Raw genomic sequence first — 111520 nt, 5'->3', positions numbered from 1 at the left:
AATTTGAAAAATAAGGGCGGTCAAAAGTGGCTGCAGCGGGAAGGGGTTAGAGATAATGTAAATAGTCATCAACAAGTAGTAAAGTGCATGTAAAGTATTGTATATTTACCATCTGTGAAGGAGTTCTGCACCAGCAGTTGTACTTCATTGTGTGTCAATAATAATGTGCATGTTATATTGAAGCCGGATAGATCGCCGCAGGTCCGGCTTCATAAACCCTTAGCGATCAGCTGGCCATAAAGGGAAATGCTGCAGTTTGTAATGGATTAGGATATAATTAAAATTAAGTGCTGTGTACTCAGAATCCTGTCACATCGCTAATACAATCCCGACACTACAGCAAGCGTAATCTCGCGAGATTACGCTGTAAACGGTAATTTCAAACAAGATTACGCTTGCTGTGCTGTAGTGTCGGGATTGTGTTAGCAAAGTGTCCGAATTCTGAATAAACCTCACGTCCTGGCTGAAGGTAATGTATATTCATTGTCAGGACACTGCAGTAATGTTCTAGTGTGTTTATGTGACTGCACATAGTGATATAGCTATATCGCTATGTGCTGTGTAAATGAATGGAGAGAAGTGTATGACGCTGATTGGTCACTGATTGGTCAGCGTCATACACTTCTCTCCACAACGCCCACTTGGCCAAAAAGTAAAACACGCCCAGTTGTCCATTAAGAAACTCATTAGCATAAAGATAAAATAGGTCATAACTTCGTCAAAAATGATTGTTTTTCTAAATAAAAAACACTGCTGTAATCTACATTACAGCGCCGATCACATCATGTACAATATAGGCCACTTATAATGTGGTGACAAAGCCTCTTTAAGGTCACAGCCTAATTTGGCCTTGAGGACACAGCTGATTTTTTTTAAAATCTGACGTGTGTCGCTTTATGTGGTAATAACTTTGGAATGCTTTTACCTATCCAAGCGATTCTGAGATTGTTTTCTCGTGATGTATTTAACTTTGTTAGTGAAAAAATTTGGTGGATAAATTCAATATTTATTTGTGAAAAACACAAATTTAGAGAATTTGCAAAAATTACATTTATAAATAGCATTTTTCTATCTGCTTTGAAACCGATCGTAACACAACACAATAGTTACTGGTTAACGTTTCCCATATGTGTACTTTAATGTTGGCATAATTTTTTGAATGTCTTTTTATTTTTCTAGGACGTTACAAGGCTTAGAACTTTAGCAACAATTTCTCACATTTTTAAGAAATGGGAAAAGGCTATTTTTTATGGACCTGTTGAGTCGTGAAGTGGCTTTGAGGGGCCTCTACTTTACAAACCCCCATAAATCACCCCATTTTAAAAACTGCACCGCTCAAAGTATTCAAAACCACATTTAGAAAGTTTCTTAACCCTTTAGGAATTAAAGCAAAGTGAAGGTGAAATGTACCAAAACAATGTTGGCAAAAGTTTATTTGTAATACTTTTTTTTTTTCTGTGTTTTACTAGAGAAACGCAACTCAATATTTATTGCCCAGATTCTGCAGTTTTTATAAATATCCCACATGTGGACCTAGTGTGCTAATGGACAAACACAGGCCTCAGAAGCAAAGGAGGACCTGGTGGATTTTGGGGCCTCCTTTTTATTACAATATATTTTAGGCACTATGTCAGGTTTGAAGAGGTCTTGTGGTGCCAAACACCCCCCCCCCCCCAAAGTGACCCCATTTTGGAAACTATACCCCTCAAGGAATTTGTCTAGGGGTATAGTGACCATTTTGATCCCACAGGCTTTTTGCTGAATTTATTGGAATTAGGCCGTGAAATTGAAAATAGACTGTATTGTGTTTGTTTTTTTTTTTTTTTGTTTTTTTTACAAGGAATAAAGGAGAAAAGCACCCTAATGGGTAAAAGCTAATTTTAGATTACAGGAATACCCCATATGTGGTAATAAATTGCTGTTTGGACCCACTGCACGGCTTAGAAGGTCAGGAGTGCTTTTTGGATTTTGCATAGATGGTTTTTGGGTGCCACGTCACATTTGCAGATACCCTGATGTACAAGTACAGTGGAAACCCCAAAGAAGTGTCCACATTTTGGAAACTACACCCTCAAGGAATTTATTCATGGGTGTAGTTGGTAGTTTGAGCCTATATTTTATTGGAGGAATTAATGCATAGCCAGTGTAAAATTAAAATTGTTGTTTTTTTTTTTTTTTTTTTTTTATTCCCCTCCCCTCACAAATGTGTCATTTATAGGACATTTTTCATCGTATAAAGTACATGAAAATAAGGAAATATACCCCAATGTTTATTTAGCTGCTTCTCTTGTTCAAAATTACCCCGACTCAGGCCAAAATCTGATCTTTGTCAACATGGTAGCGCCCAAAAGCCAAAGAATACCCTGTAGTTTTCAGAATATAGCTTCTACTTACAGAGAATTTAAAGAGGCTCTCTCACCAGATTTTCAAACCCCATCTCGTATTGCAGCAGATCGGTGCTGCAATGTAGATTACAGTAACGTTGAGCATTTTTATATTTATGCAAATGAGCCTATCTTAAGTATAACTGGGCGTGTTTAAAGTTATGTCCATCTGGGCGTTTTTACTAGCTGGGCGTTGTGAATGGAAGTGTATGATGCTGACGTATCAGCATCATCCACTTCTCTTCGTTACCACCCAGCTTCTGGCAGTGCAGACACACAGCGTGTTCTCGAGAGATCACGCTGTGACGTCAATTCCTGCCCCAGGTCCTGCATCGTGTCGGACGAGCGAGGACACATCGGCACCAGGCGACAGAGGCTACATCGACTTACCTGCAAACGCCGATGCTGCTGCAGAATCAACTGTAGCCTCTGGTGCCGATGTGTCCTCGCTCGACCGACACGATGCAGGATCTGGGGCAGGAAGTGACGTCACAGCGTGATCTCTCGAGAACACGCTGTGTGTCTATGCACTGCCAGAAGCTGGGTGTTGACGAAGAGAAGTGGATGATGCTGATTCGTCAGCATCATACACTTGTATTCACAACGCCCAGCTAGTAAAAGAAGTAAAAACGCCCAGATGTACACACACGATACACGCCCAGTTGTACTTAAAGGCTCATTTGCCTAAATATAAATGCTCATAACTTGGCCAAAAACGCCCAGCTTCTGGCAGTGCAGACACAGCCGTGTTCTCGAGAGATCACGCTGTGACGTCACTCACAGGTCCTGCATCGTCTCAGACGAGCGAGGACACCGGCACCAGAGGCTACAGTTGATTCTGCAGCAGCATCAGCGTTTGCAGGTAAGTAGCTACATCGACTTACCTGCTAACGCCGATGCTGCTGCAGAATCAACTGGTGCCGATGTGTCCTCGCTCGTCTGACAGGATGCAGGACCTGTGAGTGACGTCACAGCGTGATCTCTCGAGAACACGGCTGTGTCTGCACTGCCAGAAGCTGGGCGTTCTGAAGAGAAGTGGATGATACTTCTCATCAGAACGCCCAGCTAGTGAAAGTATTAAAAACGCCCCGATGTACGCACATAATACACACCCACTTGGACTTTTGCAAGCCTCATTTGCATAACTACAAAAATGGTCATAACTTGGCCAAAAATGCTCGTTTTTAAAAATAAAAACGTTACTGTAATCTACATTGCAGCGCCTATCTGCTGCAATAGCAGATAGGGGTTGCAAAATCTGGTGACAGAGCCTCTTTAAGCTAGCAGAACAATTTAACACTTCCAGAAGTGACCCCGTTTTTAAAACTAGATCCTGAAATTATTCATTTAGGGGTATAATGATTGTTGGCCATGTATTTTTAGCTGGAATTATGGAGGAGAATAAAACTGAAGTGCCTTGTGACATTTTGGGCCTAGTTAAAGAAATTCCAGGCACAATTTCTGCAAACAAATTGTGCCTGGAATTTCTTTAACTAGGCCCAAAATGTCACAAGGCTGTTCTGAAGTGACAGAGCAGAAAACACCAACCTCCAGTATTCATCTAGGGGTATAATGAAATGGTTTGTTTTATTTGAGGTACAATTCCAATTTTTAAATGGGCAATAATGTAATGGAAATAGGGGTAAAATAGCTGTACGTCTACATGAAAAGAGCAAAAGGGGTCAGAAATAAAATGTGAGAATTAATTAAATTAATACTTTAGAGAAGAACGATAAGAAAGAAAACATTCTTTGATGCATAACCCTGGCTTATTGGTAACCAGTGTCGCATTGGTAACCAGTGTCGCAAGCAACTAAATGCTACACACAGTGCCAGGTATAAATAGGCAGTATACACAATAATTATTCAAAGCCTAATTAATATACATTATGTAAAAATCAGTTGTATAAACATAGATTCCATCACATATCAAACGTCCAGTATTTGAAGTGCACTGTTTACATAATAAATACATGTACATGAGCAATTATGGCTAAATAGGAGCAGGGCAGAGGCCAATCAAATTCAGTACATAGATATGAGTCTTATAGAAAGGAAAGTTTTGTACAATACCAGTCCCACATGCATTCTGGGTTCAGCGTTCGCACGTCTCTACTGCGCATGATCCAAGATGGCGTCCAAACCGGAAGTCCGGTCAAATGGAACGCAAATATCAGGGAAATCTCTATTGCGCATGCGCAAATGCAGAACTTGCGTTCCAGCCGCTGTGCGCATGCGCAGACTATGGAACTGATGTAAATATAGAATTTTGAATAAACAACATTTTTTTTGCAAAGGAGAGGAAAAAACATAGAGATGGAACTCAAATAGACCATGTCCACTAATGCATCAAATAGATGCCATAGGGTGGCATGGAATACAAGAGCTGGCACATAAATCACCATAACCATAAATAAAGCCACATGAATGCCTAATGGTCTCATTGATGCAGTCAATGATATATATAATTTCACTAGCAAATCTAAATTTACATACAAGGGGGCTTACAAGTTTAGTGGGTCTATTCTCATCACCACTTGTGACGTCGTGATAGACCCATACTCCTACCCACAAGGAACAGACGTACTACAGGTACTGTCAGTATACATAATACATTTTGATAGGGAAACACAGATGCATTAACGTTCAGCATACATGTGGGGAATGATTTAGATAAAGATAAAAATTATATTGTATAATTCATAAGCACTTTATATCATAATTCAATACGGCAAAGCAAAATTTAAAGAATCAATAGGTATCCATTATTGCAATAAATCTTTATGACCTATGAAAGATAGGCCTCTGCTACCCTCCAACAGCCATCACAATTGTTTTCTCAAAAAAAAGTGTATCTAAAAGAATACAAAAAGGCAAACTTAATATACAGTATTCATAAACAAAAAACACAGTAAAAGCCGTGAGGATGAGCATTAAAAACTAAGAAAAAATGTATAGATACCAAGTTCCAGATCAGACTTAAAGTCACTTATATAAATGTACTCACTATACCATTGAGGAAGTCTAACAACAGTACCCCCCATTAACCAAGGCAAGTTGCCCCCCACTGCTCTAGATGTGTGGACCATAAGGATACTCTATATTTAACCCCTTCAAATATGGAGACACAAAAACAAATAATTTTGGAAAAAAAAAGTGTTTTCAAGGTGTAAAAGTAGTAAAACATACAAAAACTATACAAATTTGGTATAGTTGCCATCGCAACAACCCGCTGAATAAAGTTATTGTGTTATTTATACCACACTGTAAACGGCGTAAATTTAGGACGCAAAAAAGTGTGGCAAAATTGCTAGGTTTTTTTCTATTCCCCCCCCTCCAAAAAAAAGTTAATAAAAGTGAATCAATAAATTTGTACCCCAAAATGGTGCTAGTAAAAATTACAACTTGTCCCGCAAAAAATAAGACTTTATACAGCTATGTCGACGCAAAAATGAAAATGCTATAGCTCTTTGAATGAGACGATGGAAAAACGTAAAAAATGGCTTGGTCATTAAGGTCTAAAATAGGCTGGTCATTAAGGGGTTAAATCTCACAGTGGTCTCCAACATGCATATATGATAGCTATATGGCTGACCATAAGGCTGGGTTCACACTACCTATTTTCAGGCGTAAACGAGGCGTATTATGCCTCGATTTACGCCTGAAAATAGGGCTACAATACGTCGGCAAACATCTACCCATTCATTTGAATGGGTTTGCCGACGACCTGTAATTTACGCATCGTCGTTTGACAGCTGTCAAACGACGACGCGTAAAATGACTGCCTCGGCAAAGAAGTGCAGGACACTTTTTTGCAACGTAATTTGAGCCGTTCTTCATTGAACTCAATTAAGAGCAGCTCAAGATATATGAGCGTCACAGACGCCTCGCATAATACGAGGAGGAGCATTTACTGCTGAAACGAGGCAGCTGTTTTCTCCTGAAAACAGTCTGTCATTTCACACGTAAATGCCTGCTATCGTGTGCACATACCCTAAACATGCAGTCATCTACACAAAAATTCCATAAGCATCTACTAGACACATGGAACCAGGGGCGGATTAAGGGTACCATGGGCCCCAGGCACTTTTTAAGGTCTGGGCCCCCCCCTCGCGAACTCCGAAGACACTGTACCGTGTATATTTGCAGATTTCTGTTTAGGCGGCCACAGATCTGGCACAGTTTTCTATTAGCTGTAAAAGCAGAATGAGCCATATAGAAGAGAGAAAGCAGAATACTTTGAGACACTGAAGTGGTCAGGAGCTTTATAACTTTTTTATTTTTACGTCAATGGAGTGGTGTGTGAAGGATTATTTTTTTGCGGGAGGAGTTATAGTTTTTATTGGCACCATGTAATGTACCATATAATGGGTGAATTGGAAAAAACTGATTCCTCCATGGTTTTTTGGATTTCGTTTTTACTGTATATATTTACCTTCTCTTAAGGTAAAAGTAGACTTAAAGAGGCTCTGTCACCAGATTTTTCAACCCCTATCTGCTATTGCAGCAGATCGGCGCTGCAATGTAGATTACAGTAACATTTTTATTTTTTTTAAAACGAGCATTTTTGGCCAAGTTATGACCATTTTTGTATTTATGCAAATGAGGCTTGCAAAAGTCCAAGTGGGTGTGTTTAAAGTAAAAGTCCAAGTGGGCGTGTATTATGTGCGTACATCGGGGCGTTTTTACTACTTTTACTAGCTGGGCGTTCTGACGAGAAGTATCATCCACTTGTCTTCATAACGCCCAGCTTCTGGCAGTGCAGACACACAGCGTGTTCTCGAGAGATCACGCTGTGTCGTCACTCACTTCCTGCCCCAGGTCCTGCATCGTGTCGGACGAGCGAGGACACATCGGCACCAGAGGCTACAGTTGATTCTGCAGCAGCATCAGCGTTTGCAGGTAAGTCGATGTAGCTACTTACCTGCAAACGCTGATGCTGCTGCAGAATCAACTGTAGCCTTTGGTGCCGATGTGTCCTCGCTCGTCCGACACGATGCAGGACCTGTGAGTGACGTCACAGCGTGATCTCTCGAGAACACGGCTGTGTCTGCACTGCCAGAAGCTGGGCGTTCTGAAGAGAAGTGGATGATACTTCTCGTCAGAACGCCCAGCTAGTAAAAGTAGTAAAAACGCCCCGATGTACGCACATAATACACGCCCACTTGGACTTTTACTTTAAACACACCCACTTGGACTTTTGCAAGCCTCATTTGCATAAATACAAAAATGGTCATAACTTGGCCAAAAATGCTCGTTTTTAAAAAATAAAAACGTTACTGTAATCTACATTGCAGCGCCTATCTGCTGCAATAGCAGATAGGGGTTGCAAAGTCTGGTGACAGAGCCTCTTTAATATATACTTTTACCTTAACCCCTTCCCGCACCTTGGCGTAACTGTACGTCCAGGTGAGCAGTAACTTCGCGCACCTGGGCGTGCAGTTACGTCCGCGCTTTAACAGTTAACCGCCGCGCGGCGCTACACCGCAGCGGCGGTTAACTGTGCAGGGTGTCAGCCCTGCTCTCCCCGTTGCCGATCAGCGGCCTGTCGCCGCTGAAATCGGCAATTAACCCCCATCGATGCGGTGGTCGATTGCGATCACCACATCGAAGAGGTTTACAGCGGATCGGCAGCCCCCCACATGTATTTGCGGGGGCTGGCGATCCTTATCATGGCAACCAGAGGCCAGACAATGACCTCCGGGTTGCCATGTACGGAAGCCTCGGAGGATCAGCCTCCGGCCGGTCCTCCGATGCTTCCTGTCAGTGTGACTGTCACGTCACAATGACAGTTAAAACACATTACACTACTTGTGTAGTGTAATGTGTTCCAGCAGCGATCAGAGCTGCAAGTCTAAGTGTCCCCTAGTGGGACAAGTAAAAAAAAGATAATAAAAATGTTTTTAAAAAGTGTAAAAATAAAAGTTAGAAGTGACAAACAAAGAATGCTTTTTTTCCTATTATAAGTCTTTTATTATAGGAAAAAAATTAACACGTTAAAAAAAGTACACATATTTGGTATCACCGCGTTCGTAACGACCCCAACTATAAAACTGTAATATTATTTTTCCCGCACGGTGAACACCGCAAAAAAAATAAACGAAAAACAATGCCTGAATCACAATTTTTTGGTTACCAACCCTCCCAAAATATACAATAAAAAGTGATCAAAAAGTCGCATGTACGCCAAAATGGTACCAATACAAACTACATCCCGTCCCGCAAAAAACAAGCCCTTACACCGCTTTTTTGACTGAAAAATAAAAAAGTTATCGCTCTCAGAATATGGTGACACAAAAAATAATTTATTTTATAAATAAGTGATTTTATTGCACAAACGCTGCAAAACATAACAAAATTATATACATATGGTATCGCTGTAATCGTACCGACCTGCAGAATAAAATATAATGGTCATTTATAGCCCAGGGTGAACGCCATAAAAAAACGAATAAAAAACATTGTCAGAATTGATGGTTTTTGGTCACCTTGCTTGCCAAAAAAATGGAATAAAACGTGATCCCAAAAATTTCTGGTACCCCAAAATGGTACCAATGAAAACCTATAGATTGTCCCGCAAAGAATAAACCCTCACACGGCTCCGGTGGTGAAAAAAATAAACAAGTTCTGGCTCCCAGAATACGGCGATGCAAAATGTGCAGAGTGTCCAAAAGCAGATAAGATCGGGCGCCATTTATAAGTGCGACACCGGCCACATATCTGCGGATTATTATTTATTTACTGCATTATTATACCCTCTTATTATGCCCTGATGTACCCCGCACAGATAACAAGTACCCTGATGTACCCCGCACAGATAACATGCCCCCACATTATAAACTGAAACACCAGTAAAACCCCAAACAGAACTACCAAGCTACATCTGCACCACAAAAGCCAAATGGCGTCCCTCCCTTCTGAGCCCTGCAGCGTGCCCAAACACCAGTTTACGTCCACAGATATGCATCGCCATACCCGGGAGAACCCGGTTAATATTTTATGAGGTATTTGTCTTCAGTGGCACAAACTGGGCATAACATGGAGTGCACTAAAATGGCATATGAGTGGAAAATTGTCATTTTCACTCCGCACCATGCGCTGCGCATTAACCCCCTCGCGCACCACAACATAGCATGTCTTAGTGTGGGGGGTGATGTATGGAGCGTCTCACGTGAAAAATAAAGAATTTAAAACGGCAAAATCGCTGTTTTTTTGGTCACCTTGGCTCTACCTAAAAATGTAATAAAAAGTGCTCAAAAAGTTGTATGTATCAAAAAATGGTACCAATAAAAACGAACGCTCGTCCCTCAATAAATAAGCCCTCATACCGCTCTATTGACTGAAAAATAAAAAAGTTGTGGCTCTTGGAACCCGGGGAGGAAAAAACTAAAAGAAAAGAAAAAAAAATGGATCAGTCCAGAAAGGGTTAATTACTTTCTAATGAAAAACCATTTATGCCCACACGTGGGGTATTGCCGTACTCGGGAGAAATTGCTTTACAAATGTTGGGCGGCTTTTTCCCCCTTTATCCTTTGTGAAATTGAAAAAAATTCAACATTTTAGTGGAAGAAATGTTGATATTCATTTTCATGGCCTAATTCTAATAAATCCTGCAAAAGACTTGTGGGGTCTAAATGCCCACTATATCCCTAGATAGATTCTTTAAGTGGTGTAATTTCCACTTTTGGGGGGTTTCCACTGTTTTGGCCTCTAAGGGGCTTTACAAATGCGACATGGCACCCAAAAACCATTTCAGCTAAATTTGAGCTCCAAAAGCCAAATAGCGCTCCTTCCCTTCTAAGCCTTGCTGTGGGTCTAAACAGCAGTTTATTACCACATATGGCATATTTCCGTAATCGGGAGAAATTGTTTTACAAATGTTGGGGTGCTTTTTCTCCTTTATTCCTTGTAAAAATTAAAAATTTCTACGTTTTTTCAGAAAAAAAAGTAGATTTTCATCTTCACAAACTAATTCAAATAAATTTAGCAAAAAAACTGTGGGTTCAAAATGCTAACTATACCCCTAGATAAATTCCCTGAAGGGTGTAGTTTCCAAAATGAGGTCACTTTTGGGGGTCTTTAGTGTTTTGGCCCCACAAGACCTCTTCAAACCTGACATGGTACCTAAAATATATGCTAAAAAAAAAGGAGGCCCCAAAATCCACTAGGTGCTCCTTTGCTTCTGAGGCCTGTGTTTCAGTCCATTAGGACACTAGGGCCACATGTGGGGTATTTCTAAAAACTGCAGAATCTGGGCAATAAATAATAAGTTACATTTCTCGGGTAAAACCTCATGTGGTATAGAAAAAAATGTATTACAAATGAATTTTGTAAAAAAAAAATGAAATTTGTAACTTTCACCTCTACTTTGCTTTAATTCCTGTGAAACGCCTAAAGGGTTGATACACTTTCTGAATGCTGTTTTGAATACTTTGAGGGGTGCAGTTTTCAAAATGGGGTGATTTATGGGGACTTTCTAATATATAAGGCCCTCAAAGCCACTTCAGAACTGAATTGGTCCTTGTAAAAATTGCCTTTTGAAATTTTCTTGAAAATATGAGAAATTGCTACTAAAGTTCTAAGTCTTGTAACGTCCTAGAAAAATAAAATAATGTTCAAAAAACGATGCCAACATAAAGTAGACATATGGGTGATGTTAACTAGTGACTATTTTGTGTGGCATTACTATCTGTTTTACAAGCAGATACATTTAAATTGAGAAAAATGCTAATTTTTGCAAATTTTCTCCAAATCTTGGTGTTTTTTACAAATAAATATTGAATTTATCAACCAAATTTTTTCACTAACATAAAGTACAATATGTCACGAGAAAACAATCTCAGAATCGCTTGGATAGGTAAAAGCATTCTGGAGTTATTACCACATAAAGTGACACATGTCAGATTTGAAAAATTGGCTTCGTCCTGAAGGCCAAAACAGGCTCAGTCCTGAAGGGGTTAAGAGAAGGTAAATATATACAGACCCAGAACCAAGCTCAGCACATATATACAGTCCCAGAACCAAGCTCAGTACATATATACAACACCAGAACCAAGCTCAGTACATATATATATATATATATATACACACACACACACACACACACACACACACACACACACACACACACACACACACACACACACACACACACACACACAGCACCAGAATCAAGCTCAGTACATATATACATATATACTTCTCCCGGGCACAGCCCATTTCTGCAGTTTGCAGCTCAGATGTCTTCGGCTCCTCACTTTTCCAACATTTCCGCAGCTTTAAACGAAGATAAAATTCTGATGATGCCACACTCTATGCTTCTAACTATAATAGTATACAATGAATATTATAGTACTATACACTGTACTCCTGAATATAATGGTATTATACACTGCGCCCCTGAATATAATAGTACTATACACTGTGCCCCTGAATATAATAGTACTATACACTGCGCCCCTGAATATAATAGTACTATACACTGCACCCCTGAATATAATAGTACTATACACTGCGCCCCTGAATATAATAGTACTTTACACTGCGCCCCTGAATATAATAGTACTTTACACTGCGCCCCTGAATATAATAGTGCGTGTGCGTGTCAGCATATCTATAGCACTACGACCCTACAAACTATGGATAGGATTAGATACAGTGGCTCAGCACAGTATCACACATGATAGGATTAGATACTGTAGCTCAACAGACAGTATCACACATGATAGGATTAGATATAGGGACCAGCTCGCTGACATTGCGGTTCCAGCGCTGGACCCAAAAAAGGTAAGTATAAGAATTGTTTTGCTTTTTTATGTGTTACTAATTATTTTTGTGTGTTTGTGTTATATTACAGGTTCGGTTGATGGACTACGTCAGATTTGAGGACTACTTCAATGAAAGCGTTTTTTTTTATTCTCAATAAAATGGTTAATGAGGGTTGTGTTTGTTTTTTTATTTCAATAAAATATTTTTTCTATGTCCTTGTATTTTTTTTAACTTTACTATTACCGCCTTATTAATAGCTGCTGGCTGATTGACAACATCCATTACTAAGGCGAGGCTTAATGTTAGCAGGCAGAGAGGCTAACACTAACCCCCATTACCCCGGTACCCACCGCAACCAGTGGTACTGGGAAGAGCCGGGTACGAACCAGTACCCGACCATGTGTAGTGATGGTCGGGTACCGGGTCAGCCACAAGCTGGTAATATCAGCCTGGGAAAGGCCAAAAACAGTGACCCTTCCCCCCCTGGTAATGTTAGGCTGCTGCTGTGGTATCTGGCGGGGTCCCCCCCATTTTTCATAACCAGCCAGCAGCAGCAGGTTAACATTACCAGGGGGGAAGGGCCACAGTTTTTGGCCTTTCCCTGCCTAATAATACCAGCTTGCGGCCGCCCCATTGCCCGACCATCATTACAGATGGTCAGGTACTGGATCATACCCAGCTTTTCCTGACACCCCTGGTGGCGGTGGGTTAGTGTTAGCCTCTGTACCGGCTAACACTAAGCCTGGCCTTAGTAATGGACGCTGTCAATCAGCCGTAGTCCATTACTAAGGCGGTAGTAATAAAGTTTAAAAAACAAACAAAGACATAGAAAAAATATTTTATTGACATAAAAACCACCCAGACAACCCTCATTAACCATTTTATTGATAATAAAAACGCCGTCATCTAAGTAGTCCTGGAATCCGACGTAGTCCAACGACCGAACCTGTAAAAAAAACACAAACACAACAAAAACGATTAGTAACACGTGTGGTAGGCTTATATACAGGGCCCATCAGACAGGATCACACATGGGCCATGTATCTAAGCATACCATGTGATTGGCTTAGATACAGGGCCCAGCAGACAGCATCACACATGGGCCATGTGTCTAAGCCTACCATGTGATTGGCTTAGATACAGGGCCCAGCAGACAGCATCACACAATCTGTGATCCTGTCCCATGGGCCCTCTAAGCCTGCAACATCGTAGGCTTAAAGGGATTGTCCAGTCCCTAAACATTGATGGCCTATCCTCAGGATAGGCCATCGATAGCTGATGGCTTTGGGTCCGTCTCCTGGGACCCCCCAATCACCTGTTTTGAAGGGGCCGCAGCACTCGTACGAGAGTGACCGGAATGAAGGGGAAGCACCAGCTCTCGTACGAGCGCTGCGTCTCCTTCAAAACAGGTGATTGACGGGGGTCCTGGGAGTCGGACCCCAAGCCATCAGCTTCAAGCAGAAGGGGTATTAAACTTACCCTGCTCTTCAGCCGCGGCAGATGTCCTGACTCAGGATGGTGGTGACGTCATGCGCTGCGCACCGTAAACAGGAAGGTAAGTACGGTAGTTACTATAGTAACGGGCCGCGGCTCCCGTTACTATAGTAACTTTTTTATTGTGTAGTGTAGTGTAGTGTAGTGTAGTGTATAGCCACTGGTTGGGTGAGTGGTCCCGCTTCACTCCGGTTCTCTGAACCGGCTGTAATTTTAACAGCCGGTAAGGGAGAACCGGGGCGAACTGGGCTCCCTTCTAGCCTCGGGCCCCGGGCACTTGCCCATATTGCCCTCATTGTAATCCGCCCCTGTATGGAACTAATGGTACTCTGTGCTTCTATTTACACACAACCAACAGCCTTTTATCTGTATTTTTAGTGCAACGTGGGAGAAAACATTGAGATTCAACTGACAAAGTATGGAGTGTAAATCACATCTGCTTTAGACAACCCCCCTTTCCATGCCTTATTATGGCATCCAGATGCAAGAGGAATTTCCCCCTGAGGAAGCGATACTCGCAAAACGCGCGTCGGGGTGCCTCAACACTCGGTGGGTCACTTCACTTCTAAAACACCTCCATGGGTAAGCCTTCATCTTTAGTTTTGCCACATCAGTGGTTCTGTTAAACGGACGTTTGGTTCACCAGGCTCTAGCAGGCCGGCTTCTTTTCCCTTGACCTATTTCTGGGACCATGCAATTGAAGAGTTAGACGTAACTCTTGTGGTAATAGTCGGTAGTTGTTACTTTCATCTGCTGCTGACTTGCATGCACTATCTGGTGGTGAGATTGCACTGCTCCCATTGCAGTGAACCAGCAATGTCTGTATGTGACGGTGAGGTGCTTTCTCTCCCCCATATACTTATTTACTAACGGAACCTCTTATACTGTTGTACATATGGCATGCCCGTGTTGAGGGTTTTTGACATCTGATCCACCTATCGACTTTCAATTTTATACACCTCGTTGTGTACTTGTGTTTTTATATATTTTTGTATTTTCTGAGTGTAACAATAAAATTATATTTTCTTGTGTACCTATAGTCTATGACTCCTTTTCCTCTTGGTTTCTACTGTAATCTACATTGCAGCGCCTATCTGCTGCAATAGCAGATAGGGGTTGCAAAATCTGGTGACAGAGCCTCTTTAAAGGACCAGTGTCACGAAAAAAAAAAAAATTTAGATCAATTTGCTTTTAGTGTTTTATTTTAAAAAAATATTTATTTGTGTGTTTGTGTTTTACTTTTTTTTATTTTTTCACTTTTTCTTGTCCATGGGGGCTGCCGTTTTTTTTCCATCTCTGTATGTGTCGATTAACGACACATACAGACATGGAATACCGCACATACAGTCCCATAGTGAATGCGAACGGGGCCCGTTCAATCCACTATGCTGTACGCCGTCTGTGTGGGAACGGCGCATGCGCCGCTCCCACACAGTCCAAAATGAACTGTGCGACGTCCGGCGCCATTTTCTTGTGGACCGGAAGTCGCGGCCGGACAGTAAGATTACTACTTCCGGTCGCGGCTTCCGGACTTGTGCACTTGGAGCGGAGGTAGCAGACGGAGCGGAGGGAGCGGCGGCGGCAGGAGCAGGTAAGTTAGGTCTGTGTATGTACGTGTTTTAGTGTGTGATTACTACTGTATGTAAACCTACTACACTGTGTTAGCTCAAAAAATGGCGACACACAGTGTAGGAGGTTTGACCGTTCAATCCCCTCGTTTCTCCGGGCACTAGCCAGGATAAAGGAGGGGGGGATTCTGAGAGCTCACTAGAGCGAGTGAGTTTTCAAAAATTTTGCAGCATAAAGCAATGTGGTTGCTTTACCACATGCAATGCTGCAATTTTGGGAATTGCTCCATCTAGTGACCAGCACTGGGAAATATTATAAATTAGAATCTAATTTATAATATTTCCTGACTCGTGAAAAAATTAAAAAAAATTAGAACAATGTTTAATCACCTATACACTAACTGTTTAACTAAAAAAAAAAAATAATTCCCTTTAATGGATCCACTTCTGGCTTTGGCTTCAAAAACGGCATTAAAACGGTGTGTGTGATCCCTGCCTTAGGCCTCATGCACACGACCGTATTTTTGTCCACCCGTAAATACTGGCGTAAATACGGGTCCTTGGTCACACATATTAGACCCGTATTGCACCAGTATTTAGGGACCCGTGCTCCGACCTCCCTGGATGACGCGGCAGCCCATGTGACCGCTGCAGCCTGTGATTGACCTGTGATTGGCTCCAGCGGTCACATGGGCTGTAACGTCATCCCAGGAGGCCGGACTGGAGGAAGAAGCAGGGAGTTCTGGGTAAGTATGAACGTCTTTTTTTTTTTTTTGTACAGCTTTATCTATATTCTGATCGGTAGCCACTGTCCAGGGTGCTGAAACAGTTACTGCCGATCGTTTAACTCTTTCAGCACCCTGGACAGTGACTATTTACTGAGGTCACCTAGCAACGCTCCCGTAATTACGGGTGCACACACGTAGTCACCCGTAATTACAGGAGCCCCATAGACTTCTATGGGCTGCCCGTGCCGTAATTACGGCCTGAAACAGGACATGTTCTATCTTTTTCAACGGCACGGGCACCTTCCCGTAAGCATACAGGGAGGTACCCGTGGCCAATAGAAGTCTACGGGAGTTTTTACGGTCGTGTGCGTGGGGCCTTAGGCTATTTTTTGCACTGCGTTTAGTGATTTCCGTTTGACGTATACACTGGGGAAAAAAATAATTCCTGATGGATACGTTAGACGTAGACTTATAAATATATAACACCTAAGATAGTTGGGCTAATACATGCATATAGCAACTCAAATGAACGGTATGATATACGAACATGAACACCTATATGAGAAATCACACATGAACCATTATTAGCAAAAAATAGACAATATTTTTTTGAAAGACAAAATCGTTAAAAATAAGTACATTGGCAGTAACATTACCCATAGAAAAAGGATCTCCACAGCCTCTATAGTAAAGTGCAAATAGTGCATGCAAAGACTGGTACATAAGTAATACAATGAATATGGATAGAAACCATCCAAAGCAAAGTAATATAAAAAAACTATACAGCAGAAAGGTACAATTAAGGAGGCATACAGACCAGAACTATGGGGGGGGACCAACTCCAACACGTGTTTCGCACGTAGCTTCTTCCGGGGGCTATCTATCGTAGACTGATAAATGCCGAACATTGGCATCCCTCACCCATACATTATAAAAGGTATCCATTTAATGTATACGTCGTGCACTCTCATGACCCTTTTCAAGACGTTAAAGATGCAATCCCAGCAAAATAATTTCCTCCAATACTAGTTTTTGTTTTTTTCTACCGAATGCTTAATTCCTGGGTTACCTGCTCCGTTCCATCCTTTGTCTCAAGTGACAGCACGGACTCTCGGAATCCTACAGTCTCTTATGTGTGGACTGGATGTCAGTTTCTATGCATTCCAATGGAAGCCACATTCAGAGTCTCATAGGAATGCATAGAGGAACTGATTTCTGAGAGTCTGAGCGCGTTCACGTGGTGTAACAGAAGGAGCGGATAACTCAGGAATTAAAGGGTAACTAAACTTTAAAAAAAACTAAAAAACTTTTGACATGCCATAGTGACATGTCAGAAATTTTGATCAGTGGGGGTCTGAGCCAACCATGGCCTTTGCCAGAAAGCTGAACGAGTGGTGTATGGACTGACTTTCTATTGAGCCCATATACTGCTGCGTGAAAAGCCGATCAGAAACTAAGCGGCACTTCTGCCACTTCGTTTTAGCGATTAGTGGGGGTCTCGGTGCTCTGACCTCCACCGATCAAAACTTCTGACATGTCACTATGACATGTCAAAAAGTTTTTTAAATTTAGGTACACTATAAGCGCTCGGTAGGAAAACAAACTACAATGCTGTTTTACATTATATACATTAGCATCGGAGGAAACAGAAAATATTTAGCTGGGAGTGTTTCTATAACCTCCTAAGCGAACCAGGACGCAACTGTCCGTCCTGGCGGGAGGTTACTTCGCACACCAGTCGAATGTGCGTGACAGTTTGAACCAGGAGAGCAGCTGTCCCTGACAGCTAACACTCCAGTCACTGGAAATTGACCCGTAATAGTGGACCAAAGCCAGTGATAGGTGGATCTGCCGATCACATTGAATCTAAGTTTAAAGGGATCCTGTCATCAACATCTTACCTGTTAGACTCGCCTCACCCCTCAATGGCCGCAGCTGTCCAGAGTTCGTTCCTGTTCTCTTCTTTCCTGAAGTCCTCCTCTGTCTGTAAATATCGTCGTTTAAACTCTTCCCGCCTTTTATGGTAATTATTTTTCCCTCTGGGATGCAGCTTCTTAACCCCGCCCACCGTTGCCACCTGTCTGGCCCTGACTGGCTAAGGAGCTGTCAATCAAAAAGAAGGAGGTGGAGTCCACTCTGAGACGCTGGAGGAATTTTCAGATGAAGATTTGACTCTTTTCTGCTCATTTGCATACGGCGTGGGACCATTGAGAAATGGAATACTAAAGCTACAGAGCTTACTTAGAACATATTTATAGCTTAGATGACAAAGTACTAAAAACCGTTCCCGGGACTTGTAGCTAAGTCTGGGAACAGTAACTATAGCCCCCTCCATGTCCCCGGCAATGGACCAATAGCAGTGATCCGTTGCCGGAGATTTGTGATTGGTCCACGAATCACTGCGTTTTCACCCAGGGCGGGTGAAAAAAATAACGGATACAGGCTCTGGTCTTAGTAGGTGAAGAGAAGTTGGAGAGATCACAGCCTGTGCCGTTTTGTGTGCCCCTCAGAGTTAAAAAAAAAAATTATAATAATTCCTCATGTTCCCAGTGTGTGACACCACCACCACCACTACCCAGTTTATAAGGGATATTTCTTTTTCCATTTCATCATAATTCACTAAAAATAATAATTAGATTTAGTTGTTAGGTAGTTGTCTAGCTAGTCTACGTCAGTGTCAATACGTTGCGTCAGTTCGTCAGCTGTCAGCATCAATCCGTAGTGTCCGTCGCGTCACTTGTCAGTCAGCGTCAATTCGTCAGTCAGTCGTATCACTTGTCAGTCAGTGTTAAAAAAATGATAATTTGTGTTTGTCAGTGTTAGTGTTTTACGTGAAAATGTATATAAAAAAAAAAAAAAAACCCGGTGTGTTAATGTTAGCATTTTGTTTCATGTGAAAAAAATTCTTTGTTATACAACCGTTTTACAGTTCACTGAACGACGTTTGTGTATGTATATATATATATATATATATATACACACACACACACACACACACACACACACACACACACACACACACACACACACACACACACACACACACACACACACACACACACACACACACTTATAAAAAAATGTCAGTGAGACGTTACACCGCTGAAGAGGCATATGCCATAATCGTGTCTGATACAGACTCAGCAATCGATGAGGAGCCAGAGTTCATTCTCTCATCCTCCTCCAGTGACAGTGAGGAACCTCCTCATAGTCACAGGAGGGTTAGTGCCCAGGTTCAGCCTAACCCTTAAACTGCCGTTCTGCCTGACTCTGGTACTGCCAGCATTGAACGGTCAGCCCCAACCAATTACACCCCCCAAATCCCAGAATTTACTGATGTGGCAGGAATTCATGTGCAAACAGAAGTGCTGCCTGTAATGGGCTTTTTCAAATTGTTCTTCAGACAATTTGATCCAGCTTATGGAGGACCAAACCAACATTTATGCCCACCAATTTATTTCTGAACAACCCAACTCCTTTTATGCCCAGCCCAATTAGTGGCAAACAACGAATTGTGCAGAAATGCAAAAATATTGGGGGTTAGTCCTCAACATGGGTCTCACTAAAAAGCCCAAAGTGAGATCCTACTGGTCCACAGATATTTTGTATCATTGTCCGCTGTACCAAAATACAATGACCAGACCTCACTTTGAGGACCTTCATAAATTTCTGCACTTTAGTGACAACTCCGAATGCCCCACCCCAGGATGACCCCAATTCCGACAGACTTTTTAAAATTAGGCCCCTCAATATTTTTTCCCAACATTTTTCAGAAATCTAAACCCCTGAAAAATAAATCTCCACTGATGAATCCCTGGTGCACTTCAAGGGCAGGCTGAAGTTTCGCCAATATTTCCCCAATAAGCACGCCAGGTACAGCATCAAGGTCTACAAGCGGTGTGAATCTGAGACCGGATACACATATGCTTTCTGGATTTATGATGGGAAGGTTGGGACAATACAGCCCCCAGACTGTCCACTCTGCATTACAACCGGTGGGAAGATAGTGTGAGAACTCCTGCACCCACTGTTTGGTCAGGGGTACAACTTGTACATGGACAACTGGTACACAAGTGTAACCTTGTTGAAATGTCTTCTAGCCAAAAAAACAGTGGCAAGTGGGACGGTGCAAAAAAAAAACAGAGGCATCTTCCCGAGACCTTGAGGGGTGTAGTTTCCAAAATGGGGTCACTTTTGGGGGGTTTGCACTGTTTTGGCACCACAAGACCTCTTCAAACCTGACATGGTGCCCAAAATATATTCTTAAAAAAAAAAAGAAGGCCCCAAAATCCACCAGGTGCTCCTTTGCTTCGGAGGCCTGTGTTTCAGCCCATTACCGCACTAGAGCCACATGTGGGATATTTCTAAAAACTGCTGAATCTGGGCAATAAATATTGAGTTGCATTTCTCGGGTAAAACCTTCTGTGGTACAAATTTAAATGAATTTCAGCAAAAAATTCTTTGCTTTAAATCTCGTGAAACGCCTAAAGGGTTAAGAAACTTTCTGAATGCTGTTTTGAATACTTTGAAGGTTGCAGTTTTTAAAATGGGGTGATTTATGGGGACTTTCTAATATATGACCCTCAAAGCCACTTCAGAACTGAACTGGTCCCTGAAAAATTAGCCTTTTTAAATTTTCTTGAAAATGTGAGAACTTTAGCAGCAATTTCTAAGCCCTGTAATGTCCTAGAAAATAAAAGGACTTTCAAAACACAATGCAAACATAAAGTAGACATATGGGATATGTAAACTAGTAACTATTTTGTGTGGTATTACTATCGGTTTTATAAGCAGATGCAGTTAAATTTAGAAAAATGCTATTTTTTGCACATTTTCTCAAAATGTTGGTGTTTTTCACAAATAAATAAAATAATTTATCGACCAAATTTTTTCACTAACATAAAGTACAATATGTCACGAGAAAACAATCTCAGAATCATTTGGATAGGTAAAAGCATTCCAAAGTTATTACCACACAAAGTGATATGCCAGATTTGAAAAAAAATCGGCTGTGTCCACAAGGCTAAAACAGGCTGCGTCCTGAAGGGGTTAAACTGATGCCATTATAACCGCTGAGTGCCGAATGTGAGAGGCATTTGTTTAATGTATCGGTCACCCATAGGCTATAATGACATCTGGTTAACGGATGCGTCATGAAAAGCTATTAAAAAAAAAAAGTCATGACGTATCGGTTTAATGCCATCCATCACCTATAGGCTAACATGTTAGGCTTCGTTCACATCTGCGTTGGAGGCCTCCGTGCATCGGTTGCGTTCGACATTTCCGTCTAAGGAACCTATGAACAGAAACCATACCTTACGTTTGCATTACCATTGATTTAAATGGTAATGCTTCCGTTGCACTTGGTTTCCGTTACATAAAGTTGTTGGTTTTTTTTCACGGAAACCATAGCGTAGTCGACTGTGCTATTGTTTCCCAAAAAAACGGACACTTTACGGAACAGAAACAAACGGAAACCAACTGCGACGGAAGCATTACCATTGAAATTGTTATGGTATAAATATACATATATAATGTATTTGGGACCATAAGGAGTGAAATGTTATAAAGGAGAACATGTGTTACAAATATAATGGGTATTTTAGAAAGGTTAAGAGAAGAAATAGTTTGCAGATGCTCTGCCGTCCCTTGAAATTGCAAACAGATGGTGGTCAATCACTTGACCACCCCCCTAAGCATAACGGAAACACAAGGGAATACCTGGTGCTCCACCAATGAGCTTTATGGGAAAGGAAGCTGTAAGGCTTGAATATACAGATGACTCATATGTTATGGAATGTTCTTTGTTGGTCCGGTGCTATAAGTATGAGCACTGTAGTTCAATAAATTAGAAGGATTTTTACCTTGAGAAACGTCTCAGTGTATCTGTTGCTTCTCCGAGCTCGCACCCCCCCACCTGATTTGAACCTGCATGGAGATCAAGGCGTAAAGTGACCCCATTGCGATCACAAAATCAATGGCAATGCAAACAGAAGCTATGGTTTCCATTTGGCTTTTCGTTCATTGGTTCCTCCGAGGGAAAGGTTAAACGGAACTGGTGAATGGAAGTCCGACACGGATGTGAACACATAAGCAAAATGTTTACTTTTTTTTACTGGATGGCCCTGGATAGAACAGCATAGTCCACTACTCTATTCTATGCAGCAAAATAAAATAAAAATGGTGTCCCTGATGTACACCGCTTGACATGGCAAAAAAGACATTCATCGGGTGTGTTCACATAAGCGTTCGGTTTCCGTCGACGGAGCCCATCAACGGAAAGGCAAGCGGAAACCATAGCTTCCGTTTGCATTACCATTTATCTCAATGGTAATGCTTCCGTTGCTAATGGCTTCCGTTTGTCTCCGTTCTGTAAGGTTTCCTTTTTTTTAAATGGAATTAAAGGGAATGTGTTGCCAGCAAAACATGTTTTTTTTTTTTTTAGTTAAACAATTAGTGTATAGGTGATTAAACATTGTTCTAATTTTTTTTATTTTTTTCACGAGTCAGGAAATATTATAAATTGGATTCAATTTATAATATTTCCCAGCACTGGTCACTAGATGGAGCACTTCCCAAAATTGCAGCATTGCATGTGGTAAAGCAACCACATTGCTTTATGCTGCAAAATTGGGGAAAAATCCCTCGCTCTAGTGAGCTCTCAGAATCCCCCCCTCCTTTATCCTGGCTAGTGCCGGGAGAAACGAGGGGTTTGAACGGTCTAACCTCCTACACTGTGTGTCGCCATTTTTTGAGCTAACACACAGTGTAGAAGGTTTACATACACTAGTAAAACACACTGAAACACGAACATACATAGAAATCACTTAGCTGCTCCAGTCGCCGCCGCTCCCTCCGGTCCGTCTGCTGCCGCTGCTCCATGTGCACAAGTCCGGAAGCCGCGACCGGAAGTAGTAATCTTACTGCCCGGCCGTGACTTCCGGTCCACAGGAAAATGGCACCGGACGGCGCGCATTTCAAATCGGACTGTGTGGGAGCGGCGCATGCGCCGTTCCCACACACACGGCGTACACCAAAGTGGATGGAACGGGCCCCGTTCGCAGTCCCTATGGGACTGGAGCTGCCGTATTCCATGTCTGTATGTGTCGTTAATCGACACATACAGAAATGGAAAAAAAAATGGCAGCCCCCATAGGGAAAAAAAAGTGTAAAAATAGAAAAAAGTAACAAACACACAAATAAATATAAACGTTTTTAATAAAAATAAAACCGATATAAAAAAAAAAAATGTTGGTGACACAGTTCCTTTAATAGCAGTCGACTGCGTTATTGATTCCGTCAAAAAAATAGGAACCTTAAAGGGGTATTATGGTTACAAGTTGCCCCCTATCCGTGGGGTAACTTGCTGATCGGTAGGTGTCCGACAGCTTGGACCCCCACCGTTTACGAGAACAGGGAACCCGAACCCCAAGTTTGAACCGAGCGGTAGGTCGTTTATGCGCTCCATTCATTCTCTATGGGAGCGCCGGAGATAGCTGAGTGCAGTGTTCGGCTTTTTCCAGCGCTACCATAGAGAATGAATGGAGAAGCAGTGCAGATGAGCGACCTGCCGCTCGGTTCAAACTTGGGGTTCCGGCAATTTTGGCCTCCCCGTTCTCGTAAACGGTGGGGGTCCGAGCTGCCAGACATCCACCGATCAGCAAGTTACCCCTTATCCTACAGATAGGGGGGTAACTTGCTGTAACCAGGATACCCCTTTAAGGAACAGAGACAAACGGAAACCATTAGCAACGGAAGCATTACCATTGAAATCAATGGTAATGCAAACGGAAGCTATCGTATCCGCTGATGGGTTCCTCCGACAGAAAGGTCTGACGGAACCCATCAACGGAAACCAAACGCTGATGTTAGGGCCTGTTCACATCACCGTTCCGGGGTTCCATCGGAGGTTTCCGTCGGGTGAACCCCGCAACAGAAAGTGAAACCACAGCTTCCGTTTCAGTCACCATTGATATCAATGGTGACGGAAACATTGACTGCGCTATTGATTCCATCGGAAAACCGGAAACCTGCCGGAATGGTGACGAACGGAAACCATTAGCGATGTTTCGTCACCATTGATATCAATGGTGACTGAAATGGAAGCTGTGGTTTCACTTTCACTTTCCGTTGCGGGGTTCACCCGACGGAAACCTCAGACGGAAAGCGAACAGTGATGTGAACAGGCCCTAATCTGGCTTGTCGGTATACTGGCAGCCTATGGGTACATTTGACGTATGTGCCAGGCCTTTTCCTGATGCATACGTCACACATATAACGAAAAGACAGTGTGAAAGAGGCCTAATTCAAAACCAAATAGGAAAAGTATAAGGGTATGTTCACACGGCGGGGGTCCGTTACGGCTGAAATTACGGGGATGTTTCAGCCTGAAAACATCCCCGTAATTTCAGCCGTACCGGCATGTGCAGGCGCTTGAACGCCGCGTCAATTACGGCCGTAATTAGCGCTGCTATTCATTGGAGTCAATGAATAGCGGCTCCAATTACGGCCAAAGAAGTGACAGGTCACTTCTTCTACGCGGGCGTCTATTTACGCGCCGTCATTTGACAGCGGCGCGTAAATATACGCCTCGTGTGAACAGACAAACGTCTGCCCATTGCTTTCAATGGGCAGATGTTTGTCAGCGCTATTGAGGCGCTATTTTCGGGCGTAATTCGGGGCAAAAACGCCCGATTTACGTCCGTAAATAGGCCGTGTGAACATACCCTAAGGGTATGTGCACACGGCGGGGGTCCGTAACGGCTGAAATTACGGGGATGTTTCAGCCTGAAAACATCCCCGTAATTTCAGCCGTACCGGCATGTGCAGGCGCTTGAACGCCGCGTCAATTACGGCCGTAATTAGCGCTGCTATTCATTGGAGTCAATGAATAGCGGCTCCAATTACGGCCAAAGAAGTGACAGGTCACTTCTTTGACGCGGGCGTCTATTTGCGCGCCGTCATTTGACAGCGGCGCGTAAATATACGCCTCGTGTGAACAGACAAACGTCTGCCCATTGCTTTCAATGGGCAGATGTTTGTCAGCGCTATTGAGGCGCTATTTTCGGGCGTAATTCGGGGCAAAAACGCCCGATTTACGTCCGTAAATAGGCCGTGTGAACATACCCTTAGGGTATGTTCACACGGCCTATTTACGGACGTAAATCGGGCGTTTTTGCCCCGAATTACGCCCGAAAATAGCGCCTCAATAGCGCTGACAAACATCTGCCCATTGAAAGCAATGGGCAGACGTTTGTCTGTTCACACGAGGCGTATATTTACGCGCCGCTGTCAAATGACGGCGCGCAAATAGACGCCCGCGTCAAAGAAGTGACCTGTCACTTCTTTGGCCGTAATTGGAGCCGCTATTCATTGACTCCAATGAATAGCAGCGCTAATTACGGCCGTAATTGACGCGGCGTTCAAGCGCCTGCACATGCCGGTACGGCTGAAATTACGGGGATGTTTTCAGGCTGAAACATCCCCGTAATTTCAGCCGTTACGGACCCCCGCCGTGTGAACATACCCTTACTGCTAGGCCACACGCTCAGACTGTCCTCCACTTCCCACTCCGTGAACTTCTCATCAGTGCCTGAAGCCGCTCTGTCTCCTACCCCACACCTGACCGCAGCTTCCTCCTCAGTATATCCCTAGTTTCAGTCATTTTATTGGACAAAATAATTCCCGGCAGAAATCCAGCTGTCCAATCATCTGCAGTGGTCGCCCTGAGCCCTTCCCCCTCCCACCTGTCCCTCCACGTGAGTTTGTACCCGTTATGTAAGGCGGAGCTCTGGCTACACACTATCTCCCATCTATTGTGAGATCGCTGCGTCATCAGTAAGGGGCATGCCCTGGAGAAGGTGTAGAGTTCGCGCATGCGTTGAACGTTATTCTAGTTCACTCATCCTGTGTGCGACATTGTGTTTACTTCTTAACGGACAGCGGGACAATGAAGCAGAACTCAAACGTTCCGGCGTTCCTGAGTAAACTGTGGACACTGGTCGAAGATTCCGACACTAACGAGTTCATAACATGGAGCCAGGTAACCGCTTATTGCCCTGTTTGCCGATGTGGCATGGCTACCGTCTTGTAGCAGCGGCCCTGGTGCCGTCATATTGGCACCCCCTGGCATAGGCCCGACATGTCTGTACGATGTAGTGCATTATTATTATTCCAGTCAGGAAAACTCGGAAGCGACTGGTGTTTGCGTGATGTACGTTACACGGTCACATACATGGCTTCTGTGGTTGGCTAGGTTGTATTGTAATACTGGTTGTACAGTAAGATGATGCAGTCTATAATAAGCATCCTCCATTACCATATAAAGGCACGAGGCCTGAACTCTAGTATTAAAGGGTCTTCATTTATCACCTATTCACAGGGTAGCTGGTAAACGTGTAATCGCTGGGGGTCCGCGTTCTCAATCGCTGGTTGGACCACCAGATATGACGATACATATTATGTATGGGAAAGCCCTTTTAAAGACTCTGTTCACATTCAAACACCACTTTCCAATGTACAAAAAGCTGAGTAACTTTAATACATTGTATTCCCTGTATTTTAATGATCACTTGTATTTTAGTCCAGAGCTGCATTCACAATTCTCCAGGAGTCAAAACCGAAATCTCTCGGCAATTCCTATTGACTTAAAGAGACTCTGTCACCACATTATAAGTGCCCGTTCTCCTACATAAGGAGATCGGCGCTGTAATGTAGGTAACAGCAGTGCTTTTTATTTAGAAAGACCAATCAGCGTCATACATTTCTCTTCATTTACACTGCACTAGCGATCTAGTTATATTGTTATGTGCAGCTACATACACACACTATAACATTACTGTAGTGTCCTGATAATGAATATACATGACCTCCAGCCAGGACATGATGTGTATTCAGAATCCTGACACTTCTGAATCTTTTCTGTGTGAGTTCCAGCAAGGCAAACGTAGTCTCGCGAGATTACGATGTAAACGAGATTACGTTTGCCTTGTTGGAAATCTCACAGAGAAGATTCAGAAGTGTCAGGATTCTGAATACACATCACGTCCTGGCTGGAGGTAATGTATATTCATTATCAGGACACTGCAGTAATGTTATAGTGTGTGTATGTAGCTGCACATAGCGATATAGCTATATCGCTAGCGCTGAGTAAATGAATGGAGAGTAGTGCATGAGGCGGATTGGTCAGCGTCATACACTCCTCTGTACAACGCCCACTTGGTCTAAAGTAAAACATGCCCACTTGGGCATTAAGAAACTCATTAGCATAAAGCTAAAAATCGCTCAAAGTGGTAAAAATAGATAGTTTTTCTAAATAAAAAGCATTACTGTCACCTGCATTAGTGTCCATCTCCTTATGTAGGCGATAGGGCACTTATAATGTGGTGACAGGGTCTATTTAAAGTGTAGCTCCATTTGTACTCTCCTACCCGTACTGACATTGTGTATGGAGAGTCGCTCCTTCATACTGGGTGGTACAGTTGCCATGACAACAGCCATGCATGGCCTATTAATTAGAATTGGATCTGTGCATGCTACTTCCTGGTTGTCATGGCATCTCTCCATACCTGATTTCCATTTGTTGGGGAGAGTACAACGGGAGCTACACTTTAACCCTTTCACGACCAAGGACGAAAATGAACGTCCTGGTCGGCTGCTAGTTCCCGCACCAGGACGTTCATTTTCGTCAGCATTTCAAACTGTCACTCTGTGTAAACACAGAGTGACAGACGCGCGCTGACAGCTGTCCTAGACAGCTGAAACATCAGTCTCGCCGGACAGCGGACCATCGCCGCTGCTTTCGGCAATGAACCCCTTAAGTGCGGCGACGGATTGCCGTCGCCGCATTTAAGTGGTTTGAAGCACATCGGCAGCCCCCACTAAGTGATCGTGGGGGCTACCGATGCTTGTCGTGGCAATCGGAGGTCAGATAATGACCTCCGGGTTGCCATGTACAGATGCCTCGGAGGAGCAGCCTCCGGCCGGTCCTCCGAGGCTTCCTGTCAGTGTGACAGTCACGTCACAATGACAGTTGGAGTACATTACACTACGTGTGTAGTGTAATGTACTCTAGCAGCGATCAAAGCTGCAAGTCTAAGTGTCCCCTAGTGGGACAAGTAAAAAAAGTTATAAAAATGTTTTAAAAAAAGTGTACAAATAAAAGTTATAAGTTCTATAAACACAAAATGCTTTTTTTCCTATAATAAGACTTTTATTATAGAAAAAAAATGAACACGTTAAAAAAGTACACATATTTTGTATCACCGCGTTCGTAACGAACCCAACTATAAAACTGTAATGTTATTTTTCCCGCACGATGAACACCCCAAAAAAAATTCATAAAAAAACTACGACAGAATCACAATTTTTTTGGTCACCACCGCTCCCTAAATAAAGAATAAAAAGTGATCAAAAAGTCGCATGTACCCAAAAATAGTACCAATAAAAACTTCTATCCGTCCCGCAAAAAACAAGCCCTTACACAGCTTTTTTGGCTAAAAAATAAAAAAATTATGGCTCTCTGAATAAGGTGACACAGAATTTTTTTATAAATAAGTCATTTTATTGTGCAAACGCTAAAAAAAAAGGACCAAACCTATATACATATGGTATCGCCGTAATCGTACCAACCCGCAGAATAAAGTAAAAATGACATTTATAGCGTACGGTGAGCGCCGCAAAAAGAAAACCTAAAAAACGGTGTCAGAATTCCTGTTTTTTGCTGAGGTTTTCAAAAAAATGGAATAAAAAGTGATAAAAAAAAATCGCATGTACCCCAAAATGGTACCAATGAAAACGACAGATTGTCCCGCAACAAATAAGCCCTCACACAGCTCCGGTTGTGAAAAAATAAAAAAGTTCTGGCTCTCAGAATATGGCGATGCAAAATGTGCAGTGTCCAAAAGTGGATAAGATCGGGCGCCATTTATCAGTGCGACACCGGCCACATATCTATGAATTATTTATTTACTACATTTTTATACCCTCTTATTATGCCCTGATGTACCCGCACAGATTACATAGGCCCCCACATTATAAACTGAAATACCAGCGAAACCCAAAACAGAAAAACTACCAAGCAAAATCTGCGCTCCAAAAGCAAAATGGCGTCCCTCCCTTCTGAGCCCTGCAGCGTGCCCAAGCAGCAGTTTGCGCCCACATATATGGCGTCGCCATACCCGAGAGAACCCGCTTAACGTTTTATGAGGTATTTGTCTTCTGTGGAACAAACTGGGCACAACATATTATGCACTAAAATGGCGTATCAGTGGAAAATTGCAATTTTCACTTTGAACCATCCGCTGCGCATTAACCCCTTTGCGCACTATGACTTAATTGCCCGTCATGGTGCGGTGGTTGATGTATGGAGCCGGCTCACGTGCTGAGCCCGCTCCATACGCTGCGGGTGTCGGCTGTGTATTACAGCTGACACCCGGGACTAACGGACAGGTACAGGGATCGCTCTGTAAGGGTATGTGCACACTTAGTGACCAAAAACTTCTGAAAATCCAGAGCTGTTTTCAAGGGAAAACAGACCCTGCTTTTCAGACGTTTTTTGACCAACTCGCGCTTTTCGCGCCTTTTTCGCAGCGTTTTTTACGTCCGTTTTTGGAGCTGTTTTCATTGGAGTCTATGAGAAAACAGCTCCAAAAACGTCCAAAGAAGTGTCCTGCACTTCTTTTGACGAGGCTGTATTTTTACGCGTCGTCGTTTGACAGCTGTCAAACGACGACACGTAAATAACAGGTCGTCTACACAGTACGTCGGCAAACCCATTCAAATGAATGGGCAGATGTTTGCGACGTATTGTAGCCCTATTTTCAGACGTAAAACAAGGCATAATACGCCTCGTTTACGTCTGAAAATAGGTCGTGTGAACCCAGCCTTACAGAATATTAGTATTGCAGTATATTGTACCAGTGATCCAATGATCGCTGGATCAAGTCCCCTAAGGGGATTGATTAATAAAATGTGTACAAGAATTATAGTAATTAGTAGTGAGAATTTTTTTTTTTAAAGTTAAAAAAACAAAACACCTTTTCGCATTTTTCTTCTAAAGTAATGTAAAAAAATGAACAAAATTGGTATCGCTACGTCCGTAAAAGTCCGAACTATTACAATATACCATTATTTAATTTGCACAGTGCACACCTTAAAAAAATGTAATAATTGAAACCGCCAAAATCGCTGTTTTTTTTTCTTTTTTTTTTTTTGTCACCTTCGCTCTAAAAAAAAAATGTAATACAACTTTTGAATCACTTTTTATGTACCAAAAAATGGTACCAATAAAAACTGCAGCTCCTCCCGCAAGAAATAAGCCCTCACACCACTCTATTGATGGAAAAATAAAAAAGTTATGGCTCTTGGAAGGCGGAGAGTGAAAATCTAAAATATGAAAGCAAAAAATGGATCAGTCCTAAAAGGGATAATTCATTTCTAATGAAAAAACGTATGACCACAAGTGGGGTGTTTCCGTACTCTGGAGAAATTGCTTTATAAAAAATGGTTGTTTTTTTCCTCCTTTTATCCCTTGTGAAAATGAGAAAATGCAACATTTTAGTGGGAAAAATTTTGATATTAATTTTCGCGCCCTAATTCTAATAAACTCTGCAAAAGACCCGTGGGGTGTAAATGCTCACTATACCCCTAGGAAAATTCCTTGAAGGTTTTTCCAAAATGAGGTCACTTTTGGTGGGTTTCCACTGTTTTGGTCCCTCCAGTGCATTGCAAATGCGACATGGCACCGAAAACCATTCCAGCAAAATCATAAATCCAAATGGCGCTCCTTCCCTTCTGAGCCCTGCTGTGGGTCCAAACAGTAGTTTATTACCACATATGGGGTATTGTCGTAATCGGGAGACATTGCTTTACAAATGTTGGGGTGCATTTTCTTCGTTATTCCTTGTAAATAATAAAAATTTCTATGTTGTTTCAGAAAAAAAGTACATTTTAATTTTTACAGACTAATTCCAATATATTTAGCGAAAAACCTGTGTGGTCAAAATGCTAACTATACCCCTAGATAAATACCTTAAGGGGTCTAGTTTTCGAAATGGGGTAGTTTATGGGGAGTTTCTATCGTTCTGGCAGCTCAAAGCCTCTCCAAATGTACAGTGGGTCTAAAAAATTTTCAAGCAAAATATGAGTCCTGAAAGCCTCCGGGTGCTCCCTTCCTTTTGGGCCCTGCCGTGTGTCCAGGCAGTGCATTAGGGCCACAATGTGGGTATTTTTTAAAACAGGAGAAACCGGGTGATAGATTTTTTTTCTTCACCTGCTATGTATTTAGCAAAAAACTGTGGGGTCAAAATACTTACTATACCCCTAGGTAAATACCTTAAGGGGTCTAGTTTTCTAAATGGGGTCATTTGTGGGGGTTTCCACCATTCTGACACCTATGAGCCTCTAAAAACCTGGCTTGGTGCAGGAAAACAAAATGTACTTCAAAATTTATAAAATTATTATTCAATTTGTAAGTCCTCTAAATTGCTGAAAATTTATTTTATTTTTTCAAAAGTGCTGCCAAAATAGAGTAAAGAGAGAGAAATTTATATTTAATTAAAAAAATTGTACAGTATGTGTGTACATACCATTTTTCTATTTTTTTATTAATTTCCGTAAATCGTATCAGTCTACTTTTACCACTAAAATAAAGTACAACATGTGATGAAAAAACAATGTCAGAATTACTTGGGTATTCAAAACTTTCACAGAGTTATTCTCTGATAAAGTCACACATACCAGATTTGACAAATCTGGCTTGGTCATTAAGGTACAAACATGCCCGGTCATTAAGGGGTTAAAGTGGTTTTCCCCACAAATGGCACTTATCACCTATCTACAGATTAGGTGATAAATGTATGATTGCTGGGATCACCACGATGGTCCTGAGTGGCGGTCAAGCATCATGCGCTGTCAGGGTATGTTCACACACAAACTCAAAAACGTCTGAAAATACGGAGCTGTTTCCAGACGAAACGGCTCCTGATTTTCAGACGTTTTTGTAGCAACTCACGTTTTTCACGGCGTATTTTGCGGCCGTTGGAGCTGTTTTTCAATGGAGTCAATGAAAATCGCCTCCAAAAACGTCGCAAGAAATGACCTTCACTTCTTTTGACGCGGTGTCTTTTTACGCTCCGTATTTTGAAAACGGCGCGTAAAATTACGCCTCGTGGGAACAGAACACTGTAAATCTCATTGCAAGCAATGGGCAGATGTTTGGAGGCGTAATGGTTCCCTTTTTTTCAGGCGTAAATGGCCCGAATTACGTCTGAAACCACTGCGTGTGAACATACTCTGACACCTCACTCAGTCTGGTACTGACAGGGACAGCCGAGCACAGTGATCGGTGCGGCCTCCAGCGATCATACATTCATCACCTTCCGTGTGGATAGTTGATACGTGTCTTTTGTGGAAAAACCCCTTTTAATGTCACACCGACCTTGCTCTGGTTGGTGGCATTCTGGGAAGTGTTTTACACCAGAGGCTGTACAGTAACCAGATATTTGGAAAAACTCACTGTCCAACAATCTTGTAGAGCTTCGCTAAGGCCCTCAGGAAGCTCCAGTGACAACTGTCCATGTATGGGATAGTTTTTTTAATTATATTTTTACAGATTGCAGATTGGGTCATTACAGACGCGGCGACACCAATTTATGTAATTATTTTTTATGTTTTTTTGATAAGACATGGGAATAAAGTGATTTTCAACTTAAAACGTGGAGTTTTTTTTTTGTCCCCCTCCCCTCCCCAAAAGCTGAGTTCACGCGGGGTAGATACGCTGTGTAATAGCACGCAGCGTATTCGCCCTGTGCGCTGCAGGGAATTCTGGGCGAAAAACCGCACCAAACTGATTTTTCATCCCAGGAAAAAGCTGAATGACATTGCATCCCAGGAGACTGCTACAGTCGGTGATTGGCTGCAACGGAAGTCACATGGGGTGAAGTGTCATCCCAGTGCGCCGGCCCTCTGACATCGTCGTCCTGGGATGATGTCATCCAATGTGACAGCTGCTACTGCCTGTGATACGCTGCAGCGGTCACATGGGATGAAACGTCATCCCAGGAGGCCGGCCTGTAGGAATTAACACAGAATTCTGGGTAAGTATAAGATTTATTGTTATTTTTTTGCTGTTGAATCGCTGCGAACTGCTATTTGTTGCGGGTTTTACCTCCCTATTGAATTCAATGGGGAAAACCCGCAACATATAAGCAGCGTTTATGCATCTACAATTGATATGCTGTGAAATTAAAATTCTGCACCGCAGGTAAACTTTTGAGCGTATTTTCTGCTCCGTATTTATGCAGCGTGTGGATGAAATTTGTTTTATCTCATCCGCTTTGCTGCTACTGCATTTGCTGCAGATTTTTTGCAACTAATTATGCTGCGTAAAATCTGCAGTATTTACGCAACATGTGAACTGACCCTAAGGGACTGTTGAAATTGCACTTCTTATGTATTGCAGTGTATTATAACTGTCAGTTTTACAGTGACATGCACCCTAGAAGGCTCTGGCAGGGCCTAATAGGCTTCAGTTTATGGCAGACCTGGAGGCCATTGTTAGGCCTATGGTTGCTGTAGCCCCCGTGATCTTGTCGTGGGAGGCTGATTGGCTACAAAGCGTCTAAATGCCGCGGTCGCTATTGACCTAGCTTTGATCCTGGCCATTACAGCAGAGTGTCAGCAGTAATCTGCAGCTGGCCCCCGCTGGTGATGTGGGCTCCACTTCTGAACCCGAACCATCACTGGGCCGCAGCTGTACATTGACTTGCGGGAACCCCTTGCCGACAGCGCCGGTTATATACGGTGGATGTTGGGAAGGGGTTTAGCTGACCATATGTAAACATGATGATGCACTGTAGTGAACCAGTGCAATTTATAATATTTAACAATATCAATCTAGCAATATTAGGCCCTATCCATACTGCGTTCGGTGCACATGTGAGCTATACTTCAGGAGTTGCCTCCGAAGTATGCCACTGTATAGGCATACAACTGCGTACGTTGTCCATAGGCTTCCCTTGTATAAAACCGATTTAAGAAACTTGTGGTATACATTTTTATACAGGATACCTCTGTATAGAATAGCATAGTCTGCTACTCTATTCCATACAGTAGAAAAAAAGGTATACTGATGCATACCAGCCCAACAGAGGCCAAAAGGACATTTTTGTGTGTACGGTGGCCTATATATATAGTTAACGTACACTGCAAATGCAGTGTGAATTTACCCTAAGTCTATAAAGATTGTAAAAACACCTTATACATTTCATTAGAAGGAATATGTCCCCAAGTAGTGTGTGTGTTATTTGTTAATATGCTGTAGTTTTGTTAAACTCCTAGTTTAAGGCTACAGCTACACGGCAACCTTGGTGTTTTTCACTCGGAATGTCTGCAGCAGAAAACTGCAGCATTTTTACGGCCTGCCAGCAGGTCGGCCTCCTGGGATGACGTTTCATTCCAGGAGACCGCTGCAGTGGCGGTCACATGGGATGACACGTGAGCGCTGACAGCCAAGCCGTCAGTGCAGTTCACTGATAGCGCCGAGATGCGTTTTGTATGTACATTGAATGCATAGAAGCTGCATCTCGAAAAGTAAACACAATTTTTAAAAAGTCTGTTCCAATTTTTTTTTATCGTTCTGCCGGTATATGTATATTTTACTAAAAAAAAAAAAAACTCCCCCAAAGATTTACATAGCCTTTTAAATTCCGTAGACTCACATGAAGCCTCCTATATCACGGCTGCAATTAGATAAATCCATATGGTCATGAACAGCCAGATAAACCTTAGAGAGAGACTCGCCAGGTATAGATCTGAAAAGGGGGCACAGTCCAGCAGGACTACCCCATCCCCCGGATACGAAATCTTAGCCAATCAGATGCTCTGAAAGTGCTTATGGTCAACCTCTACTAATTTTTTTAACTCTTTCGAGCTCAGCGACGTACTATTCCGTCGCGCTAAGTGCATCGTTCACGCTCCGCGCCGGAATAGTACGTCCAGGGGAAAATGCATCGCCATTTTCCCCCGGCTTTTCATTGAGCTGTGATGCCTGCTGTTTCTGACAGCAGGCTATCACATCTCAGTGTGCAGGGGACCAATCATAGTGGTCCCGCCATCGCGATCGCTGCTATTGGTTAGTTAGTGACGACCAACCAATAGCAGCGATCGCATACGTAATTTCCTGCTCTGACCTCAGACCCTGCCACACCCACTCTCTGTTGGAGTTAGTTAGTCGTAGAGAGCGGTTGTAGAGAGAGTCAGTCAGAGCAGTTAAAAAATAACAAGTATATATATATTTTTTTTTTTCTTTTTGCTTTTACCAACTTGTATCCACTTCCCACTCCCGTCCTTGTGTTCCCCTGTCACCCACATTTTTGGTCAGTGAGCTCTATCACTGACCACTTTTGAGTCTTCAGGGCCACATTTTGGTCCCTGGGGAGGTTTTTTTAATTTTCTTTATAAAATATAATAATAAAAAAAAAAGTCAGTTTGGAAGATCAGCAGATAGTCTAGTATTGGGGTTAGTTAGTGTCAGGGAACCGTCAAAAAGCGTAGTTAGGTATAGCGTCAGGGAATTTAGCAGCAGGAATCCGTCACTGTAGTTCGGTTTAGGGCTTATTCAGACGAACGTTCGATACGTCCGTGCAACGTGCGTGATTTTCACGCGCCTCGCATGGACCTATGTTAGTCTATGGGGCCGTGCAGACGGTCCGTGATTTTTACGCTGTGTGAGTCCGCTGCGTAAAACTCACATGTCCGTTCTTTGTGCGTATTTCGCGTATCGCGCACCCATTGAAGTAAATCTGTGCGTGAAAATCACGCGCACCACACGGAACAGCAGTGAAAAGTATGAATGAAAACCGAAAAACAGCACATGCTTTTCTGTTTACAAACATGCAAACGGAGTGTCATAATGATGGCGGCTGCGCGAAAATCACGCAGCCGCGCACCATATGATCATGACACACGGAGCTGTTAAGTGCCTTTTGTGTGCGCAAAACGCACACGCTCGTGTGAATCCGGTCTTAGTGTCAGGCACCCGTCACCATAGTTAGGTTTAGCGTCAGGAAAGCTGTGAATAATCTAGGTAGGTTTAGTGTCCGGGAATCGTCGCCGTAGTTGGGGTATGTTCACACGCAGTGTTTTCAGATGTAATTCGGGCATTTTACGCCTCGAATTACACCTGAAAAAACGCCCCTAATACGCCTACAAACATCTGCCCATTGCTTTCAATGGATTTTACGGTGTTCTGTTCCCATGAGCCTTCATTTTACGTGTCGCTGTCAAAATACGGTGCGTAAAAAGACGCCCGCGAAAAATAAATGCATGTCACTTCGTATTTTCAGACGTTTTTGGTCACTGCGTCTGAACATATACCCTAAGGTTTAGTGTCAGTGAAGTTCACATAAAATGTAGTTAGATTTAGTGTTAGAAACCCTCGCCCTAGTTAGGTTTAGTGTCAGGGAAGTCAACTCGTTCTATTAAAAATAAAATATATATATATATATATATAAAAAATGTTTGGATATTTAGTTATCTGCAGCATCTCAGCCAGTATTAGGGTTTGTTAGTGTCAGAATTGTTCTATTAAAACAAAAAAACATTTTTTAGGTAGCAGTCTATTGCTTCTACTAGTGCTAATAAAAGTACTGTGCAAGAGAACACATTTTGCTGTATACACAATACACGTGTCTAAGCACACAATTTACACGTGTGACACATAAATAATAGAATATGTCCCAATGGTAATTTTCTCTTGAAGAGGCCTATGCGTTTCTTGCCTCTGACACGGACTCGTCAGATGGCGAGAGACTCTTTTTTTTTTTTATTTATCAACCTCCTCATCCAGTGATGAAGAGGACTGACCCCCTAGGAGACGCGCCAGGACCTCCACCACAGTTGGAACCTCCAAGCGAAGTGACCCCATTTGGACCACCACACCAGACAATTACGAGCCCCAAATCCCTGAGTACACGGGCAGCCCAGGGATAAATTTTAATATGGCAGGGCTCAGTGAGATGGACTTTATAAAGTTCTTTTTCACAGATGAATTTATAGAGCTTCTGGTGTCCCAGACTAATTTATATGCCCAACAGAGCAAAGAACCCCACATCATTTTATGCCCAATCCCACAGGTGGACCCCTGTAGATGCAGCAGAGTTGGGCAAGTTCTGGGGACTGCTCTTGAACATGGGGCTTCTGAAAAACCCATCCATTAGGACCTACTGGAGTACAGACATGTTATACCACACCCTGATGTACCGCATGGCCATGTACAGGATGTGTTATGAGGCAATACTTTGCTTCTTACATTATGCTGATAATGAGCAGTGCCCACCCAGAGATGACCCCAGTTTTGACCATTTGTATAAACTGAGACCCCTATTAGACCATTTCATTGGCCGGTTTGCCCAATCATACACCCCCGAGAATTGTATTTCTGTTGATGAGTTCCTGGTACATTTTAAAGTGAGGCTACAATTCTGCCATTACCTGCCGGGTAAGAGGGCAAGGTATGGCGTGAAGATGTATAAGCTGTGCGAGGGTGCATCAGGGTATACCTACAAATTTAGGATATATAAAGGGAAGGACACCAGTATTCAGCCCCCAGAATGCCCCCCCCCCCCTTACTGGGAGTTATGCAAAAATTGTGTGGGATTTGGTGTACCCACTGCTGGACCAGGGTTACCACTTCTACCTGGATGATTTTTATACCAGCGTCCCACTCTTCAGGTGCCTGACATCCAGAAGTCCTGCGGCATGCGGCACTGCTAGAAGAAATCTGAGAGGCCTCCCTAAGACACTGCTTGGGCAAACAAGAAGGGGTGAGAGCAGGGCACATTCTAGCAGCAACATATTGTGTGTCAAGTACAAGACAAGGGAGATGCCACACCAGTACCCATGTACCAGTACGAGGTACCAGTACAGAGACCCCCAAACCAGACTGCATCCTGGACTACAATAGGTACATGGGAGGGGTGGACTTGTCAGATCAAGTCCTGAAGCCTTACAGTGCTATGCGGTGTGGTATAAGAAGCTGGCCGTGCACATCATACTGAGAAGTTCCCCAATCTGGCAAGAAGGGAAAAAGTCAAGATGTGCAGAGTCTGCTCAAAGAGGGGTATAAGGAAGAGCACAATACACCAATGTGACACGTGTCCTGAAAAACCAGGGCTCGGTATGAAAGATTGATTTAGAATTTATCATACATCCCTTGATTTTTAATTTACCCTGATGCCCTCCGCACAGCTTATCCCCCTCATCTTTCCCTTCTGAGCCCTGCCATGTGCCCAGGCAGCTGATAACAGCCACATGTAGGGTGTTGCTGTACCCAGGACAACCCACATTACAGTTCATGGGGGTGTGTATCTCCGGTGGCACATGCTGGGCACAATATATCGGACACTGACATGGCGTATGTATGTATGTATATATATATATATATATATATATATAGCGAATCTCACTCCCATCTGCTGCACATTATCTTTTACACAGTACCTGTGGGGTCAAAATGCTCACTACATATCTAGAATGCCTTAAGGGGTGTAGTTTTTAAAATGGGGTCACTTCTTGGGGGTTTCAACTGTACTGGTACCTCTGGGGCTCTGCAAATGTGAAATGGCACCCGAAAACCAATCCAGCAAAATCTGGACTACAAAGAGCACAATGTTTCTTCTCTTCTGAGGCCTCCCACGGGCCCAAACTGCAGTTTATCGCCACAAATTGGGTATTGCCGCACTCAGGAGAAATTGGGCAACAAAATGTGCTATTTTATTCCGTGTGAAAATAAGAAATTTAGAGCCAAAACGACATAATATTGGAAAATATTTCGTTTTTTAATTCGCAGCTCAATTCAAATAAGTTCTGTGGAACAACTGTGGGGTCTAAATAGTCACAACACCTATAAATGAATTCCTTGAGGGTGTAGTTTCCAAAATGGGGTCACTTTTGGCGGATTTCTACTGTTTTGGCACCACAAGACCTCTTGAAACCTGGCATGGTGCCTAAAATATATTCTAATAAAAAAGAGGCCTCAAAATGCACTAGGTGCTTCTTTGTTTCTGAGGCCTGTGTTTTAGTCTATTACCACACTAGGGCCACATGTGAGATATTTCTAAAAACGGCAGAACCTGGGCAATAAATATATATTATTAGACAAAAAAGTCTCACAAGACACATGAATGTCAGGGTGGGAAGCAGAAATCACAACCACCCACTACGTTTTATTGAAGATAAAGACTTCAAATCATATATATAAACAAGAGAAAAAGAAGTCCATAGATATCAAAAGGTTTGAAAAAGTAGAAAATCTTTATTTTAAATCAACACAGAATCTAAAACAAGTCTTTATGACTGGATCAGAGTATAATACACTTTATCAGAAATATATATAAACAGTAAATAGTATACAAAAAAATCACATATATATTATATCCCAAGCCAAGGAGATATTCAAAAATGAAGAGTGTCAGGTAAAGTAGAAGATCGAGTAAGAGCTTACACCCAATAAGCATGATCAGTGAAATGGGTATATAAAAAGCCTGACAGAACCTCCATGGTATGCTTACCCATATTTCCATAGTGATGTGACCCAGAAGATAAGGTAGCGCGTTTCGCGTATAGCTTTTTCAAGCCCTATAAAAATGTTTTGAATACTTTTGAGTGGTCTAGTTTTTAAATTGGGGTATTTCATATGGGTTTTTAATACATAGGCCCCTCAAAGCCACTTCAGATCTGAACTGGTACCTCAAAAAAAGATATTTGAAATTTTCATGAAAATATGAGAAATTGCTGGTTATGTTCTAAGCCTTGTAACGTCCTATAAAAATAAAAGAATGTTAAAAAAAAAATGATGCCAAAATAAAGTAGACATTTGGGAAATGTTAATTAGTAACTATTTTGTGTGGTATAACCATCTGCCTTACAAGCAGATACATTTAAGGCTTCTTTTTATAACGGTTGAGAACGAAGTTACCTCTGATCCCGGCTGTTTAACCACTTAGATGCCACGATTAATAGCGGCCGCGGCATCTGAGTGGTTTACAGACTGAGAAGGCTCCCTCTGTCTCCCATCAGTGGCCCACAAATGTGATTCTGGGCTGTCAATTGGTTGCCGTGGCATGACCTAATAGACTTCCTGTTCTACATTCTTTTTTTAAAATTTTATTTATTTTTTTCCGGTTTGCATTGGCGTCATACTGTTGTATGTTCCAAATGAATCATTAATATCCATCATGAAACCTCGGAAAATGGGACAGTTGACGTCCATGTGAACCGAGCTTAAAGTGGTTATCTGGGACGTTTCAAAAGGGGCAGCAGGACTAAGGATGGTGTTAAATAGTAAACCAACAGACTCTGGGTATGTTCACACGATTAGCAAAAAAACTTCTGAAAATACGGAGCTGTTTTCAAGGGAAAACAGCTCCTGATTTTCAGCCGTTTTTTACTCGACTCACATTTTTCACGGCCGTTTTTGGAGCTGTTTTTCGATAGTCAATGAAAAACTGCTCAAGAAGTGACATGCACTACTTTTTCGCGGGTGTTTTTTAACACGGCCGTTTTTTATAACGGCCACGTAAAAAAACGCCCCATCGGAATAGAACGCAGTTTTTCCCCATTGAAATCAATGGGGAGATGTTTGGAGGTGTTCTGCTTCTGAAAATAAGCTGTGTGAACATACCCTTACCCTGCTAAGGTCCCGTTCACTGCCGCTCCAGTCATGAAAGATCCTGCAGCGGGCACGCTTGGGACAATGACTGGCTGCAGAGGCCCCTGACAATCGCTCACCTGATTAATATTACGTGACTGCTGCAGGATCTTCCACGACTGAGGCGGTGGCGAACGGGACCTCCGCACTGGAGCAGGGGGGGACACTTCCATCCCCTGCCCTGCTGCTAATATTGAAAAGTCCCGGATAACCCGTTTTAAGTTCTCATATATATTACAGCGCTGTGTAGGACTGTAGATTTGTATTCAAGGATGTGATTGGATCACTTCCTAAATCAAGCCTTTGGACATTAATATGAAATAATGTTTAAAGTTGGAGTTACACCTAAACCCATGGCTGAACAAAACCAGGACACCAGGCCGACTAGAAACGTATCCTTGACAACTAGGGATTGGCTCCTTACCCTCAAGCATTTGATGTTTGGATGCTTAGTGATATTGTCTAATTCCATGCACTAACCGCATCAAGCTCTGTTTCATAAAAAGCACACCGTGACTGTCAATGACTACTATAGGCTTCTTGTGAGAGAAGAGAATGGGACACAGCTGTGACTACTATGGCAGTATTCTGCCAAAACCAGGCTTATGTTCAAAACACGGAAGAGGTGCAAATGTTTCCATTATCTTTATTTTCTATGTAGGTTCCACTCCTAGTTTTGGCCTCCAAAAAATGATGCAAAATACTGACCAAACCACTGCCGTGTGAAAGTGGCCTAAGAGTGGAGCTCTGCTCTGACTACTGGAAGGACAAGACCTCAAGTAGCATGTGAAGCCAGGCTGGCATGTCCATGATTACAGTGTCTTTGTTGGAACTTGTGTTTGTGTGTGTGTTTTTTGTTTTTTTTGGGTGGCGGGGGTTGGTTCTATGAATAGCTCTTCAGCCCAACAGCATTTCTTTGCTGGTTCCTAGGTCTGGCTGTGATTTGGTGTTGTACACCTTGAGACACTAATTTCCTGTGGCCACTGCTGTTTTACTCACTGATAAATCTCATACTGTTTCTTCTATTTTTTTTGCTCTATCTTATTTTTAATTTTTTTCAGAATGGCCAGAGTTTTTTGGTTCTTGATGAACAACGGTTTGCAAAGGAAATCCTACCCAAGTACTTCAAACACAATAACATGGCCAGCTTCGTGAGACAGCTCAATATGTGTAAGTGTGATTTCTGATATGAACATATAAAATGACAACACTTATAGGGTATACGCGGCGTAAAAGTTCAGAACGTTTCCGCCCTAGTGGCCGCAGGGAATTCTGGCAGAAAAACCGCACCAAATTGTGGTGCAGTTTTTCAGCTGGAAAATCTGCTGCAGAAAAGAGAAGCGGAAAAAAAAAAATGCCCATACTTACCCTCTGAAGTCCTGCTTGATAAAGACCCATTCGTGGGTTGAAACGTTAAGTGTTTTTATCCCTGGTGAATAAATCAAATACACTTCTTTGGATTATCTTGAGTGCTGCAGTTCCTTGCTTCGATTGCAGAATGTAGGGATGTCACTATGTAAAGTAAACCTTTGAGAAAAGGACCTGCAAATGCTCATCGTCATTGTTCAGTTATTTGTGAATAAAAATCTTGTTGTTTTTTTTTGTACAATTTGTGTCCTTGTGTATTGTGTCCTCTAACGTATACAGGTTTAATTTACCTACGTTTCTATCTCAAAGACGGTTTCAGGAAGGTCGTTCATGTGGACTCTGGGATTGTGAAGCAGGAGAGAGATGGACCGGTGGAATTTCAACATCATTTCTTTATCCAGGGGCAAGATGAGTTACTAGAGAATATAAAAAGGAAGGTAAGACTTGTGTTTCATTAAAGGGTTTGTCCTGGCACGGACAACTGATGACCTATCCACAGGATAGGACATCAGTATATGATTGTGGGGGTCTGATACCCGGACCACGCACCGATCAGCTGCGTCTGGGTGCCGGATGTTATGCAGGGTATGCAGTATTTGGAGCCGGAAGCAGATTGCTCCGTACACTGCATAGTGGCAGTGCTGCAGAACTGCAGCTCTGCTCCTATTCAGCTGATCGGTACGGGGTCTGGGTCTCGGACGCCCACCTATCGTATAATGATGACCTATCCTGTGAAAACATCATCAGTTGTCTGTGCCTGGACAACCCTTTTAATTCTCAGCATGAACACAGTCTTTGTACATTTCCTCCTCACTTTAAGGGTCCGTTCACACTGCATTTTTTGCAGGCAGAACATTCTGCCTGGAAAAATCCATTCAGTTGTTTTTTGTTTTTTTTTTAAAAGTGGTTTTGTACCACGCACGTTTTTGTCTCGTTTTTGAGGCTTTTATGTTGTTTTTTTTACCTTTCAACAGGCAAAGAGAAAACCACAAGCGTTTTTGGCCACAAACCTCGTCAAAAACAGTGTCAAAAAACGTTTGCGGCGTTTTTTCCCGTCTCCCAATGATTTCATTGGGCTTTTTGAGGGGGAAAACGCCTCAAGAAAGGTCATGTTGCTTTTTTTTACCACAAGCCGATAAAAACAGCTCGGGACAAAAAACGCCTCTGACTCCTATTGAAATCAATGGGAAAAGATTTGGTCCGTTTTTTGGTGGTTATTCCAGCAGTTTCCACGTCAAAATCCGCGCCAAAAAACTCTTAACAGGGCCTAAGGCTCTGGCAATCTGCAGATCCTCCATATTGCCGTGGGGAAGCTTTGGAAGGTCACCTAGTAACGCACCACCATGATTTAATGGGTTCTCTAAACCATTAAGGCATCGCCACAATTAGTGGATGTTCACACAGCTTTTTTTACTTCGTAGCAAATACACAAATCGCAGAAATTATACAAAACAATGTTTGTTAAATAGTTACGCATTTTGGCTGCCTGAAACAAATTAAATTACATTATTTTAATCCATGCTATATTATTAGAGGAAAACATTATGAATCATCTTGTAATTTGCATTCCTAAAACAAATACTGACAGAAGTGTAAAAAGAACGTGTTTACAGACTTCTTAGTGAATGGGTCACGTATTTAATTTTAGTTTCATTAATTAGATTTAGGTATATAGATAATGTTGGTCCTTTTATTTTATTTTTCTTCCCCGTGAGCGGCCATATTGGAGACACACACTTCCTTTCTGTACTTCCTGTGTAGTCGGTACAGCATGGTGTGTGCTTTATGGCAACTGAATTGAATGGCAGTCAATTGACAGACAAATCTTATTGATATATATACAGTGTCTAGGAAGTGATGGAATACAGCCTGTCCTGCATAGACTAGGGAAAATGCATACAGAGCCTTATCTGTGAGTATTGTGTTGCTATGCTACCTTATTTAGGCTTCCAATCATACAATAGAGCTGTCACTTAAAGAACACATTACACGCCATTGTCCAGTGTAAACCTGCCCAGTGATCAAGCAATAAAACGCTAGTTTGTCACATGTTTACACATGCCCTTATGAAAACATGGGATCGAGCTTTCAACACTAACATGAAGTGAAGTGCATGACAGAAGAAGGAACTAAAGATCGCACAAATGATTGTTAGGGTATGTTCACACGTAGTCAACCAAAACGTCTGAAAATCCAGAGCTGTTTTCAAGGGAAAACAGACCCTGCTTTTCAGATGTTTTTTACCAACTCGCATTTTTACCAACTCATTTTTTTACCAACTCGTTTTTGGAGCTGTTTTCATTGGAGTCTATGAGAAAACAGCTCCAAAAACGTCTGAAAGAAGTGTCCTGCACTTCTTTTGACGAGGCTGTATTTTTACGAGTCGTCGTTTGACAGCTGTCAAACGACGACGCGTAAATAACAGGTCGTCTGCACAGTACGTCGGCAAACCCATTCAAATGAATGGGCAGATGTTTGCCGACGTATTGTAGCCATATTTTCAGACGTAAAACGAGGCATAATACGCCTCGTATACGTCTGAAATTTGGCCGTGTGAACATACTAGGCTGGGTTCACACGACCTATTTTCAGACGTAAACAAGGCGTATTATGCCTCGTTTTACGTCTGAAAATAGGGCTACAATACGTCGGCAAACATCTGCCCATTCACAGGAGTCCACCTGTGGGATTGGGCATAAAATGACGTGGGGTTCTTGGTTATATACTGTTGGGCATATAAATTTGTCTGGGACACCATAAGCTCTATAAATTCATCCGTAAAAAAGGCCATCTCACTGAGCCCTGCCGTATTAAATTTTATCCCTGGGCTGCCCGTGTACTCAGGGATTTGTGGCTCGTCATTGTCTGGTGTGGTGGTCCAAATGGGGACACTTCCAAATAGGGTCACTTCGAGCGGGGGTATCAATTGTTGCGGGGTCACTTCTCTCAGGGATTTCAACTATGCTGGTCGTCCTGGGGCGTCTCCTAGGGGGTCCCTCCTCTTCATCACTGGATGAGGAGGTCGACAAATAAAACGGAGTGTCTCCATCCGACGAGTCTGTTTCGGAGGCCAGAAATGAATACGCCTCTTCAGCAGTAAATGTCCGTTGGGACATGTTTTTGTGCTTAGACATGTACAAAATGTATATACAGCAAAAAAAAATACAAAAAAATCCCTAACTGGGAGCAATGGGCTGCTACCTAAACTAGCACAAAAGCGTGTTTTTTTTTTTTTTTGTTTTTTTTAAGGAACAAGCGGACTTCCCTGACACTAAAACTAACTATGGTGACGATTCCCTGACACTAAACCTAACTAGATTATTCAGAACTTCCCTGACGCTAAACCTAACTTCTCTCTTTCTCTCTCACTCTCACTCTCACTCGCCAATAGCCGCGATCGCTGAAGTGGAAACGATGCGACAGGTGCCGGCACACTGAGCTTTGATAGCCTGCTGTCGGAAACGGCAGCTATCACAGCTGATGAACGCGAGCAGCGCTGTATTGAATGCAGGATGTACTATTGGGTCATGGAGCACGGACGATACAGTTACCATGACCTAATAGTACGTCCAGGAGCGGGAAGGGGTTAACGTCACTACGTTTAAAGAGGCTCTGTCACCACATTATAAGTGCCCTATCTCCTACATAAGGAGATTGGCGCTGTAATGTAGGTGACAGTAATGCTTTTTATTTAAAAAAACTATCTATTTTCACAACGTTAGGAGCGATTTTGGTTTATGCTAATGAGTTGCTTAATGCCCAAGTGGGCGTACTTTTACTTTCGACCAAGTGGGCGTTGTACAGAGGAGTGCATGATGCTGACCAATCAGCATCATGCACTCCTCTCCATTCATTTACACTGCACTAGCGATATAGATATATCACTATGTGCAGCCTCATACACAAGCCCTAACATTACTACAGTGTCCAGATAATGAATACACATGAAATCCAGCCTGGACGTCATGTGTACTCAGAATCCTGGCACTTCTGACTCTTTTCTGTGAGATTTACAGCAACGGATACGAAATCTCGTTTATCTCGTAATCTCGCGAGATTTCGTATCTGTTGCTAGAATCTCACAGAAAAGAGTCAGAAGTGTCAGGATTCTGAGTACACATGACGTCCAGGCAGGATTTCATGTGTATTCATTATCAGGACACTGTAGTAATGTGAGGGTTTGTGTATGAGGCTGCACATAGTGATATATCTATATCGCTAGTGCAGTGTAAATGAATGGAGAGGAGTGCATGATGCCGATTGGTCAGCGTCATGCACTCCTCTGTACAACGCCCACTTGGTCGAAAGTAAAAGTACGCCCACTTGGGCATTAAGAAAGCTCATTAGCATAAACCAACATCGCTCCTAACGTTGTGAAAAAAGATAGTTTTTTTTAAATAAAAAGCACTGCTGTCACCTACATTACAGGGCCCATCTCGGCCTCATGCACACGACCGTATTTTTTCCCACCCGTAAATACTGGCGTAAATACGGGTCCGGTGTCACACGTATTCCACCCGTTTTGCACCAGTATTTACGAACCCGTGCTCGTAAATATGGGTCCGGTGTCACACGTATTCCACCCGTATTTACGAGCACGTTTTTGGCGGCAAAATAGCACTGCACTAATCGGCAGCCCCTTCTCTCTATCAGTGCAGGATAGAGAGAAGGGACAGCCTTTTCTGTAATAAAAGTTAAAGAAATTCATACTTACCCGGCCGTTGTCTTGGTGACGCGTCCCTCTCTTCACATCCAGCCCGACATCCCTGGATGACGCGGCAGTCCATGTGACCGCTGCAGCCTGTGATTGACCTGTGATTGGCTGCAGCGGTCACATGGCCTGAAACGTCATCCAGGACGTCGGGCCGGATGTCGAGAGAGACGCGTCACCAAGGCAACGGGCGGGAGACCGGACTGGAGGAAGCAGGAAGTTGTCGGTAAGTATGAACGTCTTTTATTTTTATTTTTTACAGGTTTATACTGATCGGTAGTCACTGTCCAGGGTGCTGAAAGAGTTACTGCCGATCAGTTAACTCTTTCAGCTCCCTGGACAGTGACTATTTACTGACGTCGCTTAGCAACGCTGCCGTAATGACGGGTGCACACATGTAGCCACCCGTCATTACGAGAGCTCCATAGACTTCTATGGACTGTCCGTGCCGTTATTACGGCCTGAAATAGGACATGTTCTATCTTTTTCAACGGCACGGGCACCTTCCCGTGAGAAAACGGGAAGGCACCCGTCGCCAATAGAAGTCTATGAGCCCGTTATTACGGGTCGTGATTACGACCCGTAATAACGGGAGTTTTTACGGTCGTGTGCATGAGGCCTAACTGAGTGGCTGTTGAGGCCGCCGTTTTGAGGGCTATCAATTTGTTAGTTATTCTCACTATGCTCAAGACTAGAAAGCCTTCCTCAGCCCGCATTTACAATCGTATCTGGAAGACCTATTTTTGTTGGTGTGAGGATCACGATTTTCCTTCTCTGCGATTTTGCTATCTAGAGTTCTGTCTTTCCTCCAGTGTGGCCTGGATCAGGGTTTTGCCCTTCGCTTCCTGGAGGGACAGGTGTCGGCACTTTCCATCTTGCCCGGTCGCCTGTTGGCATCGAAGTCCGACGTCAAGACTTTTCTGCAGGGGGTTGCTCATGTGCTATTAATATTAAACGTTGTTTTGTGTCATATCTGTGTGTTTGCTAGGAAGTAAAAAAGCTGGGTGAACGTCCTCTGAGGTGATTCCATAATTGTTAGCAGGAGTTGTCATCGTACACAACGCGTGATTCTTGTGCTCAAAACATTATTAGCCGACTAGTGAAACATGCGATTGCATGATAATAATTATAATCCCCTAGCCGGCATTGCAACGTATTCTGAAAACGTGAACAGGTTATGTTACAACCCACCGTGATCTGATGCTAATCAGCCTGGGAGAATGAGCGCCTGGATCTCTTGTATTTGGCACTGCAAATAATACATATGTACTTTATTTCTCATACAAGGAAATGCAGTTTTATACTACAATTATAATACCATGTGTAGGTCGTACATCTTTTTTATCTGCTGTATTTTTGTAAACTCTCATATCTGGTCATTTTGCATTTCGTTAGGTATCCTCTGCAAGACCTGAAGAAGCAAAAGTGAGGCAGGAGGATATATCTAAAATCTTAAACAACGCAGCTAAAGTTCAAGTCAAGCAAGACACTATTGAATCACGATTATTCACATTGAAAAGGTAATTTAACAGAATCGGCCACTATAAAGACATTTGTGCCCCCTCTATTAGAACGAGCAGAGTTGTTACGAAAGAGCCATTGACCAGCCATGTATTAGATGGTCACTCATTTCACTTCATCTGTAGCAACTGTTGTGGAAGAAATGTGTAATTTCTAGGTTGGCTCTTTAAAATGGAATGTTTTTCTGGTTTCAAGGATCAGACTATGTACTTCATAGTGGGGGGGGGGTCCCCTCTGTGTGCTAAAACATACGGACTGGGAGACTTGAATAGCCGTTCACGTAATGCACGGATGACCAATTTAAACGTCTGGCGTGTAATGCTACATGTATGTATACCTAGATGCGCCTTTGCCTGGCTATAACAGCTGATTGCAGGAGGGTACAAGAATCAGGACCCCAACCGATCAGCTGTTCGCTGCACTGCCTTCTTTTTATTAAAGAGGTAGTCTTTGTGAAACAGCCCCTTTTTAAGAACATTATGTCGCAGAGCGGTTAAACTGGTAAATTAATTGTGACTTCATGCGTACCTGTGAACTCCCTTCTAGTATGATCTGGATCCATCCTAGGTTTCAGTTATGTCAATTCCACTGAATCTTGGTAGGAACGCATGTGCATCTCTCTATCACTGTCTTTTTCTCTTTCTTCCATCTATCATACTGTTAAAGGGGTGTTACGGTTTCAACAAATAAAGATTATTCTTTGTTTAATGACAAGTTATGCAATTTTCCAATGTATTTTTGTGTAACATTGTCTATGTAGTATAGTTCAGTCTATGAAAGATGTTCGTAAATTGCAAGCTGATTTGGACACACTGGGTATTTGGGCATCCACTTGGCAAATTAAGTTTAATGTAGATAAATGTAAAGTTATGCATCTGGGTACGAACAACCTTCATGCATCATATGTCCTAGGGGGAGCTACACTGGGGGAGACACTTGTTGAGAAGGATCTGGGTGTACTTGTAAATCATAAACTCAATAACAGCATGCAGTGTCAATCAGCTGCTTCAAAGGCCAGCAGGATATTGTCGTGTATTAAAAGAGGTATGGACTCGCGGGACAGGGATGTAATATTACCACTTTACAAAGTATTAGTGAGGCCTCATCTAGAATATGCAGTTCAATTCTGGGCTCCAGTTCATAGAAAGGATGAAAAATACAAAGAAGAGCAACGAAGCTCATAAGGGGCATGGAGAATATAAGTTATGAGGAAAGATTAAAAGAACTAAACCTATTTAGCCTTGAAAAGAGACGACTAAGGGGGGACATGATTAACTTATATGAATGGCACATACAAAAAATATGGCGATGAAAGTCTTAATAGTTATATTATGGAATTGCAAGGTCATGTAGTAACTTGCCTAGCTTAACCAGTTCCCGACCACTGGCTGTGTATTTGCGGTCGGGGTCCTTAAAACCCATGTCATAGACTATTTACGGCACGGGTTTTAGCTCGCTGCTTCTATCTGCTCTGATCTCCTCTACACAGAACTCAATGAGCGCTGTGTATATAAATAGAGGCAGCGCCGCTGCCTCTATTCGTCCCGTTGATCATGTGACTGGGATGCCCTTAGTGGCAGACTTCTGCTGGGTCTTACTAGACCCAGCACAGCCCTATTAGTGACAATAGTCATGAGAGGGCTGATTTCAACCTGTAACTGGGGCTGCTGTGCAGACCCAGTTACAGTGGAAAAACATAGTGTAAAAGAAGAAAAAATAAAGTCCCCCAAAGGTCTCTTCTGTCCTAATTATAAAAAAATAATAATATATACACCCAAGAAAAAACTTTGTCGTCCCCCCAATTACCCTAATATAGACATGTAATATATTAAAAATTACGGTACACAAGGACGATCACAAATAAAAGGGTCTGTTTTAGGGTAAAACTGTTTTTACCAGAAGAAAATAGCTAAAATGTAAAAGGTGTTTTTTTTTTTTTTTTTTTAACTATTATTTTCAAACTTTAAGCCTAAAAATTATAAAATTGAAAAAGGGGTGTGTATAAAAATTATAAAAAAAGAAACCTGCATTGTCTAAAAATGGCTAAACGGTGTCTGGTCCTGAAGGCTCAAAATAGCCCAGTCCTGAACTGGTTAAAAAAGTGGAAACTCCATGAACTTGCAATTTTAATTAAGATTTTTTTTTCTGCAGCATCTAAGTGGTTTTAATAGGGAGGAGGCGCCATCTGTTACCCCATCTAATTCTAAGTAAAAAAAAAAAAATTACATTTTTGTTTTCCCCCCCTTACAAAATGCTATATTACGAGAAAAATAAAAAAAGCCTCGCATAATTGGTATTGCTGCGTCCATAGAGACCCAAACTACTACTATTACGTTGTTTAACCCGCATGGTAAACTCCACGAAAAAATGAAATAAAAAAACGACCTGTTTTTCTGTTCATTGTGCCCTCCAATAAAACACAATAAAAAGCTATCAAAATGTCGTATGCACCCCAAAATGGTACAAAATCCGATCTACAAGTCATCCGGCAAGAAATAAGCTTTCATACAGCTGCATCAGCGGAAAAATAATGTTATGACTCTTGGGGTATGTTCACATGGCAAACTAAAAATGGCCATAAAATACGGAGCTGTTTTCAAGGGAAAACCGCCCCTGATTTTCAGCCATTTTTTTTAAGCATCGAGCATTTTTTGATGCTTTTTTTGCGGCCATTTTTGGAGCTGTTTTTCTATTGACCCAATGAAAAACTGCTCAAAAAAAACGGCTCAAGGAGTGACATGCCCTAAAAAATGACCTGTCAGAAATCGCCGTTTTTCCCATTGAAATCAATGGGCAGATGTTTGAAGGCGTTCAGCTTCCGTATTTTCAGCCGTTTTTCAAGGTGTTTACGGACTTCAAAAACGGTTGTAACATGCCCTTAAGATATGACAACACAAAAAAAAAATATGACATAAATTTAAGATGCAAAAAAGTATGATGGAATTGCTGTGTTTTTTTTTCCCATTCCCCCCGCAAAAAAAAAAAAAGCTCATAAGTTATTCTATAAAATCGTGCCATTAAAAAATACAACTCGTGTTGCAAAAAACAAGCCCTCACACGGCTATGTCTGCGGAAAAATTAAAGTTATGGTCATTAAGTCCAAAACTTGACTGGTCACTTAAAGATGAAACAATTGCACCTTGAAAATGTACAAAAACTTCTACAATTTGACAATAGGAAGCAGCCTACTTTAATTATTAGTTTCAACTTCATTACCTTCTGCTTGGTGACTGTTTTGACAGCGTGTAGCTTTACCCCTTTTGGTCCTTAGCACCAAGCGCTGTAAGCATATGGCATGGACCTTTCTCTGCACCCATAGTTGCTCTTTTTATGCTCTGAGCCAAATATATATATATATATATATATATATATATATGATTATTAGCATTGTCCCTTTTTATAAGTGAGCGTGATCACACGTAGCAGCTAAGGGTCAATCAGGATAATCAATATATATTATTGGATAACTATGCCTGCAATTTTCTTATGTAAAAGAATTGTGTCTTTTGTATTTTTTGGAGATAATGGAATTGCATACACAGTAATTCCTTTATTACTCCTAAAAATAAGAAAATCGTGAATCAAATCAAAAATCATCCTGAGGGTTGAGAAAAAGTTTTAGATTTTTATTTTTTTGCTAAATCGCCCAGCCCTACACACAGTGATAACTCGGAGTACAGATAATGTGGTAGATGTTACCTGCAGTCCTATGTAATACCACAGATCACAAACACTGTGACAACGCTCTGAGTACAGCTAATGTGGTAGATGCACACACAGAAATATATACACATACAGGGGCGTAGCTGAAGGCTCATGGGCCTTGGTGCAAGAATTCAGCTTGGGGGGGGGGGGCCCCCCTACCCCTTCCCAACAGCACCAGACCCCATGAATTCCATCCACAGTATAATGCCCACCATAGCTGCCCACACACAGTATAATGCCCCCATAGATGTCCCCACACAGTATAATGCCCCCCATAGCTGCCCCCACAGTATATTGCCACACATAGCAGCCCCATACAGTATAATGCACTCCATACAATATAATGTTCCCCATTACTGCCACATACAGTATAATCCCCCCCCCCATAGTTGCACCATACACCGTAGCTGCCCCATACAGTATAATGCCCACCATAGCTGCCCCATACAGTATAATGCCCTCCATATCTGCCACATACAGTATAATGCCCTCCATAGCTGCCACATACAGCATAATGCCCCCTATAGCCACACAAATAGAGGCATAGACAGGCAGACTGAGCACTCACATCTCCTTCCTCACAGGCTTCTTGTAGGTCGGGCTGTGGGCGGAGCTAATTGCCTCGGACACCACGTCCTTGCCGTGTGTGTGTGTATGTATAGATGTATGTATATGTGTGTGTATATAATATATATATATATATATATTGTGATTGTAATCAATTAGTGACCACCAATATGCCTTTTTTATTTTTTTAAACATCATTTTTATTAACAGTTTTCACATTTTCTTATAAACATTTCACGTAAAGGTTGCGTCATAAGTGCACAGCACTCAACTGCCAACAAATTAACATTAAACTAACATAACATACAATCATGGCATAAGTTTTGATCCTCATATCAACTGAAAAAAACATGACTTCCCCTATCCCTGAACACGACTTAGGGGATAGATGGGACATAGCTACTCATTGATGACCTAACTAGATTAAAGTTGCAAGCCTCCTAAAGTGCCTGCCAGGAGCTGCGTATGATACCACGCTGTGTGCCTGAAAGGCGTAACAATTTCCACCACCTCTGCCGCTGTGCACTGCGATTCTATAAATATTTGCCATTTAGCGAATAACTTCTTGGTTCCCGTTTCTTTCCGCCTTTCCACCTCCACCCGCTTGAGAGCTAGTAACTGTTTCAAACGGGACACTATCAGGTCTAGCCCCGGCGTGTCAGTTTCCAGCCATTTACCTAGAAGGCATCTCAAGGCCACCAGTAAAATCGTGTGTACCAGCAAAGGAGGAGATCTCACCCCTCGAGCACCCTCTTCCTCCGGCGGTCGCGCCTGATGGAACAGCAGCGCTTGAGGCGTCATTGGGAGTTTCGCCTTCCAATGATCCAAAATATATTTGTGTACCATCACCCAATATCGTTTAGCATGAACACAACCCCATACTCCGTGCCACAAATTCGTCAGGGGGGTGTGACATTTGGGACAACATGTAATGCGGTCGGGGAAGGATTGTGAAGGCAAAATATTAAAGCCATATATAGCCGAATGCATTAATTTAAAATAGGTTTCCCTCTAGCTCTCGTTCACAATACTCCTCCGTACCGTCTCACAACCCCCCCCCAATATGGTCTCACCTATACCTGGATCTTGAGTCCATCGTTCCCTGGACTTTGAACATAGCCTGTGGTCGCGGACGAACAAAACAAACCCTGAGTGCTCTATACAACCTTGAAATAGTCGCCCGAAAAGTCGTTGGACCTATGACCTCATCTAGAGTATGAGTGGTGGCTTCCTTATCCAGGCAAATTTATCTTCTCCAAAAATTCCCTACCTTTTTGGGGGTCTATGGGCGTGTCTGAGTAAAGGGCTTGGTAATACTTACGCAAAATAGTGTTTATTTTTTTTGGGATCTGATGTAGGAATTCCGTTGGTATCGTTAAGTGTTAAAATGTGCGACGGTGCATACCTCCCCTTCGCTAGCCGTGCTAATAATTTGCCCACTTTATTGCCGAAACGCATGAGATCAGCATCAAATTGGGACCGATAAATACTTTCTCTTTTATCTAATCACTGATCAAATTGCCGCTTGGCTTCCCTCCATTTCTCCCCCAGAGACGTTGACGGAGAGTGTAAAAATGCCGTGTATGCACACCTTAATCGTTCACTCGCTATCTTGTACCCTTCGGTAGTCTCGCGTTTAAGATTAGACATAAATTGCATAATTTTCCCTCGGATTACCGCTTTAGCTGTACGCCAATACAGTGACGGGTCCGAACGATGTGATGCATTATCCCCATCAAATTCCGTCCACCATCCTCTGAACTTCTGTAAAAAACCCTCATCCGTTGCCAGAAAGGAGGGGAACCTCCATATAAAATACATTCCCCTAGCTACTGTGTCGGCCAGAGTAATGGTAACCGGGGCATGGTCCGAAATGAATAGATCCTCAATTGCCGCTTCACGTAATCTTCGGGATAAGGCATCATTCACCAGCAAATAATCAATACGCGACCACGATTGATGGACATGAGAAAAGTGTGTGTATTCCCGAGCATCGGGGTGTAAACTACTCCAAGCATCTGTGAGGGCAGTGTATCTTAAAAAGTCTGGCAAGATCCTATCCCTATTTCTATGCGAACTGGAGGACCTTACAGTATTAAGGTCTCCCCCCTAGAACTAATAATTTGGTGCGATCCTGCTGAAGTTGGGCTTCCAAGTGACCAAAGAAACCTGTGTTGGTCGCATTCGGGCCATACACATTATGGATACTAATAGTTTCCCCTGCATGTTCCACCACTAGATGGATCCAACGGCCCTCATCATCACGCTCCTGGGACACCAATGTAAAAGCAAAATTTTTGTGTAGCAAAATAACTCCCGCCTTACCGTCTCTAGCCGGCGAGCCAAAAACCTGACCCACCCAGAACTTTTGTAAATACTTAAATTCTGGCTCGGTAAGGTGAGTTTCCTGTAACAGGGCTACATCTATGTGTAAACGTTTCATGTGTCGCAGAAGTTCGGTCCTTTTCTGTGGGGACCGAAGCCCCCTAACGTTCCATGACATTATTTTCATGTTATTGGGCAATGCATAAGATGAGCTGAGACGTCAAAAAGTCGTGATTGGTTCGGGGAGTCGGATCCATCTTTACCGAAAAGCCATGCATAAACATTACGAACACAGCCAAAACCCGGCCTAGAGAACAAAACTAAACTCCATATCAAGACCCAAAGAGGAAGAAAAATCGCCTGCGGCAAGGGCCTTCAACCCCCTAGTACCCATTGGCGTAAGAGACTTCACTTTTTTCTGTCGTGCACAAACACGTCCCTCCCCCCCCAGACCTGCGTATATACCACATATAGTGACAGAGCTGCACCAACCCTTAACACACCATAAACCCCTTGCAGTCGATACACATTCTTATACCATAGGGCCAACAGCCTAGGATCCGTTTAGATTATAGTATGTAAACATAAACCCTGCTCCACTTCTAGACTGCCACGCATAACGATCCAGAGGCCCCTATCGAGCATTCCCCAAGTATGTGACCTGTAACGGACATAACTAATCCCGTACGATAGAGAGGCCTTGTAGAATTCTCGGTCGGATATGCACATAAGGAGAGTTCTTAGAGCATACCCTAACTCGCTCTCTCTCTCTCAAACCCCTTGCAGTGTAAATGCGGCAGAGTATCAAAATGCATACATTTTAACATTGTAACATTAGATCAGTTGACTACAGAAAAAAAGCTGCATTATAAGACCGTCAAGTGCAATCATCAAAAATTACAAATTATCTGCAAAAGATCGGAACCTGCGATTGATCTACAGCGTCCACAAAACCACCTAATCAGAGATAAGGGTCCTGAGAAAACTCCACTCGTCAATCAGGAGACGTAGACCGGGTGCGGTCGCCTCTGTGGCTTCGGAGAGTCCCCTCCATTCCTGGATCGACCTCCACGGGCTCTTCCGGGTGTGGGCATTAAAGCTTCTGCCCAGGTTCGCTCCATATCCAGTCGACTCAGTCCGACTTCTCTTGACTTGCGACGTGTGCTGGACTGTTGCTCCTCGTGCGGGGGGCGGTTTCTACATAGCTCTACAAGGGCGTCCTCCGCTTCCTTCGGTGTGGTGAATGTCTTGGTCCGACCACTCTCTTGAAACACCCGTAAGATGGCTGGATATTGCAGATTAAAACGTACTTTCGCTTGGAACAGCGCGGTACAGATCTTGCTGAAAGAACGCCTGCGTTTCGCGACCTCCGTAGAATAGTCCTCGAAAAGTAGCACTCTCATGCCCATTCTCTCCAAAGGACGCGATCTGCTGCGGAATGCCTTCATAAGTGCCACCTTATCATTGCAATCCAACAGCTTAAAGCTGACTTGTCTGGGACGAAGCGAGCTTCTGCCGTCCGCTGATGGAAGATTTCTGGGGTCCGGCCCCACCCTGTGCGGCCTCTCCACCCGGCAGGGACGTGGAAGGCCCAATGCTGCTGGCAATGTCCTCTCACATCGTCGCTGTAAATCAGAAGTGACCACCGCTTCCTTCAGACCCACGAGTCGCAGGTTGCTCCTCCTGGAGCGGTTTTCTAGGTCCTCCACCTTGTCCCCCCAACTGCGTAGTAGCAGACAGCACCACTTTAAGTTTGGATTGCAGGCGCTCGTTTTCATCCTCCAGCAGCGTTATACGCTGTTCTAATTCATCAGTCCTGGAAGTTACTTGTGCCAGATCCGCATGCATGCGGTTAAGAGAAGCTTGCACCGTTTTTTCCAGTGCCTTTTGCAGGTCAGGCGCTATCCGCTTAGCCACTTCATGGGCCAGGGCTATATAATCGATAGGTACTGGATGAGAAGAGGCTATGGGCTCTGCAGGGCTTGAAAAAAGGTACTGAGGCTGCTGCAGCTCATCATCCTGTGTGTATAGCGGGGGAGCAGTGGCGGGAAGCGCCGCCATCTTACCTCCCTTCTCCACTGCCGCGGCTGAATCCTCCATGGCTGGCTTATGTGCGCTTCTGAGGAGGTACCGTTCCATACAGGCACCGTCGGGTACGCTCCTGTGTTCAGGGCCGGTGTTTACCAGCTGATTGTCGCCGCCGAAGCGACTGTTGCAGGCTAGATGGGAGCGGGAGCTCAGTCACTCACGTCCTGCATCGCCAGCGCCGGAAGTCCCCAATATGCCTTTTACAGCGGCCTAATCGAAGTCCTGCACAGGCATCCCGTGCGTGTTGGAGTGGGTGCTTGGCTGTCTTATGGCAGCCGGGGTCCTGCTCTAATGGTTGGCCTCTGTCACCCATCGGCGGCCTGCAAATGCGATAGCGGGCCGCCGATGAGTTTTTATAGTATCCGGGGGCCTAATGAAGACGCCTGCCATGACTGTATGACTAATAAGCCGCGCCAGTGGCTTCTATAATGCTTTGGTATACCAAGGTATTTATAGAAGTGATCAAAAGATAGCTTAGTGAAGTTCCCTAGTGGGACTGAAAAAATTATTATTTAATGTGAAATAAAAATTATTCAAAAAGGTGAACAGCAAAAAAATAAAAATGAAATAAAAATACACATATATGGCATCACCGCGATTGTAATAACCCGAACAATAAAGTTAACATGTTATTTAAACCACAAGCTGAACACGTGAAAATAAAAAAAATAAAAAAAACAACGGCGGAATTTCTATTTTTTTTTCCCATTGCCTCCCCCAAAAAAATGTAATCGTTAATCAAGAAGTCCCATGCACCTTAAAATGGGACTAATAAACTACATTTCGTCCCGCAAAAAAAACAAGCCATCGTATGGCTAAGAAAAATAGAAGTTCTGGCTCTTTGAATACAAGGGTGCAAAAACAAATAATTTTAGTTCAAAAGTGACTTTATTGTGCAATAGTCGTAAACTGTTATTTATGCTGAACAGCATGAATATAAAATGCATGGAACAATGGCGGAATTGCTGGTTTTTTTTGTATATGCTTCGCTACATTTTTTTTATGCTGCGCTGCTTCCGTAACTGCCATTCACTACTATGGGACTTACGGAAGCGGCAGAAAGGGGTTTAGGGGTCCCCGTTCTAGAGATCGGTGGAACTCGCATCTATCTGACATGCCCTGTGGATATGTCATTTATGTCCCTGGTGGGAAAACCCATTTAATGGCCACTTGGAAAAACCCTGTTTATTATAACGTTAATGTTGACTTTCCATTAAATGATAGATTTATTAGTCGTATTAATTTGTTCTGCTCGTTTCTTTCAGGGAAAATGAATCATTATGGAGAGAAATTTCAGATCTGCGTGCTAAACACTCTCAGCAGCAGCAAGTTATCAGAAAGGTACCACTTTATTTGTAGCGATTATTTGGGTTTCGGAAGAGTAACTTTGTAAGTTTTGATCATTCGGCGTGCGTAAAGTATGGTCCATCTGAATCCCTTGAGGTTCCAGTAAACCTAAATCACTTTCCAAAAGGGGCTCAGCGTTTCTCTCCTCTTTAGAAGAATCCACTGACGGCACTTTAATGGGAACATGGCCCTAAATAGTTTGTTTCCGTGTAGTATTATTATTATTATTATTCTATTCATATCTTTAACAAGGCCCACTTATGACCAATCTTATTGAAAATTCCTAGGTCTATCTCCACGTTCATGTGCCGAGAGGTGTTTTTTGTTTGTTTTTTTTTTCTTTAGAATGAAATCAGAAATAATTTCTAGCCGAGGAATGGATCTTAGCCAGCCAACAATTTACATGCTGAGTAGCATGATCGATTTGTCACTAAATATCATTTTTATGCATGGCAAATCGATTTTGTGGCAGAACAAGATATTAGTTAAGACATGATTGATCCTAGTAATACACAGACTAATAAAGTGCTCATTATTTGGTGCATGTTACATGGGCCTTTTCTGAAAGCTGCTGAGTAAATCTCAAGCAATGCTTTAGTCTAGGTGCTTTTGGCTGTCAATAGCTGCAGTAAGCTCAGGAGCCGAATATCACAGGTGCCCACAGCATTGGCTCATAGAAAACCTCTATTCTGTGTATGGGGAAGGACACCATAACCCTGTGTTACCCGTGAATTGAATGTGCTCGGAGGCAGGCATCATTAACCCCTTAACGACCGCCCACCGTCTTTTGACGTCAGGCGGTGCATGTACTCAGTCTACAGCGACGCCTTTTGGCGTCGCTGTAGTAGAGGGGGTTTAACGGCACCCTGGTGAAATCTGCACTAAAAACCGGCTGTAAGTAACAGGTCCGGTTCTTAGTGCAGCCATCAGGACCTGCCGATTTCGTCGTAACAGCATGTGACCGCTGTGACAGCCAATCACAGCGGTCACATGCTGTTACTGCGTACAGAGCCGCCGGGAGTGTCTAAATGACAGCTCCTGCTCTAAGAACGAGCTGTTGCTAGCAGCTCTGTTCTTAGAGCAGTGATCAGGAGCCAATAGTATTGGTTCCTGATCTTTTGTGATCACTATGAGATCCAATCATAGTGATCACTACTGTAAAATAAAAGTAAAAACATGTATCTGTTTCTCCTCACTCTGTTCTAGCTGTGGAGAGAAACAGATACAAGTGTGTCAGTGTCCCCTACACAAAATCACTTGTTCCTCACACAGTTTATTTAAAAAAAACACATTTTTTTCAGTATTTTATAGTATATATATATATATTTACTGTATATACTAAGAATCGTACTATAAACTTTCTTTTTAGGGTACGCTGTTAGACGGCGTGTACGCTGTTAGGCCTCATGCACACGACCGTAGCTGTGTGCACGCCCGTGATTTTCGGGTCGGCCGGCTGCGGACTGTCAGCCGCAGGCCGCCCGCAAATCGCGGGACATGCACATGGCCGCCACCATTGTTTTCAATGAGCCCGGACCGCAGAACACGGCCGTAATAAGACATGCCCGTTCTTTCTGCGTTCCGGGCTCCCGGGCCGTGCAAGGACCGCAAAAACTACGGTCGTGTGCATGGCCCCATAGAAAAGAATGGGGCCGCAATTCTCCCGTGGATTTTCGGGGGAATTGCGGCCGCAAAAACACGTTCGTGTGCATGGGGCCTTAGACGGCGTAGGGTGCTGTTCTGGGCTTGGGTTTACGGTTTGTGTTAGGCGTAGGGTTTAGGTTTGAAAAAAAAAACTTTAAAAAAAAACAATAAAAAAAAAAAAGTTTAATTCTTTTAGTGTTCTTAGTTGATTAGTTGATAAAAAAAACATTGAAACCGCTAGTTCCATTTATTATTTGCGGTTTAGACTGTATTATCATTATGGCTGCCAGAAGATACAGCATTGAGGAAGCCTATCAGATGCTATGCTCAGATACGGATTCTGCATCTGAAGTTGAGCTTTTAGGGTATGTGCACACGTAGTGACCAAAAACGTCTGAAAATACGGAGCTGTTTTCAAGGGAAAACAGACCCTGATTTTTCAGACGTTTTTTGAGCAACTCACGGTTTTCGCTGCGTTTTTTACGTCCGTCTTTGGAGCTGTTTTCATTGGAGTCTATGAGAAAACGGCTCCAAAAACGTCCAAAGAAGTGTCCTGCACTTCTTTTGACGAGGCTGTATTTTTACGCGTCGTCGTTTGACAGCTGTCAAACGACGACGCGTAAATGACAGGTCGTCTGCTCAGTACGTCGGCAAACCCATTCAAATTAATGGGCAGATGTTTGCCGACGTATTGTAGCCCTATCTTCAGACGTAAAACGAGGCATAATACGCTTCGTTTACGTCTGAAAATAGGTCGTGTGAATCCAGCCTTACTTGAAAGTGTCGCTTCAAGGGATTCTATGGATATGAGACCCAGCACCAGTGATATGGGAGACGGCGCAGTTGCCACAACGTCCGTTCAAAGTGCAGCCCCTGAAATTGCACAACCCCACCAAACCGATTTAGTGTGGGAACCCACGAGTTTATTTTCTCCCACCATAAATGACTTTATTGCTACTCCTGGCATAAGTCCCAATGTCAGTAATTTTTCACCACTAAATTATTTTTATTACGGACCAAGTTTTGGAACATTTTGTGCAGGAAACAAATTTGTATGCCAGGCAGTACATTGCCAATAAGCCTTCGTCACCTAATGCCAGGTTGTGGAATCCCACAAATTTCAAAGGGCGTCTCTCATTCCGTCAATTCATACCCTCAAAAAGTGCAAAATACGGGGTAAAGATCTACAAGTTATGTGAAAGCACTACTGGCTACACATGTGCATTTAAGATCTACGAGGGTAAAGACAGTGAATTCAATCCACCAGGGTGCCCTCCAAATATTGGTACCTCTGGTAAGATTGTGTGGGATTTAATTGGCCCTTTCCTACACAAGGGGTATCATGTATACACGGACAGTTTTTATACCAGTGTGCCATTGTTTAGCGCCCTTCATTGTGCCAACACCGGAGCCTGTGGCACAATACGCAGGAATCGCAAAGGTTTCCCACGTCAACTTGTGGATAAAAAAACTACCAAAGGGGGAGTCATGCACTTTTCAAATTGAGAAGATGCTGGCTTTAAAATTTCGTGACCGCAAGGACGTCTACATGATCAGCACTGTCCATTCAAGTGCAACAGCAACTATTAGAGAACGTGGGGCCTCTGCAGATAGACAAAAGCCTGTGTGTGTCATCAACTATAACAAATTCAGGTTGCGATGCAGAACGCATTTGTCCTGTACAAAAAATCAGCGGGCAGGGCGACATTCTTTGAATTTCAGGAGAAAGTGATTGAAGATCTCCTATTTCAATCTGCAGACCAGAGAGTAGTCCATGAGTCAGAGGATGTACGCCGACTTGTTGAAAAACATTTTTTACACCCCATCCCTTCAACATCTAACCAAAAATACCCCAAAAATCGGTGTCGGTCTGCAGCAAACGAGGACAGCGAAGTGAGTCACGATATTATTGTTCCGCTTGTCCTTCCAACCCTGGTCTATGCATAAGTCCCTGTTTTGTCCTTATCAATACACTATGGGCTTTATTACAGTTTTGTTCGGGTTTTTGGTGGACCTCTTACACCCGACAATACTTCTAGAAATAGCGACATTAATTTGGGGAGTAGTGGTCCTTTACTGTATCTATACATACGGTGTGGGACACTGCCCCTTTATATATTCTACAGGTGATTGGTTGTTTTGTGCACATGGCGGTTCCTACCTTGCCGGGCAGGGGCTTGTTATGGTGTACCGCGTCACTTGCCACATTCGTCCCTTATTTAGGGATTGATGGAGCTAAAGAGACGTTGTATGACCAGTCACTTTGAATAATAAAGTCATTACAGCCCTACAAATTTTCTTTCATCCTGTGAACATGCTCTAGTTTTCCACATAGCTGGATACATTCTTCCTCCTTTTTTTTGGATATATTGCCTTTTTCCGACAACAGTTTAATAAATTTTCCCACTCTAACTTACTATATATCAGAGCGGGTTGATATACATAATGTCTATGGACTGACATGATTTCAGGACAGCTGCTTTCTTAGCACGACATAGTCATAGGGTGTAGAAACTGTTAGGGACATATATTTCTCAATCTAGAAAAGTAGAATCCTCCCATTTTCAAAGCAAAATGTGTGTCCTGAAAGCCTCCGGGTGCTCCCTTCCTTTTGGGTCCTGCCGTGTGTCCAGGAAACACATTAGGGCCACAATGGGGATATTTTTGAACACAGGAGAAACAGGGTGATACATTTTCTGGTGCATTTCCTTATTCTCATGTCCTCTGTACAAGAAATCTGACCTTTAAAATGACACATTTGTGAAAAAAAGTGAAAGTTTTCAAAATGGGGTCATTTATGGGGAGTTTCTATCTTTTTGGCAGCTCAGTGCCTCTATAAATGTGTAATGGGACCTGAAACATTTTCAAGCAAAATGTGTGTCCTGAAAGTCTTCGGGTGCTCCCTCCCTTTCGGGCCCTGCCGTGTGTCCAGGCAACGCATTAGGGTCACAATGGGGGCATTTTTGAAAACGGGAGAAACAGGGTAATAGATTTTGGGGTGCGTTTCTTCATTCTGATGGTCGCTTTACAAAGAAATCGGTCTTCAAAGTGATACTTTTATATAAAAAGTGGTTTGTTTTTTTATTTCACCTGCTATACATTAAATTTAGCAAAAAACTGTGGGGTCAAAATACTCACTCACTACACCCCTAGATAAATACCTTAAGGGGTCTAGTTTTCTAAATGGGGTCGTTTATGGGGAGTTTCTTTCGTTCTGGTAGTTCAAAACCTCTCCAAATGTACAGTGGGGCCTAAAACATTTTCAAGCAAAAATGAGACCTGAATGCCTCCGGTTGCTCCCTTCCTTTCGGGCCCTGCCGTGTGTCCAGGCAACACATTAGGGTCACAATGTGGGCATTTTTGAAAACAGGAGAAACAGGGTGATAGATTTTGGGGTGCATTTCTTCATTCTCATGGTCGCTTTACACAGAAATCGGTCTTCAAAGTGATACTTTTATGAAAAAAGTTACATTATATTTTTTTACGCCTGCTTTGCATGAATTCTTACAAAAAAACTGTGGGGTCAAAATACTTACAACACCCCTTAATAAATACCTTAAGGGGTCTAGTTTTCAAAATGGTGTCACTTGTGGGGGTTTCCACCATTCTGACACCTATGAGCCTCTGAAAACCTGGCTTGGTGCAGGAAAACCAAATGTACTTCAAAATGTATAAAATCATTACTAAACTTGTAAGTCTTCTAAATTGCTCAAAAAAAATGTTTTTTTTTCAAAAGTGCTGCCAAAATAGAGTAAAGAGATGGAAATATATATTTAATAAAAAAAATTGTACAGTATGTATGTACATATGTGACATATTGCAGTTAAAAATAAGGAAAAATTATAATTTTTACAAAATTTCTTCCATTTTTCTATTTTTTTATTAATTTCCGCAAATCGTATCAGTCTACTTTTACCACTAAAATAAAGTACAACATGTGACGAAAAAACGATGTCAGAATTACTTGGATATTCAAAACTTTCGCACAGTTATTCTCTGATAAAGTCACACATACCAGATTTAACAAATCTGGCTTGGTCATTAAGGTCTTTTCGGGCCCGGTCATTAAGGGGTTAAACAGGTTCCCTAGAAATATATAGAGATATAGAAAAACTGATCTCTAGACAAGATGTTCTTCCTATAAACTGATCCTGTGGACCTCTGCTGCTTGGGAGGGGATGTGCGTCTCATCCGTATGACTGGAGTATACAATGGTCCACGCCCAGAGCAGACTTGTCTTTTATAGAAGAGTTTAAGGTAAATAAAGTGTCCGCTGTGATGAGGAACCGAACTCCAAGAACTCTGATTCTTGAACTCTATAGAATCCGTAAAAATTTGGTGCCTGATCATATTCGGAAGTGTAAGCTAATCCATTGCTCTGGTACAGGAGGTGGCTCAAGTCTGTCTTGTCCGAGACTAGTAATATATCTCTTTTATTTTTTGTTTCTTTCAATTTCCAGATTGTACAGTTCATTGTGACCTTGGTGCAGAATAACAGATTAGTGAGTTTGAAGAGGAAACAGTAAGCACATTTTCTATATAGTTTCTATTCGGAGTCCATAGAATATGGACGAGCAGTAACTAATGTTTTCCTTTCTCACTTTGAAGGCCATTACTTCTGAACACAACAAATTCACCTAAAGCCACGGTACTACAGACTATGGTTAAAGAAACTGGAGAGGACGACCACCATGTAAGTCTGGCCTTCTCCTGTTCTTTCCATTCTATGACATTATATTTTATCATCCACGCATGCTTTTGTTTGTTAGCTGTGCCTAAATAACCTTGGAGGGAATTGAGTAATTATTGGCCAAAATCAAAAATTCCATCTTTTTTTCTATCGAGTGTGTTGTTTCTGTATATCCTCCGAATCAGATGGATATTGTTGTGTGTAAATGGACGTTTGAGGCTGCATTCACACTCGCAGAAGCCTGAAGAATTCCACAAGACTTTTGCACAATATCCACATTACAAGCCAATTCAGGTGTGGATTTACTCATTGAAATCTGAAAAATGTGCCCCAAATCCAATACCACCGCTCATCATAAAGTATATACAGACTCCTCCCCCCCCCCCACATAGTATAAATGGGGTTTTAGAAATATGAACATAGACTTGGAAAATATCTTATATGGGTTATTCAGTTTCCATCAGCAGTTCAAAAGTGACTAAAATGTAAAAAATATAATTTTAAATTTTTTTTTTTTGTGGTCCATCAGAGGAATAAATCTTATGTCATGTGTGTTAATTCCACACAATTTTTAAGATTCATCGACCGTAAGGAGAGATTTTATTATCTGAATGGCTTGAACGTGATCAGAACATTTTTTATTTTTAGCCTCCAGATCTAAACGGGAAGCGTTTAATGCCAGTTCCCAATGGAGTTTTTTGTTTAAATTGTTCTGTAACATTTTGCAGGTCCCACTTATAACAGAAGCTTTAAACAGAGGAGAGATTTCTGATGATGTAGTAATTTATGACGTAACTGACAACATGGAGGATGAAGGAGAGCAAACCCCCGCCACCCCTGAAAATTCAAGTAGTCCTTCTCCTGAAACATTAAAGTAAGGGCACTTAAAATTGTACGTATAAATATATAATCTGTTTTGTATCTATAATCTATCCATATCTATAGCCTTCTTATTTCTACCAGTAGTCGTCTTTCACCCGAAATTGTAATAGTAGAGGATGACAGCGAAGATGAAGATGCCCCAGTTGTTCAAGAAGTTAGACTTGCAGATGAAATTGGGCCATTGAGCCCAGTCCGTGAGAACATTTCAAGTCCATTGATGTCTGGTCCTCTGCAGTTGAATAACCCGTCTTCACTGAGCACAGAGGACCCGGTCACCATGATGGATTCTATTCTTAATGAAAGTGGTGTAATTTCTCAAAATATTAATCTTCTTGGAAAGTAAGTGGTAGTTCCTAATACGCCAATTATATAAACTAGAAGATGAATACGTGTGTGTTCAACAAATGTATATTACTGTAGTGTTGTAAAGTACTAAATTGCTGTATTTATTTTTATCTAGAAAGCAATGGGTCCCATCATATTGGTTTACTAATATATAGGCTATATAATTAATACATGTTAAAATTCTGTCCCCCCAAAGGTGTTTCCTGTATGGATGATAAGCAAGTACCAGTTTGCTATTTAACCCTTTCATAACCGCCCATACATAGTTTCACTGCACTAATTAAGGGCACTTACACCATCGTGCCGCCACTATATGGCGTTGTCCTAAGCCAGTCCCCGGTATCGGCTAGAGCGGGTGTCGGGCTGTCTAAAGAATGAAGTTACCGCTGATCCCAGCTGTTTAACCCCTTAGATGACAGCAGCATCTACGTGGTTTCAGAAGGAGGGGGCAACACGTTTGCAGGGTGCTAGTGGTTACCATGGTAGTCGGGGGCCTAACAAAGACCCCAGGTATGTCATCAGTGTATGCCTATTAGTTTTACATTGACAGGCATAATACACTGGGATTGCAGTGTATTATAAAAGTGGTGAAACCATAGGGGAAGTAAAAAAGGATCAAAAGTTGAATACAATTTTTTTATTTTTTTTAAAAATAAAAATCCAATTAAAAAAAGAATTGTCTTTATTGTGCAAAAATAGTAAAAATAAAAAAAACATTTAAATTTGGTATTGCCATAATCCGAACGACGCGCAGAATAAAATGTATTGTTTATACCACACGGTAAACTGTATAAATTTATGATTCAAAAAAGAATGACGGGATTGTATTTATTTTGTTTTCCATAACCCACAAAAAAATATGTAATAGATTTAAATGATATGTACCCAAAAATGGTGCCATTAAAAAATACAACTTGTCACATAAAAATCAAGCCCTCACACAGCTGTGTCTACGGAAAAATAAAGTTATAGCTTTTGAAATGTGACGGTGAAAAAATTGCTTGGCCATTAAGGCCCCAAATAGGCTGGTCACTACAATGTTGTAGTTCTCACATTAAGCTATATTCAATGCAATGTATATACGGAGTCCTTCAGTACCAAATTCACTTCTAGATCGCTTAATTCCGGCACAAGAATACCACAATGTTTTTCTATTCCAGTTTATGAGTTTGACTAATAATAAATTCCCCCCCCCCATTCTTATCACAAATGCCTCAAAAGTTGCAATTTGCGCACAGAAAAATTTGACACTGCATTTTACTAAAAAAAAAAAAAAAAAAGTGGGCTGGGCGTAGCGAAAGCGGGCTTGGTCCTACAAATTTACGCCGGATATTGGCATAATTTACAGTGCAACGCTACTCCGCCTCATAGCTGGAGTGATTTGACTTTCTGCCACACGGATGGCCAGAAATGCACCTAATTTCTTACCAAATTTGCTGCATCTGCACTGGCGTCTGAAATGCCAGTCTTAAAACCGGAAGTACCCCCTATGTCTTGAGTCCTAAAAGCAATGTGACCAAACAAGGCGACTACTAACAAGCCGTGCTTAGAGGGAAGATTATTTTCTCAAAGCTTCTAAATAATAAAGCTGCTGTTCTTTTACTGAGTTTTCATATATTCTTTCTCTTGTTTTACAGAGTGGAACTGATAGATTATCTAGACAGCATTGACTGCACATTAGAAGATTTCAAAGCGTTACTATCTGGGCGTCAATTTAGCATAGACCGAGATCTGCTGGTAGATGTATGAACACTTCCTTTAATTTTCTCTCTTTGCTTCTATTGTACATCATGTTTGCTTATTCATTTTGATATTATATTATAAATCTGCAATACAGAACAATGCAATTTTGTGTAGGTTTTTCATAAACAACATATCAAGAAATTCCCTGTGTTAAAATGAAAGAGAAACTGCTACAGAGAAGCTTAAAATGGGTACATGGGAGGGGAGAGAATTTGATTCACTTTTTACGCCAGTTTTCTGACATAGAAAAGTTCCAAATCGCACAAAAGTCGCAATTTGTGGCAAAAAAAATAGACTCTTATGCCATTTTCGCTGCCCATGGAAGGTTTCTACAGGCTGTAGCGGAGATCACATTGGCGTCATCCCAGGAGGCCAGCTCTCTAACGTCACCCAGACCAGACTCTTCATCCCATATGACCACCGCTACAGCCAATCACAGGCTGCAGTGGGCTCCTGGGATAAAACGACATCCCAGGAGGCCGGCCGAATGCTCAGTAGTTTTCCGCAGTGGACATTCTGGGCAAAAAAAACTGCACAATTTGGTGCAGCTTTTCACCTGGAATTCCCTGCGGCCTACCGGGTGGATACCAGATACCGCTGCCTGGTATTAAATGATCTACAGCCTAGTATTGGTCTGCGGCCTGGTTGTTGGGGATCACTGCTTTAAGGGATACTGAAGTTGTGGGAAGTATGTTCGTATGAAAGAGAAATGTAATTCCTTAGAAACTTGTAAAGGTGTTTTGCAGCAGGCCCAGTAAATATCCTCATTACAACAGGTATATATATATATATTACATTTAGGCAATTTTGTACCACTCCTAAGAAATATAACCAGCACTATTGAATGTGACCTCGATGCCCTGCAATTGTGCTGTCAAGTCCATACTTTGAGGCACCTTAGGAAGTTTGGGGTGCCATAAAATATTTTGAGGCTCCTTAAAAATATAGATATGGAGTTCGCAAGTATCGGGAAATCTCTCATGTTTTTCTCAAGGCCGAAAGTTACCATTTCAATGATGTCAGGCTTACCTTGTGTAAAGGCCTTCCAAACCAGCAAGATGCGATATTTGTTGTGTGATGTGGTCTTGCTCCGGCATTTCATTAGATTCCCATACATCCCGTAGCACGTTCTGTAAGTCACACTTGTTATGTATGCGGTCCATTGTTAGTTTCACCACAATATCGGTTTTCAAATAAAAATCACCTGTTTCTGTTTTTTTCTGTCTTGAATCTACATTTGTGTTGTGCTAAAGTTTTGTATTGTAGATTTTATGTAATTGCTCATAAGGAATAGTTTGTTGCATGCGTTGTGTATGTCATAAAGCAGATTTGGGCTAAGTTATATATGATCGGTACGTGTATACAGACCTATTGTTTAGGTAATTCTGAATTTATAGAACCCTGTTGAACGGTTTCAAAGAGCGTCTCTCTGTTTTATCTAGGACGGAGTGTGAGAATATTTTGTGTTCTACTGTACATTTCTTTTTAAGAACTGGTCATTGTTTAAACTGCTAGTGCAATGAAGGTCAAATTATTATTTTTTCATTTTTTACAGCTGGAAACCAAAGGAATGGAGTCTTTTAGAAATGGTGAAACCTTTCCTGAATCCCCTAATTCCATTGCGGATAGCCAGAAATCTGGTACGTTTGTTACAAAGGACGAGGGCATCAAAATGCGAAGTTAGGGGGTGCAGGCTGTGTATTGGTATGGTTTTTACAACCAGTACAGATGTCATTTTGCAATTAATTTGCCTAATGTTATCTATAGCAACCAGTTTGCCGTTGTTTCCCAATGAAAGTGGTATTCTGATTGGTTGTTCTGGCCAATTTTGCCTTGGTCTAAATGCACTGGGCCACATACTGTGGCCCTGGAGAGAGAAGGGGAACATTGGCTGATCGCATGCTTTTATGTGGTGTTCTTGGCACCAGTGTGGAACAAGAGCAGCCTAAATAAATCCAGTTTACACAGTTGACTTTCACTCACTGTTCATTGACCTACAAATGGCTCGTACCAGCTGTTTACAAGGCATTCGCAAAAAGTTTTGGATTTTCCCTTTTCAACAAGAGCTGAATTCTCCTAATCTGTAACATTTGTGTTTGCAGACCAACAACTTGTGCAGTATACAACATATCCCCTCATGGCTTTTCTGGACGGTGATCCTGGCACCTTCAGATCGGAGACACAGACTAGCAAAACAAATGAAACGGACAATCTTTTGGAATCTAGCCTGGACTCTCAGCCGACACAGAGTAAACTGGTGCGTCTGGAGCCCCTGACTGAGGCGGAGGCCAACGAAGCCACCCTGTTTTATTTATGTGAACTTGCCCCCGCACCCCTGGACAGTGATATGCCCCTGCTGGACCACTGAAGTGCTGGGATACCACACCTGTATATATTCATCAAAATGATGAACTATTTATTTGAAGTATCATTTTGGTACTGTTTCTCCTCCGACACTGGGATTTCACAACTTGTTAATGCACAACAATAACTTGTTAGTTTTAGTAAAAAAGACAACGGTTTCATAATCCAAGTTTATTTTAGCTGTATTTCGTTGTAGGTTAGAACCTGCACTCCGTTATACCGTTTTGCTTTCATATATAATGTGTATATAGGCCTGCTCTATGGTGTCCAAAAGGCAAAGTCCTACCACAAGCACTTACAAGACTGCCCTATAAGCTATAATGCGCAATGCATTTTTCTCCAGTCTTGGAAGCCTCACTATATGATGTGCAGTGTGCCTTGTTTTACATCAGTGGATCTGGAGCAGGAGTGCAGATGTATACAAACACTATGCTGGAATTCTAGATTGTCTGAACGGATAGCTATGGAAAGTGCAAGAAAACGTGAGCTAGGAACTAAAGTGCCTGTCCTGTTAGTGTGTTCTCAACAGCAGTTTTTATTTCAAGGGACCAATGAATATCACTGTTCAATGATACAGTGCGGATGTTTTATGTAAACCTGTCAATGCACTACTTACAAAAGGTGGCTTTATTATGGCAGTGACTTCTTTTACCTAAATAAAAAGATCTGTCCATGACTTGCATGAAACGTTGTACTTCATTTAAAAAGGCTGAATATTGGAATCCTGCTTAACAATGCAAACAGAATTAGTGTTTTGGCTGTTCACAGGACTCCATATCACCAGTTAGAGAGATTACCATCACAACGTGTCGGCATAGTTCCCTGCATGGCGTGTAGCCGGGTGTACCACTCTGCAGGTGTTTTCAGTGAAGGACCAGCAACGTTTAACTAGTGGTGTGGCAGTCTTCATTCTGGGAATCGTGAAGGTATAAGCAGTCGGATCCCCACCGATAATTTTAAAGGGGTTGTTCCATCATAGCAACTTGGCACCTATCCCATAGATAGGTGCGAAGTGTTCGAGTGGTTGGGACCCCCACCGATCACGAGAATGGGGGTCCCGAGTCCCTTGTTTGAATGGAGCGACTGTCACGCATATGCACTGCCATTCATTCTCTATGCGACTGACTGAGAGCCAAGTACAGTAGCTGGCTATCTTCTTCAGTCCCATAGAAAATGAATGGAGAAGTAGTGCGCCTACGTGACCGCCACTCCATTCAAACAGGGGGCAGGATTTATCACCTATCTTTTGGATAAGTGATAAAGGAGTTGTCCCACCATAACAACTTAACAATGTGGAAATCTACTTTTTATAAGGTAGTGCCTTTCACAATCACGAAGTCTCCAACGCGTGATACTTTATTAGAATAGATAAGGCTGTGCTGCCTAATACACTATCTGGCCAAAAGTATGGGGACACCTGACCTTCACACCTATGAGTTTGCTGTGCATCCCATTAAAAAAAACATGGGTGTTAATATGTAGTCGAGCCACCTTTTGTGGCTATTACAGCCTCCACTCTTTTGAAAAAGCTTTCCACAAGATTTAGGAGTTTTGTATGTGGAAATTAGTGCCCATTCAGCCGAATAAGAGTTTGTGAGGTAAGGCACTAAAGATAGACCAGGTCTACCATTCCAAAGGTTTTGAGATCAGGGCTTGGTGCAGGCCACTCCAGTTCCTCCACACCAAATGTGTCAAACTATTTTTTTTATGGACCTCTTTAGGCGAGGGACACAGTATAGCTGAAGCAGGGCCTTCCCCAAACGCAAAGTTGGAAGCATACACGTGTCTATAATGTCTTTGCAACATTACTCCTTACAGGAAATAAGGGGACTGAAAAACAGCACCAGACCATTATCCCTCCACCACCCAATTATAAGGCACTATGCACTGCGGTAGATAGTGTTCTTCTGGCATCTGCAAAAGCCAGATTCATCCATCAGGCTGTCAAAAATGATTAATCACTTCAGAGAACGTTTCCGCTGCTCCAGTCCAGTGGCGGCGAGCTGTACATCACTCCAGCCAACACTTTGCATGAGGCCTTAGATCACCATGCGCAATGCACACGACCGTAGTGGTGTGCACAGCCGTAATTTGGTTTGTGCAGCCCTCCCCATTACATGCTGCACATGTATGGGGAGGTGAATTGTTCTCTTTAAAGGGGTTACCTGATCTATAAAAACTTGTAGATGGTGTAAGGCTTCGTTCACATCTGCGCTAGGGCTCTGTTCCGTCGGTCTCGTTCAGGGTCCTGTTCCGACGGAAAGCTCCAACGGAAACCAAAAGTTGATTTCAATGGTGACTGATCCGGTGCCAATGGTTTCCATTTGTCTCAGTTGTGCAAAGGTTCCGTAGTTTTGACGGAATGAATAGCGTAGCCTACTACTCTATTCATTCCGTCAAAACGACTGAATCCTTGCACATTGGAGACAAACGGAAACCAAAAGGTTTCCGTTTCCATCACCGTTGATTGCAATGGTGACGGATCCGGTGCCAATGGTTTCAATTTGTCTGTCAGGGTCCTGTTCCGACGGAACAGGACCCTGGCGCAGATGTGAACGAAGCCTAACTACAGTAAGATTAGTCCCTTACTAATGTACTGTCTGTAGCTGCTGTAAGCCATTCTAGTGGAGTTTATCTCTTGCTCGTGTGACATTCTATAAACTAAATAGGTGGTTATCTCCCCTCTACCTATAATACAGGAGGTCACGCATCACATGCCTCTTATCTCTACTGTTCCCTGCTCTGCCCCCTCCCTCACTCCGTCTGTGTTTCACATGCTGGGCAGCAGATAGAGGGGCAAGCAGGCATCTGTAAATATAGTCAATGTCTTTAAGGGTTTGTCCACACACAACGGAATTACTGCAGAAAATTTCTGCAGCAATTCCGTTGAAAAATGCAGACAACTGTGGCAAAAACGCACCATTCCTGCGGTTTTTACGGCAGAAAATGCTGCGTTTTTCACAATGTTAGGAGATGGAGACATCTCCAAAAAAACCACAGCAATTCTGTCAACTTTCCAGAGCAGGTATTGACCTGCTGCTTTCTGAAAAAAAACAAAAACGCACCACAGGTCAATTTCTGCTCGGAATTTTAAAGTGTGAACAATATTTAAATCTCATCCACTATGCTGCTACTGTACTCTGCTGCGGTTTTTCCGGACGGAAAACGCGGAAATTCCACAGCTGGTGGACGAGCCCTAAGAGTTGAGAAGAATTGGGACTTTGTTAGGGATGTCACGATACCAGAATATGGACTTTGATACCGATACTTCGTTTAGTAATACCAAAACGATACTTTGCCAACAGTAATTAAAAAAAAAAAGTTCTTCCGTTTTTTGATGAGGCACGAGGTGTGATGAATTTTGAATGTGCCTCACATTAATAGTAATTAACCCCATCATGTTTCTCAGTCATAACGGGTTAATGTGTGAGGTACATGATGGGGTTAATTACTATTAATATGAGGCACATGGAGAGTAAATTCATCACACCTCGCGCCTCACAATAAGTGAAAGACGTTTTTATTTATATTTTTTTTACAGCGTACACATCATAAATAATGCAAAAACATTGTTGTGCAGGTTATTACGGCCGCGCCAATACTGAATGTGTATTTTATGTATTCAGACTTATTTTAATGTTTATTGTAAAAAAAGGTGTGTGTATTTTTTATTTATTTAACATTACTTTGTTTTTACTTTATTTTTAAACTTTAATGTACTGGCATATATCTATATTACAGTACATTAGCCTGTGTACTGATAGTATACTGGCAGTTGTTAGGACAAACCTCAGTATGCCCTAATAGGAAATATGGTAAGACAGCCCTGGGGTCCTTCAATGGACCCTGGGCTGTCTGCCCATATATGGGATGTCCCTCAATCGCGTCACAGGGATACCAAGTGGCATCCCCCTCCTCACTTCCTCTTGAATGCTGCAGTCCACTTTGATCGCAGCATTCACAGGAATAACGGCGGAGATTAGATGTTTCTCTGATCTCCGCCATTATGGAGCGGGGCTGTGTAATATTGCCATTTAAGTGCATGTGCGGTCAGCATGAGGTGATGCGGCCGGCGCGGCGATAATGAGCGGCGGTTCAGGCACTGAGGACAGAACATGGGGGTGTTTTGCAGTGTGCCCGCCATGTTCTGTCTTCAGTGCCGGCAATCATTAGTGCAGCGGTGGCCGCATCACATTATGCTGACAGTGCGCACTTGTCAGGACTCTGGAGCAGGGCAATGGCCGCAGCCCCGCTCTCATACATTCATATGTTATTATACTAAGCTGTGCGGCCGCACAGCTAAGTATCGAAATACATGAAATAACGGTATTGAAACAGTATCGAAGTTTCGATGCATCGTGCAGCCCTACTTTATGTGGACGTTTAGACATATATAGGTACGTTTTCAGTGGTTTTTGTTATTTATAAGCTTGGAAAAACCCTTTTTAGGGAGAGGTAACAACCTTGATAATAAGGGAGGGCAGTAGTAGGGAAATAATGTTCCTGAAACCTGCTCGCCTGAGCATTTTAATTCCACAATTTTATTCTGTTCATGATGAACGCTGTTCCATAGATTATAGGCAATTAACTGCATTAAAGGGAACCTGTCACCAGCATTTTAGCTATAAAGCCAGCAATACCTGGTGAAAAATCATTGTCATCTAAGCTATAAATATGTTCTAAGTAAGCTCTGTAGCTTTAGTATTCCGTTTTTCAGTGGTCCCACGCCGTATGCAAATGAGCAGAAAAGTCAGATTTTCATTCCTCCAGTATCTCAGAGTGGACTCCACCTCCTTCTTTTTGATTGACAACTCCTTAGCCAGTCAGGGCCGGACAGGTGGTGGCAGTGGGCGTGGTTAAGAAGCTCTGTCCCAGAGGGAAAAATAATTACCATAAAAGGCGGGAAAAGTTCAAACGACGATATTTACAGACAGAGGAGGACTTCAGGAAAGAAGAGAACAGGAACGAACTCTGGACAGCTGCGACCATTGAGGGGTCAGGCTAGTTTAACAGGTAAGATGTTGATGACAGGATCCCTTTAAAAAAGGCAAGTGTTATTAAAATGTAACTGGTGTTTTTTTTTTTTAGTGGCTAATGGGAAAAGCGCCGTACCCGTATGTTGCGTTTGGGGAAAAACACCACTGACCACAAAATTGCTTCAAGACTGCCACAAACCAAAATGCAGTTGTATGTAGTGCATTTTATACTAAACTGTAGACTTTAACCCCTTCCCGCCACAGCCATTTTTCGTATTTTTACTTTCGTTTTTACCTCATCTTCCTGTGAAGGATGGTTTATTTGCTTATATTCTCTGTATGAAATGACATTATGAATTATCAAGCAGGATGCCGAATTACCAAGATATGTATTCTCCATTTTGTAATGAACCTTCCTCTATACAATTCAAAGAAACATCTTATCTCCGTGTGTTAAACGTGTGGCCTTCATAGTCCTTTGTAGCCGGTTGGCTGAACGCCCAGACATAAAGTGCAACTATTATTGCAACAAACTCCCCCATGAGAACAAATCACTAACAACTGCCCATTATAAGCTTGTCTCCAGGTGTTACCTGATGTCAGCATTTTAAAGAAGAATTAGAATTATATATTTGAAATATTCTTATGGTCTGCTATTGGCTGAATAAGAGTTATTGTCACATTGCCTCTGATTGGTTAACCTCAAGTCCACACCCCATTTGAATGATATTATTATAGTGGAGTTTGGTAATAAACCCCCAGAGGAGTATTTTGAGCATATCAGCAGCGTCTGGGTGCTATTTCTCCTCTCTCTCTCTCTCTATATATATATATATATATAGAGAGAGAGAGGAGAAATAGCACCCAGACGCTGCTGATATGCTCAAAATACTCCTCTGGGGGTTTATTACCGAGATATATATATATCTCGGTATGAAATCTCCTGATTAGGATACTGGATAAAGTGCCTGTCCTGAGAGTCTGTTGGACTCGTCTAAATTTCAGTCTAATATTTTGAGCCATTGACTTCCACGACATTCCAAAAGCCGTAACTTTTTATTTTTCCATCAATATTGCCGTTTGAGGGCTTGTTTTTTTGCTGGACAAGTTGTAGATTTTCACAGCACTATTTATTGTACCATATAATGTAGTGGGAAATAGGGAAAAAAACTCATTCCTCAGTCTGTTGGGTGGTTTTGTTTTTACGGTGTTCACCATAAGGTAAAAACGGCACCTTAACGTTACTCTGTGGGTCAATACGATTACAGCGATACCAAATTGATATTGTATTTTTTTACAAGGGAAAAACTGATTGTTAAAAAAAAATATTTTGTTTGATCGCCATATTCTTAGAGCCATAACTTTATTTTTCCATCGATTGAGCGGTATGAGGGCTTATTTTTTTGTGGGGCGAGCTGTCGTTTTATATTGGTACCATTTTGGGGTAAATGGTACTTTTTGAGCGGGAGGAAGTGACCACAAAACAGCAATTCTGACGTTTATTTTTTACGGCGTTAACCGTGCGGACTAAATAATGATATATTGAAATAGTTTCGACTAGTGATGCATCGATACCAGTTGTGCTAATTTATTACATTGTGCTTGAGGGAAAATGGGAAAAAGGTTTTTTTTAACTGAATTATTTTTTATTTATTTTTTTAATTAAAAAAAAACGTTACTGTTTTTTACTTGTCGTCCCCCTCCCCCCTCCCCCCCCCCCCTCATACCCCTCCCCCACCCCAGGAGGCATGAACCAGTGATCGTTTGCACGATATACTGCAATACTAATGTATTGCAGTATATCGTGCTTCTGACAAGTACAAAGATGGCGGACTGGGGGGGCCCCCTTCATCAGGCCCCCAGGCTGCCATGCCAACAGGCATGGGGTAGTTGGAACGTTACAGGGGGTTGCGCCCCCTGCTTTTACTCAAGTGCCGCGGTTGCTATTGACCGTGGCATTTAACGGGTTAAATGAGCAGAATGGTGCTCGAACGGGATCCTACTAGTTACCTGGAAGTGTCGGCTATAACACAGAGCCAACATCCTATGCGAGTGAGCCCGCTCCATACACCCCCACCCCACGTACTATATATAACTATATATATTCAGGAAGGGGGGGTTAAAGACGCTGTGTGTGAATCCATCCCAAGTGCGGTTAACGTTTGTATTTCAATTGGCTGAGGAAATACACATGTAAATACTTGGCTATGTAATATGGATTTTCCTTGGAGTTTTCCTGTAACCATCCGAATCGTGGGAACATACGCTATGGCAAGGCATTTGGTTATAGGTGTATATATGAAAATAAATTACCTGCAGATGTATTGGCCAGCCTACCCAGAACTTACATGTGGCTTGCAGAACGAGTCTCTGTTAGAGTAAGTTCACGCCTGGTGAAAATGCTGTGGATTTGTGCATGTACAACCCACAGTGGAATACAGAACAAGGCAAGTGGATAGTGCAGAATCTGACCTGCAGTGTGTTTTATAATTCACAGCGTGTCAATTCTGCTGCTGATCGTGTACAGATATTCCCCATAGACTTCAATAGGGAAGAAAAAAAAAATCTGCATTGGAATCTAGTGTTGCAGATGCAGATTTTAAAATGACTGGAAATTACTTCTTTCATCTTCTAAGTGAAAGCCACACGATTTTTCACAGCAGAAGGGAAATTAAGTGTTTGGACTTCATATACCAAGGCTATTCAGCGACACTAAAAGCAAAGCATTATTAAAGGGGTTTTCCAGCTTCTGACAACTGATGACCTATCCACCGGATAGGTCATCAGTACATGATCTGTAGGGGTCTGACACCCGAACCCCGCACAGATCAGCTGGTCCGGTGCCTCCGTGCACCCGACGTACAAGCCGGAAGCAGTTAGAAACGGCCAAGGAGCAGTACTGCAGCTCTGGTACTATTCAAGTGAATAGGAGTGGACCCGCAGTTCTGCAGCACGGCTGCTATGTACGGAACCAACTGCTTCCGGCTCCGTACATAGCATTATGTGCCATAACATCCGTTGCACGCAGACCACCGGAGCGGCTTATCGGTCCGGGTGTCAGACCCGCACCAAATGACATACTGATGACTTATCCGGTGGATAGGTCATCAGTTGTCAGAAGGTGGACAACTCCTTTAATGCATTAATAACATTCTATGTATCCACGCCCACCAGTGCAATCCTAGAAAATGTAATTTGACTACAGCTAGTTAGGGAACATATTTTGTACTGTAGGCAGAAATACACTATGGCAGGACTCTCATACTGTAGAACTACCCAACAGCATTACAGATCTTACCTTCCTGGACCTATGTGAGGGTCTTTTTTTTTTTTTTAGGTCTTGAGAGGACAAACTTAAAAGGGATTGTCCCAAGATTAACAATTACCTATCCACAGAATAGGCAATAAGTGTTTGATCTCTCTGGGACGCCCATTATCACTAGCACAGGGGTTATGACCCCCCCCCCCCCCGTTTCTCCCCACTATAGGATTGTAGTGAGGTTCAATGGGAGCAAGGATGAGCATGCTCCATTTAATATCTATGGGGCTGATGGAAACAGCTGACCGCTGTACTCTGCAGTCTTAGTCACATAGACTGAATGGCAGGGCCGATGCTCCATTCAAGCTCCTCCTCGCTGGCTATGTGGACAATCCTCTTAGATATTGGGTTCAGGTGTCTTAGCCACACCCTTTGCAAACATGTGCATACAATTAAGCACACAGCTGTGCACTCTTAGACCAATATTGGTAGTAGTATGGGTTATACTAAAGAGCTCAGTGACATTAAAGAGGCTCTGTCACCACATTATAAGTGCCCTATCTCCTACATAATCTGATCGGTGCTGTAATGTAGATAAGCGTTTCTTATTTTGAAAAACTCAATTTTTGAGCAAGTTATGAGAAATTTTAGATTTATGCTAATTAGTTTCTTAAGACAACTGGGCGTTTTTACTTTTTTTTTTTAACCAACTGGGCGTTGTAAAGGAGTGTACGACGCTGACCAATCAGTGTCATACACTTCTCTCCATTCATTTAGGCAGCGCATAGGGATTCTTTTTAGATCGCTATGTGCTGTCTTATACTAACACATTAATACGGAAGTGTTTAGACAGTGAATAGATATTCCACGGGATGTCTATTCACAATCCCTGCACTTCGTTACTCTGTCTGTGGTAGTTACAGCAGAGGACGCGTAATCTCGTTGAAACCTGTCATTTACTACGTAATCTCGCATTACACATTCTATCTCTTGCTCACCAAAAGCAGTAATATACTATGCCACTTGTCCTTGTCATTTTTAGCAGTACTCGCAACATTAACGCGAGATCACGCTGTGCTGTCACATACTCCCACATTAACTTTACGGAAGTGTCTTGACAGTGAATAGACCTCGCCTCCAGCCAGGATGCGATGTCTATTCACACTCCCGACACTTCGGTAACATTTCTGTGAATGACAGCACAGCGTGATCTTGCTGTGCTGTGTAAGTCCCCAAGAAACTTTACCGAAGTGTCGGGAATGTGAATAGACATCGCGTCCTTGCTGGAGGCAATGTCTATTCACTCTCAAGATACTTCAGTAAAATTTATGTTGGAGTATGTGACCATACAGTGTGATCTCGCTTGTTATCTACATTAAAGCGCCGATCACATTATGTAGGAGATAGGGCACTTATAATGTGGTGACAGAGCCTCTTTAAACGGGACATGGTCATAGGATGCCACCTCTGCAACAAGTAATTTTGTGAGATTGCTGATCTGCCCCAATCAACAGTAAGAGCTATTATTGTGAAGTAGAAGCATCTAGGAGTAACAGCTCAGCCACAAAGCGATAGACCACAAAAACTGAGTAAGGCCACCAAGTGTTGTGTGTAAAAATCACTTATCCGCTGTTCAATCACTCAGGCAGCAAGGTAAGACCCGTGCTGTAAATAGTCTGGCGTGGGTTTTAAGGACCCAGACCACCAGCCATATTTACAGTCAGCAGTCGGTTAATGTGAAAGTCCACGTTTTAGGTCCAAAATTCAATGCAAATTTATTTATATATCTTTATAGCAGTTTTATACACAATCCCAAATCCCCTGTGCAGACACAGATTTAAAATGCAGGTTATCTGAAGCTCTGTATTAGAAACCAGAGTCCTGACTGCTATAAATATATATTAAGAAATGAATCTGTTTCGAAAGAGATCATACACAAGAATAATGTTGTGTCCTGCAATAGAAGTCTTTGCTTTATTTAGTAAGACAACACATTTAAATAATGTCAGCGTTAAATAGGAACAAAATTAAGGAACTATATTTTGAAGTCACAATGATCTGACCTTGGCTTCTATTCACACAAGAAAAATATTAAGCCTGGAAAAAAATAAGATCACATCACAATTCCTAAATAACATATACAAAACGGACACACACAGTACCTCTACAGATTTTATGGTCACAAAAGTTATAGGAAACAGGAGTCCCAGTTTATAATACTGTCCTATATACAAGTGACCTATCAAAGTAGACTCATCGTTCATCAACAATCACTGCATTGTTCTTGGTACGTCAGTGCCAAACTTTCATCTAGATACCCATTCTTCTGGGAGGAACTCCAGACAAGTGGCACTGGTAGATTACAATCGTGAACTACTTTTCTGTCCAAGAAGTCTATACTCACACAACTCATCCAGGCCAACTGTGTGTTCTGTGGAAAATGCTCTAGTATACAATGGTAACCATTAAAAAAGTGTAGCTAAACATTTGGTGGGGGTTCGAGCACTGAGACCCCACCAATCGCTATTTTTTCCGGAAAGCCGATGTATCGGTGTATGGGCTCATAGACTTTCTATTGAGTCCGTATACAGATACATTTATTTCCGGAAAAGGCCGAACAGACACGAAGCGGCTGAGCGCTAACGCTTCAGCTGCTTCATTCTAGCGATTGGTGGGGTCTCAGTGCTCCGACTCCCACCAATCCAAACTTCTGACACGTCGCTATGACATGTCAGAAGTTTGTCAAACATTTAGCTACACTTTAACACGGCTAACTTTATGGTTCCTCAGAAAGGGATGGATTATAAAGTATACAATATTTCTGGTCATTGACCTGTGTACTCTTACCTCTTAAAATCCATACATTCAAAGGAGCGATAATATTATACCGCCACACCACTTACATAAGCCAGACATAGTGACATGTTCCAATCTGAGCAGCGCAGTGATGCCTCCCCATCGTACATTATCAGGACTGCAACTGCTGGTTTATGTGCCAAATTTTCATAATGAATGACTATTTTACAAGTGTGTTATTTTCTTAGCTTTGTCAAACATTTATCACTTCAGAAACAATATCTTACACTATAACCGTACATACCGCAGTGAGAATGAGATGCCTATTCTATGGAGTGCAACTTTAAAATGACTAATCTTACAGGGCAAACCGCGGCATCATGCAAAGGTTGCCAAGACAGCATGCGAAACTGGCAAATGTTACTATACAAGCCTAGTGCTCCTGGCACATGGTGACATACTGCATACTTTACTGCATTCATTTCACTAATCAAAGTCACGATTGGTCAGCACCAATGGAGCAACCAGTGTCCAAAAATACAGAACGATGCACACCCAGCTTGATGAAATTTTCACCCAAACAGATGGCCATTTGCTTGTCATTGTCTCATAAGAAGAATCAGGGCTAGAATAAAAAAAACAAATGGAAACGTTAGTAAATGGTCTCACATTAAACACACAGAAATGACGGCTCCTGTCACGGGGTGGGATATATTAGGCAGCAAGTGAACCGTCAGTTCTCGAAGTTGATGACTACGTCTGAATATACACTAAAAGGGATTTTTCGCTTTGGACAATTCCTTTTGGTTTGAAGGGTGCTTTGATGATCTGCAGATCTTCGTGTGTCCGGCTCTGAAACAATCCGCGATCAACCGGAATCTGTGTGGAACCCGTCAGCAAGTGTTCAAATTCCCTACAATACAACTGCAGCGAAAATGAAGCATTCCATGATGCCCACTAAGCTCAATTGGCTGTTCGAGTAATGTATTGACGTGCTTGTGCCCTCAGAGTGAGAGACACTCTTTGTAGGCGATCTCCGCACTGGCTAATAGACAAGGGTCCTAAACAAGTGACTCCCCTTTATTAAGGCAATGAAAATGGGTTTTCTAACACAGGCATGCCCTTTAACCTCTTCCCTCTACAGCCTTTTTTTTATTTTTTCTTGCTTTTTCCACCCCACCTTCCAAAAGCTGTAATGTTTTTATTTTTCCATCGATAGAGCTGTATGTTTGCGTAATATGAGTCAGAGTTTTTCACCGCACCATTTCTTGCATCATCGAAATTCGCTGGGAAGCTGAAAATATTTGTGGGGTGGAATGGGAAAAAAAAAACATGGATTCCTTCTTTGTTTTTACGGTTTTGAACATTATATTGAGCGATCCTATCAAGTGATCCCATCAATTACCCCAGTCAGAATGGGCAACATTCGATTAATGTCTGAGGTACATGAGGGGGTTAATTACTAATAATGTGAGGCACAGAGGTTTAAAACTGATATCATGTGCCTCACATCACAAAATGGATGGACTTTATATTTTTGTGGTTTTTTTTTGTTTTGGTATCGAGAATCGCAATACTACACAAAGTATCAGTATCGAAGTCCAAACTCTGGTATCGTGAAACCCTACGTCAGGGCAACCTTCCCTATAGAACAATTTATAAAAGGAAAACCGGTAACTCCAATCATGATTGAGGGGACAGGAATTTCCCATCGTCCTTTTTAATAGGGAAGAGCGGTTACAGGTTCTCTTTAAAGAGAACCTTTCACCTGTCCATACATGTGCAGCTGAGTGCAGCATGGAATAGGCAGGGCTGCACAAACACTGGAGAACTTTACATTTTTTTTAAATTATTTTTCCTATCTTCCTCCGTTATTTACATATCGGTGCCATTATATTTGGTGCCCGATATATAAATAAGCCCCTGAACTGTCAATGGGGCGTTTCTATCTAACTAAATGGCAAGGGGGCGTGATCTCTTCCCCAATCTCTTGTCCAATCAGCTACAGACAGTGTCAGGGCGGCTTGCGCTGCGTTCCCTCCCGAAAGAATACACACAGACTGGTGGTTCTGCAGAAAGCGCTCTCTGATTGGACAGTGTCAGAGCGAAAACATCACGCCCCCTTGCCAATTAGTTAGGTAGAAACGCCCCATTGACAGTTCAGGGGCTTATTTACATATCGGGCACCAAATATAACGGCACCAATATGTAAATAATGGAAGAAGTTAGAAAAAGAATTTCAAGTGCCTCAGGGTTTGTGAAGCCCTGCCTATTACATTCCGCACTCAGCTGCACATGTATGGGCAGGTGAAAGGTTCTCTTTAACCCCTTCCCGCCGCAGACTTTTTTCAGATTTTCATTTGCGTTTTTTCCTCCCCACCTTCCAAAAGCCATAACGTCTTTATTTTTCCGTCGATATAGTATTATGAGGGCTTTATTTTTGCGGGACGAGTTGTAGTTTTTCGTAGAACCATTTATTTTGCCATATAATGTACTAGGAAACGGTAAAAAAATTATTTGTGGGGTAGAAAATGAAAAAAACAGCGATTCCTCCATGGTTTTTTGCGTGCCGTTTTTACGGAATTCGCTGTGCAATTAAAACAACATGTTAACTTTATTCTGTGGGTCAATACGATTACGCCGATACCAAATATATATAGTTTTTCCTATATTTTACAAGTAAAAACCTAAGTGTAAAAAAGAACATTTATTTTGTGTCGCCAAATTCTGAGAGCCATAACTTTTTTATTTTTCCGTCGATGATTTCGTGGTATGGGGGCTTATTTTTTGCGAGATAAGCTGTAGTTTTTAATAATACCATTTTGGTGTACATGCGACAGTTTGATCACTTTTTATTTCATTTATTGTGGGAGATTAGGTGACCAAAAAATAGACATTCTGGCGTTTACAATTTTTTTTTTTTTACGCCGTTCACCGTGCGTGTTAAATAATGATATATTGTAATAGTTCAGACTTTCACGGACGTGGCGATACCAATTATGTTTATTTTAAAACAATTTTACTATGCTCTAGGGGGAAAATGGGTAAAGGTTGTTTTTTTTTAAACTTTCATTACTTTTGTTTTTTTTGGTGTAAAAAAAACAAAACTTTATTTAACTAATTTTTACTGTTTTTTATTAGTTCCCCTAGGGGACTTCAACCAGCGATCATTAGATCGCTTGCACGATATACTGCAATACTAATATATTGCAGTATATCGTGATTCTGACAGGCAACTATTAAGCCCTGCCGGAGGTGCACAAAGATGGCGGAGCTGGGGGCCTTCATTAAGCCCCCAGGCAGCCATAGCAACCATCGCCCTCCCCCCCCGCGATTGCGTTGCGGGGGAGGCACGATTAGCTGTTGCCCCTCTCTTTCTAACGATTTAAATGCTGAGGTCGCTAATGACCGCAGCATTTAACGAGTCAAACGAGCGGGATCGTATGGAGCGGGTTCACTCCGTGAGCCCGCTCCATACTTCCCCTACCCGACTTCGGCGTATGGATACGGCAAATGTCGGAAAGGGGTTAAGGCCGGGTTCCCACGTAGCGTTAACACTGTGGAGTTCTCTGCGGAAATCCTGCAGCATTTACAGTAGAAAAAAACTGGATGAGATTTAGAAAATCTCATGCCCACGCTGCGGGAAAAAAAAAAAAAATGCAGAAGAGTTGTGTGGTAAGTGTTCTGCGGTGCGACTTTCAATCCCGCAGCTTCAATTTATGCTGCAGCTTCTGTGCGGAGATGGTGTCTGTTCAACCCATAGACTTGAAGGGGGAGCATAAATTCCTCAACAGATTTGTTTCATTTACGCAGTTGTTTAAAGTGTTTACGCAGCAGAAATGCAGTACAAACTGCTGGAAATCCGCAGGTGCACATATACTTTGCTATAATCAATGCTGGACACAAGATCCGCAGGTAAAACGACCAGCCCGCAAAATGCGAAAGAACGGACATGTTCCATAATTCCTAGAACATTTCCACGGCACTGACACCCTTCCGTAGTGCTACGGAAAGCTGTCAGTGTTCAATGAAAGTGAATGGCTCCGTTTTTGCGGACCGCAATTGCGGTCCGCAAAAACGGAGGTTTTTTACGGTCGTGTGCATGGGGCCTAATACAAAGGGAAGCCATGGTTTCTGGTTTACTTTCCGTTCATCTGTTCCTCTGACAGAATGGATACCCCAAACGGAACCTGGTGATGATGTGAACAAGGCCTTACAAATGAAGGTCATTTTATAAATATTAAGTAACTCACCTGTACCAATTGGTAAGAGTCATCATGATGTAAAGTGAAGCCAAGAAAAGCATGAAGTGAAAGAAAGAGTAGCTGTAAGTGACCCCATCTTGCTCATTGTCAACAGCACGGTGCACGTCATCAGAGTCACCCGGGGAGCCATCACTTCTGCTCCCATCTTCTAGAAGTGTGGATTCATCACTAGTCAGGGTCAGCTTGTTCACCTGGCTATTAGATGACGTCCGAATGCTGTGAAACAAAAGCCAAAATAAACATTGTTATAAGGAAGTTTAGTAACTAAGGAAACGTTTATTTGAAGCTTTTTACAGAACATTAGCTAAAACAATGGGCCTCGTTTATCAAAACAGTCTAAAAAAGAAAACTGTTCTTGTTGCCTACAGCAACCAATCACAATGCAGTTTTCATTTTTGTAGATCAGTTTGAGAAATTGAAGCTGAGCTCTGATAGGTTGCTATGGGTAACAGTTTTATATAGCCAGTTTTGATAAATGCAGACCACATTTCTAACCAAGAGTTAATAACTGTATAATGTATGTGTATATACCTGGAGTATAAGACGCAGAGCAGGAAAAGAATAAGCCCAACAATTCCTTGGGCGTCCCACCACTGCACTACCTGAACTTGACCTGGAGTGCTAGTGGAATTGAAGCCAATGATGCGGAGCAAGCTGGGATTGCATTTCCGATCTGCAAAACAGAGTTAAAAAAAATAATAATTGTGAATGTATTAAAATGTGTCCCCACTAATGCCTGCATTTGCTGGGGAGTCTTTATACGACCATATTTAACTGCTGAGAATCCCATATAATGTACATACCAGGCTCATTGGTCATGGCAGACCATGTCAGATACATGGTGTAGATTGTGATCACAGAAGATTGAAGCAAGCCAGACCTTGGCTGAGATTCCTAGAAATGAAAATCAAAGAAAAAAAACCATAGAATTCATATATTATCATGATCAGGAAAACTGGCTTGTTCAGAGAAGCTGCGGTAATGGTTACAAATGTTTCCATCAGCGTTTGGTGATATTAAAGTGGACCTGTCACTTGTCCTATGCGGCCTTCTCTGAGAGAATATATAGTTATTACTGCTCTTACACACGACCGAGATCGGGCCTTGAAAAACGGTCTGAGTGTCGGCTGGATTTCCCGGCTCAACCATGGTACAGGTGAACGGGACTCCTGGCATCATAGATGTTTATGATGCCAGGAGTCTCTGCCTTCCCTGTGGAACTGCTGTTCCATACTGTATCATTTTATTGTATGGAACAGCAGTTCCGCAGGGAAGGCAGAGACTCCTGGCATCATAAATATCTATGATGCCAGGAGTCCCGTTCACCTGTACCATGGTCAGGCCGGGAAATCCAGCCGACACTCAGACCGTTTTCCACGGCCCGATCTCGGTCGTGTGCAAGAGCACTTAGGGTTTGCTCAGGTATGTCAATGTAAAAAAAGAAATAAACAATTCAGGTCAGGCTTACAAGTAGAGTATTTTCTGCCATTTAAAAAAAAAATAATAATAATAATAATTATATATATATATATATATATATATATATATATATATATATATATATATATATGAGAGATGTCACGATACCAGAATTTGGACTTCGATACCGATACATTGTGTAGTACTGCGATTTCGATACCAATTTCGATACTTTGCCAACAGTAATAAAAAAAAAAAAAAGGTCTTCCGTTTTCTGATGTGAGGCGCGAGGTGTGATGATGAATTTTGAATATGCCCCACATTAATAGTAATTAATCCCATCATGTTTCTCAGTCATAATGGGTTAATGTGTGAGGTACATGATGGGGTTAATTACTATTAATGTGAGGAACATGGAGGTTAAATTCATCGCACCTCGCGCCTCACATTAATAAGTGAGAGAAAGCCGTGTTTATTTCATTTTTTTACAGCGTACACATCATAAATGATGCAAAAACATTGTTGTCCGCGCCATTACTGAATGTGTATATTTTATGTATTGAGACTTATTTTAATGTTTATTGTCAGAAAGGTGAATGTGTGTTTTTTAAAATTTTATATTACTTTGTTTTTAAACTTTAATGTACTGACATATATCAGATATGTGCCAGTACATTAGCCTGTGGACGGATAATACACAGGCAGTTGTTAGGACATACCTCAGTATGCCCTAACAAGAAATATGGTAGGACAGCCCTGGGGTCCTTGAATGGACCCTGGGCTGTCTGGCCATATATAGTATGGCCCTCGATTGCGTCACAGGAATTCCCTGTGACGCGATCCAAGGGGCATCCCCCCTTCTCATTTTCTCCTGAATGCTGCAGTCAGCTTTGATGGCAGCTTTCACGGGAATAACGGCGGAGATGAGAGGTTTCTCTGATCTTCGCAGTTATAGAGCGGGGATGCGGCTGTGTAATACAGCCATTGTCCCGCTCCTGACGGGAAGTGTGCGCGCAGTCAGCAAGAGGAGATATGGTCGGCGCTGCACTAATAAGCGGCGGTTCAGGCACTGAAGACAGAACATGGGGGTGTTTTGTAGTGCGCCCGCCATGTTATGTCTTCAGGGCCGCGCTGGCCGCATCACATCATCCTGACCCCGTGCACTTGTTATCAGTACTCCGGAGCGGGGCAATGACTGTATTACACAGCCGCGCTCTCATACATTCATGTGTTACTATACTGAGCTGTGCGGCTGCGCAGCTAAGTATCGAAATACAGGAAATAACGGTATCGAACCGTTTAGGGATGCAGAGTATCGAAGTTTCGATGCATCGTGCATCCCTAATATATATATATATATATATATATATATATACACATACATACATACACACACACACGAGCTCGAGTCTCAACTGTATAGGGCAGCATAGGCAAATGACAGGCCCACTTTAATACTCTTGACATACATAAATAAAACTTGAATTACTAAATAAAAATCATATTATACCACCATGCCCATATATTTTATGAAAGTAGACACGTTAAACCTTGTAAAAACGCCACCCAGGACTTGGTACTCATGGGCGCCTTCATGCAATTTTTCTTCAAAGTGTAACGTCGTGTAAAAATTGCATAAAGCCATGTTATAGAGCAGAAGGAGCTGAGCAGATTGATAGATATAGTTTTATGGGAGAAGATTTAGTAGAACTTGTATTTTATTCATTTAAACCCCTGCTCTTTCTAAGTTTACGAATCCAATAGGCGGTCCTGCCAGGACAACTGATCGGTGCGGGATCCAGGTGTCGGACCCCCACCGATCATAAACTGATGACCTATCCTGTGGACAGGTCATCCATATAGAAAACAGCCCCCAACCTGGGCAATCCCTTTACTATAGAAGCTTACATGAACATACCTGAATTTTAGGTAGAACAGACAATATAGAAGCTCCAATGCACAGAAGCAAATTCACACTGATAAAAGCTTTATTTTCTGAGCAGCCATCAGGATGAGTATAGTAGATATAGAAGAGCACTATTGCTACCAGAGACAGCGCATAGTTAATACCAGTAGCTGACAGCAAAGCTAAGGAAACAAAGAAATCTATATTAAAGACAACAACTGGCATCAAAATGCTGTTATCTAGGTTTTTGCACAGACATTTTAGTATTATATAATAAATATATTGTGTATGATAGGAGAGCTAGTTTCTTCATATAACAAAGTGAGAGCATCTGGAAGTGGATAAGAGATAGATAGATAGATAGATAGATAGATAGATAGATAGATAGATAGATAGATATGAGATAGATAGATATGAGATAGATAGATATGAGATAGATAGATATGAGATAGATAGATATGAGATAGATAGATATGAGATAGATAGATATGAGATAGATAGATATGAGATAGATAGATATGAGATAGATATGAGATAGATAGATATGAGATAGATAGATATGAGATAGATAGATATGAGATAGATAGATATGAGATAGATAGATATGAGATAGATAGATATGAGATAGATAGATATGAGATAGATAGATATGAGATAGATAGATAGATATTTAGCAGCTTCTTCTACATTTGGAAAGCTGATTGGTCTCATGTGTCCTCTTATTCACTGCTGAGTAACCATGAACGTGAGAACATTTTCCTGGTCTTGTGGGTTACAGCACTGTTGACTGCAATGGTTGACCTGCTGATAGATCTTTGAGATCTATCAGCAGGTCTCTCCGAGCTAATAGCCAAAGAGGTACATTGCTCAACACAGGATTCACAAGGTTCCAGCTCACAGACCTGCACCAATGAGATCTTCTGACAAATAATGTCCAAAAGAGAACCTTTACTCTAATATCTAATCTTTCCATAATCATAACTTCTACATCATGGGGTTAATTGTTCATCAAAAGCATGACGCCTATAAAGTATGTGTGTTGATTCTAATAGTGAACAACAGTTATGAGTAGTATCTTGACTAGTACCTTTTACTATACAGGGGTAGATAAACGTGGCTCACCTGCATACCAGCACCGAGAATTTCCTTCCTCCATCTTTTCAACCCAGGACTCATTCCAAGAATGAGCAAAGTCAATCAGCAAAACGAGCTGGATGAGTATGAAGCAGAACGCTCCACCCATGCCAACGTAGAACCACACTGATCAAAAAAAAAAAAAGACAAATTGTTCACCTCAGTCACAAACAGTTAGGGGAGATTCACACGAACGTTGCGTTTTTGCGCGCGCAAACAACGCAGCGTTTTGCGAGCGCAAAAACCATTTGACAGCTGCGTGTGTCATGCGTGTCTGATGCGCGGCTGCGTGATTTTCGCGCAGCCGGCATCATAGAGATGAGGCTTGTCAACGCCCGTCACTGTCCAAGGTGCTGAAAGAGCTAAATCTTTCAGCACCCTCGACAGTGAATGCCGAACACAACAGCGAAAAACCTGTAAAAAAAAAAGATAAAGTTCCTACTTACCGAGAACTTCCCGGCCGTTGCCTTGGTGACGCGTCCTTGGTGACGCGTCCTTGGTGACGCGCCTCTCTTGACATCGGGCCCCACCTCCCTGGATGACGCAGCAGTCCAAGTGACCGCTGCAGCCTGTGATTGGCTGCAGCCTGTGCTTGGCCTGTGATTGGCTGGAGCTGTCACTTGAACTGAAGTGTCATCCCGGGAGGTCGGACTGCAGGAAGGAGACAGGAGTAATCGGTAAGTTAGAACTTCGGTTTTTTTTTACAGGTTAATGTATTTTGGGATCGCTAGTCACTGTCCATGGTGCTGAAACAGTTTAACTCTTTCAGCACCATGGACAGTGACTATCTCCTGACGTCGCGTACCGATAATTTTTTTGCCGGGATCGGCCAAAACGAGTTTGGCCGAACCCGGTGAAGTTCGGTACGCTTGTCCGGCTTCGCTCATCGCAAAGACACTCCGTTTGGATGTTCGGAAACAGAAAAGCACGTGGTGCTTTTCGGTTTTCATTCATCCTTTTCACTGCTGTTGCGCGAATCACGCTCGTCCCACGGAAGTGCTTCCGTGTGGTGCGCGTGATTTTCACGCACCCATTGACTTCAATGGGTGCGTGATGCGCGAAATACGCAGAGTTATTGAACCTGTCGCGCTTTTTGCGCAGCAGACAAACGCTGCGCAAAAAGCACGGACTGTCTGTACTGCCCCATAGACTTGTATTGGTCCATGCGTGCCGCGTGAAAACCACGCGGCCCGCACGGACCGAATACACGCTCGTGTGAATCCCCCCTTAGGGTCAGATCTAAGAATTAGAGCAGATAAAAGCAATGAGAGGAATATATTAAGACTAGCGCTTCAATCTCTTCAGCTAAATCCCACCCCATGTCTCGCTACTTTTGGAAAGTGGCGAGGGAAATAAAAAGTTGCGCAACTGGTGTACGCTAAAATTTGCTACGTTTTTTATGCCAGAAAACTGGTGTAAACCTTTTGTTATATTTGGTTACGCAAGACATTTAGATGCTGCATGATATTGTTATTTAGACAGGAACCTCACAAAATGAAAGACGTATTATTAAAGGGGTTTTCCAGATGTAAATTCAAACTTTATAATACAATTTGAGTTTTAATTTGGTCTATTTTGATTGGATCAACAGCACTCCAGACTTGAATTCTACTTAAGCAACGATCATGTGTATTTGGGTTTCACATAACTGGAGCACTTCTATATAACTTTTCGCACTACGTAGAGTCGGTCATCAGTTCTGGAAGGCTCACGAGGGTTACATTATGAGCTCCCCACAGCCTGATGAAGGACTCTACGCAGTCCAAAACGTTATATACAAGTGCTACAGCTCTGCTTTGGACTTTGTGAAACTCAAATTAAAATTATTTTTACGCAGAATTCAAATCTGGAGTGCTGTTCATCCAAACAAAATAGACCAACTTACGAACCCTTAGGCAGCGGGATTCAGAACCTGCACACAGCAATCCCTATTGTAACCCATGTGTTGAGCGTGTCCATTGGATGTGTGAGTTTTAATTCAGTCACCAAGAAGTGATCTTCTGGAATGTTTTCTAGCATACACGGACGAGCGATACATACATATGCAGGGAGCTGCGAACATTGTTGCTATATGGCCTTTTTCACACAAACGGATGGGAAAACGGTAACACGCAGAACCCACACTTTTATATGAATGGAAAACGAACTGTTTTTTTGTTGAAGAAAATCGGTTGATAAAAACCAATGAACCCCTCAATTCTGCCGCAGTGGTCACATGCGGTGTTACAAAGTTGGAGTATGCCTTGTGTTTCAGTTAAATGAACCTTATGTACTTACACCCTGAACAACTGGTTAATAAGTATGCCATTGGGATTTGGTTTACAACAGTTATTTTCTGTCAAAACCTTTACTATATGGAGTCTTCTGAAATGGAGAAGCTCACCTGTTGTGAAAGGTCCTTCAGGGATGAAAAACGCGCCCACGGTAATTCCAACGGCTGCCGCAAACTTAAAGAACCAAAAGCTGCAGGGAGAAAGTCAGACATTAATAGTCCATGTGCACAGAGGCCTATGGCGGCGGACACAGCACACTCCTTGTCCACAGTAGGGACCTGTATTGCACACTGTGTGGTGCCTCAACGAGGAACAGTATTCTCTACATATTTTATAATGCAACGTATTTGTAAGAATACAGCTATGCCTCACCCATTATGCACGGCAGCACGCGGGTCCTGGCTACTCTTCACTTTAATCATAAGGAGAGAGAATAGAAGGAAAAACATGGCCATTCCGAAGCACACGCGATACACCGCTTTATACCCAACCAGCACGTCACAGTTCACATGTCCACTCACTCCCGGGATTGAAGATCCACTTCCTCCCTCGCAGAAGCCAGGAATCTAGAAAAGGAATTTCATTAGGCATTGCCATTACAGAAGCACAGAGAGTATAATATGACAGATTATTTCTCCAAATATCTGTTGTAAAATGATTGTACCTTTTTTAGATGCTCCTCCATTCCTGGAACCAACATCACACAAGCAACTCCGACCCCAAGTAGTAAAAAGAATGCGTAGAGGAGTCGAGTAACTGTGGAATTGTTCCCGCTCGGGCAGCAGCGACACAGGAGACATGGCGCGCTGCCACAGAGGCAAGGGATCTGAAATATAGACAGTGACGACCATTAAAGGCTATGGACACCTTTAAAAGATTTTTCTTTTTTTTATTCAATTATAAAAATTACTTTAATTGACTTTTTTTTTTAAATTGTCTTTCATTTTTTTCCGATACAGTTTCTATGTATCCTCAATACATAGGAGCTGCATCGTTCACTATCAGCCGGATCCGTCAGTGACGTGAACGGATTGCTTGGCTGAGAGCGGGTCACATAAAGCATTAACTTAAGGAAAAAAAAAAAAAGTTTTCAAAGATGTACATTACTTGCACATGACTGAGCTCGGGCTGTGAAAAACGGATTTTCCGGCCCGACGGCGGTGCATGTGAATGGGACTCCTGGCATCAGACATTTCTAATGCTGGGAGTCTCTGCCTCCCCACGGAGCTGCTGTTCCGTACTGTGCCGTTTTGTTTGGGACAAAACAACAGTTCCGTGGGGAGGCAGAGACTCCTGGCATCATAAATGTCTATGATGCCAGTAGTCCCCTTCACCTGTACCGTGGTCAGGCCGGGAAATTCGTCCGACAAATGCACCGTTTTCCGCAGCCCGATCTTGGTCGTGTGTCAGAGCTGAGGTGGCAAGTGAACAATTCAATGAAGTCATTTGTCATTGTACAGAAAAATCTGGCCATACACATCACAGAAAGAAGGCAATGCTTAACCGATTCCCCACATGGCAGATTGTTCAAATAATTCCCCCAAAATGACATCAGACGTAACTGGCGGTCACAATAATATCATGGGACAATACAGGTCTGAATATAGAGAATAAAAACCATACACAAGCAAACGAAGGATCATACATGCTTGTCGGACAACTCAAACACTTAAAAATGGGAAAACAGCTTTTCAAAATCTTACTTCTATGCAGAGTTCTAATGACTTAAAGATACAGGCTCACAATCTGAGGCTGCACTACTGAAAGATGCGATAACAACATTCCTCCTTCTCATGTCGGATTCAAATCACCAAATACATGGATGTTCCCAAATACATCTGTTTCTATTCAAGCCAGGTAGGACCAAATATTACTAGACTTTGATCCACACATAGCCTCTGTGAAAAATTCACCTGACAGGAACAGGTCATCAAGACCTCTCAATAGTGCAGCCTCAGGCTTTGGGCCTGTAATCGCAAGTGATCATATCGCAGCATAGATGATGTTTTTCACTTCATTCTAAGGGAAAAACGCAGAAATCATGCTGGATGGTAGCGTTGCCGAGGCACAACACAACACCTAAACAGTCTCGCACACGGATCCTATGCACGAGAGTCTACCCAGCGTGCTGTGCGGCTCTCCGCTCCCGATATGGGAGGACATTATTATAGTGACACTTTGTGACCACAATGTGTATAGTCATTGTGGTTTTTATTTCATTGTTAACAGTAATTCGGAATTTTTCACAGATATGTTACATTGAATGTATTACAGGGTTACAGTATCTTTAAACATAGATGGGCATATGCCATCAATAAACAATTTGTGATGGTCCCACCACTGGAAACCCCACCCATTGGCAATACCAGAGAAAGACTACGGACAAGAACTAAACTCAAGAGCTGCAGAGCTCACTGGCCCTTCTGTTATTGTGATGGGTGAGGGTCCCAGCTGTCAGACCCCCACCGAACACATTGCTGGCATATCCTAGGACCCCACCAAACATCTCCACATAGCTCATCCCCCTGGAGTATGACGTAGGGCGGTATTTTGGGGTTAACTAAAGCTACATATGTGAAGTGGAGGATGCCTTAATAAAGATGACAAAAGATAAATGGCATATTTTAACCCACCCCCACTTCTATGTATTTGCAAGAATGCCAGCTAGGACACTACCCACTGAGGCGGCTAGAAGCCATGTCACTGGCACACATCCGAGCCCTCATAGTAGATGTGTCAGCACCACAACACCCTGTCAATCCCCTACAGCCCGTCCACACTGCAGTCCCCGGTAATTACCCAGCTGGCCGCGGAGCAAAGGCCTAGGACTCCCCCCATATCGGCCGCGGTGTCGTACAATATAAAATGGAGCCTCTGCGATAGCTCCTTGTTTACAACCCAGAGAAGTCACACTACGTCACTACCGCCTCTGTATTCCGCCCAGTCTGGGTGTCAGACAAAGCAAATAGAGGGAATTATTGTACGGGGGCGGCCATTTTACTGGAGACCAGTCTGTGATGGTTTACATTACAATGACACGTTTGGTGTAGATGCAACGGTGAAAAGACATTGGGGTCTCTTGTGTGCAGATGGATAATGCGTGTGGGAATCACATGATGTTACTGTGTTCTACGTGAGAGCGATGTTGGGTGACGTCACTTTTCCTGGTAAAACGGCAAGGAAATGAATGACGTATCATCATACCTAGGATTTAACGCTCTTACTTCCTTTTCTTTATATGAAAATATGAAATAGGTAAAACCTCCTTCCATAGGAAATTAAAACAGATTCGCAGTTTGTGGTGTGTCATTTAACCCCTTCCCTCTTTAGCCACTTTTGACCTTCCTGACCAAGCCTCATTTTTCAAATCTGACATGTGTCACTTTATGTGGTAATAACTCCGGAATGCTTTCACCTATCCAAGCGAATCTGAGATTGTTTTCTCGTGACACATTGGACTTTATGTTACTGGCAAAATTTGCTCGATATGTTCAGTATTTAATTGTGAAAAACACCAAAATTTAGCGAAAAATTGCAAAAATTAGCATTTTTCTCAATTTAAATGTATCTGCTTGTAAGACAGGCAGTTATAACACACAAAATTGTTGCTAATTAACATCTCCCATATGTCTACTTTAGATTGGCATCGTTTTTTGAACATCCTTTTATTTTTCTATGACATCACAAGGCTTAGAACTTTAGCAGCAATTTCTCACATTTTCAAGAAAATTTCAAAAGGCCATTTTTACAGGGGCCAGTTCAGTTGTGAAGTGGCTTTGAGGGCCTTATATATTAGAAACCCCCAAAAAGTCACCCCATTTTAAAAACTTCACCCCTCAAAGTATTCAAAACAGCATTTAGAAAATGTCTTAACCCTTTACACATGTCACAGGAATTAAAGCAATGTAGAGGTGAATTTTACAAATTTCATATTTTTTTGCAGAAATAAATTTTTAGTACAATTTTTTTTATAACACAGAAGGTTTTACCAGAGAAATGCAACTCAATATTTGTTGCCCAGTTTCTGCAGTTTTAGGAAATATCCCACATGTGGCCGTAGCGTGCTACTGGACTGAAGCACCGGCCTCAGAAGCAAAGGAGCACCTGGTGGATTTTGGGGCCTTATTTTTGTTAGAATAAATTTTAGGCACCATGTCAGGTTTGAAGGGCTCTTGCGGTGCCAAAACAGTCAAAATCCCCCAAAAGTGACCCCATCTGGGAAACTACACACCTCAAGGAAATTATCTAGGGGTACAGTGAGCATTTTGACCGCACAGCTTTTTTACAGAAATTATTAGAAGTAGGCCGTGAAAATTAAAATCAACATTTCTTCAAAGAAAATGTAGGTTTAGCGATTTTTTTTCTCATTTTCACAAAGACTAAAGGAGAAAAAGCACCGTAAAATTTGTAAAGCAATTTCTCTCGAGTAAAACAATACCCCACATGTGGTAATAACCGGTTGTTTGGAGACACGGCGAGGCTGAGAAGGGAAAGAGCGCTATTTGGCTTTTGGAGCTCAAGTTTAGCAGGAATGGTTTGTGGAGGCCATGTCACATTTACAAAGCCCCTGAGGGGACAAAACAGTGGAAACCCCCCACAAGTGACCCCATTTTGGAAACTACGCCCATTGAGGAAATTATCTAGGGGTATAGTGAGCGTTTTGACCCAACAGGTTTTTTGCATAAATTATTGGAAATAGGCCCTGAAAATGACAATCTAAATTTTTTCAAAGAAAATGTAGGTTTAGCTAATTTTTTCTCATTTCCATAAGGACTGAAGGAGAAAAAGCACCGTAAAATTTGTAAACCAATCTCTCCCGAGTAAAACAATGCCCCACATGTGGTAATAAACGGTTGTTTGGAGACACGGCAGGGCTGAGAAGGGAAAGAGCGCTATTTGGCTTTTGGAGCTCAAGTTTAGTAGGAATGGTTTGCGGAGGCCAGGTCACATTTACGAAGTCCCTGAGGAGACAAAACAGTGGAAACCCCCCACAAGTGACCCCATTTTGGAGACTACACCCATTGAGGAAATTATCTAGGGGTATAGTGAGCTCTTTGACCCCACAGGTTTTTTGCAGAAATTATTGGAAGTAGGCCCTGAAAATAAAAATCAACATTTTTTCAAAGAAAATGTAGGTTTAGCTTATTTTTACTTATTTCCACAAGGACTGAAGGAGAAAAAGCACCACAAAATTTGTAAAGCAATTTCTCCCGAGTAAAACAATGCCCCACATGTGGTAATAAACGGCTGTTTGGAGACACGGCTTGGCTTAGAAGGGAAAGAGCGCTATTTGGCTTTTGGAGATCACATTGAGCAGGAATGGTTTGCGGCGGCCATGTCACATTTGCAAAGCCCCTGAGGGGAAAAAACAATGAAAACGCCCAAAAAGTGACACCATTTAGGAAACTACACCTCTTGAGGAATTCATCTAGGGGCGTAGTGAGCATTTTGACCCCACAGATGTTTCATAGAATTTATTAGAATTGGGCAGTGAAAATAAAAACAATCCTTTTTCTTCATTAAGACGTAGCTTTAGCGCAAATTTTTTCATTTTCGCAACAAATAAAGGAAAAAAAGAACCCAACATTTGTAAAGCAATTTCTACCGAGTACGGCAATACCCCATATGTGGTCATAAACTGCTGTTTGGGCACACGGCAGGGCTCAGAAGGGAAGGACCGCCATTTGGAGTGCAGATGTTTCTGGATTGGTTTCTGGGCGCCTGTGGGCCCAAAACAGTGGAAACCCCCCAGAAGTGACCCCATTTTGGAAACGACACCCCTCAATGCATTTACCTAGGGGTGTAGTGAGCATGTTAACCCTGCAGGTGTTTTGTAGAAATTAGTGTGAACTCGATGTTGCAGAGTGAAAATGGGATTTTTTCCACAGATATGTGGTGCCCAGCTTGTGCCACCATAACGAGACAGCTCTCTAATTATTATGCTGGGTTTCCTGGTTTTAGAAACACCCTACATGTGGCCCTAATCTCTTGCCTGGACATTCGACCAGGCTCAGGAGTGAAAGCGTAGCATGTAAAATTGAGGCCTAATTTGGCGATTTACAAAGTATTGGTTCACAACTGCAGAGGCTCAGATGTGAAATAATAAAAATAAACCCCTGGGAAGTGACCCCATTATGGAAACTGCACCCCTCAAGGCATTTATTAAGGGGTGTAGTGAGCATTTTCACCCCACAGATCTTTTCCATAAATGAATGCGCTGTGGATGGTGCAAATTAAAAATTTATATTTTTCCCTAGATATGCCATTCAGTGGCAAATATGTCGTGCCCAGCTAATGCCACTGGAGACACACACCCCAAAAATTGTTAAAAAGGTTCTCCCGGGTATGACGATGCCATATATGTGGAAGGAAACTGCTGTTTGGGGACGCTGTAGGGTTCAGATGGGAGGAAACGCCATTTGGCTTTTGGAGCGTGGATTTTGCTTGGTAGTAGTTTTGTTTGGAGTCTTACTGGTGTTTCCGTTTATAATGTGGGGCATATGTGAGCTGGGCAGAGTACATCAGGGGCATAGTCAGGTGGTATAATAACGGGGTAAAAAAAACCAATAAAATAATCCATAGATGTGTGTTACGCTGTGGAGCAATCCTTTCTGCACAGGCCGGTGTCGCACTGATATATGGCGTCCTTTATTATCCCCCTTTTGATCCACACTCCGCGCCTTTGTAGTTTGGGGAATTTTGCTAGGAAGTGTTCTCCTGGTATAATACGGGCACCGTCGCTTCCAGCAGATATGTTTGGGCCCTCCCTTTCCTGGTTCCCTAATTTTAGGTCCTTGATAAATCGCCTCTTCAAACAGAAGAAATGTTCCCCTCTGGCACAACTGCATATTTTTTTATTTCCTGACTTATTGGAGCCATAACTAATTTTATTTTTCATAGACGTAGCGGTATGAGGGCTGGTTTGTTGCGGGACGAGCTGTAGTTATTATTGGTACCATTTTGGGGTACATGTGACTTTTTGATCACCTTTTATCCTATTTTTTGGGATGCCAGGTAAACAAAAAAACGCAATTCTGGCACAGCTTTTTTTGTTTTTTTTTTATACAGCGTTCACCATGCGTTATAAATTACATGTTAACTTTATTCTGTGGGTCAGTACGATTCCGGCGATACCTAATTTATAGCACTTTTTCATGTTTTACAACTTTTTGCACAATAAAATTACTTTTGTAAAAAGAATGTATTTTTTCTGTCGCCAAGTTGTGAGAACCATAACTTTTTAATTTTTTTGTCGACGGAGGTGTATGAGGGCTTGTTTTTTGCGGGACGAGCTATAGTTTTTATAGGTACCATTTTTGGATACGTGCGACTTTTTGATCACTTTTTATTCTAATATTTGTAGGGCAAAGTGACCAAAAAACAGAAACTCTGGTAACGTTTTTTACGGTTTTTTTTACGCTGTTCACCGCGTGCAATAAATAATACAATATTTTGATACCTCCGGTCGTTACGGTCGTGGCGATACCAAATACATATGGTTTATTATTATTTTTCAATAATAAAGGACTTGATAAGAGTAAAAGGGGGATTGTGTTTTATTTGATTACTTGAAACTTTTACTGTTTTCAAACTTTTATTTTGTGCACTTTTTTTACACTTTTTCTCAAGTCCCACTAGGGGACTTGAAGTTCCAACGGTCAGATTTTTTTTTTTCTAATACATTGCACTACCTATGTAGTGCAATGTATTAGATCTGTCAGTCATTCACTGACAGCAAGCCGATTAGGCTTCGCCTCCCGGCGGGGCCTAAATCGGCTTCCGTAATGGCAGAGCAGGAGACCATTGTGTCTCCTGTTGCCATAACAGCAGTCGCCAGTCCCGATTGCCTGTCAGGGCTGGCGATCTGCTAGTAACCGCTACGATGCAGCAATCGCTTTCGATTGCTGCATCGAAGGGGTTAATGGCAGGGATCGGAGCTAGCTCCGGTTCCTGCCGTTACAGGTGGATGTCAGCTGTACAGTACAGCTGACTTCCACCGCTGATGACGCCGGATCAGCTCCTGACCCGGCGCCATCTTGCCGGCAGCTACGGAAGCCGATCAGGCTCCGCCGCCGGGCGGATCTTGACCGGCTTCGGTGCTAGGCAGACCGGGAGGCCAGTATTAGGCCTCCGGTTGCCATTGCAGCCACCGGAACCCCGGCAATTTCATTACTGGGGTTCCGATGAGCTGCAAACACCTTAAGTGCAGCGATCGCGTTTGAGCGCTGCACTTAAGGGGTTAATGGCGGGGATCGAAGCTAATTTCGGTCCCCGCCGTTACAGCCGGATGTCAGCTGTAAGATACAGCTGAGATCCGACGATGATGGCACCGGCTCAGCTTCTGAGCCGGTCCCAAACATTTGGCGTACATGTACGGCAAGATGCGGGAAGTCAGTACTTTCCATGACGTACATGTACGGCAAATGTCGGGAAGGGGTTAAAGTGATACTATCCTCTCTGTATGTCGCACACTGCGCCAGGTGTTTACAACAGTACATTTTAACAGTATTTGACCAGTATTTTGGGTAGAATAGGTGGAAAGGAGCAAATGTCAGTTTTCCAAGTGTGTTATTGCCCGTGACGAAGACGGTAAAATTTCCCCTGATTGTATTCAGTTTTCCAACTTTCTTCATGCATTACATCAGCTTTTTACATAGGGGGTTAAGGGGTAAGTAATAGTATCTCTGTAATACTAATTATTTAGTGCGATTTTTCGGGCAGAAATCCCTGCTTTTTCCGGGATGGATACGATCAGGGCCGCCATCAGGGGGGGGACTGGGGGTACTGCAGTGAGGGGCCCGGGCATAAATTTTAAAAAAAGGGGCCCGCACTCTGCCGCTGGAATGAATATACTCACGGCAGTGTGACTCTTACGATTTCATTTCGGTGAAAGGAACAGGTCCCATCACGAAGCAGGGGCCCGTTCATTACATCAGAATAAAATCGTAAGGGCCCGCTGGAGAGTGAGATGTGCCCGCCCCTCCTCCTCCACAACAGCGTGACAGCGTGTGGGGAGGAGACAAGGGGTGGAGACATCACAGCAGCGGGAGTTATGAGCTCAGCCTCGGAGGATACGTCCAGCAGCAGCAGTCGTCGTCGTCTTCTACTTCAGACACAGTGAGTACTAACTTATGTCTGTGTCCGGCTGCTGCTGCCCGGAGCCTCCTGAAAAGATCTCCTCCTGCCCCCATAGAAAGTAAATATCTTACCCACCTCTGTATTATGTTAACACTGCAGCGTAGGATTGTATCAGCTCTACGGCTCTTATCTCCCGTCCTGTGTAACATGTGGCAATAAACCTGTCTTCTCCCTCTGTTTACACAGGACAGGAGAAAAGAGCCGTCGTGGAGCTGAGTGATACAATCCTATGCTGCAGTGTGAACCAATACAGACGTGCTTTCTATGGGGAGGGGGTAGAGTTAGATGATAATGGGGGCAGGGAGATGATAATGGGGGCAGGGAGATGATAATGGGGGCAGGGAGATGATAATGGGGGCAGGGAGAAGATAATGGGGGCAGGGAGATGATAATGGGGGCAGGGAGATGATAATGGGGCAGGGAGATGATAATGGGGCAGGGAGATGATAATGGTGGCAGGGAGATGATAACGGGGCAGGGAGATGATAATGGTGGCAGGGAGATGATAATGGGGGCAGGGAGATGATAATGGTGGCAGGGAGATGATAATGGTGGCAGGGAGATGATAATGGTGGCAGGGAGATGATAATGGGGGCAGGGAGATGATAATGGGGCAGGGAGATGATAATGGGGGCAGGGAGATGATAATGGGGGCATGGAAATGATAATGGTGGCAGGGAGATGATAATGGTGGCAGGGAGATGATAATGGGGGCAGGGAGAAGATAATGGGGGCAGGGAGATGATAATGGGGGCAGGGAGATGATAATGGGGGCAGGGAGATGATAATGGGGGCAGGGAGATGATAATGGGGGCAGGGAGATGATAATGGGGCAGGGAGATGATAATGGGGGCAGGGAGATGATAATGGGGGCAGGGAGAAGATAATGGGGGCAGGGAGAAGATAATGGGGGCAGGGAGATGATAATGGGGCAGGGAGATGATAATGGGGGCAGGGAGATGATAATGGGGGCAGGGAGATGATAATGGGGGCAGGGAGATGATAATGGGGGCAGGGAGATGATAATGGGGGCAGGGAGATGATAATGGTGCAGGGAGATGATAATGGGGGCAGGGAGAAGATAATGGGGGCAGGGAGATGATAATGGGGGCAGGGAGATGATAATGGGGCAGGGAGAAGATAATGGGGGCAGGGAGATGATAATGGGGGCAGGGAGATGATAATGGGGCAGGGAGATGATAATGGGGGCAGGGAGATGATAATGGGGCAGGGAGATGATAATGGGGGCAGGGAGATGATAATGGGGGTAGGGAGATGATAATGGGGCAGGGAGATGATAATGGGGGCAGGGAGATGATAATGGGGGCAGATAGATGATAATGGGGGCAGATAGATGATAATGGGGGCAGGGAGATGATAATGGGGGCAGGGAGATGATAATGGGGGCAGTGAGATGATAATGGGGGCAGTGAGATGATAATGGGGGCAGATAGATGATAATGGGGGCAGGGAGATGATAATGGGGGCAGGGAGATGATAATGGGGGCAGGGAGATGATAATGGGGGCAGGGAGATGATAATGGGGCAGGGAGATGATAATGGGGGCAGATAGATGATAATGGGGGCAGGGAGATGATAATGGGGGCAGGGAGATGATAATGGGGGCAGATAGATGATAATGGGGGCAGGGAGATGATAATGGGGGCAGGGAGATGATAATGGGGGCAGGGAGATGATAATGGGGGCAGATAGATGATAATGGGGCAGTGAGATGATAATGGGGCAGTGAGATGGCATTGGGTAGGGAGGGAAATGATGCTAGAGTGGGAAGGAGATAATAATGGAGGGCGGATGGCACTTGAGTAGGGATGCACGATGCATTAAAACTTCGATACGGTTTCGATACCGTGCACCCCCAAACGGTTCGATACCGTTATTTCATGTATTTCGATACTAAGCTGTGCGGCCGCACAGCTCAATATTGTAATACATGAATGTATGAGAGCGGAGCTGCGGCTGTGTAACACAGTCACGGCCCTGCTCCGGAGTCCTGACATGTGCGCGCCGCCAGGATTATGTGATGCGGCCAGCGCTGCACTAATGAGCGGCGGGACTGAAAACAGAACATGGCGGGCGCACTACAAAACACCCCCACATGTTCTGTCTTCAGTGCCTGAACCGCCGCTCATTAGTGCAGCGCCGCCCGCATCACCTCGTGCTGACCGCGTGCGGGGCGGGGCAATGGTTGTATTACACAGCCGCAGTCCCACCCTATAAAGGCAGAGATCAAAGAAACCTCTCATCTCTGTCGCTATTCCCCTGAATGCTGCGATCAAAGCTGACTGCAGCATTCAGGGGAAAATAAGAAGGGGGGATGCCCCTTGGATCACGTCACAGGAATCCCTGTGACGCGATTGAGGGACATACCATATATGGGCAGACAGCCCAAGGTCCAATGAAGGACCCCAGGGCTGTCTTACCATATTTCCTGTTAGGGCATACTCAGGTCTGTCCTAACAACTGCCTGTGTACTATGCGTATATAGATATATACCAGTACATTAAAGTTTCAAAAAGAAAGTAAAAACATAAAGTAATGTTAAATTTAAAAAAAATACACATACGCCTTTTTTACAAAACACATTAAAATAAGTCTCAATACATAAAATATACACATTCATTATTGGCGCGGCTGTAATAACCTGCACAACAATTTTTTTGCATCATTTATGATGTGTACGCTGTAAAAAATAAAATAAAAACTTCTTTCACTTATTAATGTGAGGCACGAGGTATTATGAATTTTGAACCTCCATGTGCCTCACATTAATAGTAATTAACCCCATCATGTACCTTACACATTAACCCTTTATAATTGAGGAACATGATGGGGTTAATTACTATTAATGTGAGGCACATGGAGGTTAAATTTACCATCACACCTCGCGCCTCACATAAGAAATGGAAGAACTGTTTTTTTTTTTTATTACTGTTGGCAAAGTATCGCTTTGTTATCGAAATCGCAATACTACACAAAGCATCGGTACCGAAGTCCAAATTCTGGTATCGTGACATCCCTCCACTGGAGGAGGCATTATACAATGGGGGGGGGGGGGGTAATAATTGGGTGAAAAGTGATGATATCTGAAGGGAGGGGAGAAATTATACATGGGGAGGGGTAGAGGAAGGAGAGGGTATACCTGGGTAGGGGGAGAAAGCTTATACCGGAGGCATAGTTAGCAACAGTCCTGAATTTGCAGGGACTGTCCTGAATCTAAAGAGGCAGTCCCGGCAAATTACTGTCCCAGACGTGTCTCAGCCACTGCCATATTCAATTGTATCTGCGTCCACAGGATGCAGATACAATTGAATACTATGGCAGAGCAGGAAAGTATCAGCTTCCTGCTCTGCCATTCACACATCCAGGAGCGAAATCCCCGGCCAGAGAGTTGCCGACACTCTGGTCGGGGATTCCTCTCCTAGAGGTAGCCCCTGAGGTCACTGTCCATATATGGACAGTGAGGTCAGGGTCTCCTCCTGGACTGGAATCCCCTGTAGAGAGTGCCACACACTCCCCTGTAGTCAGCGCCGAACATACCCCCTGTAGATAGCGCCACACACACACTCCCCTGTAGATAGTGTCACACACTGCCCCCTGTAGATAGCACCACACAATCCCATGTAGATAGCGCCACACAATCCCATGTAGATAGCGCCACACCACCCTGTAGATAGCGCCACACACCCCCCCTGTAGATAGCGCCTCACCCACCCCTGCAGATAGCGCCACACACAGCCCCCTGTAGATAGCGCTACACACAGATAACGTGTGTGCAGCGTGTGAAGAGAATGCAAAAGCATCATCCAGACATGCCCGTGGCGGTGGGAGATCTTAGGGACTACATTTTGGTGAGTGACTCTGCTGTGTATAGGGCTTCAGTGCAATGATTTTTGTTTATATTGCCCTCCTACACCCTGACAGATTCTACACACACACACACACACACACACACACACACACACACACACACACACACACACACACACACACACACACACACACACACACACACATTCACTTTCCCTTTTTGCCCCCCACAGAGCCGCTGTCTCTTGTCTCTTCCCTGTCACTCCACAGAGCCCCTGTGAGGTTGCGTCTCCCCCCTGGCTACCACTGCTACCTTCAGTTCTCCCAGCCCTGGCACTTAGTTTCTCCCCTTTGCCCTCCGACACCCACCTCCTGTCTCTGCCCTGCTCCTCCAAAGAGTTTTCTTTTTAATGTGCCCTACCTCCCGCCCCTTTACATTTCACCCCCCCTCCTAATAACGAGGGGGGCGGGGGCCCAGACTCATTGGCAGTATGGGGCCCAGAAATTCCTGATGGCAGCCCTGGATACGATCATACGCTGTGTACTTTTACGCAGCGTATCTGTCCTGTCCTCTTAGGGTGGATTCACACATGGCAGATTTTGTTGCAGAAAGTTGATTTGAATGGAACTTGCAGAATACGATGTACCTGCTTCAGATACAACCACATTTAGATGAATAGTACTGATTTTCAGTCGAGACATTTCTGCAGTAAAATCTGTGAATCTACCCAAATTTATAATTCTTGAAACATGGACTGGTAGGAATACCAGTTAAGATGGCCCTACAGTCAGTGGGATCGCCAGCACCGGGATTTCGGAGCCCAAGCCCCGGATCTTTGGCCCGGACCCTTGGGCGACTGCCACATAATGACATAGCTATAGGGGTCGCAGAGGTTGCAATTGCAACAGGGCCCCGAAGCACCTCGTCTATAAACAGATACTATAGTAACTGGGGCCTATGTAATAAACTACACGGACCCCTGTTACCATAGTAGCTTACAGTATACTTACCCCCCTGGTTCCGGGGCGCAGCGGAGCTCCTGACGTCTTCTCGCGTCATGATACTGTGCTTCTCGCGTCAACATCGCAATGCTGTATGGTGTCGGGATCTCTGCTGCGTCCGGAGCCGAAGAGGAGGGTAAGTATAATGTTGCTGTCTGCTAGGGCCCTGTATCTAAGCCTACCTTGTGGTAGGCGTAGATACAGTGTCTAACAGACAGTATCACACATGGGCCCTGTATCTAAGCCTATCACATGGTAGGCGTAAATACAGGGCTCATGTTTGATCCTGTCTGATGGGCCCTGTATCTTAGTCTACCATATAGTAGGCTTAGATACAGGGCCACAGCAGACAGTAATCTTATACTAATATTGTCTGATGGGGCCCTGTATCTAAGCATAACATGTGGTAGGCTTAGATACAGGGCCCATCAGACAGGATCACACATGAGCCCTTTATCTAAGCCTACCACATGTGTTACTAGTGTTTTTTTTGTGTTTGTGCCTTTTTACAGGTTCGGATGTTGGACTACATCGTATTCGAGGACTACTTCAATGACGGCTTTTTTCATTTTCAATAAAATGTTTAATGAGGGTTGTGTGTTTTTTTTTTTCTTTTTATAAAATATTTTTTCTATGTCTTTGTATTTTTTTTAAACTTTATTACTACCGCCTTAGTAATGACAACTGGCTGATTGACAGCGTCCATTACTAAGGTGGGGTTTAGTGTTAGCCGGTGAAAAGGCTAACACTAACCCCCCCATTATTACCCCAGTGCCCACCACCAAGGGTGGCCGGAAGAGCCGGGTACAATCCAGTAGCCGACCATCTGTAGTGACGGTCCGGCAATGGGGCGGCTGCAGGCTGGTATTATTAGGCTGGGAAAGCTAAAAAACAGTGGGCCTTCCCACCCTGGTATTTCTAGCCTGCTGCTGCTATGTTGTATCTGGCTGGTTATCATAAATGGGGGGAGGCACCACGTCATTTAAAAAATAAATAAATAGAAAAAACAATGTTGGGTCCCCCCCATTTTTCATAACCAGCCAGATACAACACAGCAGCAGCAGGCTAGCAGCAGGGTAGGAAGGCCCATTGTTTTTGGCTCTTTCCAGCCTAATAGTACCAGTCTGCGGCCGCCCCCGTGCCCGACCCTGTTCACATTAGGCCCCGCCCAGAGGCGAAGCCTAATCGGCTTGCTGTAAGTGAACGACTGACAGATCCAATACATTGCACTACATAGGTAGTGCAAGGTATTAGAAAATAAGTCATAAAGTTGGACCTTCAAGTCCCCTAGTGGGACTAACAAAGTGTAAAAAAAAGTTGTGAAAAATATAATAAAAGTTTCAAGTAATAAAATAAAATACAATCACATTTTTTCCCTTATCAACTCCTTTATTATTGAAAAAAAGAAATAAACCATACATATTTGGTATCGCCGCGACCGTAACAGCCTGAACTATAAAAATATGTTGTTATTTATTCCATGCGGTGAACGCCGTAAAAAAACACCTAAAAAAACAATGCCAGAATTTCAGTTTTTTGGTCACTTTGCCCTACAAAAATTGGAATAAAAAGTGATTAACCCCTTCCCGCTCCTTGACGTACTATTACGTCATGGCAGCTGTATCGTTCGCGCTCCATGACGTAATAGTACGTCTCGGGAGTAACGGCCGTTTTGGCCGTCCTCCCGACACATACAGGAGCTGTGACGCTGCTGTCTTGTTCAGCAGCTGTCACAGCTCCTACAGCGGGGACCGATCGCTGTGTCCCCGCTGATTAACCCCTTAAAAGCCGCGTTCTATAGAGATCGCGGCTTTTTAGGGGTTAAGCTGCCATCGCCGGCCTGCTACGCGATAGCGGCCGACGATGGTGACTATGGCAACCGGACACCAAACAATGGCGTCCGGCTATGCCATAGACGGAAGCCTAGTGGGTCCTGACAACGTCAGGACCCACTATGCTTGCTGTCAGTGAGTAGCTGACAGTTCTAATACACTGCACTAAGCATGTAGTGCAGTGTATTAGAATAGCGATCAGAGCCTCCTGCCCTCATGTCCCCTAGTGGGACAAAGTAATAAAGTTAAAAAAAAGTTAAAAAAAGATGTGTAAAAATAAGAAAATAAAAGATTTAAAAGTAATAAAAGTAAAAGTCCCCCTTTTTCCCTTATCAGTCATTTATTATTAACCCCTTAAGGACGCAGCCTAGTTTTGGCCTTAAGGCTCAGAGCCCATTTTTCAAATCTGACATATTTCACTTTATGTGGTAATAACGTCGGAATGCTTAAACCTACCCAAGCGATTCTGAGATTGTTTTCTCGTGACACATTGGGCTTCATGTTCGTGGTAAAATTTGGTCGATATATTCAGTGTTTATTGGTGAAAAATTGCAAAATTTAGAGAAAATGTTGAAAAAATTGCATTTTTCAGAATTTAAATGCATCTGCTTGTAAAACAGACGGTTATACCACCCAAAATAGTTACTAGTTCACATTTCCCATATGTCTACTTTAGATTGGCATCGTTTTTTGAACATTCTTTTATTTTTCTTGGACGTTACAAGGCTTAGAACATAAACAGCAATTTCTCATATTTTTAAGAAAATTTCAAAAGCCTTTTTTTTAAGGTACCTCTTGAGTTCTGAAGTCGCTTTGTGGGGCCTATGTATTAGAAACCCTGATAAAACACCCCATTTGAAAAACTAGACCCCCCAAAGTATTCAAAACAGCAGTTATAAAGTTTTTTAACCCTTCAGGCATTTCACAGGAATTAAAGCAAAGTGGAGGTGAAATTTGCAAATTTCATTTTTCTTGCTGAATTTCAATTTTATTCATTTTTTTTTCTGTAACACAGAAGGTTTTACCAGAGAAACACTACTAAATATGTATTGTCCAGATTCTGCAGTTTTTAGAAATGTCCCACATGTGGCCCTACTGCGCTCGTGGACTAAAAGACAAGCCCTAGAAGCAAAGAAGCACCTAGTGCATTTTGAGTCCTCTTTTTTATTAGAATATATTTTAGGCAGCATGCCAGGTTTGAAGAGGTGTTGAGGTGTCAAAACAGTAGGAATCCCCCAATAGTGACCCCATTTTGTAAACTACACCCCTCAAGGAATTCATTTAGGGTTGTTACCATTTTGACCGCACATTTTTTTCACAGCACGTATTTGAATTGGGCTCTGAAATGAAAAAAATGTCATTTTTTCCAATAAAATGTCATTTGTGATCAAAATTTCTTATTTTCACAGGGAACAAAATACCCCATTTTGTTGCCCAATTTGTCCTTAGTGTGGCAGTACCCCATTTGTGGTGATAAACTGCCGTTTGGGCCCATGGGAGGGCTCAGAAGGAAAGGAGCGCTATATGTTTGTTGGAGTCCAGATTTTGTTGGATTGGTTTTCGGGTGCCATGTCGCATTTGCAGAGCCTCAGAGGTATCAAAGCAATGGAAACCCACCAAAAGTGACCCCATTTTGGAAACTACACCCCTCAAGGAATTCATTTATGGTTGTTGTTAGCATTTTGACCGCACAGTTTTTTCACAGCACCTATTTCAATTGGGCTGTGACATTAAAAAAATGACATTTTTTCCAATAAGATGTAATTTTTTACCAAAATTTCTTATTTTCACAGGGAACAAAATACTCAATTTTGTTGCCCAATTTCTCCTGAGTGCATCAATACCCCATTTGTGGCAATAAACTGCCGTTTGGGCCCATGGGAGGCCTCAGAAGGGAAGGAGCGCTGTGTGTTCTTTGGAGTACAGATTTTGCTGGTTTGGTTTTCGTGTGCCATGTCGCATTTGCAGAGCCCCAGAGGTATCAAAGCAATGGAAACCCACCAGAAGTGACCCCATTTTGGAAACTACACCCCTCAAGGAATTCATTTATGGGTAATGTGACCATTTAGACCCCATAGTTTCTTCACAGAACTTATTTGAATTGGGCTGGGAATGAAAACAAAATTATTTTTGTCAAATAATATGTAGTTTTGGCTGAAAATTTCTTATTTTCACAAGAAACAAAATACCCCATTCTGTTGCGCAATTTGTTCTGAGTGCCGCAATACCCCATTTGTTGTGATAAATTGCCGTTTGGGCCCATGGGAGGGCTCAGAAGGAAAGGACCACCATTTGGCCTACTCGGGATTTTCTAGTGCGAAGTCATGTATGCAGAAGCCCCTGAGGTACCAGTACAGTTGAAACCCGAAAAGAAGTGACCCCGTTTTAAAAACTACACCCTTAAGGCATTCATCTAGAGGTGTAGTGACCATTTTGACCGGAGACCTACACCCCATAAACTGTAATGTGGGTTCTCCCGGGTATGGCAATACCCTACATGTGGCTGTTATCAGCTGCCTGGACACACAGCAGGGCCCAGAGGGGAAAGACGAGGGGGGATAAGCTGTGCGGAGTGCATCAGGGTAAGTAAAATTGGGGTAAATTATAAACCAAGGGATGTATGATAAATTTTAAAACACTCTTTCATACAGAGCTCTGGTTATTCGGGACACGTGTCACATTGATATATTGTGTCATCCCTTATAGCAGACTTTGCACCTCTTTTGACTTTTTCCCTTCTTGCCAGTTTGGGGAACTTCTCCTGGAAAGTGTTGCCCTGGTACGATGCGTGTGGCCTCACTTCCAGAAGTACTGGGTGCCCCCCCCCCCCTTCTTGGTCCCTAAAGATTAGGTTCTTGATAATCACCTCTTGAAATTCCAGGAAAGTTCCCGTCTGGCCTGCACATCGACGTAGCACGTACACATTGTACAATGCCATCTGTATGATGTGCACGGCCAGCTTCTTATACCACACCGCATAGCGCTGTAGGGCTTCAGGGCTTGATCTTACAAGTCCATCCCTCCCATGTACCTATTGTAGTCCAGGATGCAGTCTGGTTTGGGGGTGGCCTTTCCTTCATATATCCTAAACTTGTAGGTATACCCTGCAGCACTCTCGCACAGCTTATACATCTTCACGCCATACCTTGCCCTCTTACCCGGCAGGTACTCGCAGAATTGAACCCTCCCTTTAAAATGTACCAGGGACTCATCAATAGAAATACACTTCTCGGGGGTGTATGCTTGGGAAAACCGGGCACTGGAACGGTCTAATAGGGGTCTCCGTTTATACAAACGGTCAAAACTGGGGTCATCTCGGGGTGGGCACGGCTCATTATCAGTATAATGTAAGAAGCGAAGTATTGCCTAATTTATTTATTTTTTTAGGTTCCAGTTCAGTTCTGAAGTTGCTTTGAGGGGCCCATATATTAGAAACCCCTATCAAATACCCCATTTTAGAAACTAGACCCCTCAAGGTATTCACAACAGCATGTAGAAAGTTTATGAACCCTTTAGGTGTTTCACAAAAATTTAGAGCAAAGTAGAGGTGAAATTTAATTTTTTTTTTTGTCAGAAAATCCTCTTTATACCATTTTTTTTATAACACAAAAGGATTTATCAGAGAAACGCAACGTAATACGTATCGCCCAGATTCTGCAGTTTAGAGAAATATCCCACATGTGGCCCTTGGGCGGTAATGGACTGAAGCACCGGCCTCCGAAGCAAAGGAGAACCTGGTGG

At 42.8% G+C, this 111520-nt stretch overlaps 2 protein-coding genes across 5 annotated transcripts; one reads left to right on the top strand and one right to left on the bottom strand.

Annotated features, from left to right (window-relative positions):
• Positions 1 to 25761: 25761 nt before the first annotated feature.
• LOC142759802 (heat shock factor protein 2-like) lies at positions 25762 to 70627 on the top strand. Of its 4 annotated transcripts, none has more exons than XM_075862395.1 (12): positions 25765 to 25984; positions 41713 to 41821; positions 42329 to 42456; positions 48126 to 48250; positions 58202 to 58277; positions 64388 to 64449; positions 64536 to 64620; positions 65346 to 65491; positions 65584 to 65838; positions 67482 to 67587; positions 69143 to 69227; positions 69690 to 70627. In XM_075862395.1, exons 1-12 carry the CDS (start codon positions 25892 to 25894, stop codon positions 69953 to 69955), a joined length of 1536 nt encoding a protein of 511 aa, XP_075718510.1. In that variant the 5' UTR covers positions 25765 to 25891; the 3' UTR covers positions 69956 to 70627. The 4 variants fall into 4 exon arrangements, with proteins under 4 accessions (XP_075718511.1, XP_075718510.1, XP_075718509.1 ...); XM_075862394.1 differs by having other exon boundaries at positions 65581 to 65838; XM_075862393.1 differs by having other exon boundaries at positions 65563 to 65838.
• Positions 70628 to 80841: 10214 nt separating this feature from the next.
• On the bottom strand, positions 80842 to 94916 carry SERINC1 (serine incorporator 1). Its single transcript, XM_075862400.1, has 10 exons — positions 94779 to 94916; positions 92644 to 92805; positions 92352 to 92545; positions 92090 to 92169; positions 89695 to 89832; positions 88585 to 88754; positions 86051 to 86141; positions 85779 to 85920; positions 85236 to 85463; positions 80842 to 81607 (listed from the first exon to the last, which is right to left on the bottom strand). Exons 1-10 carry the CDS (start codon positions 94815 to 94817, stop codon positions 81469 to 81471), a joined length of 1383 nt encoding a protein of 460 aa, XP_075718515.1. The 5' UTR covers positions 94818 to 94916; the 3' UTR covers positions 80842 to 81468.
• Positions 94917 to 111520: the final 16604 nt, after the last annotated feature.

This window comes from Rhinoderma darwinii, chromosome 4 (genome assembly GCF_050947455.1).
Source record: "Rhinoderma darwinii isolate aRhiDar2 chromosome 4, aRhiDar2.hap1, whole genome shotgun sequence".
Taxonomy (NCBI): Eukaryota; Metazoa; Chordata; class Amphibia; order Anura; family Rhinodermatidae; genus Rhinoderma; species Rhinoderma darwinii.
The sequence above is the reverse complement of the archived record's forward strand: the minus strand, read 5'-3'. Positions and strand labels throughout refer to the sequence as shown.

Bases quoted from the DNA above. Each gene is read 5' to 3' on its own strand.
- SERINC1 (XM_075862400.1), bottom strand. From the start codon at position 94,817: ATGGGGGGAGTCCTAGGCCTTTGCTCCGCGGCCAGCTGG. The intron at 86,142-88,584 runs GTATGTTCATGT...TTTCATTTCTAG, and splicing joins CTGTTCTACCTAAAATTCAG to GAATCTCAGCCAAGGTCTGG. The intron at 85,464-85,778 runs GTATATACACAT...TTTGTTTCACAG, and splicing joins CTCTGCGTCTTATACTCCAG to CATTCGGACGTCATCTAATA.
- LOC142759802 (XM_075862393.1), top strand. From the start codon at position 25,892: ATGAAGCAGAACTCAAACGTTCCGGCGTTCCTGAGTAAACTGTGGACA. The intron at 64,450-64,535 runs GTAAGCACATTT...CTCACTTTGAAG, and splicing joins GTGAGTTTGAAGAGGAAACA to GCCATTACTTCTGAACACAA. The intron at 65,839-67,481 runs GTAAGTGGTAGT...CTTGTTTTACAG, and splicing joins AATATTAATCTTCTTGGAAA to AGTGGAACTGATAGATTATC.